Source organism: Hemicordylus capensis, chromosome 1 (assembly GCF_027244095.1).
Source record: "Hemicordylus capensis ecotype Gifberg chromosome 1, rHemCap1.1.pri, whole genome shotgun sequence".
NCBI classification, from domain to species: domain Eukaryota; kingdom Metazoa; phylum Chordata; class Lepidosauria; order Squamata; family Cordylidae; genus Hemicordylus; species Hemicordylus capensis.
In genome coordinates this window covers 364,364,119-364,479,258 of record NC_069657.1, presented here as the reverse complement: position 1 = coordinate 364,479,258, position 115,140 = coordinate 364,364,119, and the positions used below count along the sequence as shown (strand labels likewise).

The window sequence follows — 115,140 nt, the reverse complement described above, 5'->3', positions numbered from 1 at the left end:
TCTAACCACTACACCACACTGGATCATTGGTCAGTCTCTTCACTCTTTCAACTTGTTTATGTGGGGCTTCAGGGGCAAAACAGTGGGTTGGGTGGCAGTGCCCCAAGGGTGCTGCATTCAGATTACAAATAGGGCAAAGGGCTGATTTCTTAGGAATTTTTGAGGTTTGCGCATCTTTAAGATTTTCCCCCATAAGGAATAATGGAGGTTTCAGCAGCCCCATAACTCAATTTGGGGGGCACTGGGATGGCCCAAAGTGAGTGGTGGTGTAGTGCACAGAGGGTGCCAACCAACCCCCTGGATTGCTAACCCATTGGGGTACTGGGCTTTATTGTTTCTGAGGTGTTGAGTTTAGATTCTCTGGTAGCAAATGAGATTTTAATGAAAAATCATGAATACACTCTTATATGCTACCAGAGAATCTACTCTCAGAACACCTCTAGAACAAAAACCTGTACTTCATGGGTTGGCAACCCATGTGGGTGGTTGGCACTCTATGTGCACTACACCACCACTTGCTCTGGGCCACCCCAGTGCCCCTCAAGTGGAGTTATGGGACTGCAGAAACCTCCATTATACCCTACAAGGAAAACCTGAAAGACACGTAACTTCATTAATTCTTTAAAAACCAGCCCTTTGCCAAATTCCTCTGAAAAAATTGTGGTAGCTTCCTTGCACCAATTGGGCACTACCACCAACCACACTCCACTCTGGGCCACCCTTTCTCCCCGCCCCACATGAAGCTATACTTTTCCTGAAACCAACATCATACCCTATGGAGAAAATCTGAAAGACGCGCAAACTTCAAAAATTAACCAAAAATCAGCAGTTTGCCCAATTCCTTTGAAATTTTTGAGGTAGCTTCCACTTATTGGGCACTATAACCCCCACCCACTCTTTTGACCACATGACTCATTTTTTAATCTGAATTAATTTGGATTCAGATTCGGATTAATTCGGATACAAAACAAAACTGGGGTGATTCGGAAGGCTTAATTTCAGACAAAATACAAAATTGGGTTGATTCGGATTTGGTACAAATTGAAACAGAAAAAATACAAAATGCACAACCCGAGTTTGATCCTAGTCTTTGCAGTTGTGGCCTGTAGTGCAGTGGGGACAATGAAATTCGGATGTCATCAAATGTGGATCCATCACCATAGTAAACAACCCATACAGGCATAGACCATATAAAAATAGTTTACAGCACATCTACCTACTGAAATGTAGCATTGTGCTATTACCTTGGGAGGCGTGGTGCTTGAAATGTAGTAGCAAATTAATTCGAGAAAATAACAAATAAACAAAATGGTTGACATGCTAACACAGTGTGTGTGAAGCAAAGGAAGTGTGAGTGCAGCTACATTCCAGACTCAAACAGTATAGGCACTCAAGTGTGTGTGTGGGGGGGAATTCCCGTCCCCTTGCCAATCTCCCTCTGAAGTGCTCTGTGCAAAATGAAAATATGTCCTGTGTCCTGTGGGCAGTACCTTCAGTCAGGAAAGTAGCAGCTGCAGGTGCACTTCTGTTGCTATTTATTTTTCAAATTTGTAAACTGCCCCAAACTTTCACCTCTGGGCAGTTTATTTATATATATATATATCTGAAAAAAGCTTGTGTGAAGAGGTGGGTTTTCAAATGCTTTTTAAAAATTGTCAGAGCTGGGGAAGATAGTATTTCATTAGGGAGCACATTCCACAGTCTCAGGGCAGCAACTGAGAAAGCCTGTCCCAGTGTGGCGATGGAGATGGACCTCTGGAGATGGACCTCTCCAGATGACCTCAGCGGGCAGTGGGGGTCATAATGGACGTTCTCTTAAATACCCAGGGCCCAAGCCTCTTAGGGCTTTATAGGTTAAAACCAGCACTTTATATTTTTCCTGGAAACCTATTGGCAGCCAGTGTAACTCTATCAGAGTAATGTGGTCTCTCCAAGATTACCCAGAGACCAACCTGGCTGCTGCATTCTGAACCAACTGGAGTTTCTGAACTATGTGCAAAGGCAGTCCCACATAGAGCACATTTCAGAAGTGAAATCTGGAGGTTACCAACATATGTACCACGGTTTTGCAGTTGTTCATCTCAAGAAACTGACAAAGCTGGCATATTGATGTGCTGCATTAGGGTGTTGGCCAGTATTTTTGGTTGATACAAACACAAGTTTTTTTTCATCTATCCATTTTCTTGCTCAGCAATGTAAAGCTTGTGTATTGTGTTTAATTGTATTCTATCTCCATTATACCCAGTAAGTTCTTTGGAAACAGAATAGGTCTTAATGCTATTCAGTGTCCCAGAGCAGTTTACATTGATTAGACCCTGTGACTGATTCAAATAGGGATGTGCGAAACGTTTCGGGTACAGAACGATCTGTACCCGAAACAGCGAATTTCAGGTGATTCAGATCCGAACCGAATCACCCCCGAAGAGCCCCGAATAATTTCGGATCCGAAATGAATCACCCATTCCGGATCTGAAATTTTTGGATGTTTCAGACCTCCATTTTGTGGCCTTCTTTCCACCCTCCATTTTGAGCAATGACGTCTATTTGAATTTCCCGCCTTTTTGCCTCCAATTGACTTCAATGCAAAAAGGTCTGATGTGGCGTCTGCTCGAATTTCGGATCCCAGGGGCAAAATAGTGGGGTGGGGTGGTAGTGCCTAATGGGTGGAGGCTACCACCCCAATTGCAGAGTGATTGGGCAGAGGGCTGATTTTTGGTGAATTTCTGAAGTTTACGTGTCTTTAAGGTTTCCCCCCATTAGGTATAATGAAGGGTGTATCGCTTCACGTCAGGGGGAAAGGGGTGGCCTAGAGCGGTGTGGGGTAGGTGGTAGTGCCAGGTAGGGGCAAGGAAGCTACCTGCATTTTTTCAAAGGATTTGGGCAGAGGGCTGATTTTTGGTGAATTGTTGAAGTTTATGCATCTTTAAGGTTTTTCCTCATAAGGTATTATTGAGCTTTCAGCAGCCCCATAAGTGCACTTGGGGGGTGCTGGGGTGGCCCAGAGCGAGTGGTGGTGTAGTGCACATAGGGTGCCAACCACCCCCATGGGTTGCTAACCCATGGCGTACAGGGTTCTGTTGTTTCTGAGGTATTCTGAGTGTAGATTCTATGATAGCAAATGAGATTTTCAATGAGACACCATGAATCCACTCTAATTTGCTATGATTCGGATGGGCCATATTCGGATACAAAACAGAACAGGGGTGTTTCGGTTCGCATCCGAATCGAAACACCGAAAATCCGAATTGCACACCCCTAGATTCAAATGCATAATCCTTCCTTCTCCAATTAAACAGCCAAGCACAACTGATCAAATGTGAACTGAACAATGCTTTTGAAAACATCTGGCAATTTCTCAACAAAGAATCATACAAAGAATTATTTGTTAATGGAAAGCTTTACAGATGCAGTCACAGGTAGGCAATGTCATAAAGAAGAGAAATTGAGTTTTCATTTGGAATTGCTTGAAGGAAGTTTTAAAGTGCCTTACAGTTTAGCACAAAAACAAAGAAAAGGTTTTGATCATTAGCATGACTTAGTGTTTATGGCTTCCTTCATAAAAACAATGCAATCTTATGTTTAACTGAGCTTTATTCAGAAACAACTACACTTTCTCATTTTCCTCCCTTTCTTTTCTGACTCCACCTCCCACACTCTCTCAGAGGTGCACTTAAGTGATTTTTGAGCCTGGACCAAAAGGTCTTTGGAGGTCCCACCCCACCCTGCTGCCGCTGGAGGTCCCCCTCTCACTGCAAGTCAAGCATCACCCCCCTACACACACACACACACACACACAGAGAGAGAGAGAGAGAGAGACAAACACAGTATTTAACATGTGGGGTATATTTATGTAAATATGCAGTAGCAGAAACATTTCAACACACAACTTAACATATTCTCATTTCACATATTTCTTTCCCCACTCCCCCCTCTGCCTCTAAAGTACCTGGCACAGGTCACAATCATACTTGGCTGTCCAGCACAGCATGACAGCATGGCGACCATACCACCCAGGCCAGTCTAAAGAGGATTGGGGGCAGGGGTGTATCTAGGGTTGGGCAGGCAGGGCACATGCCCCAGGCGCCATGTTCAAATGGTCCCTGCAAGGCCCTAGAGGCCAGTGGGGAGAGGGGGAGCCTTTGCAGACCCCCCATGGCCTTTAGGAAGCCCCCCCAAAGGGGCTACAGGTATTTTTTTTAAAAAAATTAATATAATATAAGTCACTGTACACATATTCAGTTTGGCACTATGTGCAGAGAATCAGGGCTTGTGAATACTGAGCTGAAGCTTATGAGCTAGGATTGTATTCATTTGCTCTTACTTTGCTTCTTGTGATAAGTGAGTTAAATGTGATGTCTTAATAATATGGCTATTAATGGTGAGTTTGTCTTTGAATCCGTGTGAAATCCTGAGTATGAAGGCCCACTGGGAGTTTCTTGCTCTCTTTCTCTCATTTTAACTGTCTTTCTGAAATACTAGAATATATTCCAGCAGTGACACAGTTTACTCTGCATATCCTTTATGTCGTGAACTGATAGCTCGGCTATCCCTACAGGATTTACAACCCCCCAGAGAGAGAGTAAACAGAAAGCAGCAATGAAACTAGATGAAGGAAAATAAAAGGCTTGCAAAGAAAACAGTAAATGCATTAAGTCCCCTGAACTGAAACTAGGTACCCCGCTCTAACAATAACTGAGTAATAAGTGGAAGAAAAGACAAAACAAGGAATGAAACAAGCGAAGGACACAGAACAAGGAATTAAGGGAACAATACAGGGAAGTATAGACAAGACGAACTGGAACACGGAAAAGATATAATTCCAAGAGCACAGTATCTGCTGCCAGCGAAGCAAACAGCAACTCAGCCATGAGACTGTTGAATATATATGGCTCAACAGAACCAGGAACCAATCAGGCTTCCCTGAGTCAGCAGTTTGGCTTTCTTCCCTGTTATCTCCTGCACCTGCGTGAGTCCCTCTGAGCCTGCCACTTGATATTTCGTCTCACTATAGGTGGAATCCCAGGCTCTTCCACATCAGAATTCAAGTCTGGCAGCTGTTGAGAATCCTCAGGTCCTGAATCTGGTTTCTCTGCCAAATCTTGCTGCTGTGGCTCACTAGCAGGAGAGTCTTCCTGCTCTGAGTCTTCTGATTCCGAAGTCTCAGCCATGACATTTAATTATTTTCAGAGTATCTGGGAAAAGCCAAATTCTCCATTTATTTTTAAAACTTATGCAATAGTGATGCTACAATGCATAGTAGAGAATTAGACAGGCACTTCTGTTTAGTTTTCCAAGTACACCTCCACATCGTATTTGGGTATTTCATGAGCCCCAGCATGCTGAAATTTGTAGTTTTCCAGCATTTTTTGGTCTGGCTATGTCCACTGCTAAATAGTTTTTGAAATATTAATAGATTAACGAGCTTGACTTGTATTTTTCAGCTATTATGCTAAAGTTATCTGAAAGATGGGTGTCAGATATTTGGATGGGGGTGCAATTTCAGTGCTTGCCCTAGGCACTATTTTCCCTAGATACGCCTCTGATTGGGGGGCCTCCAGGGAATGTGGAGGCCTTGAACTTTGGCCCCGAAGTCCAGGGGTAAGAGCACCACTGCACTCTCTACCGGATCTCAACTGGGACAAACTTCTAATTATCGAAACATAAAAGATGGCTAGACAGGATACAACACTTAGCTTCACTGCAACTTGGAAGTAAGAATCAGGATTTGGAGTGGGCTTTAGCCATTAAAACCTTGAACTGGCTGCAAAACAAATGAACATACACCATGAAAGGATGGGAAATGCAGAAGCATAATTGGCTGATGACAACCAGTGTGGGAAGCTCCCCAAATATTACACAAGTTTGGTTCAGCTCAGATAAACTTGTAAAAATTGATATTTACCCTGTCCCTTGGGTGGCTTTTCCAGAAGCACTCGGACTTTCAAAATCTGCTTTCACTCAACTTGATGGCAAATTTCTTACTGAAGTGAGGAAACAGATTTCCGACCTCTCATACTTAAATTGGCTCTTTTCTTTTCCTTCTGGTTGCGTGTGGCATATTGCTGAAGGGAAATAGTGCTCACTTAGACGGAACAATGGCCTAATAACTGGGCACAGCAATGATTATGCGTTTGTAGAGCTGCCCATTGCACACTGCAGAGTGTCCAACAGTATTCAAGATTGTATTATCATACTGCTTACATACAATACATCTCCTGTTCACACACTCATGATAAAAAGGTGCAGGAGAGCTCTTTAGAAAATACACATGCAGCTGGCAGGCTCAGTAACTTAATGCACTGGGAAGACACCAGAGGGCCCAGTTCCGGTACATCATGGACTTACAGCCAACTCCAGGACCTTGTAGAGCAATAAGCCCATGTCCATGCCAGCACACTAATAATCTATCTTGATCAGCAAGACATTTGAATCCTATTCAGACTTACACTGTACATGTGCACAGTTGTTTGTACACATGCACATTTTTTTGTGACTGACTGTACATGCATTCATTTTAAAAGTGAACCTGGGTACAAAGTGGAAGTATATCTCAAGGTGCTGGTCTTGACCTTTAAAACTCTACATGGCTTGGGGCTGGGGTACCTGTTGGACCCCATTCGCCCATATGAATCTGCCCGGGCCCTCCATTCATCATCTCAGGTCCTGCTCATGGCCCCGCCACTAACAGAGATCCGGTTTGCGGGGACTAGAGACAGGGCCTTTTCAGTGTGGCCCCTCAGCTTTGGAACACTCTCCCTGAAGAACTTTGCCATCCTCCCTCCCTCAGTGTTTTTTTTTAAAAAAAACAACTAAAGACATACCTTTTAAAGGAGGCTTTTTAATGCTCCATCTTTGGTTATATCTGGTAGGTTCTTTAGTTTTTTATAATTTTCAGTTTTTAGATTTTAAAAAAAGATTTAATTTGAACTTGATTCCGATTGTGGTTTTTAACCTGACTTTTAACTTGTTTACTCAATTTAGTTAATTTTATTACTTTTATTGTATTTTGTATCTATTTTATTGTTGTAAGCTGCTCCAAGCAGTAGTGTACTGGAGGGACGGGGTATAAATATTTCAAAATATAAATAACTAAATAATAACTAAATAACTAAATAAATATATTACTGCACATGCATTGGACATAATGTGTGACTAGGGCTTTGGAGACACACACACACATATATAAACACACCACATTTCAGGAGTTGTGTCATGTTCCTGATTTGAAGAAAAGGAGAAAATAATTAACTGAGAGACTGGAAGATGTTAGATGGTTAATAGACAAAAACTTCACCCAGAATCTTAACAGATATGGGAGTTCCCTTGATTTAGAATAGCAGCATGTGTGTATATATTTCTACACTATACTAGCATAACATGAAATATCATCAGAGGTGTATTTATTTAAAACCTATTTCAAAGGCACAAAACAATAGCATCCCTTTACACAAGTGCTGCTTTTTATTCAGTGGTTAAGTGATTTTCCTGGCTTCACAATCAAACAGCGGACAAGAAGACAAGCACAGGAGGAGCTTGCCTCTGAAAACAGTATAATTAAATGCCATCTGGTAGAATTGCCTCCAGTTAAACTGCTGGTGAGGCTCTTATTTGTTTAAGGCTTAAGCACAGTATCATGCCCATTAAACGCAGCTGGCAGGGAAACATGCATGCAAGTGGTTGCATATTAGGAGTTCTTGGCTGGCCTTGTACAATGATTTAATGCCATTGGCCACAGACTTTTTGGTTCTGATGAGGTCTCTGCACAGGCGCATAGTCCATTTGTGTAAAAGACAGAGACCACATCGAAGAATTCTAGGCACATGGTCATCATGACTGTATAAATTAGTCCATTGTAACTCTTAGGATACATACGCCCTACTAGCTGAGCTACTAGTGTGTACCTTTGTGCAAGGACAGTACATTTCTACCTCTTTGCTTCTTGTAGTTGTGAGTGGATATGTGTTATCCATTAAGAACCTGAACTCAAATAACACGTTTATCTATGTGCTTGTCAATGATCAGGTCCACATTTAGCCACATAACTTTTGACTGGATCCATCATACTACCAGCATTAGAGGAACTGAACAGTACTATGTTTCTTTATTTTTTATGTCAAGATTACAAAATGGCCAGTTATTTTGTAACCACTGAAAAGAAACCAACACCTAGTACCTAGTGCATGTGCCAGGAAAAAAAAAAGGAGCCATCTTAGAGCAGTTGGGTGGAGCCATCAGGAGCATGCCACAAGATGTGGAGCTCTGCCACAAGATGTGGTGATAGCCAACAACTTGGATGGCTTTAAGAGGGGTTTGGATAACTTCATGGAGGAGAGGTCTCTCAACGGCTACTAGTCTGAGGGCTATAGGCCACCTCCAGCCTCAAAGGCAGGATGCCTCTGAGTACCAGTTGCAGGGGAGTAACAGTGGGAGAGAGGACATGCCCTCAACTCCTGCCTGTGGCTTATGGTGGCATCTGGTGGGCCACTGTGTGAAACAGGATGCTGAACTAGATGGGCCTTGGGCTTGATCCAGCAGGGCTGCTACAGTATGTACTCATCCCATATTGGACTGGCTCTGGTCATGCAGAACCTGGTTAAAGCCTGAAATGAAATGTCCCTTAGCTTTGGAAGTGCCCATGCCCACCTCTCATGCCCATCAAGGGTATATTTCTGAGGCTAGTTTAAAATACACCAAAATAGACCATAATGTCTGAACTGACCAATATTGATATATTCTAAATGACTTGAAATAAGCTGTGATCTGCTACTTCATTCTTGGTTTCAGATCATGGTTTACTTCAAGTAAATAGGTTACAATAAACTGAGATTGGTTGGCTTGGATAGCCCTCTTCAGACATTATCAGCATGAGCAGCGCTCACACTTATCATGGGGAAAGAAGTCCTGCCCTGTTGCTGTCCATCACCCCATCCTGCCAAACAAACATCCCGCCCAACAACCAAGGGAAGAGAGCTGGTCTTGTGGTAGCAAGCATGACCTGTCCCCTTAGCTAAGCAGGGTCTGCTCTGGTTGCATATGAAAGGGAGGCTAGAAGTGTGAGCACTGTAAAACATTCCCCTTAGTGGATGGTCTTGTGGTAGCAAGCATGATTTGTCCCCATAGCTAAGCAGGGTCTGCCCTGGCTGCATCTGAATGGGAGACTTGATGTGCGAGCACTGCAAGATATTCCCCTCAGGGGATGAAGCTGCTCTGGGAAGAGCAGAAGTTTTCAAGTTCCTTCCCTGGCTTCTCCAAGATAGGGCTGAGAGAGATTCCTGCCCGCAACCTTGGAGAAGCCGCTGCCAGTCTGTGAAGACAATACTGAGCTAGATAGACCAATGGTCTGACTCAGTATATGGCAGTTTCCTATGTTCCTATGATGGAGCCGCTCTGGAAAGAGCATCTAGGTTCCAAGATCCTTCCTTGGCATCTCCATAATAGGGCTGAGAGAGATTCCTGCTGGCAACCTTAGAGAAGCTGCTGCCAGTCTGTGTAGACAATACTGAGCTTGATGGACCTATGGTCGGACTCAGTATATGGCAGCTTCCTAGGATGCTTACTATGCTTACAGCACCATTTGAAGGGGAACGTGCCATAATCTTGTTCACTGGCGATTCTGTAAGCTGAATCCTCCATTGCTTGAGATGGCAGCTCACAGAATCGCCAGTGAACATAATTATTGTCGCATCCTCCATCAGACAAATGGCACCATAAGTGTGTTTGTTGGGTGAGAGTGGGTGAGTTGACAGTGGGGTATGGGACTTCCTCCCCGCTTTCCCTACTATATGTGTGAGTGTTGCTCACACTGATAACATCTGAAGACGGCTCTTGTGACAACTGATTCTAGATTATTATAACCTAAATCATAAGAACTTAAGAACAGCAGCGCTGCTGGATCAGGCCCCAGGAGTGTGTGGCACTCTAAAACACCTGAAAGGGCTACACAGAAGCTTATAACAATTATATAAACACCTATTGTCATTAAAAACACACAACTGCTGTGGCAAACCCCATGGAAACACTTCTTTTAAAAGGTAAAAATACAATGGTATCAAATATAACGGTAAGAGGCACTTTTTAATGTGGTGATTCTTTTTTATTTAGCAGGGTGAGAGTAACTGGCTCTCTCCACCCCCAGCACAGTACCTTCAGTGACTGTTGCTGGTGTCTATCTTATGTGTGTGTGTTTTTAAAAAAAGATTGTGAGCCCTTTGGGGACAGGGAGCCATCTTATTTTTAATGTATTATTTATCTGTGTAAATCGCCCTCAGCCATTTTTGGAAGGGCGGAATAGAAATCAAATAAACAATAAAATGGTATCCTATTACCATCAACTGATGGTGTTTTATAGGTAGGATAGATAAGAGAATAGTACATTTTATACACAGTCCAGTAAAGACTTGTTTGGATACAGAAAGATCTAATGTAACCCAGCAGCTGGGAGTTGGGCTATCTCTTTGGTTACTATGATTTTAGGCATGACAGATGCAATACAGAGGGCCTGATGCATCTTCAAAGTCATGGGGGTAACATAATCCACACATGAAAGTTAACGAGAAAATAATTTTTAAAACTTGGTAATATTTAACAGGCAAGCTTGGTGAGAATTCAAAGCATCATTGGACAACTGTGATCAAGCAATGTTTGTTATAGACATGGAAATATTTGACAGTGGCATGCTGGACCTTCTCATGCCCCATGAAGCAAGTAATTTATCTAATATTTTTCCCCAAACAATAATAGTCATAATAATGATAGTATTTTTCACCAAGTCTGTCACAACAGGAAAAAATATCCATACTGAGCTCAGTTAACCCAGAATTTTCTGAAAAGATTTTATAAAAGGATTTTCCAGTCCAATGGCCTTGAAAGGAAGTGGCATTTGTGAAGTCTTTGGGACACATTTTTCTACTTCAGGGTTTTTCTCTTCTTAGAAATCAAACACAGCATTAACAACAGGGTCTCGATATTTCCCTCCTTTTGAGAAACTAAAAACATTTAGCTCTATAGCAGTCATGAAAGATCTGATTATTCCTTTGGTTCACAAGATATTTCTGTTGAAGTACAAACACATGCTAACACTGAAGACTAGAATCAAATGGATCAGAATGATGACCTGATCTAAAGTTAAAGTGACTTTCTTTTGGTTTTAGGGCCAATGCACACAAATATTTATGTAGGCAGGTGCAATTCTCCTCTGCCAGTATGTTCACTGGGGTGTCTGAAAGGGGCAGATCTGTAAACTGAAGCCTAGCTTTCCTGTTATATACAGAGTGGCTGTTGCCACCTTTTTTCTTACAGGGCTCCTGTAGCTTTGACACATGACATTAACAATGAAGCTTTTCATTTCATTGTATAGGAACAACTTCCACCTGTTGATTTGCTCTGTCTTTCAACTGTTGAAGGCATAGAAGCAAAGCGAGAGAAACTGAGTCAACCTTAGTTGAGAATTGGGCTACAACAATACTACATCTTGTAGCACACCTCTGAGTCCCTCTGGCTGTTCAAGCTAGTAAGAAGTCAGGGTTGAGTAAGTAAAATGCACATAATGCTTTCTGACTAGCTACTTTTAAAGTTCTATATTTGGTGAGATCTACAACTTCAATTAAAAATAATAATTATTATTATTATTGCTGAACCTTACGCTATTTTCTCTCACTCCAAATTTGGAAGGGATACATTGAGCCAAAATGGAGGCCTTGAGGAATCCCTGTGGAATTTCTGGAAGCATCATGCAAAGCTGGTCCAAGGTCCTCTGCATCTGACTCTAGTGTTGGGGCTTCTTTCTGTGAAGAAACCAACGTCATAAGTCAAGAGTGCAAAATTCTGGGGCTCTGATGCACCTACAGAACTACTTGTGAGCAGTAGCTTATCTGTTACATTTTGTGCTAGGGAACACTCCTCTCCAAACATGCTTTCTCCTGGACTCAACTTTCATCTTTGCACTCTTGTTGTCCCTGCAGTTTTAACCCTCAAGGCATTCCAGCCTTGAAAGGAAGCACTAAATCGTAAAACAAGTGTGCCTGAAAGAGAGAATAGAAATGTATTGTCTGATCTGTGATATCATAATACCTGCTAGTGGCATATTAGATCACAAAAAGCCAAAGACTTCTGGCCTCCAGCGTAAACAAAATACATTCAATGCCGTTGCTCTAATTCCTGCTATTGGCTCTCTCATTATGAAGCCATATTTGTGTTTCTAGTACACAGTTTGGTCCTGTTAACAGAGGAAGAGGTCACCAAAGTGGTTTCTGCATGAAGGGACAGCAGTGCTCCTGGCACGCACTTGGTTCTTTCAGAAGTTTATAATTCTTGCCAAGTCTGGTGGACTACTTGATGGCTGCTAAACCCTTGTAATTATATTATCAAACCTGAGACACTTCCGCTAAACTGAAAAGGAAATATAATCATCTGCTTGTTGAAGACATCAGGGAATTGCAAGTTTGCATATATACAGTTTCTGGTCGGGGGAGGGGGAGGCAGTTGCCAGACTTCTGCTAAGAAAATTACTGTACTACAGGGAATCTGTAAATCTATTTTTGGAAGATCAGGCAGATTTTGAAAAGGATTACATCAGATAATTACTTTACCCTTTTTATATGCTTTACAAACTCTCATTAAAAATATACTTTTGTGGCTTTAGTTGACCTGAGAGCACTGGTTGAATTCACTGATGTCCTCCTTTGAAAAAATCCAGACAGCTGTGTAAAAGTGCCAGTTCATGATCCAGGAAAAATGGTCATACAATCGTTTTGTGAATTCCCTCTTCCAGAATATCAGTCTGCATCAGATTCCCAACAGAAAGAGTAGATTTTTACTCAAAATCCAGATATTATTAAATATTATATTAAATAGACATTAAAGAAGACAGAACAACAGAGTGACCAACAGATAATGGAAGATTTTAGACTTGCAATAAATGTCACAAAAGCAACAACAAATAAATATAAGAACATAAAAATACGATACAAAGAAAACTAGGAGTCTATTGTAAAACCTCATGTTACTACTATTTGGGCATCCTGATTTCCTTAGGTGTTTGTCTGTTTCAGGTTGATTAACAACGTTGTGTTCCTTGAAAGTACACAATAGTGCAGACGTGGTGTTTTCTGCAATGCCTGTTAGTTTTACATATATGCAAGTCAAGCAAAGGGGAGAAAGTAAACCTATATACTTACAGACAACACTAGTCTAAAGTAGTTTCTCTCAAGATAACAGCAGCACACTTGTAGTCGCTAAAACAGCTTCTTCCCAAAACCTGAGAACTTTCTCTAACCTAGAGAAATGTAACTGCTCCCCCACCTCTCCTTGGTTCAAAGGCCAAACCTGTTTTCAGCTCCCAACTTGGCAGGCTGGTGTAACATCTCTGCGGCTAACTGGGCAAAGAAGCGCCTTTGAAAGAGGCAGATTTCATCTGTAGCAGGAAGAAGAGAGCAACTGTCCCTATTCAGTTCAGCACAATGTCCCTCTAAATGGCTTTGAGGATGTCTCCCTTGTGTTTCTTTTTAGACAGAAAGCTCCTTCGGGACAGGGAATTATATTTTCATTTCTTTTGCTATGTAAGCCACATTAAAAAAAAAAAAAAAGAGGTATGTACACATTTATATTATTATTTCTTCATCACCATCGCCTTGATGACCCATTAATAGGCACACTTTGTTAGTGGCCAGGCCAATGCTTAAACAACACTTTGATTAACAGGACTCCATGCCAAAATATTGCAGGTGTCTCTATTTAATCCACCATAGCATCTCTCCAGTGGCGATTGCTGGTATCTTCTCTCTCTCTCTCTCTCTGTTTACTGAGTGTGTGCTCACTGTTTTTGTTTTCATAAAGCAGTCATGTGTTTTGTTTTGTTTTGAAAAATCTAGCTCATAAAAGAACATGTTTTGAGTGTGATTTGAGAAATTAGGTACTTGCAACACAACTCTGTGCAAGCTTATCCAGAACTTTGTTCCACTACGTACAATGGAACTTACTCTCAAGTATGCACAGGACTGGAGTCTTAGACACCGACATAATTTAATGGCAACTAATACATACTTACCAAATAGGTCTGGCCTGTGACTTATTAAAGGCTCCACTGTTGGAATAAACTGTCACTGGAGTTGTGACACATTACAGTTTTGATTGCACATAGCCAGGCTCATTAATTCTGATTGATTTCATTACATGGTCAATTGCAGCTGGATTGCAGCCATGACCTATTTTGTTTGGGGTGCTGACTGGGGAGGAGCTTGTTTTATGGCAGGAGTTTGGAACTGAAGGTTCCTCAAATGACTACAATTATTACGGATTCCACTGTTCACCCATGTCAATTGATCTCATGTCATACTAACACATCTATAGCAAGAGGAAGTGCCAAAGGTAGCTTGCAGGAAGATCGGTTTTCTTGTGAAAACTGCTTACAGTAAGGGAGCAGCGTTCCCTCTAACAGGGAATCCCAGATGTTGTTGACTACAACAATCCCCAAGCAAAGGCTATTGCAGCTGGGGATGCTGGGAATTGTAGTTGTAAACCGGCCAGAGATGTAAGTTTGGGGTGGTACAAAATGTTAAACACACACACACACACACACACACACACACACACACACACACCTGGGAATCCCTGTTAAAGGGAACACTGTAAGGGAGTAGTGCTTACTTTGTTGTACTTGCTTATTTAAAAATAGGCAAGTTGGGCATAGGAGAGCAGTCAAGCACCTGGACAGAGAGTGCTAGTCTTTTCAACCAGCATCAGTTCCCCACAAATCAAACAATGTGGTTGGACTCTACCTATGCCAGTCAGCTGCAAAAATGAAGACTTTAGTATTATTTTGGAGCTATGTTCCAATTCTCCAGTTATTTTCCTCCATATTCCCAACAGGGGAGTATGTTGTAGTTCAGACCTGCTCAACTTAGGCCCCCCAGCTGTTTTTGGACTACAACTCCCATAATTTCCAGCCACAGTGGCCAACAGACAGGAATTATGGGAGTTGTAGGCCAACATCTGCAGGAGGGCCGAAGTTGAGCAGCCCTGTATGTAGTTAGTAGACAGCAGCTATCAAAAGCCACTGAGCAAGCATCTTGTATCCATTAACAACTAGGAAAGAAACAATTAAATATAGAGAAAACTAGAGAAAATAACATCTCCATAGCAAAAAATTATTGTAAACGAAAAGGTCTAGATCTGTAATATATCTTTGTATCCTGTTTGGGCAGAAAATACTTCCCCAAGCAGCCCACAGCAATTTACCAGTTGTGATTGATTCAACAACTCTGCCCGTTCCTTGAGGAGTTTGACCTGAAAACAGTGGTATACCAGCTGTTAACTTCCAGGTTGGACTACTGCAATGCACTCTATGTAGGGCTGCCTCTGTATGTAGTTCAGAAACTTCAGTTAGTCCAAAATGCAGCAGCCAGACTGGCCTCAGGGTATCCCAGAGAGAACACATTATGTCTGCTTTTAAACAGTTGCACTGGTTGCTGATATATTTCTGGGGAAAGTACAAAATGCTGCTTATTACCTTGAAAGCGCTGAATGGCTTCAGTCCGGGTTACCTGAGAGAGTGCCTTTCTCTACAAGATCCCCACCAGAAGGAGTCCAGCTTCGGGTGCCACCGGTTCATCTGGTGGCGACCTGGGATGGGGTCTTCACAGCTGTTGCCCCTAGGTTGTGGAATGCATTTCCCATGGATTATTTGTGGAAGAGAATTATCTTCCATGGAGGCCTTTAGGAGAGCCTTAAAAACCCAAGTTTTTAGCCTGGCTTTTAATGGTATCTAGTTTTAAATTTTAATCTGGCTTAAATGTTGTTTAAATTTTTTAAATTGTTTTATTATGTGTTTTTGATTTTAACGTAAACAGTCCTGAGTCACATTTGGAAGGGCGGTATATAAATCGAATGAATGAATGAATGAATGAAATTCAATATAGAAATGTGTTAAATAAATAAATAAAAAATAAATAAATACATGGTGCTGCTGGCAAGTGCTGTACATATATTAAAACAAGATACTGGCCCTATCCTTGGGTTTCTAATCTATAAGACAAGAAACACAAAGGAAGGGGAGTGAAAGGAGATCAATTTGGTGGTGTAAGAACAAAGAGCAGAGCTGACAACAACAGGAGCCGACATCCAGTTGGGGCCAGGCTGATTTTCTCTTGCTCGTGTTCCTGCTCGGATGAAAGTAGTGCAACTATCCCTTTCATATTTCAGGCCATACTGTGGTCCAGATGCTAATCCAATTATTGAATTCAATTTCCCTTTTTCAATGTATCTGACACTTGCTGGTTTATTCTGACACCCTGATGTGATCCTGTTTACTACCTATGACACATTGCCTCTATCCCCCTCTAGTTTAACTGACTTAGATGAATCTGAGTCATTGTATCATTGGATGGTGTAATCTGAGTACAGACGCAGAAACCAGGACCACCTAAGGTATAAATCGAGTTTTGCCTCTGACTCATTGTGAGTCACTTCATCTCTCTGCAGCAAACTCCTCAGGATAAGGCTTTTAGCATTTACCTTGTCTCACCAAGTAGTTGTGAACAACTAGCTAATTAGGGTTCAAGGGTGTTTGTATTTAATGTGTTTCTGAGCTGGCTGACTTCACATGGAAGAAGCTAAGCTGGAAAGAAAAGGGGGAGCTGGTTTCATCATGAGTATGGTAGAACTCCAAAAAGAGCAGAGAAAATTCTCTTTTGCAAGATTCATCTGCTGCTCAGAATGAGGCATTGAGAAGACTAGATCTTCTAATGAGCCACAATGGTCTTCAGAACCCTAGCACTCGCACAGAAAGTCAGCTGACTCCATTCCATAGATGCTGGTTGTTATTCTTATAGAAGAATAATGCTTATGTAAGAATGTTACGTGAGTCATCTGCCAGCATTTTGTGGGCTACTGTGCATGCCTTGTTAAATATGTAAGCCATTAAAAGAGGTCAAAAATAAACAAGACCCAGTGAAACAGTGGTTTGTGCCTGAAATAAGGGGGAAAGAGCAGTTATGGACTTTGAACTCTCCTTAAGTTGGAGGGGGGAAATGCAGCTGCCTCAGGAGAAATTACCACATACATTTGTATCCCCTGCTTACAAGGTGAACCAATACATGGTTTACCCCCTGTAGGGCCAGGCAGTTGCCATGGTTAATTAATCAAGCTGATTCATTAGTCATGGTAACAGTGATAAACTAAAAATGGGGGGGGGGGGTGCTGGGCCCATGGTGCCATCTGTCCTAGGGCTGTCCCTGCCCTCAGCCATCCCTGGGTCATTATTTCATCCTCACAATAACTTTATGAAGAGAGAGAGACTTAGAGAGAGTGAGACTTAGTGAGCTTCTGGCTGATTGGGGATTTGAACCTTTGAAACTCACTATGGGTATCACATGCGCAGCCTAACCCAGGCTAGGGCAGACTCAGAACTGGGCAGACTCAGAATTTTATTTATTTATTTATTCATTCATTCATTCAATTTATATACCATCCTTCCTAATATGGCTCAGGGCGGTTTACATTAAAAATAAAAAACACATAATAAAACAATTAAATTTTGTTGAAAAAATCATTTAAACCAGATTAAAATTAAAACTAGATACCATTAAAATCCAGGCTAAAAAGTTGGGTTTTTAAGGCTCTCCCAAAGGCCTCCATGGAAGATAATCCTCTTCCATGGATAACTAATTATTATTATTTATTCGATTTCTATACTGCCCTTCCAAAAATGGCTCAGGGCGCGCTAAGTGCATGACACAACCTAGAGCAGGCCTGCTCAACTTAGGGCCCCCAGCTGTTTTTGGACTACAACCCCCATACCCCCTGCGCCCCTGGTGGCGCAGTGGTAAAACTGCCGCCCTGTAACCAGAAGGTTACAAGTTCGATCCTGACCAGGGGCTCAAGGCTGACTCAGCCTTCCATCCTTCCGAGGGCGGTAAAATGAGTACCCAGAATGTTGGGGGCAATATGCTAAATCATTGTAAACTGCTTAGAGAGCTTCCAGCTATAGAGCGGTATATAAATGTAAGTGCTATTGCTATTGCTATAAGCCCCAGCCACAGGGGCCAATAGCCAGGGATTATGGGAGTTGTAGGCCAACATCTGCAAGAGGGCCGAAGCTGAGCAGGCCTGACCTAGAGGCAACAGCTGAGAAGGCCCCATCCCTGGATTAGGCTGCATGTGTGAAGTCCCTGGAGCAAGGTCACTCCCGGAGCTGTCCTTGTACCAAGCCCCACTTTAAAACTCAGCGTTTAGCTGAGGTTAAGGGAATCTGTGATTCGCTTAACCTTGGCTGGCGATTGTCTGAGCGATCGCCACTGGGTTAAATGGCTTCCCCCCAGCCCACTGCCATTTCTAGCAGCGAGTGGGGCAGCGGGGTGGGGGAGTGGCTTCACCCAGTGTGGCAGCTGTTCTCACAAGAGCAGCCACCATGCTCATGCCCTGGGGTGCGCGAAGGGGAAGTTCTCCCTCTCCCAGCATTTCCCACTCGTCTGGGTGCACAGCAGAGGGGAGGACAGTGGCCACCCACCCACTGGGGAAGGCAGGCAAAGTTCTTGCCTTCCCGCAGCCCACCTGCCCTCCCCATTGAAAGAGTGTGAAAAATCTCACTGAGTCTTTCCTAGTTCTAGTCCAACTCGCTAACCACAATACCACATTGAGTCTCCTTCAAGAAAGATATGAAGTCACTTCTACTGAATGGAGCTTTACAGTGATTTTATATTAATTACATAATTACCTCGGTATTTCTGAAATGGTAGCAGAAGCATGACTCACTTACACCTGAAAAGGTTGGCTTTTACAGTGTATAAGAGTAAGAATTATCTGTCCCACAGCCCTGAAGAGCACCCCGTCCGAACCTGCATGAGCCCCTGGCTTCTGATTGGAAGAAGGCCAGACCAAAGCAATAACATAATGAGGCTATTCACACGATGGGGCGAAATCGGGCTAGCGGAGGCTAGCCTGATTTCGCCCCATTGTGTGAACCGCCGGGCTCAGCTGCGAGCCTGGTAGCTCCTAGGCGGGTAACCTACCCGCCTAAATACCCCTGCCCTAAAACCAGGTTTGTGGAGTGAGCGCTCTGCAAACCTGGTTTTGAAGATCGTAAGTAGCTGTGGTGCAGCTCCGCACCTACACATGAGGAGACCCCCGGAGGGGATGCAAAAAGCCGCCTCCCAGTTCCTGGGGTCTCACCAGCATGCCCTGCACGCTCACGCAGGGCATGCCGGAGCTTCCGGGGGCCAATCGGCCCCCGCTCCCCCCAGCTCCGTTACGGAGCCGGCAATTGTGTGGGCGGCCGCCCTGGCCTCCCTCCGTGATCATCTGCGGGGAGAGCGGGCTTAGCCTACTCTCTCTGCTTAGGTGCAAAAACCGGGTCTCACTGATCATGAGACCCGGCTCAATGAGTCTTATAGAGATGCAGGGGGCAGTCTCCTTCAACTATTCTGTCCTCTCTCTGTATGATCTACCCTAGTGACTGAATGATCTAATCACACCTAGTGCAAACTCACAGCAGAATAATCCACCCAGAGGAGGCTGATTGAAATGAGTCAAGGCTTGAATAGTGAATTCATAGATATGCGGCAGGCAAATATTCATTGGAAAGAGCAGAACAGAGTCTCCTTCAAATTACTAAGCTATTTATTGCTTACCTTACTGGAAAGACCCAGAGCAGTCTTTCCAACTATTTAGATTGATAAAACAATTACAGCTTACCTGTCAACTGTCTCAGGTTACTGATCCATATCCAAGTTCCTGAGATCAACCGCTCATGGCTTCTTCTGTAAAGCCACACTCTTTCCTCTTGGTCTCTCATGGGCTGTCTCATCCTGAGGCCTTCTCTTAAAGAAGCAGTATGCAACAGCAGCCTCTTCTGTGGATAGGTCCTTGGAGTTCCCAGGACTCTTTATTTATTACAATAATTTTTTTTTTGCTCCACTCTACCATGTTTCTTAAGACCCAAATGTGCTTTGGTGCACAGCTTGGGAATTACTGATATAGATATTTTTCAAGAGGCATCTAGATTTATTAGTGTAACTATTTGCATTAAAGTTGCCAGCATCTCTCTCTTTTTCTTTTACAAACAAAAATAATTCCAAACTGAAAAAATGGTTAAGAGCTTGCAGTAGCATCATTTGCATTCACAAACATTTACTTTTCTTGCATATGAATATTTTTCCATGTTTAGTTACTGTAGGGCCCACTTTGTAAAATATGCCATAGGAATACAGGCCTTCTTTCGAAGAAATGCTTTGTGAATGAGAACAGGAAGGGTATAGTAAACAACTCAAAGAATGCAGTGGATAGAAAATACGGGTGGGTGAAGGGAATATTTTGCCATGTCTGCCAACAACAGCACGGTCACGTTAGTCTACATGTTGGCAGTAAAATACGTCAACAAGAAATGAGGCCCGAGGTATTTGAAGGTTATGCCAGGTTTTGGCTTTAGATTTGGAGTGAGCATTGATTGACATACTTAAACTTTCGTTGATTAAAAGGAGGCTGCGGCAGATTTTCCACTCTTAAAAATAATTCTTGATAGCAAGACATAAAAGAAACATGTCTAAACAAAGATGTGTGATATGATTACCTGAACAGGGGGCCTTGAACAGTCTCTGAATCTCATTTCAGAGGAGAGACGGCAGTGGTGTAACTCAGAAGAAGCTTCTCAGTTTAAAACCTGACTAAGTACCTCAGACATAGGTCTCTCCCATTCCCTCCAGTGCTGGAGCCTCCTTGCAGACTATATTCTGCAAAGTTATGGCCAAATCATACCAGGCTTTTTCAGATTTTTTCTGTCGACATCCCAGATGCCACCACTACTGAGAAGCCTTTGCCTGCAAATAATAATGCCACAGCCTATGAATCTCCCGGTTTTGCATACCTCAGCAAATATTTTAAAAAGAAATGCTGCACCAACTTTAACAGTCATTCTAAGATTAGGGCGGTGAGGAATGAAACTCTAAGGGGAACTCCCTGGTTCATGGTGGTTGTATGCATTTTTGTCAAAACTGGATTGATAGTGTTCAGACAGTGTAAGGCCTTCACGCTGTCTCTTCTCTGACAATTTTTTAAAAAATTTCTAAAGACTTTTTTTTCACCCAAGCTTTTTTACTTGACTGTGGTTTTAAATTGTTTTAAGGTTTTCATCTTTAATCTCTTTTATGTTTTTGTAAACTGCCAGAGACAGAAATTTTTTTTGGGGGGGGGGGGTCCTACAAATTTGAAAAATAAAATGAAATAGTGAATGGGGTTTTGTTTGTTTGTTTAGAAGTCAGACAGGTTTTTACATGTTTTGTTTTAGTTTTAAAGTGAAAACTGCCTTTCTTGAAAAAAAGAAAAAGAATTGGCTCATGACAAGTAAAAACAATACTGTTTAAAACCACGAACTGGAGCCACATTTCAATGTGAATCACTAAAACCTTGTTGGAATAAAAGTTTCTGGAAGGCCTGCAGTATCAAGATGTTCACAAGCTTTCCAGAGGAAGGAATTTTGCATAACAGAGATTATGTCAGAATTCTAGTAGGCAGAGAGATTTGTAGAAGTACTTGCTAAAATCTATAGGGTGTTGGTCGCTGTCCCCTAGCACCATTTCAGATAACAATCCTCCGGCTATGCCAGTCTGTGTAGCAGAGTTGCCAACACTCCAGGATTGTCTGTGGAGGAATTAACACCAATCTCCAGAGCCTGATTCAGACATTATCCCAAAGCCCAGCTGTAGCCATGTACAGCGGGGCAAAGGGGAAGGAAGTCCCACCCACCGTTCCCTCTAACAGGAATTCCCAGACGTTATTGACTACAACTCCCAGAATCCCCAGCCAAAGGCCATTGCATCTGGGGATGCTGAGAGGTGTAGTGAACAACATCTGGGAATCCCAGTTAGCGGGAACACTGGTCCCGCCCTGTCTCATCAATCACCCGCGTGCCCCGCCTCTCACTGTTTTGTTAGGGCTTGTATGAAGAGGGAAAAGCCTTCCTCTGGTTGGCAAGCAAACAGGCTCTTCATGAGAGGGTGGACTGATCCACCATGAAATCAATTCACCACCAATCCATGTGAGGTTTGATTGATCCACCCTAGGGTTGCCATATTCTGGCTTTTCAAATCTGGGTGCTTAATTTGCATATCATGTAAATTGGCTTGGAAATAATTTTGCATATGCAAATTAGCAGCTGCACTTTCCAGTTGATTTGTATTTGCTCTGGATATCTACCAACAATAGTTGGGTAACATATCTTTGCCTGATAGTGACTGCACGTTATGCTCCATAACTCTGCTTCTACAAGGGGATTTCATTTTTTAAAAATGAAAGTAGAAATCTGGGCAAATCTGGGTGGGCTAAGCAATCCCGGTGAGATGCTTGAAATCTAGGTGAAACCCGGGATTCCGGGGGGCATGGCAACTCTAATCCACACTTGCAATCACAGATATGAGATGGGGAAGGCTCTTCCCTCTTCAGACAAGCCTTGTCCTAAGCTTGAGCAGTGGGGCATACGGGTGAGTAATGTGGCGGGGGCAAGACTTCCTCTGCCTTCGCCCTGCTGTACATAGCTTCAGCAGGGCTTAATTTATTAATTATTATTATTATTTCGATTTCTATACCGCCCTTCCAAAAATGGCTCAGGGAGGTTTACACAGAGAAATAACAAATAAATAAGATGGCTCCCTGCCCCAAAGGGCTCACATTCTAAAAAAAAACCCCACAAGATAAGACACCAGCAACAGTCACTGGAGGTACTGTGCTGGGGGTGGATAGAGCCAGTTACTCTCCCCCTGCTAAATAAAAGAGAATCACCACGTTAAAAGGTGCCTCTTTGCCCTAATAATGTCCAAAGGAGGCTCAGGTCTCCATCAAATGCAATTCTAGAGATTTCATGGCTTGTTATGGATTTTTTTTTGGGGGGGGGGAGAATCCAGGAATAGTTTCAGGCATAGCTGGCAACCCTACTGAGCAGCACAGGATTGGTGGAAGCTTCTTTCACCAGGGAATTTTCAGATTGGCCTCCGCCATGCCCATGATGCTGATGTAACTGTGTGGCTTTGCTGACTGACTCCTACTCAGGTGTAGTTATATTACATCTCTCTGTACTCTGGTGCAGCTGTACTACAGTGCTGACAGCTTATGTCAGGCGGAAATTAGCACCTGGAGTTGGGTATGGTGCAGTTGCTTCAAAAATAGGTCTTATATGTTTGCATAGCCAGTGTGGTGTAGTGGTTAGAGTGTTGGACTAGGACTGGGGAGACCTGAGTTTACATCCCCATTCAGCCATGAAACTCACTGGGTGCCTCTGGGTCAGTCACAGGCTAACCTACCTCACAGGATTGTTGTGAGGATAAACATAACCACGGACACTGCTCTGGGCTCCTCAGAGGAAGAGTGGAATATGTAAAAATAAATAAAGATATAGCCCTCTCCTGGCAAGAGTTGTGCTGCTGCATTCTTTTCAAAATCCCCTTGCAATAGCTTCTGTTGCAGAAAATCTTTCTTCTTTGTGGAAGGCAAAGTGATATTGCCAACTACTTCCATTCAGATTCCTATATTAGCACTACAAAGCTTTGACTGTACACAGTGAACATTTGGCACTGAGATATTGGTTGCTGGTTTCTTATTCAGTTCAGGTCGCCTCCCCCCCACCCCTGTGGCCTTTCCAAATTAGGAGAAGCCTCCTTCACTGACTGGAATCATATCATTTGTTTCTGGGAGACACTTGTCCTTCAGATTTGCCCTTCTTAAATGAAGTGTTTCAAACATATTCCTTTGTGGTCATCACAGGCAATAGACACAGGATGTCTAGAAGAAGCAGAGGATAGAACTCCTTTTACAGTTATGTAGCTACAGAAGAGGGGATTTATGGGATGCGAGTGGAGAAATGCTGGCAAAAGTCTACTCACCATTTGTAAACCTTAACTGAAACATCCATTGACGCACAAATGGGTGTTGACAGCAGTTTTATAAAAATCAGCATTTCAAACTAGCAAATAGATCAAAGCAGTTAAGGAAAGCAGACGTCATGACTTATAAATAGATAATAATATACAAACCAGGGAGGGGAGGGGAAAAAAAAAAGCCCAAGCAAACAAATCAGCACCTGTCTGAGTTTGAGAGGGACAAAGAAATTTGGCACAATGAGGCATCTTACCTGGCCTCTTGATTACATCAGAATTGTCTGCATGTGAACAAAAAGTAATGACCAGAAATGATTAAACTGGGTGAGGCTGGACCGTTCGTAGTGTCCCTGGCATTTGCTACCCTGAGTATAAATTATGAGAGATTCCACTGCCAAGATAGAAGGAAAAAAGCAATGAAAACTATGAAAATAATATACACAACACAATCCTTTTTGTATTCAAGCATTCAGCCAAACCCATCAGTTGATATAAATATTGCAACAAAGACGATAGTCTAAGGATAAGCAATCCTCTTCAGTGTGATACTACTCCTTAATAGGAGACGGGAGTGGGAAAATGAAGCAAAAGAAGCCAACAGTATATGTGGAATCACCAACATAGAATACTGGTGATTAGCCAAAGAACATAGATAGCAAGTGTCAGGCAGGCCTGGGTCCAGTTAATAACTGGACAGGAGACCATCTGAGGATACTGAGATACTCAGATATGGAAAGCCAGCATGGTGTAGTGGTTAGTGTGTTAGACTAGGACCAGGGAGACCCAGGTTCAATCCCCGTTCAGCCAGTAAACTCACTGGGTGACTACAAAAGGAAGCGAGCATCAGCACCACGGTGTTTAATATTTCCAACCTAGGAATAAGCCTCACAGAACTCATGAAAGGCTGCTCTGGAACATACTCCCAATTCTGGAAGCGAGGAGCTCAGCGCAATAATATAACATGGCTGGGTACCCAACCAGAAAATAGGAATTTTTCATTTCAAGAATCCCACAGAGCAGTGCTTTAGAAAAGTAAACCTTTTTTCTATCTGTACTAGAGTGATGTGCCAGGTTCCTAGGCCATGCTTCTAGCGACTGCTTTAGCCTCCCCACATGCTACTTATTGTCAGACTAGTGGTGGTTCCACACTTGTGTGGAGTTTTAGAACTTTCAGAAATCCTAAACCTTGTTTATAGACCTAGAAAAACAAGGCACACAAAACTGCCTCCATTCCCATCCTTCCCTCATTTAAAACAAAGACAGAAGGGGTGGGTGGCCGGGAATGCCAGAAAGCATTTCTCTTTCTACAGGCATTTGCCAGTTCTAATTATGGTCTGATCTGATCATGGCCATTATCTGCGTGTTTCTCTGTTCCTGTGGACCCACCTTTTCATAAAACGTTTATCACTTCTCCCCTGAGCACCCCTACCCGCGTTTCAAGAATTCCCACAACTGCTAAATGAGAAGGGGAAAGCCAGAGGAGCCCCTACGCGGATCTCTTGGGACACACACAGACAGAGCTACCCGTGTTTTCGTTTTCCATCGTGGTTGTTTGTTCTCCACCATCACCACCAAATCAAGCCCCCAGAGTCTGAAAGGAGCCTCGAGCCTGCGTGGGCGACGGCAGGCGGCTGTTCTGGGTTGGGCTCTTTGCCTTTCAGGAGTTTCGCTCCAGCCCCCACGCTGCGCTCGCTCGGGCTGGAAGGAACGGAGAGAATGAACGACGGAGTTTCGTCCCGAGCAGCAGTCCTCTCTCTCTCCTGCAGGGGGCACAGCGGCTGCAAAACCCCACGGCGCAACGGGAAGACGGGAGGCAGGCTTGCAAGGAGAAGCCCGAGCGCCGCCTGGGCAGATTTCCCAGCAGGAGCTCCAAGCACGTGGAGGAGGAGCCGCCGCGAGAGGCTGCTCCAGGCCGAAGAGGCGGAGCGGGGTTGCCTGGGAGGGCGGGAGCCTCAGTGGCTGCCTGCTCCGATGGGAGCCTGAGGTCGGGGGGAGTTTGCGCTCAGGGGCAGAGAAGGAAGGGCAGGCGGGAGCGGTGCGGTTTCCCCATCTGGATTTGGGATCTCCGGTGCGGGTGGGGAGAGGCAGGATTCTTCTTCCAGGGGACCAAAGCCGGGGACTGAGGCGGAGTATGGAGCCTGTTACCAAGTGGAGCCCTAAGCAAGTAGTGGAGTGGACGAAGGGTAAGAACTGGAACTCGGGCTGCTCCTCTTTGCTCTTCGAGCCTGGCTCTGGCAGGAACTCCGACTCTTTCCCCCGTGCAGCGTCTTGCGGAGGACGCCTGCCTTCTCTCCGCTCCACTCCAGCCTCGCGCTTCTTCACCTTCTCCCAAACTTTCCCGTCTCTCTCGCTCCTTCCCTCCCTCCTCCCGCCTTCTGCTCCTGCTCTCGTCGTCCGCTCCTGTCCCCTGTGTCTACGAAGGGCATATGCTGCTGCTGCTGCTGCTGCTGCAGGAGGGATCATCATACCTGCAATTAGCGATAGCTCTTAATCCGAAGAGGGCTTTGCAAGATCTCGTTCCCTGGCTATTAGCAACACTCACGTCTTTAACTAGAAAATCCAGCCACTCGTGTGTAAACAAACAAATAGTCCAGCAGCGGCCCTGGGCATGTTCTTGCAGCTTGGTGTGAAACCCACGTTAGCGCTCCCTCTTAGGCAGCGTGTGGTTGCGTCCACATAAACAAAGGCAAACTTCACCAAGAAGTCCTGACAGCAGGCGCTATTTGGGAGTCACTCTCTCTCTTTTGACACTTTCAGAAGCACCTGGGTGGCCAAAGAGGAGCAGGAATACATGCTGCTCTTTAAAAGGGAAGAAACCCTTCACCCTCTTTATGAATTCCTGAATCCAGTTTTACCTCTCCATTGTGAACTGAAGCAGTTAAAGCGAACCAAGCTTTTCTGTTCACAATACGGTGTTGGTGTAAATGTAGCCTTCGCAGTGGTTGAGACTCCACAGATTTCTTTCTGAACAGTCTTTCAGTTTGTGGCTAACTTTGTGTGTGTGTGTGTGTGTGTGTGTGTGTGTGTGTTAGTTAGAGCTGTAGTACAAAGCATCATAAGTTGTCATCATGTAATACTGTGGCTCTTAGGTTCTGTGCACACTTCCTTGGGAGTAGATCTGTTTGACCTCAGTGGGAAATTCTTCTGAGCAAACACGAATAGGGTTGTTCTGTAGCATTTCACTGGTCACTTGTTTTCTCATGAGAGACCAGGACTGGAGTACATCCTAAGAGTGCATTATATAGTTGGCAGCATCTCCATGCCCAAGCATTCCTAACAGATTATCCTTTTGAATTGTGTGCAGTCTGTGATCATCTGTTTAGATTATAGCATATGAGAAGCTGAAGACAGGAGGAACCGGACATACCATGCCAGAAGTGTTTCTGAGGACTCTCCTGCATTCGTGACAGAGTGCATGTTTGACTTCTGGTGTCAGACTTCTGACTTCTTTCAGGGTGCCCAGTTTCTTCCTATATACTTGCTAGTGTGATGGTGTGGAACTGGCATACAGAATAAGGATCTTAAACTGGTCTGTAGAAGTTCCATTACATTGCCCACCAACTTCCCTTTTAGACTTTCTTCACTATTCTTTAGTCTAAGTTAGGCACTCCAGTACCTTGGAATGCTTTTGTGACCGTGAGTGGCACACAGTGGTGGATTTTTCAATATTTCTGTTTTGTGTAATGACTGCAAGTATGGACCCCCCAAGTTTCCCCTAGTGGATTAATATGGAGTAAAATAATACAACCTTGTAGTTAAGAGGCAGGTTTTTTTTTTGGTATTTTGTTTGGGTGTTATCCCGCCCACCTACTGATTTCTCATGGTTTTATAATCCTGTCTTGGCTCAAATGTTTGGAAATCAGTGCAGCCAAACTCTATCTTTTGTATTTGAAGGTTGTATTTGACCTGGATAGCTTTTTATTTGATGTGTATTGAATTGGACTTTATCCCCTGTTCTGCCCCTTTTGCCCATAGACCTGTTTCCTGCTTATATGTATTCTAATAAAGAAGGGGAACATGTGAGCGCCCAAATAATCTGTTTTAGTTTAAGCTGCCTTTCAAATAATAGATAGGAAATTAACTTGGCCCAGTTGTTCTCCTACAAATGGATGCTGCTGCAGTTTAAAAAAAAAAAAAAAGGAACGGAATCTGCTTTGGTAAGCAAATCTTTGGAGCCCTTTTTCTAGATGAGGATGGGAGGCTTATGTGGTCATTGGTTATAATTCACTGATTGCAATCTGGCAGCACATAGGCAAAATGACAACTTAAAACATCCTAGCTCATTTTGAAGCTTTATCAGTTGATGTGGAAGGGCTCTTTAGAGCTGACTTACCCGGCATGAGTCTGGAAAACATCTTCAAAGCAAAACAAATGGGAGGCTCTTATTTCTGGAGGGTTTGAGAAGTAGGGGAAAGGACAGCATCCTTAATCCTCCCCCCTCCCCCCAGATAATCTGACTTTTCTTGTTAAAATAAAAGTTCAACATTTCACACATTGTTCCCAGCCCTGCTTTGCCGACTTCAGCTGCCTATACTACGGATGTGCACAGAACCGGCGACGGCTGGTCCAACGGTGGGGTGTGTGTGTACCTTTAAGGAGCATGGAGAGTGCTCCTCCCGCCTCACCACATTTCCCCCTCTGGCGCTGTGATTACAAATGGTCCAGCGGGGCGGCAGCATACCTCCTTGCCTCCCCAGTGCACATTGGACCGGAAGTGACGGTGTGTGTGCATGCGGCATGCATGCGGGCACCGGGCACTTCTGGTCCGACGTGCACAGGGGTGACAAGGAAGTATGCTGCCGCCCCACGGGACCATTTTTAATCACAGTGCCAGCGGGGGAAATGTGGTGGGTGTGGGGGAGGTAAGAGCACCCTTCCTGCTCCTTAAAGGTAATCCCCTGCAGTCAAATTAGCCTGTACTGGCACTAAAGCCCAGCATGATGCTGGGATATTGCATGGCCTGGTGGTTGTGCACTGACTTCCAGTGTTGCTGCAACCGCTTTGTCCTTGGTGCTTCTGGTTCTTGGCTAGTTGCACACTTGTGGTCTTTGGAGTACCAGGACTGTGGTTAGGCCCGGGGTTACAGGGCCTGCAATGGTATGTGATATGTGCCCTGGGTTGACCACTTCTGTCCATTGCAGCAAGCTAAGCTATTATGGCAGGTTAGAAATGGGTTAAAACTTAAAAACCTTTAAAGATGAGTGTATCTTTTCTAGTGATTAAATTTCATTTGTGCGAACCCACCAAACAAATGCTATTAAGATAAATACGACACTTTATTTTTCTAGCATCAAATTGGCTTATAGTCATTGATTACCATATTTACCTGAATCTAAGGCTAGTTTTCCCCCAAGTTCTTAGATGTTAGAAATTGGGGGGTCATCTTAAATTCAGCATCCTGTTCCTTTCGGATAAAGACTGATTCAACCTCTCTTTTTAATAGAGTCATTTTAAATTGAGTCCTCTTCTATTTGGGTAAATTTCTTTCATGTTTCTCACTGACTAGAAGAATTATTTGCTTGCATTTCTAGTAAGCGGATACTAATTGAAGTGTGTGCCTGTAGCCCATGCTTAACTATTTAAAGCAGCAGTATTCCTGTTCATTTTATGGTTCAGTCTAGAATGACATTCAAGCTAGAATTGGCCACAGGGCTCATAAAGAGTGTGGCTCCTTTAAAGGCTGAGATGTAGTTGTAAATGTTGCTGTTTTGCTAAAGAATGATCTGGATAATTCCTGTGTGCTGAAATGTATTATAGTTTATTTTGTGTTAATCTTCTAACACAGATTGTTTAAAAAGGTTGCAGATTAAATGTCTGTGTTGTGCAAATGTGTGATGCCTCTCCTCTGATTCTAACTATCAGGATCCAGAGTTCTGCAACTCAAATATGCAAACTGAAATATTACATTGTGCAAATGTAACTGTTCCTTTCAGTTTTTGGTCTATGAAATAAGAGCTGCATTCAATGACCACTGATGCTGTGACTTATTTTGACAGTGCTAAAATCTATGGCTACAAAATAGTTCAGTAATAGAAAGGATTTTTGGAATATTGTCTGAGAGCTACTCTACTATAAGGCTAAGAATGTGGAGGTCCCCAATTCAAATCTCTCTACAGCCACAAACTTATTGCATGGCTTAAGGCAACCTACCATTCTCTCGGTCTCCGTGTCAGACCCCTACTCTGCTATGGGAAGAGTAACATCCTGCCTTCTGTGAGTAATCCTTACAACAGCCTGCTTGTGAAGTGCTCTGAACACTAAAAAGTATGCTTTAGAAAATGGCAAATAGATAGCTGCGGGGAGTTGGGACAAGGCTTTTAATTAAAACTAATTTTAAACTGTTTAATTGTTTTGTTCTGTGAAACTGTTTCAGTTGTTTCTATTCGTTCTTTATATTGTATTGGATCATGTACACTGCCTAGGGGTACATATATCAGATGGTTCTATAAATTGGATAAATAAATAAATAAATAAATAAAGCTTTTTGGAGTAGGATCGAGAACTATACAACTGACCAATTGCATGACACACAACTGAGCTTTGTATTTGAAACCCTCCCAGAAGCTGTGAGCTGCTTCAGTTTCCAGGTTGTTAAGATTTGCATCTCCCATCTGCTCCTCTGCATCAGGAGTAGGCAGACTTCTATTATTTATTTATTTAAAATATTTGTGCCCCGCCCCACCAGTACACTGCTGCTTGGGGTGGCTCACAACAATAAAATAGATATACAATAAAAGTAATAAAACTAACCAAATTGTGTAAACAAGTTAAAAGTCAGGTTAAAAACCACAATCAGTATTAAGTTCAAATTAAAAGTTAATTTAAAAGCTAAAAACTGATAACTATAAAAACTGAAAACTAAAGAACCTACCAGATATAACCAAAGATGGAGCATTAAAAAGCCTCCTTAAAAAGGTATGTGTTTTTTTTTAAACAACTAAACAACTTTAAGAACTTTAGGTTTGTGGAATCTTCTTTGTTTTTTACTAGAACCCCAAGTCCACTAACTGGTAAAGTGTGCCATTAAGTTGATTCCAATTCCTGGTGCCCACAGAGCCCTGTGGTTTTCTTTTGGAAGAATACAGGAGGGGTTTACCATTGCCTCCTCCTGCACAGTATGAGATGATGCCTTTCAGCATTTCCCTATATCGCTGCTGCCCGATATAGTACCAGCAGGGATTCCAAGTTGCAACCTTCTGCTTGTTAGTCAAGCATTTCCCCACTGCACCATTAGGTGGCTTCCACTAACTGGAGCCGGGTGCAAATAATGGCAAGTGGAGTTGGATGCAAAATGGTGGCTCAGGGAACAACTTGCATATACAAGTATAAATCTAAATTTGGGTTGCTGGTTACAGATTAACTTGCTGCAAATCATCCAGCCATCTCCCAGTAGTTCTCAATCGACCTTCTGCCCATCCCTACTCCACATGCCTCTTAAAGATACTGGCAGAATTTAGAGGGCCATGCATAATGTTCTATATATGGAGGCTTTTCAGACCTCATCTGTTCCCACCACAGCCCCCCACATCAGTTTGCTCCTGAAGACCAGGAGATCTTCTGGAGCTGCATTTGATGTAGTGCAAATGAGTAGAATTGGAAGGGGGAAAGAGCAACCTGTGCACATCTGGAAGAGCTCTAGGCAAGCCTTCCCTGCTTAATCAAGGCTTAACTTAACCACAGCCTGCAGTTTTAACTTTTGTTTTTTGTTTTTTTGGTGCTTGTGCTTTGAACAGGAGAGATTCACATCTTCGAGAATAAAAAAAAAATCATGCTCACAGTGTGAATTTGACCTCTTGGTTGAACATCAGAAGTTTTACTAATGCTACATCATGTCTGATGAGTTTGTAATAGAGCAGTGGGCTGGAAAAAAGTGAGTCTTTATGGGCACATGCTAATCTCTTCCAGTGCTTTCGGACATCAGAGATGTCATTTAAAAGCATGTAAGTAGCTGGGTAATTGCATTGGTGTAAAGTTTCATTTTTAATCCTCAGCCAAGAAAAAAATGCCTTTTTTGGCAGTGCTTTCTGAGGCTATTGTGCCCAACCAAATCTTTACATTTTAATAATGTTACTTTAGCCCTTGGTGGGGGCAGAAAGATAGTATATTAATTTAAATAATAGCTTTATAAAGACAAGTGTTCTAGGTGATATTGCTCCTAAAGTACCAGGTTATCCCTGCTAACTAAGCAAAGGTAAAAGTAAAGTGTGCTGTCGAGTCGGTGTCGACTCCTGGCGACCACAGAGCCCTGTGGGGTTTTTTTTGGTAAAATACAGGAGGGGTTTACCATTGCCATCTCCTGCGCAGTATGAGATGATGCCTTTCAGCATCTTCCTATGTTGCTGCTGCCCAATATAGGTGTTGCCCATCATCTGGGAAACGTACCAGTGGAGATTTGAATCGGCAACTTCATGCTTGCTAGGCAAGTCATTTCCCCACTGCGCAAGAGGCACCTTTTACAGTGTTAGCTCTTTTATACTTAGCAGGGGGAGAGCAAGTATCCCTGTTCATCCCAGCATAATAGCCTTTTCAGTGCTGTTGTTGGTGTCTCCTTTGTTTCTTTTTAGATTGCAAGTCCTTTTGCAATAGGGAACCATTTCCTCATACCTTTTGGTATGTAAACTGCTTTGAGAACTTTTGTGGAAAAGGCTATAATCCGCTACAGATATATAAATATTTGTAACAATAATAAAGTCCATATTTATTTGATTAGCAATAACTTGAAATAGCACTTCAGAGTTGAAAAGAAACCACTTTGGTTTGGGGAGGGGGCAAGGTTTGTAGGAAACTGGTATTTTTGGCTACTGGAAAAGGTGTTCTCAAATGTCATTGTGACAACCCTTCTTGAGTCAAAAAGATTGGTTTTCACGATCCTTAGAGTCATGACAAGCAAATGAGAGGCAGATGTTCAATTTGTGGCCTTCAATGTTCAAATGGTGACTTTCTTCCAGGGCCAGGTGAAAGCAGATCAGTAAGAGGGAGGCCTTTCAGATGCACAGCTGTACCCAGAAATCCCAAATGTCTATGGGACAATGAAAGAGTTCTGCATTGTCCCTCAGAACCATTGATAATGAAGGACACACTTGTATTGCCCTGAGTCAGGGGAAGTGAAGGTAGATCATTGTTATCCCCAGGTTATGTGCAGTGTCTGTCTGTCTTGTCTGTCTGTCTGTCTCTCTCTCTCTCTCTCTCAAGAATGGGAGAACATCTTATTGCATGCATGTTCTCAGAGGCTCATTTCACACTTTGGAGATTCACTAGGAAATTCTGGTATGCAGATGCCATTACATTAACGTCACATGAAGATCAAAACGCTTTATAAGTGCAGGGACTGGAGGAAATGGCTGGGAGTGATTGTATCCATTTTCATACTGTTCACTGGAAAAATGAAGATATATCCTGTGAAAGTTCATCTGCTTCTAACTTCTTTTTTCAAGAAGAGCCAAAATATGCTGCCCTTTGAAACCTGTTCTTTTCAAAAGTATTCGGGCGGGCATAGCCTCTAGTCAGATTACTAATTTTAAAAAGACACTATTGTTTACTCTCTGTGCAAACATACCTCTGTTGGAAAACTTTTGCATACGTTTATATTGGCTTGTTTTACTGAGACTTTGTTCCAGAAAAATACTTGATGGATCATATTAAATTAAGCTTTTAATACTTGTAGACTGCAAGCTGTATTTTTGGCATATTTGATACCTACTCTCAAGGTGCATACTGAGGATCACAACTGAGTTTAATTACTCTGGAATAACTGCCATCTTCTGGTTCTGCATTCATAGTTGCTAATCTGGAGCATGTGTTGCTTGAGTGTCCACATTTTTAAAAATGCTTGCCAAGCATTTCTGTAAACCGAGCCACCTGATCTGCACCAGATGGGCCCTGCTTCGTTGTGGGATTAAGAGATTCATTTTTAAAAATAATTGGTTGTTTGTCTTAAGAATTAATGAGACCTACTTGCTGATGAAAGAAAGTTTTGCACACAAACTAAATGGAAACTTAAGACTCCTTAGTGTTAGAGCATCTGCTTAGCATGCAGAAGCTCCCAGTTTCAATCCCTGGCATCTCCAGGTAGGATTGGGAGACACTTCAGGACTGCCTAAATGTTTGTAGAAGCACTTCTAGGGATGTGCATGAACCCTATTTGGAGGCCCTTTTCGGGGCCTCCAAACAGGTTCGAATGACTGGCAGTTTGTTTGGCTGGCGGGTCAGCCGGTTCGAAGGCAGGGGGGCATACCTTTAAGGGTGGAGGAGGGTGCTCTTACCCCCTCCTGCCACGTTTCCCCTGCCAGCGCTGCACTTTAAAGGATCACTCTTGCTTGTGTGCATGTTGGGCACAGGTGCGACGTGTGTGCTTGTGCCAATGTATGCACGCGCACGGGGTAATTCCTGTCACTTCTGGTTCGAAGAGGGAACGTGCCGGCAGGGAGGTATGCTGCTGCCCCCAGACCCTTTTAAAGTGCAGCACCGGCAGGGGAAACGTGGGAGGGGTAAGAGCACCCTCCCTCACCTTTAAAGGTGTTCCTCCCACCACCAGCTTCAAACCGACCCCTGCCGGTTCCATGCACATCCAGAGCCACTTCCAGTCAGTGTAGATAATCCTGAGCTAAATGAGGCGCAGCGGGGAAATGCTTGACTAACAAGCAGAAGGTTGCCGGTTTGAATCCCTGCTGATACTATATTGGGCAGCAGCGATATAGGGAGATGTTGAAAGCCATCATCTCATACTGCGTGGGAGGAGACAATGGTAAACCCCTCCTGTATTCTTCCAAAAGAAAACCACAGGGCTCTGTGGGCTCCTGCAGTCAAAATCGACTTGACTTGACTGAGAAGTCTTCTGCGCGAGCGTGCTTCATGTCGACGTGAAGCACACGCGCACAGAAGACTTCTGGGTCCTGGGAGCCTAAGGCAGTCTGAGCTTTTAGAAGTGGAACGGGGGAAGGGGCGGCAGGGAGGTATCCTGCTGCCCCAGTTACTGCTGCCGCAATACCTCCGTAGGCATTATGCTGCAACCCCCCCCCCTTAGGGGATAGCTTTAAAGACGTGAAGCGCGCACGCAGAAGACTTCTCTTGGTCCTCCTGGGAGCCTTGAGCAGTGGAACGGGGGAAGGGGTGGCAGGGAAGGTATCCTGCCGCCCCAATTCTAAAGGAACTATGGGCGCCGGAGGGGGAAAGCGGCGGGAGGGGTAAGTAAACCCTCCCCCTGCTCTTAAAGCAACCCCCCACCCGAATCACCCTAACCCCAAACCGCCCAGGTCCGGACCGGTCTGGAGGCCTTTAGAATGGCCTCCGAACCGGTCCGGGCACATCACTAGTCAGAAACAATCCCCTGCTCCTCTTCCTAGCTCTGCATTTGGAGCTGGAGAGGGTATGGAGATTATCTGGATGCCCCATAAAAGACCAGCGACCTCTGCTCCTCTCTCCAGCTGCAACTGTGGAGCTGGGGAAGGGATTGTTTTGGTGCTGTGCTGCCAAGGTGCTTTAAGCATCCAAACTTCTTGGATGCTTCAGACATTTCTGCATGCAGCATAACTCTGGGGACAGACTTCTCCCTTGCTTCAGTCTGGAGATGTGCAGATTTTGACATGCTCTCCGCTGGCAGAAATACTCATCGTGGTGAGGGTGGTGAGCAGAACTGTGGACTGCTGCTGTTTACCATTGTTCAACTGAACTTGCTGTTTAGATGGTTAAAGGGTTACTTCTGACCGCGTGTTAAATGACAGCAGAAGCAGCCATTCCTGCCTGCGTTATTCAGCATAGGAGCCCAAGTCCAAGCTGGAACAGATGCTTCCCCTTGCTTAGCAGAAGAAGAAACAGCCTTTCTGTTCCCTTGAGCGCAGGGAGTGGGGATTCGGGATTGGTCTGGGTGCAGAACCTTTCTCAGTGGACTATTTAAATATCCATGGGCTTTAGGCCCCTGCCCAGCCCTGCTGGCTGTTGTCATAAGAGCAAGGACTTGTGAGATTGCACAGTGTTTTTCATTGACTGGATCTCCTATGCCAGTGGTCTTCACTGTTTTTCAAGTGGTGGCCACTTGACAAAATCTTTCAACATGAGAGCGATTTCCCACTGCACTGACCTCCGCACAGTTCTGCGCTTTCCCAGTGCTGGGGTGGGGGATGGCTTTAAGTGAACTGGTGCCCTATCAAGCTTCAGGGCCATCTGGGAAGTGTACTCCCTAATACTCTCTGAGGAAAGTGCTGGAAAGGTCTACACTTCCCCGAACTCCATGCTTGTCTTCTAAGATGGCGCTGGTGCTGCTTTACAGAGTTCCGTTCCCCTTACAGGAGCCTCACGGGCGCCATTCGAAGTGCAGCACTGTGTGGTGGGCGTGGTCACCTCCCTGTGGTGCCAGGTAGGCTGTGTGGAATGTTCGGCTTCAGCTGAAGCTTTGCACAGGCCTAAAATAAACGGTCAGGGAGCTGCATTTAGGGTTGGAGAGTGCCACCACTGGCTCCTGGGCCTTGCAGTGAAGAATCCTGCTCTGTGTTATAGAACTATAGGTGCACTTCTTTTCTTTTTTGTGTGTGAGCACAGTTGAATTTAAAATTTGACAGGGCCATCAGAGGCCAGATACAATTGCCATGGAGACGAATTCTACCCTTTGGGCTGGCAGCTGACTGTTCATATCCTATCTATATTATTAATCCCCGTAGACGTGCCTCTGTGGGGATGCGTCTCGGCAACCCAGCGGATTGGCTGGGAAGCCGAGGTGCCGGATTGGCTGGGCGGTGGAGCTCATGTGCGGCAGGATTCATGAGACTGTTGAGCTGCTGCCCAGGGAAATGGCGGACGGGTGGGCGGGCGGCAGCGGGACCAGCCGTGGCGGGCACTGCGCGCCGCCAGTGTGAGGAAGCGGCAGCAGGAGCAAATGGGCCAGCAAGCCGGTCAGAAACCACAAGCGGGGAGAGGGGGGGAGAGAAGCGAGAGGGTGGGCGGTGGTTAGAGACACCTGGGGGAAGAGTTAGGGAGAAGGGGCTGAAGGGGGGGTAGCCAGGGAGAACTAGGGGCGCAGATGCTATGCACCCGGTCAACTAGTAGCTTTGTATTTCTGTACCTCACAGCCAGAAAGCTCAGACAGACATGTGGCATTGCTGGCGCTATATAGATAGGCACTATTCTAGCACTAGCCCGTGAGCAATGGCCTCTTGTTATGAGTACAACACGGGATGAAAGAGAGAGCGAAAGACCTGGCTGAACTAGGAAAGAAGTGAACAGTTGCTCTGTTAAGTTAATTATTTATTAATCTCTTAGGTTTATACTGTCCCCTTCAAAGACCTTGGAGAAACAAAGCTGAAGTTCCCAGTAGCTTTCCATCCAGTGTGTACTGGCTCATTCTGGAGCAGCTTCCAGGATGGAAGATCACCTCAGTGGGCCTCATCATGCATCGCCTTGGCAGTATAGCTGCTCTAGTGTGGCTCCTTCCTGCATCTACAAATACGACGAATATTTCTCATATAGAAGGCCTGGGCCACGACGTAGGAGTTGCCCATGCAGCCCTTTCCTGTTCTTGCATTGCTCCAGTTTCTGGAAGATGTGATGTTGACATGGGGAGGAACCACAGAATACTTGTGTGACTGGGGGCATCTGACATTGTTGTCACAATAGGCATAGAAAGAGCACTGCGGCAGCTCCCATAACTCAAAGGTGACATGATGAGACCCACGGCATATGCCAGACCATTCTCAAGTATTGGAACTTTTGAAAACGAGGCCTGAAGTTTAGTTTGACATATGTGATTGCGTACAAGGTAGATCTTTTTTGCTTCCTATGAGAAAATGAGGCAGATTTTGCCTTTATTTTTGACTTGAAAACATCTGCAGCTATGATGCGAGAACACTAGTGGAAGGTCATAAGTAATAATTCTGAATTACTGAATCGTCTTGGTTTCATTGAAATATATTTTATTCTGTCGGTGATGTCAGTGAGGGCATATGTTGAATGGAAGGTGTTCTATTATTTTCTTCCGCCTCTGTGCTTAAAGTTAAGGAGCCTTAGTTTTAAAAACTTATTTCCCAAATACTGTAAAGGCCCTTGTTTTTGCGGGTTTTTTTTTTGGTTTTTTTATTGACTACTGACAGCAGAAACTGAACCGCCTTTCAGGTTGTTCATATGGCCTGCAAGTGTTAATTCCCTTACCCATGAAACCATTGCATCAGAGTTGTTTACTTTCACAAGTTTTAAAACCTAGAGGGGGCACAGAAATAGCAAGGAGTGCCACATGGGTTTTTTTGTTTTGTGTTAAGCCTGTGGCCTTCTTCGTATTCACTTGAGAGCACCTAACTAGTGTTGCTAGGTATGAAGTAACGCAAGTCTAATTGTATGGGTGTCTTTACATTCTGGCTTGCAAGTGCTTTGTTTCCCTCTTCTTAATACTTAAACTGAGGTCCGTTAATTCTGCTGTAGAAGAATTTCCTTTTGTTTCCTAGAGGTTAAAAATATATTGAAAGAAGTTTTGCGTAATAGGCCAGGAAAATGCCTTTGAATGGATATTTTGTCAAACTATCTGTTGCAGTTCTCAGTAAGGTCAGCCAATGAATACTCTGTTGTCAGACTGTGTTTTTGTTTAAAGAGAAAGAAAGAAAGAAAGAGAGAAAGAAAGAAAGAAAAGGTAATTAACCAAAGTTGGTTTACCAATTTATTCACTTTATACAGACATGATCACTTCTTGAAATGAAGTAGTTCCAACTGGAAAGGGGAATGGCTGCTTGCATTTTCAGTTTGAGATGATGCTTTCCTTGCACCAAAGGGTCATAGTTGCACAAGCATTGCTTTTGCCCCCTTAATGTGAAAGTGTACATCAGGATGCACAAATTCAGTCCCCCAGCTGTGTTGGACTACAGCTCCCATCATCCTCTGCCACAGTGCCCAGTAGTCAACAATGATGGGAGACCTAAGTTGTGCAGCCCTGGTGTACATAATCTGCTCTGTTGCTTTGACCTTCCAGTTTTAAAGGACTATGATGACGAAGAATATTTATATGCCGCTCTTCAACCAAGTTCTCAAAGTGGTTTACATAGAAATATAAATAATACATAAATAAGATGGTTTCCTGTCCCCAAAGGGCTCACAATCTAAAAAGAAACATAAAGTAGACACCAGCAACAGTCACTGGAGGGATGCTGTGCTGGGGTTGGATAGGGCCAGTTGGTCTCCCCCCTGCTAAATATAAGAGAATCACCACTTTAAAAGATGTCTCTTTGCTCTGTTAGCAGGGAACTAGAACTCTATCCCATAGTTCTAATCCAAAATCGTGCATTCATTCTCATTTATTTTTTAATTTCTGCAAGTTAAAGTGGTTGCCTTAACTTTTGCACCACACAAGTATTTTGTATAGTCACGAAAATTATGCTGGCTCCACGCACCTGCACTTTGCCTTGATCTTCCAGCTTGTCATTGGACTGGGGAGGGAGGTGTCCAGAGAGAAATTCAGCAAGTGCAGCTTCCTCAGATTGTGTTAGCTCTCTGGTGTGTTTTATATTTTTCAAGTATTTGGATTCTTTGCTGTATAATAACTTCTCCTCAATGAATCCCTATGAGGATTCATTACATACCTTCATTTCTTCTATTCATTTTGACTGTCTTTGGACAGTGCCTACTGTCAACTGCCATGTGCCAACTACACCCCCTCACCTGCAAGGCAGTGGGGTACTTAGTTTATTTTAAAGGAATTTTTTGAAGTGTTTAGATTCTTTGGGGTCTTCATTACACATCTTCATTTCTTCTGTTCATTTTGACCCCACTGCTTTGCAGGTGGGGGTGGAGAATTAATGGAATCCCATGTGCCAACTACCCCCCAGCCTTCAAGCCACTGGATACTCGGTTTATTTTCTAGGAATTTTTGAGGTGGTTAGACTCTGGTGTCTAAAGTTTAGGAAAGGTTATTAGACACCAAAGAGTCTAAACATTTGAACAGAAAGAGGGCTGCCTGGGACAAATAAATATTTTATTAAATAACTCTCCCTGGAAGTTTCTCACACCACTTTTTTTTGTTAGCATTTCCTCCGGAATCGAGGTGTGCTTTCACATATCGGCCAAATTAACCCTGAAGTCCCTGTGAGCTATCGGGGAGCACTTAACACACACTTTGGGTTTTTCATTGCAAGTTTGAGTGTAGCCCTATATTATTATTATTATTATTATTATTATTATTATTATTATTATTATTTCTTGTTTACACAGACAGGTGTTATTGACTGGTTTGTTGTTGTTGTTGTTGTTATTACATTTATATCCCGCTCTTCCTCCAAGGAGCCCAGAGCAGTGTACTACATACTTGAGTTTCTCTTTCACAACAACCCTGTGGAGTAGGTTAGGCTGAGAGAAAAGTGACTGGCCCAGAGTCACCCAGCTAGTTTCATGGCTGAATGGGGATTTGAACTCGAGTATATCCGGGGTCAAAAAAATCGACTTTTGGGGGGCAACATTGAACTCGCAGCAAAGCTTTGCAGAAAACCCATGGTAAAGCCTGCTGTCTGGGAAAGCTCTCTCTGAATATCCTCGTCTTGGTGCCACAGTTAAATTTCTAGGCACCATGGCTCCCTAGCACCTGGGATTTGTCTCAATATGTGCCACTTTGTGTTGTCTAGTGTCCAGTACTAATATGATCATGGGGTCCTAGTGTTGACATACATAATTTAAAACTGTGGAGTGGAACTCATCTGCCCGTGCTAACCAAGCTTTTATTTCTGTTCACATTGAGTTTCTGTTGCAGGTTTCTATACTGATAAAGTGAAATGCAGGAACAGGGAGCCCAATTTCTAGTTATCAGACCTCCAGTGATTCCTGCAAATTGATGGTGGGCAGCTGTTGTTGCATTGTGCTACTCTCTGGGTGGCACCACTGCGTGGTGGGTGTTTCCTGTGAAATTTTGGGCACCTGATCCCAGATGGCAGCACAGTGGAACAATTACAGGCAACTTCTGCTGGTGCAGGTACACATCTGTGTTGGGGGCAGCCTGCCAAATATTGTCAGATTCTGTTGCTAGCGGTGGTTAGATGGGCTTTACACTTAATTGGAATCTTTCTATCCCAGCCCTAACTGCCCAAGGGAGACTTCTAATTAACCATGGAAATATTCGACCCTCGCTGACTGTGCATTGATCATGGGCAGAGAGAGAAATTTTTTAGCCAGTGAAGTCAACCTTGAAATGTTCATACTCAGTGTGAATAAGTATGTGGACTCTAAAGCAATAATTGTACCATAACTGGAAATAGGGATGAGCTTCTTGTTTTGTCTGTGTAAAACGCTTCCCATAGGAAAAACTTCTGAGCTTTTTTTCGGTTGAAAAATGGTTTGTGGGGGTTCCATTCTCACCTATAGGCACAAATACGGAAACCGTGTAAATGGGCTTCTCTTTACCCCCTGTACAAATAATGTGCTTAGAACAGAAACCGGGTTGCCAGGGCCAAAGATTTTTTTATTAAGTAATTCTACCCCGGAGTATCCTTGTCTAGGCACCATGGCTCTCTGGCACTTGGGATTTGTCAAGCCCTGATGTAACTGAAAAAGTAACTGTCTTCCCTAACAATACTTAAGCGTGTGTATGTTTAAGTGGGGGTGTTGGCATCCTTACCAACCAAGCAGTGCTCAAAAGATGTTGCTGTCTCCCCATTTAGACAGAACGGGGAGTGTGCACATTCTTTCAAAGACTTCTCTGCAACAGTGCTAGAAGCTTGCTAAACAGTAAAAGAAATGTGAGAGGCTGCTAATAACTACAAGCTGTGCAGTTTGGCAATACTTGTCTGAAGCCATGAAGTTCTGCACGTGGATGTCTACTGCTGCTATGGAGCATTAACTGAGTGCCAGCGGTGTGTGTTTCTGGTATTGTACAGAACACAGCAATTATGAAGCTAGCTTAGCCGTCTGCATTAGATGGACAAGATGAGAACAAATGAGTGGGCTTGTTGGATGTTGGAGGTCAGGTAAGGCAGAGCTAGGATTGTTCATCAAAGGCTTTGCCAGGTGGGGGTAGGGTTTGAGGTGACTCTTAGGAACATTGGAAGCTGCCATATACTGAGTCAGACCACTGGTCTGTCTAGCTCAGTATTGTCTTCACAGACTGGCTGTGGTTTCTCCAAGGTTGCAGGCAGGAATCTCTCTCAGTCCTATCTTGGAGAAGCTAGGGAGGGAACTTGAAACCTTCTGCTCTTCCCAGAGCGGCTTCATCCCCTGAGGGGAATATCTTGCAGTGCTCACACACATCGTCTCCCATTCATAGGCAACCAGGTTGGATCCTGCTTAGCTAAGGGGACAAGTCATGCTTGCTACCACAAGAACAGCTCTCCTCAGGAAGAGGAGATAGTCTTGAAGGAGTGGATAAAGTAGCTTGACAAATCCAGAAGGGGAGGCCTGCCTTTCATATTTTTTCCTGTAAATAATATTTGAGGCATTTTTAGTACAATAAGCTATATGTAGTCATATCCCTCCTTCTGGACTTGCAGCCCTTGGATTTCTGCTATACTGTACCGAAAGACGAAAGGAGAAAGTGGGAGTGGGGGGTGGTGGACAGTGGTTTGGGATTAGGATAATAATCTTTCCCTGTGGGGGGCAAAGGGCATGGGGTGTCTCTGGACTCAAAGCAGCCCAAATCCAGGATTAATTTAAGCACTATTGCGTCATTGTGTACAGACATGTATCTATATGTTTGTATGTGTGTTTGTCTGAGTGTGCATGCATTTATTTTTAAACAGAACCTGAGTACAGCCCTCGTCAAATACAGATAGGAAGTGGACCTGCAATGAATGCAATGTCTGAAGAACTGTATGTGCCTACAGTCTGTACTTGTGTGTACATTGTACATAAATTGCATATGTGTTAAACATAATGTGTGAATAGGACTGTAGGCACAAATTTATCTAGGGCTTCCCTTCTTTTTTATGCCAGTCATTCTCTCTGAATGCCAAATGCGAAGTCTTGCTAACCAAAGACCCTTTTTCTGGAGTATGTGACAGTTTCCAGACTTTGCTGTCCCAGCTTTGCTCTTTGGAAACCTGTTTTGGATTGTTGTAGCTCTTGGTGATTGTTAGTAAGTGAAGAGAGCGTGACAAACTTTGAAAGATGTGGATGAGGTTTCTTATGGGACATATGCTGATTGGCCTCTCTGGCAGACTCTGGACTCCAGAGCTATTCTCATGATCCTTATCTGGGTAGGAAGAGGAGTGGCAAGGCATGAGCCACTACTCCACTGCCGATTGGCGATTGTGAGAATTCTACAATCAAGGCAGGAACGGGGGGAATGATCGTCTGCGAGGTGGGTACCGAGGCAGGAAGCACAGGGCGTGCTTTCCTTCTGCCCTCACCCTGGAGCTGGGTACAAGTTCTGGGTTCACTGCTGCCACCCGCCGAGGAGGGGATTAAGCTTTTTGTCACCTGTAGGCAGCCGTGTGCCACCCTGGCTTGAGGGGCAAGGATTCCCCTTTACAAGTAAAGGACTGTGGGGTGGAGTGGGGTGGGGAGTTAAATCTTTTCCCCATGTGCAGAGTGCCCCCCAAATGGCCCAGCCTTCATCTGGAGGAGCTCTCGCTGCCACCCCCACTGTGCCGCCACCATCCTTCCACCATCCCAATGCACAGTGGCGGTTTTTAAAAGGTAGAGAAGGAAGATTTAATTTCCCCCCGCCCTTTACTTGCACACCGCTCTCAAAATTTTCCACCCCTTAAAATTTGCTGCCGTAGGGAAGAGCCTATATTGCCTATGTGTTAAGCTGCCCCTGCACCCGCCTCCATACCCAGCCCACAGATGATCATTTCCCCCTCTTCTTGTCTCGATTGAATTCTCACAATCGCCAGTCAAGAGTGCACAGGGCTCCCGCACCCAGCCTTGCTGCTACTCCTACCCAGATAAGGATTGTGAGAACTGACCTCCTCTGTCTTTTATTTTGAGACGAAACAGGGGAGTCTCCATAACCGAATTTTCAGTAGCTTAGGTTTTTTATTTTAAAAACCATCTTTAGGGTAGAAAGTTTTAAGTGAAAGTCTAAGCACAGCTAATGACTTCAATAAAAGGAATTGCCATTGCTCAGCTGATGTGATAAGAATTCCGGAAGACAGCAGCTGGAAGTGTTCAAGATGACGTATAGCACAGAAATGTTGTGGGAAGACTGCCCTGCTTCAATTCTTGACCATACTGGATTACTTTTACTTTCTGAATGTTTGTTTGGTAAATTCCGCCCAGCCCAGCCCAGGCCCACAAAAAGTGACCACAGTGCATGATGGATGTTTGGCCTTCCTTCTGTTTGTGGAAGTTGCTTGCAGTGCTAGTCTACTACTATTTTTTTTAAATTCAGTTGTTTCCAAAGTGATGCAAATCTTGTATTGCTAAGCTGCTTATCAACTTGGTATCTAAGCAGCCACAGTGGGAGCATTGTAGTGTGTGAGCGTTGTTTTCTCTGAAGGTTTTAGCTGGGTCGGAATTGTACTTACACAAATCCCAAGTATAATTGGAGAAGAATTTTAACTCCCCGTAGACAGGTCACATGCCTGACATGCCAGGGCCTTTTATTCAACATTCGTTCACAGAAGTATTCACTTCCCAGGTCCTGAACTTTCCTACGAACTTAATGATTTATACTTGCCTTAATGGAGGCTGCCCTACTGCAAGAGAGCTGCAGTGACAAATTACCAGGCTGTGTTCTCAAACACAAGCTGTAACGCAACCAATTGGCTGGCTTTTTGCAGGTGATAAAGTGTGTTTAAAATGGCTAAAACTGTGAATGATCTAACTTATTTATGTGTAAATTGCTGTGTAAATTGAATTGTATTTGGCATCTGTCTAGCTACCTGTCTGTGTCTACTCAAGTAATGTCTAGACTGTTGGGTTGTTCCTTGCATTTCAGCAGTGGTTCCTGACTTAGGTTGAACTTTCTTCTTCCAGGCAGTGATTGGGCTCCAACATTATTTCCCTTACCAAGCATGACGTGGTTCATTGTTGAGCTGCTGTTGTGCCTTTGGTGGGAGGAGTCATGGCTGTCTACCATTTTGGACTTGCCAATGCAACCTTTTCAGTTGTGTGCGAGTTTCTTCTTTGTAAGTTGAGTTTTTTTCTGAGATAATATATACATTTATGCTCACTCTCTTCTTTCTGGAAACTCTGGCTTCTGATAGGAGCAAGGCATGGGCAAGCACCTGGTGCCAGGAGGGGTGTGTGTGTGTGTGTGTCTGTCTGTCTATCTATAAATAATTTCCTGCTTTTGTTCTGAGGAGCCCAGAACAGTGTACATATGTATGTTTATCCTTGCAACAACCCTGTGAGGTAGGTTAGACTGAGAGAGAAGTGACTGGCCCAGAATCACCCAGTGAGTTTCATGACTGAATGGGGACTTGAACTCGGGTCTTCTTGGTCCTAGTCCAACACTTTAACCACTGCACCACACTGGCCAAAATTGGCCGTTTGGATTAAACAGCTATGCCATGCATATCTTGAACTGTTGTAAGAGCTACCTAGGAAAAAATGAGGCACCCACAGTGAATCCTGTGCATTCTTAATGAAGCCAGAGTTCCTGACACAGTCTTAAAAGACCAAGACTACCCCTGAGAAGCAGGGAGAGCCCTAACCAACCCCAGCACAACATCCCTTCAGTGACTGTTGTTGGTATCTGCCTTGTGTTTCTTTTTAGATTGTGAACCCTTTGGGGACAGGGGGCCATCTTATTTATGTATTCCGCCCCCCTATGTAAACTGCTTTGAGAACTATGGTTGACGAGTGGTATCTAAATATTCATAATAGTAGTAGTAGAGCCCACGCTAGAATACAATCAAGAGCAAGTCCCAAATTGTAGATCTGGCACAATAAAAAGCCTCTGCTTTCGACATCAGTCTCTGTCATGGGAGCTTGGGGCACACACTGTCTTGTGCTGCCTAGAGGTCTGCCCGGCTGAACACTCACCTGTGTGCTCGACCCCTCCCCCCTGAGCTGAATTGCTGAACTGCTAAGCTGGAACACTGGATGCTTGGGCTCCAGACTTGCAAGTTGGAATCATGATCCTTGAGCATTCCTTGCATGGACCTGTTGTGAGGAGATCTGCGGAGGACTGCCCTGGACACTTCTGGAACCAAGAGTCTTTGGGTCACTCTCTGCATTGGTCTGCTATTGGCTGATCCTCATACTTGACAGCCTGAGAACCTCTGGATTTTGGAGCAAAATCCTTAAGCCACTGAGGTGGGCTATTTCCTATGTGGGCTGGTTGTGGACTAACCCCTGGGTCTGACTGTCTGAGAAACCCAGTCCTCCCCATTGTTAGCTGTGGGCAACGTGGAGTGCCATCGACCTGGCATTTAGTTCCAAGCCAGCACCTTGCTTGCTGCTTTGGCAAAAGGTTTGCAGCCCAGGTTCCCTAAAATCTCCCCCCTTGGGCATCATGCACAAAACAGGAGGCTGAGGACAAGTACCAGAAATGCTCTGAATTCTCTCTTTTTCTCTGTCCTCCTCCTTTCTGCCCACATTCCAACACCCACCAACCATCTGTCTACTGGAGCCCTCAGTCGCTGTGCAACTGTGATTGTGCCAAGGTTGCCAGTGACCATATTTTACATTGTCTCTGCTTTATAAAATAAACATTATCTCTTGTTTTCAAAAGCCTTGTCTCCGAGTCTGTTGCTGCCCTGTGGTACCCTGATGTTGTCTTGCCCCTGCCTAGACTGCGATGTGGTCCATTTGTGATTCACGCTTGCAAATCCAGTTTTGAGCAAATTCCCCCAAGTTGGTCCAAACGATAGGTACTATACAAGGATTGCAAATCCTAGGATTTCCTCTTACAGCCTTTGCTAAGACATATAGGTACCGGGCGATCCAAGAAGGATTATCATCATTGTCCAGAAAACTTGGTCCCAGCTTTGAACCATGACTGACTGGAAGGCAGTAATAACTGGCTTGTCGCACAGGTGCAAGTACTGTGTCTGTTCATTGTTCTGGGAGATGATCAAGAATATATCTATTTTCTTCTTTGTGTGCAAGACCAAAACAAAAAAAACACCAACCTGTGCCCCATGTATTGTAAATTTGGTAGTTGTTGGAGGTGAATAGCATTAGGTTTGATGGGCTGCTAATCTGACGTGGTATAAGGTGACTTGATATAAGGTGTGTGTGTATGTGTGTATCTTGTAAAATTACCCATTTGTGCCTTTTTAGTGTGTGATGCTTTGTGTGTGTCTGCTTGATTAGGAATGTACCTGAAAAGTGCTTAAAGAAAAGTCTCCCATCAAGTCGATGTCAGCTACTGGCGACCACAGAGCCCTGTTGTTGTCTTTGGTAGAATACAGGAGGGGTTTACCATTGCCATCTCCCATGCAGTATGAGACGATGCCTTTCAGCATCTTCCTACATCGCTGCTGCCCGATATAGGTGTTTCCCATTGTCTGGGAAACATACCAGCGGGAATTTGAACCGGCAACCTCTGGCTTGCTAGTCAAGTCATTCCCTGCTGTGCCTACATGGACTTTATTTAGTTGAAATTCTCTCACCATAAAGCCAGACTCTATGTGTAAGGGCTTGTGATAGCGTCTTCTCCAGGCAGGATGTTTCCAGACTAGTTGCTGACAGCTAGATTGCAGATCAAGCAATGAATGTTTCATGGCATGTTGTAGTTAGCTACCTCTAAGTTTGGGCTACTTGCCAGCAGTGGTCCCTCTAATTTTTTTCATCTGTGTGCGGAATGAGTTTTGTTTTGGGCGGCAGTATCAAGGCAGTTTGTGCCCACATGCATTCTGAGAGGGCCCTTCCTAATTCAACCTGAGCAGGATCAAAAATTAACTGAGCAGACATCAGAAATCTTTGAGTGTGCGCGCATGTGCACACCTTAAGGGAACAGTGCTTGCCAGCAGCATGCAAATGTGGTGTTGCTACACATGACTAGTTTATGGGTGTAGCAACAGTCATTGTGGATCCTTTCATATGTGTGCACCATTAATCTGGGAACAAATATAACTGAAGGTGACAATGATGTGAGCAATAATCTTTGTTGTAATCCTCGAAAACAATGCCACATGGCAATAGGAGGTATTCCAGCCCAACCCAGGTGTTGCCCCATGTTTTCCTTGGATCCAAAAGCCAACATTGCAACATGGCTTCCTGTTTTCACTGTGGGAAAACAAAGTACTATTAGAGTTCAACGAGAGGAACCCCAGTGACTCACAAACAAGTCCTGTATCTGCAAAAATCCACAAGGGTTTTGGCAATGCCCACTCCCAGTTGTAGGCTGCACACAAAGATCTTGGAATCTGGGTGTGAGTGTACCAGGTTCAGCAGAGCAAGTAAGCATGCCTGCATGCAGGAGTAATCCAAACAGGACTGTCAGGGTATATTGCGGTCTCTTAAAAGTAAAATAAACTTGGGCTTGACCAGCTTTGAATGTGGGGCATTTGTTGACCTTCAATAATATTTGCACTTGTTCAAATGTATAAATATGACTCCTCCTAGAAAGATGTAATCTGGTTTTCTTGAGTGGTACAAGTGAAATTATTCATGGACAGCCAAGAAAATAAATCCTACAGACACATGTTTAAAAGGAGATGTTACCATTTTAGTTTGTGTGTGTGTATATAATACACATGCTGCCTTATTGTAACCATGTTCTGAAAGAGTTTTTAAATTGCACGCATATTCTTGAATGAAGTTCTTTCCAAGGTGTTTTATTCCAGACAAAGGAGATCCTGATTTTTCTGGAATTTGCATACATTTTCATATTTATGTGTGCTGTATTGGGCCTTAAACAGGATGGGGTATTGCAAATAGGGATATATAAATATGGTGCATGCAATAGGAGACATGGGAACAAACCCATTTCTCTATTTATGCATATTGAATTTTCAGACTGTGAACCAACCCTCTGTGTGTGTGTGTGTGTGTATGTGTGTATCTGGGGGTACAAAAAGCTGATAACAGGGCAAATATAAATTAGGATATGATGGAATACAGACACATAGAAGAGAAAGAACCTTAGTGGAAGAAACATAAAAGAGCAAACAGATTATGAGATTAACTTTAAAAGCAGGTAATACGCAAAAGAGAGGAGAGGCTTAAAATAAACATTAACTTTATCATTTTTTTCTTAGTAATAGCTCAAATTACAACATAAACATTTGTAAACAAAAATGGACATACTCAAGCAAACTATCTCAAACACATATTAATTTTTCTTTGAACACCTGCTAGTATGAAAATGTTGGATTCCACTAATTTGCATTTGCCACACTTATGTTTCATATCTTCTTCTACGTATCGCTCCTGTGCCCATTATAAGTTCAAGAACGAAAGCCCACCCAAACAAATATTACATAGTTGCATAGTCTGGACAATAAAAGACAGTGGTGGTAGACAGACATATTTGTAACAATCGTCCATTGGGGCAAACCACATGGCTGGGAAAATAAGAGTTATGTTGGCCATCTGACTGATGTGCGATTCCCAGCACTGAAAATAGATGAGGATGAACAGAAGAAGGTGACAGATGCTAAGCCAGCATTGGTTATTTGCATTAGCGTAGGGAGGTGGGCGGTGGCCCATGGCCCTGCCTCCTGTGTCTGATGTCAGACACAGGGGCCCGGTAGCCACGCCCCCGTGTCTGACATCAGATGCAGGGGCGTGAGCTCCCTCCCAAATGGGGCTGTGTGGCCCCATTGGGAAGGGAGATCAGCCCGCACTGCATTGGGCAGCGCGGGCTGGAGCGATTCTCCCTGCCTTAAAGGCAGGGATAGCCATTAAAGGCAGGGATAGCCATTGAGGCCGTACTGCCAATGCAGAGCGGGCTGATCTTTCACCTAAACGGGGCAGCGTGGCCTCGTTTGGGAGGGAGATGGCTTGGCCCCGCTGCATTGGCAGCAAGACCAGGAGCGGCTCTCCTTGCCTTTAAGGCAGGGAGAGTCACTCCGGCTATGCTGCCAACACAGTGCAGGCCGACTTCGGTTTGAAATGAGGCTGTGCAGCTCCATTTGGGACCAAAATAATACCCCCCATGTCTGATGTCAGATGTGGGGTGTGTGTCTGGGGTCGTGCTTGCAGCCCCTGATTGGTGGTGGCCTAGGTTCTTTGAACCCGTTCACTCAATGGTGGCTCCCCCCCGGACATTTGAGTGCTTTCAGAACAGCCCCACATGCTTACGGGAGAGGAAATCTACCTGCTGTGACTATAAGTTAGAGACATTAAGCCTGTCATTAAAAATGGGTTTAACCCAGAAGTTGACTTCGAATTCTCTCTCCCTTGCTGTTCAATATTTATATGAGGCCTTTAGTAAAGCTGGTGAGGAGTTTTGGGCTAGGGTGCCATCAATATGCGGATGACACCCAACTTTTTCTGCTGATGGATGGCAGGGCCAAGGACACCATAGCTCAGCTGACCAGGTGCTTGGAGGCGGTTGTAGATTGGCTGAAGCAAAGTCGTCTACGGCTTAGTCCAGATAAGACTGAAGTTCTGTGGCTGGGCCTGAAGAGGTCAGGGGGGAGTTTCCAATTACTGACCCTTGATGGTGCTTGTTTGATACCTCAGCCTACAGTAAAGAGTCTGGGTGTGATTCTTGATGCCTCTTTGAATATGGAGGCTCAGATCATGTAGGTCGCTCAAAAGGCCTTTTTTCAGTTACGCCAAATACGGCAGCTAGCCCCTTATCTGTTCCCTCCGGATTTGGCCACTGTGATCCATGTGATGGTCACTTCTAGGTTAGATTATTGCAACTCACTTTATGTGGGGTTGCTATTGCGCCTAACTCAGAGATTGCAACTGGTGCAGAATGCAGCGGCCAAGGTCCTTAATAAGGCGCTTTGGCAAGCACATGTGACACCTTTGCTCGTTCAACTGCACTGGTTGCCGGTTGAGTCCCGGGTTAGGTTTAAGATGTTAACTTTTAACATTTAAAGCCCTACACGATATGGGCCCTCCATATCTCCAGGACCTCCTTGTTCGATATGTCCCTCACTAGGTCCTGAGATCGGCCACAAGTAATACCTTGGTGATCCCGGGCCCTAGGGATGTTAAACTGCAATCAACGAGAGCCAGGGCCTTCTCAGTGGTGGCTCCGGCACTATGGAACGGTCTCCTGGATAATATCAGAGCTCTCGATTATTTGTTGGCTTTCCGTAAGGCATGCAAGACGGAAATGTTCCGTCGGGTGTTAGGTCGCTGAGATAGCTGGTCATAGAGTGATCTGGTAATCCATGGTTATTATGTCTTGTAATGAGTACTCTATGGGGTTGTGGTTATGATGTTATGTATTAGGCGCCTTAATATGATGTTATGTATTAGGCGTCTTAGGCGCCTTAGTAAGGACCTTGGCCGCTGCATTCTGCACCAGTTGCAATCTCTGAGTTAGGCGCAATAGCAACCCCACATAAAGTGAGTTGCAATAATCTAACCTAGAGGTGACCATCACATGGATCACAGTGGCCAAATCTGGAGGGAACAGATAAGGGGCTAGCTGCTGTATTTGGCGTAACTGAAAAAAGGCCTTTTGAGCGACCTCCATGATCTGAGCCTCCATATTCAAAGAGGCATCAAGAATCTAACTAACTAAAATAAATAAATAAAAGTTCTTTAAATCATTTAAAATTAGCTGTAGGTGTCCTGATCCATGTTATTTTGTTAGGCAGTGTGCGGGGACAGTTCAACCCTTGTGCAGTTTTTGTGCTGTAAGTTCTCCAAGTGGAAGTTTTGCCCCAAAGAGGCAATTTGTTGCAAATCTACACTTTGGCGGCAGTTCACTGCTTCAGGGACAATTTTTGGCACAAAAACAGTGCAGATAAAAATGGCCTGGATCAGGACCCCGAGCTAATTTTTAAAGTTAAACTAGCTGATCTGGCACAGAGCATCTGCACCCGTAGTTCTTCACCGCCTCCCCCCCCGCCCGACTGTCGCTTTTTTGCCTGCCTGCCCCGCCTGTCTTCTCCCCCCCTCCTCCCACCTTCTTTTTCTTCTTGTTCCCCACCTGCCCCCATCTCCTTTTGAAACACCCGCCCCTATTTTCTGGCTGCCCACCTGCTGGTCGTGGCTGCCTGGCCATTCGCCCGCCCATCGGTCATGGCCTAACCGGCTTGGCTGCCTGCCACTGTTTTCTTTGGTCGGCCAGCCACTACTGCTGCCGCCATATTCATTCTCTGGACCGTCCCGTGGCTATCTGGCAGCTCTCCAAACTCTCGCGAGAGCTGCCACTCATGGGATGAGCCACGGGTGTGTCTTAGAGAATTATATATAAAGAAGATTTCTGCTTTGCTTCTGAATGAAACCGATTTCTGTGTGTGTATGTATATTTGCATTCTCTCTCTAACTTTGTGTGCATGGAAGTCTCCACCAGCTCTCTTCATGCTGGGGCAGATGGAGGCAAGGGAGATGCTTAATGGAGAGGGACTGGCAGCTCTCCAAGAGCAAACACTTTTACACACACTCCCTACTCTGAAAAGACTTTTCAGAGTAGTATGAAATTCCAGGGCAGCAGCATTCTAATTCTGGCTTCCTTTGCTGGAGAGAATTGGAGGCTTATGAGGTCTCTGTTATGTTTGTTTCTCCGCCCCCCCCCCATACATTGAGCATCAGGTGGAAGAAAACAACATATTCACCCCTAAATGTACACCACCTAGAGATGTACGTATCAGGCAGTATAAAAATATGATTGCTAAATAGGCTGATACGCCAGCTGCGTCCATTTCCTGATATGAATGACCTCAAGATGGTGGTACATATGCTGGTAACCTCTAGGCTGGATTAGTGCAATGCACTTTATGTGGGGCTGCCTTTGTACGTAGTCCGGAAACGTACGTAGTCCGGAAGTTGATCCAGAATGTGGTGGCCAGGTTGGTCTCTGGGTCATCTAGGAGAGACCATATTACTCCTTTGTTGAAAGAACTGCTCTGGCTGAGATACGTTTCCGGGCAAAATACAAGGTGCTGGCTATTACCTATAAAGCCCTAAACAGCTCAGGCCCTGGGTATTTAAGAGAATGTTGTCTTCACCATGAGCCCCACTGCCTGTTAAGATCATCTGGAGAGGTTCGTCTGCAGTTGCCGCCAACTCGATTAGCGGCCACTTGGGGATTGGCCTTCTTTGTTGCTGCCCCTGGACTTTGGAATGTGCTCCCTGTTGAATGAATGAATGAATGAATGAATAAAAGTCAGCAATAGATCACTTTATCTATCAACTAACTAACTTCTATACTGCCCAAAACTTATGTCTCTGGGTAGTTTACAATGAAACAATATAAATTAAAATGTTAAAACATTAAAATAATTTAAAATTTAACACAATGTAAAAAAACTGTTTAAAAAAACACACCAGTTTTGAGGTCACCCTAGAGTGGCCCTGTACCCCAAAGGTGCTTTCCATTTGCTTTCTACTACTCCGTCTTTCTCTGTCTCTGTTGTGGTCTTTGTGTGCCTTTCACATGCTTTGCAGACTGCCTGTTTGGGTCCCAGGAACCACATGGCATTCAACAGGACTGTTCCATTTAAAACATGGTATTGCTGAGGGACAGTATCCGTCAAGATATGTTTTGGTGGCACTGGAGCTGTCTGGGCTTGCCCCATGAGCAGGTGTTTCTTCAGTTCAAGTGATACAGCAGCCAGTCATTGAAATAAGCCAGCCTTTGTAACTGGTTTTGTTGAAACTTGAAATGCCAGGTGTCTGCAGCAAATCTGTGAAAACACTTTGATTTCAGTTTACGTCTGGATAATGGAATTGACTCATGTGTAGAAAGATTACATTTCAGCCAAGTGGTGGAATGCTTCTAAACCTAGATTGCATGTTAAACTTCTAAAGCCCATCATGTGAAGTGAAATGAAATGTGGAGGTATTTCCAGCTGAAGTGCTGGGGATCTGTTCTCTTGGTTTCCCACCCCCTCTGACCTTGATCCCATTTTGCAGGTGGTTGGATAGAATGAGAAGCCACTACAAAGTATGAGATGGGGCCGGAGATATCTTATCCTTTCGGTGTGCTAAGTGCTTTTCAAGTTTTTAATGTATTCTTCCTCATCTCACCACTCCAGAGTCACTGACTGGTACAAGTGGGGAGCTAAGGTTGAAACTGGCTTCTCCAAGGCCAGCCAGTGAGTCTGAGGCCAGCTGGCAGACTTGGAATGCGAACACAGATCTGCATCTATGCTCATTGCTTTGTGCCGGGACTGTTAATGACAACCAAGCTGATTCGGGATCGAAACTTGGTGACTTTTCATCCCAGCACAAGCGGAGTAGTGTACAATGTCTCATAGAGTGTTTGACGACTAATTTGCGGAATCTGTTGATATGTCTGCATAATATGTCCTAGAGTATGGTCTTTAGGCACGTGATACAGCCATCTTGCTGAAGTTAAGCAGGTCTTGGTGTGGCCAGTGGCTGGATGGGAAACACATCTATGCTACCTTTAGGGATGTGGCTGTAGCTCAGTGGCGTGCAGAAGCTCCCAGGTAGGACTGAAAGAGACACCTGCCTGAACCCTTGTAGAAGCAGCTGCTGTCAGTCAGTATAGACAAGGTGGGCCACTGTCTGAAACAGGATGCTGGACTAGGGGTGTGCACGGAACTGCACAGCTGCAGTCCGGCACTGTGGAGGGGGTTCCTTTAAGGGCGGGGAGGGTTTACTTACCCCTCCCGCCACTTGTCCCCCTCCAGCGCTCGTATTTACTGTAGAAATGCTCCTTGAAATGAAGTGTAGAAATACTGTAGAAATGCTCCTTACTGCGCCTCAATGCAAAAGGCTCCGACAAGCCTTCTGCGCACGCGGCGCGCGAGCTTCACGTCTCCCCGACGCCGGAGGCCCAGTCTACCCAGCCTCGGCCCCTGCCGGCGGGTAGACTGGCCCTGTCTACCCACCGGGAGGAGGCCAGGTAGACCGGGCCTCCGGCGTCGGGGAGACGTGAAGCTTGCGCGCCGCATGCGCAGAAGGCTTGTCGGAGCCTTTTGCATTGAGGCGCAGTAAGGAGCATTTCTACACTTCATTTCAAGGAGCATTTCTACAGTAAATACGAGCGCTAGAGGGGGCAAAGCGGCGGGAGGGGTAAATAAACCCTCCCCTCCCTTAAAGGAACCCCCTCCACCCAGACCGGACCGGCCAGGTCCGGACGGTCCAGAGGCCTTTACAATGGCCTCCGGACCGGTCTGGACCCATCCCTATGCTGGACTAGATTAGCCTTGGGCCTGAGCCAGAAGGGCTGTTCTTATGACTAAGCTAGATGGACCGGTGGTCTGATTTGGTATAAGGCAGCTTCCTACGTAGTAGTTTCTGTGTTCTCATGAAATCTTGTACACCTCCTAGAGATATGTCTGCCTGTCTGTCTCAGGCGGTATAAAAATATGATAGATAGATAAATAAATAAATCTGCCATTTGATATTTGTGGGAGGATGAAGTGCAATCTGCCCAGTGTTGATTGTTGCCAGCCCCAATGGATCACCAGATGTTGCTGTAATAGCGTACTTTCTGTGCACAAAGGGAGGACTCTCTAGACTGTGATCCATGTGTGTTGAAAATTGGATTTACCTGATCTGCACTGACTGGATGCCATTGAATTCAGTGGATAATCTTGGTGGAAATATATTTTAAATTGCAGTCTTGGGGCACAATCCAGCACATGGTTCAGCATTCTGAAGCTCCACTGAAATAGTAGGGCTTAAGAATGGTTTGAATTGTGTTCTTTGTTTCTGCTTGTGTGTGTTTGCTTTTGCAGATATGTTTTTCCAACCTCTGCCCTTGTTTATAAAGGCGTTATCTGTCAGTTTGACAGTGAAAATGAATTTTGTGATAATGAGGAGGAAAGAGGTATTGTGTAGATTTTCCTCCTCATGCATTGATTCACCATTAATTGGCTCACTTCTTGCCCTCCCTGTGCCATATAATAATAACAACAACAACAATAATTACTGTGTTCAAAGCATAGCACAGATATTACCTTGTTGAAATCCTTATAACAACCCTGTCATAATAAGTGAGTATTATTATCCCCATATTGCAGCTGGACAACTGAGGCTTAGGGACAGGGGTTTGCCTTAAAGCCACTCAGTGAGGTTGTGGCAGAGGCAGGATTCAGACTAGGAAAATCCTGACTCACAGATCATTTTCGTAGCCACTACACTACACCAACTCTTATAAACTATTTTCCAGTTACCTTGTATTAAAAATGGTAGGAAAGGAGGCTACTTCATATGACAACATGAAGATTTCTGCATTATTAAAGTAGTATTTTTTGAGACTCGTGTTACTAAACAACCTTGAGATAACTCTAGAGCACGTAAAAAACAGAATCTTGGGTTCTCAGAGTTCAGGGGCAAGTCCCAGTGAGGAACAGGGCAGTAAGTTGGCATTGATTGTGTGGTCCAAACCAGCCATTGTCAGCTTATCCTCCCTGCTTGCCACAAGAAGTTGGACTTGGTGCCAAACCCTGGGGATTGGAGATTTGGCTTTTTACGTGTCATCTGAAATGGCCCCATATTTTTGTTTGTTTGTTTGTTTGTTTGTTTATATTTAGCACATTTGTATACCTCCCAAAACTCAGTCTCTGGACCATTTACAATATGTATTAGGCTGAACCTTGCATATACAATTGTGTCCCTTAAAATGCTGAAAATCTGCATTACACCAAAATGCGATTCGGCGTCCGCATCACAGCACAATCCCTTTAAAACCAGAGGCTTCCACAGCCCTTTTAACATGGATGAGAGCAGGTTCATACCTGCTCCTCTTCCACTGGCCGCCACTTTTGTTATAGCAGTGCTCCCTCCACCTGTGGTTGCACGCTGGTGGGGCATCTCTCAGCTGCCCCTGCATGTGTGTGATGCTGGCACGCACATGGCTTCCATGCATGCCAGGTGGGCAGTATGGACCTGCTCTCCTCTGTTAAAGGGCCTGTGGAAGCCCTTGGTTTTAAAGGGATTGTGCTGTGATTTAGATACTGATTTGCATTTCAAGCACATCCCTACTCTGGACTACATTTAGGATGATGTAATCATATTGCTGGTGCTCAGCATTCAGGACTGGTTCTCATCCTACATAATTACAATTACCATTACATAATCACCCTATATGTCATCTGGGAAATGGCCACCAAGTGAACAATTGTACAACTTGCTCTGTGTGGCAAGAGTTATTTGGATATGTATATTTCTAGAATAGCAGTGCTTCCTCCTGCTCCCCACTGAAACTCTGAAACTTGGGGGTGTTTCCAGAACAAGTTGTTATAGTGTATAGAAGGTTCAAGGGTGGTAAATTCTGTTTTGTTTTATACCGGGATCAGAAGTAAAAACCTTCTTCCACTTGGGCACATCACCCAAGGCTCGGTGATGTTGTGCAGAACCAGGGTTAAGCCATGGTTATACATAACATGGGCCACTCTGTGTTGGCTTGGGCATGATTAATTGAACATCTTGTTTTCTAATTTATGATGTCTCCTTGTGGTATTTTTCAAATCCCCTGACCTAGAGCCACTTCCATGCGATCAAAAAGCTGATGCTCAAATGACACAAGGGGGCTATTCTCACGACCAGGAGAAATCGGGTTCAGGGAGCCTAGCCTGATTCCTCCTGGTCATCTGCTGCCACAGGAGCCACGTGGCTCCCGACAGCAAACTGCACAAACTGCCCCTCCCCTTATGTGAGGTTGGCGGAGCGAGTGCTCCACTCACCCTGTTTAGTTGATCGTGTGCCACCAACACACGAGGAAGACTCCCGCTGGGAGGCTACAACAAACCCCCCGATCCCCGCAGGCCCCACCAGCTCCATGACAGAGCCGGTAGTTGTGTGGCTGGCCAATCCGGCTGCCCAGGGCTTGGAGGCTACTCGCTCTCCCCACACAAACCCTCCTGGCGCTTCACACGGGTCATGTGAAGCGCTTCAAGTTCTTTCTAGCTGCCAGGAAGCCTTTCCTATAATGTGAGAACAAGCTTCTCTTGGATTGCTTTTGGATTGCGACCCAAGCCCTGCAAAACGACATTCCTCTAAATCTCCTTTACCATTTAAGTTGATGTCTTTGACTTCTGAAGCAAACTGAAAAATAAAGGCCCAACACCTACCGAGCTGGTTTGGTTTCATTCTGTCTTTTGGATATGATGCTTTTTTCCTCACTCTCCTGCTGCTTTCTTCCCACCTGCCACAGCTGCTCTATAGTGCTTTTGAATACGATGCCCTTTTTCTGCAACTGGTTTGGAACCATCCTAAACTCTGTTTTCTATTTCAGCTCCTCTTCTTTTATTATTTTAGTCTTTTCCCTCCAGTTCCATGTTCAGAAATGGTTGCTGAAGAACTGAGCCCTTAAATAGATATGGGTACATCATGCCTATATTTTCAAACTCTGTAGCAAGTGCAGAATTGGGTCTCTTTAGCATGTATGTTTAAACTTGGTGTTTGATCCAGTGGTGATCAGTTTGTGGACTCCTGCTGTTTTTTCTATCAGTATCTCTGCATGATCATTCCACATTTTCTTCAAGAAGCTCAGTGCTCCTTTACATCTAGTATCCTTGATTTGCATTTTCCACAAACTTTATGGGGCTTGTTTTAGTTGGCACCAGGCAGTCAGACAGAACCAGTCTATCCTTGGTGCATGCCCAGGCATCAGGATGCCCTCTGGCAACTGTGCAAGAACTTGGAGGTGTGCTGCAACCTGTGTGCATTATGCACACACAATTTGATGTAAATGAAACTACGAATGTAAGCAAGAGTAGTTAAACACTCCTTAAGGATTTGGACTACAGATTGCTTAATAGGGAGAGTTGTGGATCATGTGGATTTCTTGTGTAGTAGTCCCAGTTCATTGAAATGGAAGGCTCCATTGAGACATGGAAAGAAACATGTGCATGGATCAGTTTCCTCTGTGGAAATGAATATGGACATGGTTTGAAGCAAGAGAACTCTGCATGCACCTGGTGTGCCTGCTCCTCAGAACACATCACACTGGATTTGGACATAGTTGAGTTGACCTGAAACTTAAACTGATTGCATATGTGCAGCAGTAATTATGAGTAGCTATTTTTTTTTTAAGCATTCTCTCCAAGCATGATCCCTTGCCCTTCATGGCTAATAAAAGCTGCCAGAGAGGGTACAGGCAGATTGTTGGAGGCTATAATCAATGCTTCATTAAGGGTGGGGAAGATACCACCATGCCTCAAGGAGGTGATGGTAAGACCATTATTTAAAAAGTCCTCCCTTGATCCCTCCAACCTGGACAACTATAGACCTGCTTCTAACCTTCTCTTTTTGGGCAAGATTATAGAGCGTGTGATGGTGTCGAAGCTGCAGAGGGTCTTGGATGATATGGATTATCTAGACCCCTTTCAATCTGGCTTCCATCCTGGATATGGGACTGAAACCGCCTTGGTCACTCTAGTGGATTACCTACAGGAGAAGTGTGTCCCTGTTGGTTCTGCTGGATTTCTAGGTGGCATTTGATACCATCAGCCTCTGGTCTCCTTCTGGACTGCCTCTCCAGTTTAGGGATTGGAGGTGCTGCTTTGGAGTGGCTTCAGTCCTTTTTTGTGGGGAAGGTTCAGAGGGTGGTGCTGAGGGACTACTGCTCAGCTTCTTGGCCATTGGCCTGTGGGGTCCCACAAGGGTTCAGTTTTGTCCCCCATGCTGCTTAACATCTACATCAAATTGCTGGTTGAGGTCATCCGGGGACTTGGACTGAGTTGTCAGCAATATGCAGGTGACACTCAGCTCTCTCTCCTTATCACCTGATCCTAGGGAGGCAGTCGATGTCCTGAGTTGGGGGCTGGAGGCAGTGATTGGTTGGATGTGGACCAATAAACTGAGTTTGAATCCAAGCAAGACAGAGGTACTTTTGTTGAGTAGGAGAGCCAGGCAGGATGAGGAGATTTGACCAGTTCTGGATGGGGTTGCACTCACCTTGAAAGAGCAGGCGTGCAGCTTCGGGGTATTGCTGGACCCGACTCTGCTTTTGGAAACTCTGGTGCAGGCAGTGGCCAGGGGTGTCTTTTCACAGCTTCAGCCAGTGTGCCAGCTGTGGCCCTTTCTTGAGAAGGCAGATCTGGCCACAGTTGCCCACTCCTTAGTCATGTCACGGCTAGATTACTGTAATATGTTCTATGTGGGGCTGCCCTTAAATAATATTTGGAAACTGCAGCTAGTGCAAAATGTGGTAGCTAGGATTTTATCTGGAACTGCCTGCAGGAATCATATTACACCGATTTTGAAAGAGCTACATTGGTTGCCAATTTCTTTCCAGGTCCAGTCCAAGGTGCTGGTTTTAACCTTTAAAACCCTTAATGGTTTGGGCCCTGGATATCTGAGGAATGCCAGCTCTCAAGTGTTTCTGCCTGCTTGATGAGGTCATTGGGGGTCAGGGTGGGGCTGCTCTGCATGCCAACAATGAGGGAGGCTCGGCTGTCATGCATGCGGAACAGGGCCTTCTCAGTTATTGCCCCCAGACTTTGGAATGCTTTCCCAGTGGGCATCTGCTCCTCAGACTCCATCACAGTTTTTAGAAAGCAAGTGAAATATTGGCTTTTTACAAGGGCTTTTATATGAGTGTTGTTTTTGTTACTGATGCTCTGTATTTTATGGTCTCGTGTACGTTTTAAAATTTTTTTTGATTAGATTTGTATTTTTATATTCCAATTTGATATTTATATTGTGTAGCTGCTGTATAGTTATAATTATTTTGTAAAAAAAAAATCTTTGTTTAAAAAAAAGTAAAACAAATCACCTTGAATTTTTTTTAAGGAAAGGTGTTTTAAAAATCTAACAAAATAAAATATATGTTTAGCCACCTTTTATTTAGGTGGTTCTAATCAGTTTAGAGTTTACTTAGACTTTAGTAAATATACACCTGGTGATTCTGGTGCCCTGGTTTAATTAATCTACAATGCAAGGTTATTATCTTGTGAATGGAAAGCCTACTTTTTGGGGAGGAAGGGATGTCATGTTCCTCAAAAGCTGCAAAGAAATAGTTAGGTTGCTTATTCATCAGGAATGATCACATTCTACTGTATCTTTGCCACAGTACTGAGGCAGAATAAGAATGCAGTACTCACTGATATAAAAACTGTATTTTTGCACTGCTGCAGCGTTTTCATTGTAGTGCCAGGATGTGGCCTGAGAGATGGTATCTTTCCCTCCTCTCCTAAGTGTTCGTTCATTTCATGACGTTGTAGAAGAGTAGATGCACCTTGACACTGCAGCACTCCATTCTCTTTGGATATTATTAATGCCTTCAACATGTTGCACAACTTGCCTAAGAATTGAGATTGGATATTTGTTTCTGTGAAACCAATCCATTATTCCTCCCCACTTCCTCCGGCTTTGTTTTGTGTTTCAGTTTGACTATCTGACTATCTCCAGAGGAATTTACCCAAACAAAGAAGCTTTTGCATGTTGAACTGATGGATTAATATAATAACACTTGCATTGTTTTATTTAGCATTCCAGTGTTTCAACATATTCTCCATTCTGTGATATATTCTACTTCTACATGATATTACTGCTTTAAAAAAAAGTTGTAGCTTGGACCCAAGTTTATATTTCCTTAGGATTCAGGGGCTGTGAAGAATGCTAATTGCCCATAGGCTATAAACGTATGGGTCTGTGAAAGAATAGATAGACCTCATAAGATATTCTGTTGTGAAAAAAATAAATGATAGGATTGTTTGAAGACTATGTACTTGCCTATTTTCCTACCCCTCCTGTTTTAAATGTGAAAGTGTTCATATTGATGGATGAGATGTATATGATGTTTAGGGATAATTTTATGTAAGCAATACTTGAAATGGGAAAGTAGATGTGCTAGGTGGCTAAAAACAAAAGGAAGAAATAAAATTATAATGCTTTTCTTTGTTTTTTAGGGTTGGATGATTGCCTGCAACAGTATGTCCAGAAATTTGAACGAGAGAAGATAAATGGTGCTCAGCTATTGCAGATTTCTCACCAGGATCTTGAAGAGCTGGGTATCACTCGTATTGGACATCAAGAGCTCGTTTTAGAAGCTGTGGATCTCCTCTGTGCATTGGTCAGTATTCAAAATGAATGCAGAATTGTGATGTTGAAATCCCCCCCTTTTTGCACTGGGTTGAGGAGATCAGTTGTCACAAAAGAGATATAATCTACTCCCTGGGCTTTTTATCAGATTATATCAAGAGTAAAGTAGATAAAAGTTGAGTTATATAGTAGACCAGTATCCAGGTTGCATGTCTCTTAACAGGAAGAAAGTTGATACAGATAGAGTTTGCGGTTGTGCAAGAAGCCATTGTTCATGTGGTAACACTGAGCTGAAGTCATGCTGCCCTTGTTGCTGAGAACATTTTAGACAGGTGGGGTTGGTGAGTTTGCACTTGATTTCTTTGCATGAAGGTGGGTATGGGCTGGATGAGAGCTGAAACTTAATCCAGACAAGACAGAAGTCATTATGACGTGGGTTCCTAACATGAGCTCCCTAGATGTTGTTGGGCTACAACTCTCATCTGGCCACAAAGACCAACAGCATTGAGGGACCCGAGGTTGGATTTTGGTGAGCTAACCCCAAACTCGTGGGACTGTAGTCTTGCCTGTGGCCTGTTACAGATGGGCTCAGACATCTCCTTGAGCACAAGGTTCCTAGGCTCAGTGTGTCCCTGGATTTTGTGCTGCTGCTGGATTCTCAGGTGGTAGCAATAGCTGGGAGCACTGGGTATCAGCTTCGTTAGCTGACTGCAGCCTATCCTGTTAGATAAGATTTATATTCAGTCATTCATACTTTGGCAATCTCCTGTTTAGTCTGCTGTAAATTACTCTTGTGTAGGCTGCTTATGAAGACAGATGGAAGCTGCAGAAAGTGCAGAGTATTGTGACTCATCTCTGTACAGGGCGAATTGTGGAGAGCAGGTTATCCTGTTCTTAGCTTGCTTGCATCATCGGTCTGTCTGTTTCTGAACCTAATTAAAACAGCTGGTTTGACCTTTGACAATGCACTAAACTGTATGGTGCACACACTTTGGGAATGCTTCCTACCTTCCTATTGGATGTATGGGAGAGGTCATGTGCTGTGCCACAATGTCTTTAAGAGATGAAGGACGTGAGGGCACAGTCTGAGCTCTGTGATACCATGAGTCCCCTTTGCTGGTAACTTTTTTTTGTCACTGGGGAAAATCCTGGCCCTTTTGTCTATTCCAACAACCTGATTTGTGGAATGGTTACACTGGGATTTTATCTTATGGTTGAATTGATGTTCTGTCACAGATCTGCCATGTTCATATTGTGATGTATGCAGTATCAGTATTGTATTATATTTTTGTATCCGTATTGTATTATATTATGTATGTTATGTTATATAACATACCAACATGGTGTAGTGGTTAGAGTGCTGGACTAGGACTGGGGAGACCCGAGTTCAAATCCCCATTCAGCCATGATACTAGCCAGGTGACTCTGGGCCAGTCACGTATCTCTCAGCCTAGCCTACTTCACAGGGTTGTTGTGAAAGAGAAACTTAAGTATGTAGCACACCACTCTGGGCTCCTTGGAGGAAGACTGGGATATACATGTAATATAAATATTATTATTATGTTCTTTAACTTCTTTCGTAAGCACCTTCAGGTACTTTGTGGATACATAATAGCATGCACAACAGAGATATTGAAATACATAAATGCTATAATAATGACAAAGATCTGCAGGAATGTTTGTCTTTGACATGTGACCAAAACAAAAAACATTGACACATGAGCTGAGAGAGTCACATTATGTTCTGCAAGAACAGCCTTATGAGCAAAGATGTGTGTACTCTGCCTTTAAAACAGAAAAATAAATTCTGCACCATGGAAAAGTGTGCTAAGAGAAGCTGAATTTTATGACCCCCATCTAAGCTATGGAGACTAAACAGTGTTGCTTGTTTTATGTAATTCTGTTTCCGTTAGTCATGAGAAGAATCAAATACCATGACAGGGGGCTTAAGTTGTATCCCCTAAACACTAGAAAACCTCTTGTCTCTTCCTCTTTCAGGTAGCCATTTGGGTAGACACAGGTCACTTAATTACTCCTCTGTATTAAATTATTTTTAATTGATTAATTAAACATATTTATATACTGCCCCGAACACACATCTCTGGGTGGTTTACAGTAAATTAAAATAAAATTAAAACATTAAAACAATTTAAAAATTTAAAAACAATGTTAAAATATATGGGTCTAATTAAGAGTCTGGGTGAACAAATGTGTCTTGACTGCCTTTAAAAATGTTATCCGAGATGGGGAGGCTCTTATTTCAATAGGGAGCGCATTCCAAAACCTCGGGGCAGCAACGGAGAAGGCCCGTCCCCAAGTAGCCACCAGAAGAGCTGTTGGCAATTGCAGACTATCTCAGTAGGCAACAGGGCTCATAACAAAGAAGACATTCTCTTAAATACCTTGGACCTAAGCTGTTATAGGGCTTTATAGGTTATAACCAGCACTTTGTATTTTGCCTGGAGACATATCAGTAGATCTCTCTGCTTTAAAAGATGGCTGAAGCTGCAGGTGACCAGACTGTGGCATGGGTGACACAAGGGGTATAGCGAGGTGGAGCTGGTGGCATACCTGGAGAGCAGCAAAAGGGTCCATGGGTCTGCTGTATCTTTTTCCCTGCATCTTCAATGCTGTACTGTTACCTGGTTTAGGAGACTAGGAGTATCTCAGATTGGCTGGATATCTGTAGGATAGTGGCACTTCCCAATACTCGGATTGCAAGTTGATCTTAAAATTGAGCCAGTACGTATTTTGAGACAGGTCCCTTTCTGTGAGGGGGTTATTTGGTGGAGAATTTGAACTGAGTATTTCGGAAAGCAAGGTTCTCTTAATCCTATATCTACAGGTGAAACTCGGAAAATTAGAATATCGTGCAAAAGTCCATTAATTTCAGTAATGCAAATTAAAAGGTGAAACTGATATATGAGACAGACGCATTACATGCAAAGCGAGATAAGTCAAGCCTTAATTTGTTATAATTGTGATGATCATGGCGTACAGCTCATGAAAACCCCAAATCCACAATCCCAGAAAATTAGAATATTACATGGAACCAAGAAGACAAGGATTGTAGAATAGAACAATATCGGACCTCTGAAAAGTATAAGCATGCATATGTATTCAGTACTTGGTTTGGGTCCCTTTTGCAGCAATTACTGCCTCAATGCGGCGTGGCATGGATGCTATCAGTCTGTGGCACTGATGAGGTGTTATGGAAGACCAGGATGCTTCATTAGCGGCCTTCAGCTCTTCTGCATTGTTTGGTCTCATGTCTCTCATCCTTCTCTTGGCAGTGCCCCATAGATTCTCTATGGGGTCAGGTCAGGCGGGTTTGCTGGCCAATCAAGCACAGTACACTGTATACTTTTTGGAGGTCCGATATTGTTCTATTCTACAATCCTTGTCTTCTTGGTTCCATGTAATATTCTAATTTTCTGGGGTTGTGGATTTGGGGTTTTCATTAGCTGTACGCCATGATCATCACAATTATAACAAATTAAGGCTTGACTTATCTCGCTTTGCATGTAATGCGTCTATCTCATATATCAGTTTCACCTTTTAATTTGCATTACTGAAATTAATGGAATTTTGCACGATATTCTAATTTTCCGAGTTTCACCTGTAGGTTTGGGGCATTTGTAGCTCTTGTGATCTTGATAATATAGCAACATAATTGAGAAGTTGATGTCTGCTGGCTCAGGTGATTATCTCTCTTTCCTGTATGTTAAATAGGAACATAGGAAGCTGCCTTATACCAAGTCAGACCATTGATCCATCTAGCTCAGTATTTTCTACACAGACTGGCAGCAGTTTCTCCAAGGTTACTGCAAGATTACCAAATACTGCCCAGCTCCTGTCGTCACCATATCTAGAAAAGGACATTGTAGAACTGGAAAAGATGCAGAAGAGGGCAACCAAGATGATCAGGGGCCTAGAGCACCTTTCTTATAAGGCAAGGCTACAACACCTGGGGCTATTTAGTTTAGAAAAAAGACAACTGTGGGGAGACATGATAGAGGTCTATAAAATCATGCATGGTGTGGAGAAAGTGAATAGAGAGAACTTCTTCTCCCTATCACATAACACTAGAACCAGGGGTCATCCCATGAAATAGATTGCTGGGAAATCTAGGACCAACAAATGGAAGTACTTTTTCACATAACGCATAATCAGCTTGTGGAATTCTCTGCCATGAGATGTGGTGACGGCCACCAATCTGGATGGCTTTAAGAGGGGTTTGGATAACTTCATGGAGGAGAGGTCTATCAACGGCTACTAGTCGGAGGGCTGTAGGCCACCTCCAGCCTCAAAGGCAGGATGCCTCTGAGTACCAGTTGCAGGGGAGTGACAGCGGGAGGGAGGGCATGCCCTCGGCTCCTGCCTGTGGGCTTCCAGTGGCATCTGGTGGGCCACTCTGTGAAACAGGATGCTGGACTAGGTGGGTCTTGGGCCTGATCCAGCAGGGCTGTTATGTTCTTAAGGCTGCAGTCTCTCTCAGCCCTATCTTGGAGACTCCAGGGAGGGAACTTGGAATGTTCTGCATGCAAGCTTGTGGATGCTCTTCGCAGAGTGGCCCCATCCCCTGAGGGGAATATCTTATAGTGCTCACACATGTGTCCTGCTAAAATGCAAACCAGAGCAGACCCTGCTTAGCAAAGCGGCCAACTCATGCTTGCTACCACAAGACCAGCTCTCCTCTGTTCTACTTGTTTTGTAAATCTAGGATTAAAAAAAAACATGTTCTTGTTGCATTAATGGTATTGTGGATACAGTTTGCTTTATGATCAGGACACACTTCAGCTATGCACTTTTTCTAATTCTATGAACCACTGCCAAAGGTATATTGAGTTTCAACAGTGAGAATGGTGGGAAAGAATGCTCTGTCACTCTTGCCCTTACTGGGCTACATTCCATTCATTATGTAACACTTCTTGTATTTGAGTGTATTCTTCTTTAAATGGGCAGCGTCTTTGACTCCTGGTATAAAATGTGCTCTTGTTTCAGAAAGGGAGAACAGAAATTATTTGTGTTGATAAACTAGGAGAAAAAATAGAGATGACCTGCAATAAATCGGATGCATCCCCTTTGAAACAAACTTTTTAAAAAAGGAGTGCCAGGAAAGCATATTTGAATGAAGAAACTTGAAATTTATTTGTCCATGCTGAGGTTAGAGTGATAAGTGTAATGCAAAGCAGAAGGTATCTGGCAAAATGGTGAGATTCCTGTGTACTCTGCTGCCTGGAATAATGGATATGACAGCCACCTTGAAAACATTCTTTTGGTCTGCTCTTTTTTGTTTGTTTTTTAATTGGATAAAGTAGACAGAGCTGGATATCTGCCAGAACCCAAAGCTGTGTTTTATCTTCTACAATTTCCTCCTCATTTCCTTCACAAATCGAGTTTTGTCCGTAGATCCAGATCTTATTTTTGTGTGGTGCATGCAACATGAAGCAGAAGGTTCCTATACTTTAACTGAAATGTTATCCTTCCTTTCTTTGGGAATAGGTTGCAGGAGAAACTATGAATGTCTTATCTGGTGTCTTTTGTCAACTTCTTAATTCTGCTTTCCTCAGCACTGGGAAGTGATGCAGGATATTGCAGAGATGGACCTGTATAAAAACCAGTCTTCATCTCAAACTTCTGATAATTTCTCCTGGAAGTTTAGTCAGCTTGTCTTAGCTTTATTTGAATTGCCTGGCATCAAGAGTTAAATGTAGGCCACCTTGGTGGATGGAAGCCAGGAATGTAACCCTCAACCTTAGACTTCATTTTCAAAGTGTCCTCAACAAAATTTAGTTTGGTAAAAGGGGACTATAAGGATTGGAGTTGAACCTGGTTGATCCCTGCTTACACATGAACTACCTGGATTGTCCTAAGACAAGTTAGTCCTTGTTCCAGCAACTAATAACAATATGAGTGATTGAGAGACTGTTATAAAGATGTATGAGATTAAAATGGTTAAATGGTATAGATGACAAATATTAATAATTGTACTGATGGTGTGTAGCTTTAATCTTTTGTGTTTGTCTACTGCTCAGTACTGGGGATGTGTAGCTATAGTGCTGAGCATTCTATTTGTGTAAGCTGTAGCAAGCTTTTAGGAAACCTTGTTGAAGCCAACTTGATCTACAGTTACTCAGATTAATGATTAACAAGGCAGGAATGTCTGACCTTCGTGTGTTCTGAATGGGGTGTGTGTGTGTGTTTCTATGTATGCGATGCAAGTCAGCCGTGTGTGGTGCTGAAAAGGAGTTTCTGAGATGCTCTTAGATCTGATAATTCAGTTGACAGTGCTGATTTAAAAACATATTTTTGAACTAATACAGTACTTCAAAATAAGAGAATACTGTAACTATGTATTTGTTTTAGATTTAAACTATTCATCCTAGTTCCAAAGATAGCTTTCAATTTCCCTGTATCTTGTAGCTGGCGAATGGCTGAGAAAGTTCTGGGGACTTCATAGTCCTAACACCCACACAGGTGATCTGAGAGGCTGTAGGGACTCGCTTATTCTGTTTAGCTTCCTGTTTTCCTCAATCTCTGGTTTTCTTGTTTGTGAACTAGGGATAGTAGTTTTCCTTCGACGTGGTCTCTGTCTTTTACACCAATGGGCTCTGTGCCTGCACAGAGACCTCGTCGGAACCCACCAAGCTCTATTCTACTGCTTTGGGTGGGAACCCCACCCTCAGCCACTGTATACGGCTGCACCACTCCTCATCCCCTCAGTCTTTCGTCGTCCGCGCTTCAGTTAACATCGAGGAATCTGCAGCTCGGCAACGAGTAGGATTATTATCGATCCCCTTTTTGTTTTCTTCCTGCTTTTTTCCTTATTTCTTCCTTTATTTCTTATTTCTCACGTAGTCGCGTTTTTATTCTTGGCATTTTGGTTTTTACGGGTTTTCCCCTCTTTAGAGCTCGGATCCCAGCTGGGATGGAGTTTAGTGGCTGGCTGGCCTATGGCATTTATGCCGGGCACAACAAAGTTCAAGAAATGAGTTGGTTGCGGATCTAAGATCCCTTCCCCCAATATTCATACAGAGTGTCTTCTGTGCCTGGGGGAATCCCACATTGTCAAGACCTGTCTTCATTGCCAGAGGTTTACGAAGCAGGCTTGAAAGAATAGGGCTTCTCGCCTGCTCAGAGCCCTGTGGGACTTGGCTCTCCATTCTTTGGAAACCTTATAGTTGAAGCTGTCCATTAAGATGGCTTCTTCAGTAAAGTCGGAGCGTTTGGAATCCGCTCCCGTAGAAGTCGAAAACCTGATCTTGATACCAGTTTTAGTGTCTCCCATTGTCGATCCCTCGATGATTTTGAGCACTTTGGTGCATTCTGAGGACTTGTCTCAGCCTCCTCTGCCCACGGTGCTGGGTCCTTCTCCGACTCCTTCAATGTCTAAGCTGAAGAAAAAAGAAGAAGAACCCGAAGGTTCCTCATGATTTGCTGGCAGGTCAGCACCTCCCTCCTATTCTGAAGAAAAGGAAGACTGCATCAGTTCCTGCATCAGAGGCCCTGTTGGCCAAGAAGCCAAAGTTGGACTCAGAAAGGGTTTCGGCCCCACTGGTACTGAAATCATCGGTGTCAGTTCAGCTTAGCTCGCCGCAGGCCGAAGACTCCTTCACCTTGGTGTCTGATCGTTCCTGCACGAACAGAGAACCATTGGTGGCGACTGACGAACCTGGACATGCCTCATCCGAGGAGGAGGAGTATTCCCCGGACAAGCCTGCTGAAGACGCGTCGTGGCTGCCTCAATGTCATTCGTCTCTTCAACGTCATTCGTCTCCTCCCCTCCTGTTGGGACCCAGAAGATCGCTCTTCTGGACAGAATTGGGACTGGGACCGTGACCGTCGTGAGCAAATGTATACAGATCAATATCGTATGCCAGAGCGACATTCACCCTTGGAAGAGGTTGGGCCATCCTCTTATGGTGCTTGGCTCCGGGACTCAGGTACATATGGACATTACCAAGGGAACTATCGTTCAGACTACTCAGACTATGATAAGCCTCGTTACGGTTCTCGGTACCTAGAGGGTGCTGCATATGGGAGATCTGGAATTGTTCAGGATTGCTGTGAGACCCCCTTACACTCAAAAGGGAGGCCTCGCTCTCGATACCCATAACGCTCCCCTCAAGATCGGCTGGAGTGACGCAATTCTCACACTGCAGCTCCAGTTCCGCAACAGCTATCGCTGCCTGTTCAGGTGCTGTCAGCAGAACCTCCAGTCTCAGTACTAGATGTTATGGGAAACAAGCCAGAGTCCCCTACTATTTTGGCGGTCTTGCCCAGGATTCTTTGGCACCTCCCGAATCAGACTGTGACAGCGATCCTAGCTCTCTGGGATCCGAGGCTATCTCTCCAGGGTTGTCCGCTTTGGACATACAATTGGATTCGAAGCCTGTTTCTCCGTTGGAAGACTATAAACAGTACTCTGCGTATGTAGCCCATATGGCTTCTGCCCTGGGAGTTAGCCTCCGTATGCAACAGAAGGGGGAATTGGATCCCTTGTTCAGCCTCATTGATGCGGAGGCCAAGGTACTGGCCACTTTACCCCTTAACTTGGCTTTGCTGGGGGTCATGCGGGTTCCTTGGAAAAAGCCTGTGACTCTTTCACAACCCAATAGGCGCTTGGAAAACTTCAGTAGGGTGCAACTACAGGATGATACAGCTTCCTTAAAGAACAATCCCACCCCTAATTCTATTGTCATTGAGGCACGACAGCAAAAGCCTACGTCAATTGACAAGGCGGCATGTCTTCAAGGAGCCTCCTGTTCTTGTTGCTAGACCTATGGCATTGGTGTGTGGCACATGTAGTGTTACCTCATCCAGTTTATATTCAGGTTTCCCTGAATGTCCAGGCGGACTTGTTGAGCCGGATGATGATGGTCTCCTACGAATGGACCTTGGACTGCAATATTCTCAGGGACATATTTTCAAAGTGGGGTGTCCAGGCTCTGGATCTGTTTGCTTTCTGGGACAATGCTCAATGGTGCTCTCTATTGCTCCAGGGGAGGGGAAGGCGAGGGCTCTCTGGGTGATGCCTTCACTCTATCTTGGATGGGCCCTCTATCTCTTTCCTCAATTCCCCCTCATTCCGAAGGTGCTGAGCAAACTGAGATTGGATCATGCCAGGGCCATCCTGATAGCCTCTTGGTGGCCCAGGAGGCCTTGTTTTCCAGCCCTGCGGTGGCTGACGGTAACTTAGAGCGGGGAGGCACATCCATCGAACCTGTTGTCATGGGATGGGGTTCGGGTGCTCAACCTAGATGTTCGGCCCCTTCATCTGACGGCCTGGAAGGTCCTGCCGACTTCCCACTAAGACTCAAGGACATTTTGCTTGCAGCCAGAAAGCAGTCCACATGAAAGTCCTATGACCATAAGTGGACTAGCTTCTGTTCCTTTGCTTCCCTGTGGGGGTTTGATGCGTTGAACCCTTCTGTGCAGGATGTATGTACATATCTGCTTTCCCTTAAAGAGCCTGGTCTGAAGCTCACATCCCTTAGGGTACATTTGGCTGCCATTGTTGCACATATCCCAACAACCCAGGCTTTGGGGTTTAAGGACTCAGTAGTGAAGAGTTTCCTGAAGGGTTTATCCCATGTTCTTCCGGATGATCCGGTTATGTCACCAGCCTGGGATCTGTCTGTGGTTTTGGCCAGATTGCTACGGGTGCCCATTGAGCCTTTGGCCTCAATCAAACCCCGTCTCCTGACCTGGAAGGTTGCCTTTCTGGTGGCCGTCACCTCCGCTAGGAGAGTGAGTGAGTTGCGGGCCCTGAGGGTTGATCCATCATACCTTCAATTTCACAAGGACAAGGTTGTGTTCAAGCCGGATGTCCAATTCCTCCTAAGATGGTCTCTATGTTTTATGGTTCTTTGACACTCACTCTGCCTGTGTTTTTCCAGGACCCTTCCTTTGATGCAGAGCATAGGTTACATCATTTGGACGTTAGGAGAGCATTATCCTTTTATGTCCAGAGGTCTGCTGGGTGGAGAAAAACTCCTTTTCTCTTTGTTCTGTATGATGGGCCACATAAAGGTCTCTAAGTTTCTGCTCAATCCGTGTCCAGGTGGATAGTTTCGACAATTGAGCTTTGTTATAAATTGGCTCATAAGCAGTTGCCTGCTACAGTTAAGGCACACTCGGTCAGGTCTGTGGCGGCTTCTGTTGCCTTTGATTGTGCAGTCCCCTTGGATGCTATATGTCAGGCAGCTACTTGGGCTTCACCCCACTCATTTATCTGCCACTGTGCTATTGATGCCAGGGCATGAAATGATGCTGTATTTGGCAGGAGTGTCCTGCAGTCCATTTTCAGTTGATGTACTTGTTTCTGAAATAAATAATTCTGGCAGATTACATATTGCTTCTGTTTTCCCTCTTTTCTTTGGGTGCTAGCTTGTTATATACCCATCGGTGTAAAAGACAGAGACCATGTCGAAGAACTACAGGTTGCTTACCTGTAACTTTGGTTCTTATAGTGGTCATCTGTCCTTTTACACATCCTCCCCGCGAGGTCTACTGAAGGTGGACTCCGTGACTGAGGGGATGAGGAGTGGCACAGCCACATATAGTGGCTGGGGACGGGGTTCCTTCCCAAAGCAGGAGCTTGTTAGATTCCAGCGAGGTCTCTGTGTAGGCGCATAGCCCATTGGTGTAAAAGGAAAGATGACCACTAGAAGAACCAGAGTTACAGGTATAACTGTAGTTATGCCAAAGAGGTAGATCTGTGAATAAGAATACACTAGCAGACCCGGCACATAGCATCTGCGCCGCTAGTCTCTTCACGCTGCTTCCCCCCTTCCTTCCACCCCAGTCCATTTCCCGCTGCTTCCCCTGCCTTCTGCCCCAGTCTGTTCCCCACTCCGTTCCCCTCCGCTTCCCCCCTCCCTTCCAGCCCAGTCTGTTCCCTGTCCTTCCCTGGTCCATTTCCCATCCTTCCCCGGTCCGTTTCCTGCAGCTTTCCCTCCCTGCCCCCCAGCAGTGCTTTCTCTCCCCACCAGGCTCCCTCCCTCCCCCCTGCCATTTTTGCCCACCCGCTGGGCTGCCCGCCCACCGCCTCTTCTGCCAGGGCCCACCGCTGCTGCCTCCTCCTCACCCTGCTGTCTGCCTCCTCTGCCCCTCTCCCAGTCTCCATGCTGCCACAACAGCCCCAGTTCATTCTCCATCCTTGGAGGCTCGCACAGTCAATTCATTTGCTGCGTCAGCCTCCGCCTGGCTGCAGGCCCGGCCAATCCACTTGCTTTAGAGCTTCTCCTTGCCTTGCATTGGAACACGCCATGCATGGACCGTCTACTGGAATTATATATATAGATGTAGATTCTTGGCAGGTGACTTAGGGTATGTTGCATTACAAAAATAAATGATAGAAATCGATTTCTGAGATTGAATGGTACTCTCCAAACCCTTACATGAATGCCAGAGTGCCATCTAGAATTAATTCCCAGCTTTGCTAATATAAAGACTACCACATTTCTCTTTCCTTTCCTTCTCTACCTTACAAGGAGCTCTGTGCTCAGATTAGTGTTGGAGACAGAACTGAATAACTTCTAGATCTTAGATTTTCTAAAAAGCAGGGGAATAGCCAATATTGTGTTGTTGTAGCTCTGTGTACATCCTGAAATTGACACTTAGAACCTAATAAGGTCAACCGGCTTTTATCATTATCATTATTATTATTTATTCAATTTCTATCCTGCTCTTCCAAAAATGGCTCAGGGCGGTTTACACAGAGAAATAACAAATAAATAAGATGGATCCCTGTCCCCAAAGGGCTCACAATCTAAATAGGATCACAAGATAGACACCAGTAACAGTCACTGGAGGTACTGTGCTGGAGGTGGATAGGGCCAGTTACTCTCCCCCTGCTAAATAAAGAGAATCACCATGTTAAAAGGTGACTCTTTGCCAAGTTAGCAGGGGTCATGCTAATATGCATAGGTCCACCTTAATACTATTATGAACTGCAAACCTTTGGGCTCTGCCAACATGCCCAGTTTGCCTGTCACCTCACTTCATTTTTAGCTGATGCAGAGCTCTGGAGAAGTCTTGCTACTCACACCTTTGTGTCATTTTGGCATGTCCTATTAAAGGTATTGCCAGACTGTGGCTTTTGTGTATTTCTAATGGACCAACACAGCTACCTATGAATCATAGAATGTTAGAGTTGGAAGTGACCATGAAGGCCTTCCAGTCCCTGTTTTGCAATAGAAGCACTGACTGGCCTAGTCTTGTGTCAATCAAAAAGCCACTCCCCCTTCTCAGAGCAGGGATATGCACGACACTGATTGGCCAGCTCTTGTGTTGATTGTGAACCCTTCTTCTGCCTTTCATGCAGCAGATATTTTAAAGTGTAATACCATATAAATAAAAAAGAAAGAAAAACCTGCAAACAATATTTTATCCAATAACCATGTAGGTGTTCAGAAAAGCAAAGCAGACAGCCTGCCTGAAGCATGATTGAAGGGGCAACAGTTCATTTCAGAGCCAGGTCTGCATGCCCTTTGAGGAGTGAAACTGGAAGGAAGAAATACTCACCTTGCAATAACAAAAGGTTGCATGAATTCCTGTCAACATTGGTCCCCACTTTCCTCCCCTTGGTGCTGAGCAGTGATGTCAACATTGTTGGGACTCATCCGGACGGCCCATGGCTTTTTAATTCCCCCACAATGCCTGGCCTAATCTCTCCATGAGCTTTCCCAGACAGCAGGCTTTACCGTGAGTTTACTGAGAGATTTTACTGTGAGTTCGAAGTTGCCCTGAAAAGCCGAAGCAAAAAGTGGATTTTTTAACCCCGGGTAAATCGGGCTGCACTCTTAATGTGCAATGAAAAACCCAAATTGTGTGTGAAGTGCTCCCTGATAGCTAGCAAGGACTTCGGGATAAATTTGGCTGACATGTGAACGCATCCCTCCATTCTGGAGGAGATGCAAACTAAAAGCCGGGTGTGAAAAACTTCAGTGTGGTGTTGCTCTGCTGCATTGAGGCCCTGGGCCAGGTTTTGTGGGGGAATTAGAATGGTCTGCATTCTCCAACTGAGTCCTAGTGCTTTTACCACCATGCAGCACTGGGGGTGGGGTGGATTTAGAAGGGGTACAAAAGAGGGAACTAGGCATTAGCAGTGGGCTTCTGGCAGTTGCCCATTTGTGCTGATGCTGGGCCTTTGTTCTATGTCACATAGTTGTTGTAACTTGTATGAAGCAGCAGCTTACAACTTTGAATATTTTTCCATTGTTGGCAGGCATGTTGTGAGTATTCCAGTCTATTAACAGCAGAATTAAGTGAGGTGGGGTGTGTGTGTGTACACACGCATACACACACACACACACACACACTGCAACATGATTGCTTGTATATGGAGGGTGTGAGAATTGAAACAGCATAGAAAAAACCAATCTCTTGGTGCCCCATAAAAGGAAATGGAAATCTCTGATGCAAGATCTTCATTTGAATGATTTTTCATGGTTGTTTATAAAAATTTTGAAAGGTGGTTAGTTTATGTTACTGCTGCATTTAAATGCTTACTGTGTTTATTATGTCTTAAGAGAGCTGCGCTATGTGAAAGGAACTTATCCTCATTGGCTAAAATGTGGGTTTCTTGGGCTGTGTGCAGGCAAAGGAGTTTCAAGCCCTTGGAGGCAGAATTATAAGGTGGTGGTTGCCTTTGATACACAGCATTCATTTTTGTATATGTGTCGGGCTGTGAGCTACGTTTGCTTTCAATCATAGCTCTTAAGCTGTACCCTGGAAAAGCCAAAACTATGGGAGGAGAGCTGGTCTTGTGGTAGCAAGCATGACTTGTCCCCTTAGCTAAGCAGGGTCTGCCCTGGTTGCATGTGAAAGGGAGACTAGAAGTGTGAGCACTATAAGATATTCCCCTCAAGGGATGGAGCCGCTCTGGGAAGAGCAGAAGGTTTCAAGTTCCCTCCCTGGCATCTCCAAGATAGGGTTGAGAGAGATTCCTGCCTGCACCCTTGGAGAAGCCGCTGCCAGTCTGTGTAGACAATACTGAGCTAGATAGACCAATGGTCTGACTCAGTATATGGCAGCTTCCTATATTCCTATGATTATGTGGCGGGGGGCCACTGGCATGCACCCCTGCTGGCATGTGCCCCCCTGCCCCTTCTGCCATTTGCCTGTGCTTGGCCCAGTGGTGAGGCGGGGGGAGGGCCATGTGCTGAAGTTGCTACCAGGCACCTTCAGTGGGTAACTGATGGCTCCAAATTCTGATTCAAGGAAGGGGGGCACATACTAGCCCCTTCACAACCCTGAACAACAGCAGATGCAATATGGGCAGAAAAGAACCACTTCTTTGCTGCACGTATTGCCTGAGCATAGATCTTTAAATGTGCTCCATGTCGTAAGCTGTCAGATTCGAGTTGAGTCTTTCCCCACGTGCTCCGATCACCTACCTTGCTGCTTCTGCCCCCATAGATCTTCCGTATACCAAGGGGCCAATTTCGAAGCAGGTCGGAGGGGATGCTTAGGAGCAATCGTGTCTGCTGCGCTGGTGAGCATGTTATTCCAGTTTTGCACCAGGACATCAACAGTATCACTGGCAGAGCCAACAGTAAATCCCTCCAAGGCTTTTTGGAATCCTACTGGATACAATAACCTATTCAGGCAGACCATTCTAATAGGCCCCTCACCCCTGCAGAAGTGAGAAGTGGTTGTAAGCCTAACCTTAACCAGATGGTGGTCCATCCATGACAATGGGGAAATCACACAAGTCCCCACCCACAACACCAGCCTGATCAGAGTAAAAGACCAAATCAAGCTTGTGACCTGCAACGTGCATCAGTCCAGAGACCACTTGAGTTAGGCCCATAGTGGTCGTGGCTGCTATGAACTCCTGAGCTGTCCTGGACAAGTTGGTTCTGAAGTGAACATTGACTTCCCCCAGCATCAAAAGTCTGGGAGTCTCCAATGTGAGTTCCATGACCAAGTCTGTGAGCTCAGTAAGAGATTCTGTTGGGCAGCGGGGTGATTGGTATACCAGCAGAAGTCCCAGTCTATCCTTGGCCCTCAAACTTAAGTACACACGTTCAGTATGGTCAGATACTCCAACAGGGACCCTGGTAAGGGAGATGTTATCCTTATAGACCACAGCCACTCCACCTACCTGCCCATGTTCCCTCACCTGCTTTTCTACAGAATACCCTGGAGGTGGAAGGTGGGACCAGACTGGGCCACTAGCCTCCCCCAACTAAGTCCCCATGATGCACACCAGGTCGGCCCCTTCATCCACAATCAAATCATGGATGGGTTCAGATTTATTCTGGACTAACCTGTCATTATAAAGGAGCAAGGCGAGGCTATGTGGGTTGTTGGTAGTGCTCCCCGAGGTCACAGAGCTGGCAGGACAGCCAGAGGGAAAGACAGCTATTAAATTTCTGACTTCCCTTCCCCTGGAATGGCCTGTTTACCTGCCAGTGTTACTTCTTCTATTCCCCACCACCACCACTGGAATAGCCCGCCGGAATTCCGCATCACCACCAGAATATGTAACTTTTAAAATGAAATGAATTGAAGTCTAATTTTCTACTTTGAAAACAAAACAAAAAACAAACCCCAAGGATAACAATAAATTATTGCACAAGCATTATAAATATGAAACAGTGGTCACATATTCATTTTTGTTGCAAATTCTGAATATTTGACTATCAAGTAGTGTGGACATTATTTTCCAGTTCATGAAGAAATATTGTTTTGCCTGGTTATTACTTGTACTTGTTTATGGAAAATTCTGGGCACTTGGCCCATAATTTAGCATATCTAATTTTGTATTGGATTGTGCTTGTCTTTAAGTAAATAATCTTGCTTAGTCTTTTTACTGTGTTGTATTAATGCTTTTAAAGTTGTATGCTGATTTGAGTACTTTTATTGTGGGAAGTGCTCAAAATTCAGACACAGAAAATCCATTCATTTCACGGTTGCCTGTCTAACCTCTAAGTAGATATAAATGTGTAGTGCAAAAGCCATGTGGGGTAATATAAGGATTTTGTTTAGTTGCAAACCAATACATTTTAATTACTTGTAGCAACCAATTAGTATGCTATAGTAGTATAACTCTTTTATTTAGGAAATGGGATTTACTGTAAATTGGTTATTTGGTCTCCCTTTTCTCCCCTCATCCCCTTGACTGATTTAAGCCGAGAGAGACTCAGCTTAATTTATACTGCTTTATCCATCCGCTTTGAATATAAATGAAACTGAATAACAGTTTGGGCACTTTACTTTAAAAGACCAAGGGTTTTAAGTTCCCCATACCTTAACTGGAGCTTAGTTTGTCACCCTCTGGAACTTAGTCATCCAGTAGGCAGCAGAATCAGTTTTACTTTATGCTGCATAAATATATTCATCGAATATGCATGTTTGGGGGCAGGATGATGGAATCTGGGGACCCATGGTGTGTGGATGAATGGTTTGAGATGAGGGATGGCTTACCTCTGTTCTTTTTCCCAGCAAAAAAGTGCTGCTGCATCTTTGCATTCTGTTGCCAGAGAGGCTGTCATTTCCCCCTCCCTCCTTGGAATGATGTTCATAGCATTGTTTCCCAGTCCATTCCAGGGGTGAAAAAAGCTTGAGCGGCTGCTGCTGCCACTGCTCACAAAGGCATAGCGTTGTTTGCTTGGAAAAAAGAGGTAAGCTGCCTTCCACACTCCAAAATTTTGTTGAAGGTTCATGTCCTCCAAACCTATTGACCCTCTCTTTTTCACCACCTGCAAAAGTGTCTGCTTTTGGGGTCAGCACTGCATCTCGATGTTCATTGAAGACAACTTGGCGAATTTGTGTTGTTGTGTGATAGTTTTAGATAAGGAACACTCCTAACTTGTTCATGAGTCTCCCAAAGCTAACTCCTTTTGAGCCTTCCCCAGTGCAACCAAGTCCAAACTAAATACCTAGGTTTGGTGGTGTAACTTGCTTTGAAAAGGTGGGTGATGGATGGAGAAGAAGGAGATCAGAGCCATCATTTAAGCTCCTTAAAGAAGCGAAAATGTTACAATAAGCTGGAACTTTCCCCTTGAGTTTCAAGCATAGTCTGTCAATGTATCAACTGATTGGGTGTACAGTAAGTTGACCCAGTGAATACAATGGAACTTGAACTGTGTCATGGAGGAAACTGTGTGTCCCATAACAATAACCAGCTGCCCCATATGGTGGCCGGCCTGCCTCTGGCTGTGAGAACTGCTTTGAGAAGGTGTGATGCTTATTTTTTAAAATATCTATTCTATAGAATTACGGCCTTGAAACGGACAACATGAAGAACTTGGTTCTTAAGTTACGTGCCTCTTCCAACAATTTGCAGAACTACATCAGCAGCCGGAGGAAAAGTTCACATTATGATGGAAATACCTCACGCAAACCCCCTAATGAATTCCTTACCTCAGTGGTAGAACTTATTGGTGCTGCTAAGGCTTTGTTGACATGGCTGGACAGGTATGCTATACTGTATTTGTATAGTTCTTAACCAGGAAGCTTTTCATGATTAAAAAAACAAGTTTTTAAAAAACCTTTTAAAAATGTAAATTGGATATTTTATTTTTCTCTGTTAGAATGCTTTCTGCCAAAAGAAATTGGACTTATGTAGATAGTGTTAATTGAAGTTCAAAGATATAATAAAGAATAGGGATTATACCTTCTAATTATATACATGAACACACTTGTTAACAGTAGCATATGGAGATGAGAGGTAATGAACTGATTTGAGTTTTTTTTCTCTCTGCCTGCATATTTATGTATTGGGGGCGGTGAGAGGGAGAGAGAATCCTTCTCCCCTCGTTAGAAAGAGAGTAAACGCTTTCTTAAAAAAATTCAAGAACAAAGAAAGAACTGCTTCAGACATAACTCAGAACCACAGTTAAGCCTGATTCCATGTGACATCCCCAAACCTTAGGAGTGCACTCCTCCATGCCCATGTGAGCATCTACTGATTTAATTTACAATAAAACAAGGTCTTTCATAACATTTGAACATACCAATCTCAGTGTACTCTAACCAGCTTACTTGAAATAAATAAATGCAAACAGACTTCAGTTTATTTTAAGTAATTTGGTTAAAATAAACCAATAAGATTAAAAATATCAAATCTTATCATATCAAATCAGATGTAGATGTTTGCATGGGCTGGGGAACATATTCTCCCAAGCTTGGGGAAGTAACATGGAATTGGGCTTAACTGTGGTTCCACTTTATGTCTGACTCAGCCCAAAGAGGTGAAGTAGATTTGGTTGAGTAGGAGGAGTCTGGAGATAAATGCAAGGGCTTACGCAAGCAAGGTGCAGTGTCCTGCTAATTGTTCCTAGGTAAATTGCATCCTCACTGCTGACACTTGGAGAGGCTCCGTCATTACTAATGATTGAGACATCACTGTAGCAATGAGCCTCACACTGGGAATAATGGGAGGCTTGTTGCTACAGTGATGATACATTCATTAATAGTGACAGAGCCTCTCTGAGCTTATTAGCAGCAAAGATACGGTTTGCAGAGGCACAGAACAAGCACCCGTGCTCCACTCTTGGATTGGTGGAGTATTGTGCTGTATGTAAGCCAAGGAGAAAAAGACAATGAAAATTGAAACAAAAGCAAAACTGTTTGAGCAGAATATTCTAGAAGTCTCGAGGGATATGTTTCTGATTCTGAATGTCAATACAGTTCAGAAGCCGGTTCGGTGACAGTGGTTGCTCTTATACAGTGTGACCCAAAAAACCAGCAACCCAAATATCCTTGATTAACCAGCTGAATTGGAGATGGCTGACCTCGTAATGACTTCACAAGTATCTGCTTGAATCAGCTTTGATACTGAAAAGCTTGATAAATTTATCATACTGTTTGTTGAGGTAGCGGAAAAATTAATCTGAAAAAAATTCAAAATACGCCATTGCTTTACTATATGTAGTAGCTGACATCTAGACTAACGAAGTGCACGTGCAGGATGGTGCTTTCCAAACTTAGAACAGGTGTTTGTGCGGGGGAGGGGATTTTTGCTTATCTCCCCTTCCCTCTGAAGCAGCCCTCAGAACATATTTTTGGGTGGGACAGAGCTCTTCAGAGGGATGGGGAGAGTCACAAATCTCTCCCCGCCCCGCCCCACCCCCCCATCCCACACAGAAGTACCCACACTGCTTTAGTCTGGAATGCAGCATGTTGCACAAGTGCTTCTTTTGTTGCATACACACTTTGTTACTCTGGATGTCAGTCAGTGCATTACTGTACTTCTGCACATGAAACCTACATCTACCTCGGAGTAGTGATGAATAAGAATGCACTTTTAGTAGAAAACAGGGCTTGAATTGAGTCTTTGTGACAAGTGATTTAAAATAAGATTTAGTTCATGATTTTGATTTAAATCAAATCCACGCTGAAGATAATCCATGTTTTAGGATCTGTCTGATTTCTGCCTCCTCACCCTTTCTCAGTGGGGAAGCTTTTTGCAGGCTTTAGAGGGAAGCCAGTGCATACATCTCTCCTTGCTTGTTTCCTTCGGATATTGCTTTTAACCACTAACATATATGACAGAGCCTATGGATGGGGCAGTCTAGAAATTATAAATAAATAAAAATAAAATAAAATAAAATAAAATAAAATCTCGTGCTTTAAAGTGTGTTGCCATATGCTACCATAAGAATCCACTGCATAGAAAAATGTCAGGTCAGCAGCCATTCTTGATCATAATGTTTTCTGCTGTGAAGACCGAATTCATTCTCTATTTCCCTATTTTCTCTGCTTGTTTCTAGACATCTTTGCCATTCGTTGTAATCAGAGTCTCTCTCCAGTCTAGCAGCTCCTTGCATACATGGGCCTTTCAATGAACACACAGTGCTGCTCCTGCATAAATTAGGGCATGTACATTTCCTTGGATGTACACAACTACCTTTCAGGAAAATTAATATATTCAGGAGATCTGTGTGCATATCAGAGCATGACACAGCTCCAATTCAGGTGTTAAGTGGAAGTAAATCCCACTGATCAGTGTAAGTTATTTTTCAGTGAGTTAAAACTGCTAAATGATGACTTTAAACATTTTAAAAGACCGCTAATTCCCCATAAAACAAAAATAATATTAACTCGATTCTCTCTAAACACCTTGAGATATTTTATGAAAGGTGGTGTATAAATGCAACAATCAATCACTCAATCAGTGTAAATAAATAATTACTTAAACAGCAAAAATGTGATCAAATGGGAATTAAGGGAGAGGCTCGAGAGACAAGAAATATGCCTTCATTTTCTGGCCAAAGTTGTTGCTCCTCTCTGACCATATCTGCAGTGGAAGCTGGCAGGTATCTGAGCAGATATTAAGGTCATTCACATGACCAAAATCCCTGAGGCTAGGAAGGGCTGGGGGAAAGTAGGATTATACCTATCTACCTACCTACCTTTTGTGGTAGCAAGCATGACTTGTCCCCTTAGTTAAGTAGGATCCACCCTGGTTGAATATGAATGGGAGACTTGGTGTGTGAGCATTGTAAAATCTTCCACTCGGGATGGAGCCATTCTAGGGAGAGTATCTAGGTTCCAAGTTCGCTTCCTGGCATCTCCAAGATAGGGCTGAGAGAGATTCCTGCCTGCAACCTTGGAGAAGCCACTGCCAGTCTGTGTAGAAAATACTGAGCGAGATGGACCAATGGTCTGCCTCAGTATATGGCAGCTTCCAATGTCCTTCTCTGTTTTGCTACATGGATTGCCGACACAATCGCTGCTGCAACAAGCGGCGCAGCGATCCAAAGCCAGTAAAAGTGGGGCCTGGCCTCCAGAATCCTACAATGCACTGCTCGCCTGGTGTATTGGTGGAGTGCTAGCTGCTGGACACTCCTTCGTCTATGGCCAAGCTAGTTGCCAACAACTGCCGGCAACCCACTCACTCACACAATCAGGTGATAGGGTTGGTGGGTGCTCTCCAACCTCACTTTCAGCCCAGGTAGAAAACCCAGGCTACGCAACCAAAGAGCTCTCATGACCTGACCTGCCTGGGCAGGACAGTTCTAGCCCAGGTAGGACTTGTCATGAGAACAGCCTCTGAGATGTTCTTTCAGATTAGGAAATAAAGATAAATTTCTCACATCCTGCCAACCATCTGAAGAATTCTGCTTGTAAGATAGGAGGTGCATAAGAGAAATTGCAGGATGAAGATACTTCCCCTAAACAGGCTCATTTTTAGCCAGAAATTGGATCTGGATTTGGCAGTCACTTGTTCCATCACAGACATTATTTTTGGTTTTAGTAAAAGTTAGATGGTTAGAAATCAATTGGATCAGTTACTTATTTTCAAGGCTAGTGTATGTTGTGGCCCATCTTGGTTTGCTTCCCCCCTATTTGACCCTCCCAAACTGCTATGTGGGTGCATTCTCACCAGCTCGCCAAAGCTGTTGCCTTTAAGGAAGGCCATAATTATCCATTTAAGTATTGAGGTAAGCTTGCATTCTTTGCAAACTGTGTTAAAAAGCTTAGCTGTTAATTACTGGGTTTCCCTGTGTTTGACAAAAGTAAACCATTATAGAGCACTTAGCTTTATTCGGGGATTTAATGTGGGACTAAAGCAACAGTCTTAAATATTTTTGTTTCTGGGAGATAAGGTTGGCCAACCTAATTTGACTGCAGAATACTTTAGGTAGGAAATCTGAAGGGTTTTTATGCTGTACTAAAATCTTACTAAGATAGTTGCCTACTTATCAATATGTGAATGTAGTGTCTTGCCAATTTGTGACCCTTTGTAAATGTCCATTACAGGTGACAGTCAGGCAAAAACTGTGGATAGGAACATAGGAAACTGCCATATACTGAGTCAGACCATTGGTCTGTCTAGCTCAGTATTGTCTTCACAGACTGGCAGCGGCTTCTCCAAGGTTGCAGGCAGGAATCTCTCTCAGAAACGTACTGTATGCTTTGGTAGTTCGTTGGTTCAATAAAAAAATCTTGTCCTATATAAAATATATATATATATCTTGTCCTATCTTGGAGGAGCCAGGGAGGGAACTTGAAACCTTCTGCTCTTCCCAGAGCGGCTTCATCCCCTGAGGGGAATATCTTGCAGTGCTCACACATCAAGTCTCCCGTTCAGATGCAACCAGGGCAGACCCTGCTTAGCTATGGGGCCAAGTCATGCTTGCTACCACAAGACCAGCTCTCCTCTCCTGATGTTTTGTATGTGTTATGTTTCATCCCTTGATTTTTTTGTCCAGAGGGAAGTGATGGTTTTTATCTCTAGACCAGTGTTGGCTTTAGTTTTTTTCATCTGTGTGCAGAATGAATTTTGTTCTGGGTGGCAGTATCAAGGCAGTGTGCACGCACATGCATTCAGAGTGGGGTCTTCCTGATTCAACCTGAGCGGGAACTAAAATTAACTGATCAAAGACCATGTGAGTGCGTCCACATGCACATGCGTTAGAGGGAACACTGCTCTAGACTAGCAAAACACTCCTTAGTGTTTACTTTCTCCCATGTCAGTGAAGGCTATTGGTGGTCTTTATGAGACAGGAAATGGGGCTTGGGTTAGCAATATCCTGGAGATGGGACAAAATGCACTCCCTTACCCCTGATACTGGGGTCAGCAGTGTCTGAATCAGACCAGATTTAGATGCTATTGCTCTTTTCTCCTGAAGAAATGAATGGCTTTCAGGCTCACCAATGCTACTTGTAGGTGAGTGTGGGCGAGAACACCATCCGGCTCTGCGGGTGAGAGGAGTTACCTCACATCCCCTGCAGGATACCTATCATACTAGGCTTGCAGTATGTTCAGGCAGAGAAGACATTGCACCTTAAATATGGTATGACCACAAGCCTTCTAAGCTAGCCTTTACATTCTTCAAGCAAGATGTCCACCAGATGGCCATAAAGATGGGCTATTGCTGAATAGATTGGAAACTGCCAGGCTCTCTTTCCATTCTCTTGCGGCGGCTGCCTTTTGCCAATTCTTTTTCTTTCCCTAAAACTCTGTTTCCACCCTCCTTGTTCCTTGCTCGTTTCCTTCAGTCTCCTGCTTTTTCCAAGACCCCTGCTGCTTTCACCTGTTCCTTTCAGTGTTATTCAGTTGTGCTGTTCCGGGGATGGTGAGCCAGTCTTGCAGTAGTGAGCATGACTTGTCCCCTTTGCTAAGCAGGGTTCATCTTGATTTTCATTTGGATAGGTAATACATGCGAGTGCTCTCTGCTGTAAGATCTTCTCCTTAGGGCAGGCATAGGCAACGTGCGGCTCTCCAGATATTGTTGAACTACAACTCCCGTCACCCTCAGCCACAATTTATTATTGCTGGGGATGATGGGAGTTATAGTTCAGCAACATTTGGAATGGACATGGATCGCTCAAAGATCATCTGGAGAGCCACACATTACCTACCCCTGCCTGAGGGGAAGGGGCCATAGCTCAGAGGTAGAGCATCTGTTTGCACGTAGAAGGTCCCAGGTTGAATCCCTGGGAAAAACTCCTGCCTGAAACCTTGGAGAAGCCGCTGCCAGTCAGTGTTGACAATAGTGAGCTAAATGGACCACTGGTCCGATTCAGTATAAGGCAACGTCCTCTGTTCCTTTGGTTGTTGCTCCCCTCTGAATGCCTGTATTCTTGCCCATTTATTATACATGGCAGTCCGTGCCCCTTTCAGTAAGGTGTGTTGATTGATAAGCAACCTTTTGACTTCACAATATAGAGCATGCTGCAGCTGCATGCAGATAGACCTGAGATGAAGATAGATATAATAACTGCCGATGTCACACGTGTGGCAGGTACCTACTTTGGGTGCCTTGCATTGGTTGTCCCCCTGTGCCAGAAGTTCTCAGACTTGGATTCCCAGATGCTGTTGCACTATAGCTCCCCTTGTTGTTGTTGTTGTTATTATTATTAATTCGATTTCTATACTGCCCTTCCAAAAATGGCTCAGGGCAGTTTACACAGAGAAATAATAAATAAATAAGATGGATCCCTGTCCCCAAAGGGCTCACAATCTAAAAAGAAACATCAGATAGACACCAGCAACAGTCACTGGAAGTACTGTGCTGGGGGTGGACAGGGCCAGTTACTCTCCCCCTGCTAAATAAAGAGAATCACCACAGTAAAAGGTGCCTCTTTGCCCAGTTAGCAGGGGATTTTAGAAGGGCGGTATAAAAATCAATTAACCAATCAATCAATCAATCAATCAATCAATCAATCAAACAAACAAACAAACAAATAAATAAATAGTGGGATCCCTCCAGAATAGTGGCTTAATTTTGCAAGGCACATTTCAGGCACACTCTTTTGGCACACTAATGCACCCTAGCTGGGGAATCATTGGTTTAAAGACACAGCCACACAGTATAACTGAGAGAGAAGTTCAGTTCGGTTATTCTTGCAGTACGAAACAAAAGAGTCATGTTATAGGAATGCCTCTTAACACTGGCATACAAGAGAAAAAGGGATGTCGTTTAACTTCTTCAGTGCTATGATCTCCCAAAATTTTGCAAGACATTCCAATATTCTGGTTCAATGTTTAGGTCAAATTTGTGCCACACCTGACATTCATTACTTTTGGTCAGAAGGGATCTTTAAATAGCCTAGCCCCTAGCAGAATCACCAGTGGATCTAGTACCAAACTATCATATACATAGTGCCGTGTGCATGCTGCAATTTTGCAGGAGCACAGAAAAGCTGCAGAATGTAGTACCATATGTAGAATTCTACTTCAGTGGCTCTCGGCTTTTGAGTCAAAATGCAAATTATGCTCAAAAAGGCAGGAATTTCAAAATTCTTCCAGTAATTAAGCAATTGGAGCCCCATGGAAATGCATTGAACTTGCAGATGGCTGTCATGGCCCAGCAACATCTCAGGACCCAAATTGGAGAACCCCTGCCCTGTCGGGTGGGGGTGGCATTTTCAGGGTTTACCCCTAGGTGAAAGAAACATTGCATTTTCTTTAAGCAGCCTATTACAGGCAGCCAATTATATCTAGTGCTAATTCTTCTGAGTAGTAGTTATTGCCTCCTTCCACAAGCAGTAATAAGAGCTCTGGAGGAGAAGTGTTAAAACGATCTTAAAAACAACACTGGTGTTAATATTGATTACTTAAGGTTACACGCAGCTAAGCATAGTGTATAGAAGCTTACCAAGGGTGCTGTCACATTTGTATTTTCGTATCTAGCTGCCCTGCAGCTGCTCGGACCAGAGCTCCACAAATCAAGTCAGCAGTAGTGACTATTCCTCTCCCAAGCTTCTTTGTGAATTACCCAGAGCTTGGGGAGGGGCCGGTCTGTTCCTTAGAAGTAGCGTGAGAGGCTTGTGCTGATTCTGTCTTCTGCTAAATTGCTGTGTGACATGGAACTAGACCAGGGGTGCACGACTTCAGCCCTCCTCCTGTGGTTCAGCTATAGCTCCCATAATCCCCATAAGCCGCAGTGGCCAGTAGTCAGGGATTTTGGTAGTCATAGTGCAACATCTACAGGTGGGTGAAAGTTGTGCAGCCCTAAACTAGACTAAGCCCTGGGGAGGAGGTATGATTGGGCTAGCACTGCTCTTTCCCTTTTCTAAAGGCCAGCATGCTTTGAGAGAAATGGCTCTTCTGCCGCAGAGATGTAGTTGCCAATTCAGAAGTGCAGGCACTCTCCATGACAGCCCCCAAGGCCATGCCCACCCCAGCAGCCAGAGAAGCTGAGCACTCCATCCCTGCTCGTCATCCCTCTGCTACACCCCTTTTCTGCAGAAGGCAGAAGATGGTGCCTTTTGGCCAAGCGCAGCATGGAGTGAGATAGACCCTGCCATTCATTTGAGTCCTCTGCCATGCACAGAAGCAGGCTGAGACCAGAGAAGGAAAGAGTGCAGTAGCAACCATAAATATTGGCTGGCTAGTAAGGCAAGCTAATCTATGGCCCCCTGGTTCGGAAGTCAGCACGGTCCTTGTAATCAGCCATGAATTGAGTTCAGTCCCAGCTTTAAAAGTTCAATAATGATCTTATTTTTAAATCTTAATGTGTTTTTTTCTATCATGATGTTTATCTTTTTATCAATTTTAAATGTTTATATTTTGTATTATGTTTTTCAGTTTTGTAAACCGCCGTGAGATTTTATATTAGGCGGTATATAAATTCAATAAATAAATAAGCCATGGGACTATATAGCAGGCCTGTGATGGTGGTAAATATGACCATGGTAATGACTACTGTTGTGTAGCCTCTTTGCTTAAACGTGTTCTTGTCCGACCACAGGACTCCGTTTACTGGAATCGCGGACTTTTCCACAACAAAGAACAAAATCATTCAGCTCTGCTTGGACCTCACCACCACTGTTCAGAAGGTCAGTTGATGGTTTCTGCCCACCCTGGGTTGCCCCTGCCCTTGTGCTCTCCATGTTTTATTTATTTCAAAGATGGGTCTTTAAGGCTCTTCTGAAGTCCTCCAAGGAAGATATTTCTCTTATATCCATGGGGAGCACGTTCTACAACCATATTGCAAAAGAGGAAGGAAAAACAGTTGGTGTGGGGAAGTTATTGTATACTAATTTTGTGTAGCTTGGTAACAGAAACAAACTGGAGTCTTGGGGATTTTTTAATAAATTAGAGCAAGCAGTCACACATAAGCTGTTGCCAGGTTTCACTGCTCTGCTTTCCCATAGTGGATACCATTTTTGTTTTGTAACTGTTAAATGGTCATGATTGCTGGGTGGATGGGAGGAAAGCATACTTGGTCATTCTATTAGACTTCTCTGAATTGAGAAACCTCACATCTGTCAGTCATCCTGTTTCATTTATATACTTACATAGGACAGTTATTGTCTAATCTATGAAGATTTTGGCTATGTACAAAGATTGGTAATCCTCCCTAGCAATTAATTCACACTGCCTTTAGCTGATCCCATCCACCCCGCCTCTTCATATACCAGTATGGTGTGAAAGCTGCTTTGAGACAAAGCAGAATGTTGTATCATGGCTAACTGCACATAGTCATGAATTTGTTGGTATTTTCAGCTGAAGCCATTCTTCTGGCATGGTAGTGTTTGTGGGGCTGTTTTGAGAACTGAATCACATGTTCATGCTTTTTCCCCATCTTGTTTGAGATAAATATTTAAAGTCTTGTGGACATTTAAGCAAGATTGTCAGTTTTGAAACTTGGGCCTAGGCACTTCTTCAAAAGATGAGAAAACAGTGCAATCTTCTAAATGAGCTTGTTTTAGTTCAGTCTTTTATGCCATGGCTGGGTGAATAATACTTTCTTTGCTTCTATGCTTTGCCAGCTTGAATTTTTTCAGTAGCATATTTGGAGAACTTTGGTGGTTTCTTTTAATGTGTGAATACATTGTAAATCAAATTTCAATGGCTAGAATTGGCAGTCTTGTGCAGAATAATATAATAGGATTAATACTGGGCAAGATCCAGAGAACTGCAAGCGCAATGGGGCTTTCTGGCTTTCTTCTGCAACACCCGAAAAGCTGCTTCCAAGGGTCTGGAAACCTCCAGAACAGCATGGGGGTGTAGTGCAGCATTTGGCAGAGATGGGAGGGGCGCTGTTAGAGGTGGGGATTGGCAGAAATGGGAAACACACGCCCTCTTGTGGGACTGGAAGGGGATTCTTTGGATCCAAGCCATTGCTTTTTGGATCAAGCATTGAAGAAGAATGTCTTGTTTCATTTAGGTGTAATTTATATTGCACACATCTTTTATTGTCCAAGTCAACACTATCAAAGTATCCATATGCTGCTACTCATAGATCTTCCAGTAATAGAATACCTGCTTCCTGTTTTTTGGGCTTTGTTTTTTAGGACTGTTCTGTAGCTGAAATGGAAGATAAAGTTCTCAATGTAGTAAGTATCGAAATTTGCTGCAAACTCATTTTTTCCATTTATTTCTGTTCAGAACTTCTGACATGCTCAAAACAGGTCTTGAATAGGAGCAGCTTTGCATATTACAGCATTCAGAGGAGCAGGAGCCTCCAGTGTTTCTTGCTGCCTGTTTCTGTGCCTCCCTGTTATCCAAAATGGAACTTCATCACTTCTGCTAGTGGTGGGAACGACAAGCTCCCTACTGGATGGTCAGGAGAAGTGTAGAAAGCAGGGCATCTGAAGTCACTTGTAGTGTAGAGCAAATGGAATGTAGTTCAAATCTGCTTCTATAAAATGTAACCAAAACATTAACAGTTAAATAATCTTCTCTTGAAAAAAGAAGAAAGTTGTACATTGATTTTATTTTGCTTGCCTAATTCCTCAAATGTTGCTATTAATTCTCAAATATTATTGTATAGAGATATCTTTGAATTCTGCTTCTAAACTGAGAACAAAAATTCTGGACTCACAAAATATCAAAGCAAATGTTGCTCCCACAGCATGAACAAGAATGCTTTTTAAAGTAAAGCAACTGTGCCTTGTCCTTATAAAGGATCTGCACTGTTTATAATGATATCAAAATTCTGTTTCTAATTACACTTGGCTTGAAAGGGGAGTTTTCCAAATATTTTTGCAGCAGTCCTGTGACTGGAAGAGAGATGTAGTGGCATGCTTTTTATATTTTGTAATGGTTAATCATCGCTTCCTGCTTTTGACATGAATCAGGCTGTGTTCTTTGATAAGGCCTTCCGCCTGCTGATAGATGCTTAGGAATTCACATTAGCTAAAAATACACTCCCCAAAATTGAACATAGAACAATTAAGAGAATTCATTTTTTCCCCATCCACCCTTCTGTGTGTCCATTGTGGTGGTTAGCTGGTTTGTATCTTTGCTGCAGCATTGTTTTGAGTTTTTTAAAATTGGATTTCTTTTTATAGGGTCAATAGAGGGAGTGTTGGGTGGGGGGAGGTAACGTACATTTATATTATTGGCAATATTGGGCATACTGACTGCTGCAGGAATGGCTCTGTGTACAATATCTGCATGTACAGATCTGTACAAATGGACATTAGTACACTTTGAATCTGTACTCTGTATTTGAGGTGGCCTGTATCCAGCTTCACTTTTAAAGTGAATGCATGTTCAGAAATTCACACTAAATTATGGACATGTGTACAGACACCTGTATGCATGTTCAACATAATGTCTGAATATGGCTCAAGTTTCTCGGGAATATCAATTCTATAGCTGAGGAGCAGCCACCAAGAACATCTTCCGTGCCCCAGATTTTTTGATTTGGTTTACAGATGATAAACACAAAGATGCTTTTGTTCAGTCGGGGTTGTAGAGGAGGAGAGAGTTTTATCAGAATCTCAGCTGCTTAGGGCTTTAAAGATCATAACTGAATGGGATATAGAACAAGGATTCCCAGTTCATATGGTATAATATGCTTTGGTGATCTTGTCTTATTAGGAAGCAAGCCATTGCATTTTTCACTATTGAAACTATAAAGGAGGGTACCTCTATGCAGAGCTCATTAGTGGTCTCAGTTGAAGTTACAAAGAACTGAATTACTGTTGTACCATTTGCCTGTGACACAAAGGGCCCCAGTTCTTTGACCAGATGGAGTTGGTGAAAGGTACCCCTGACAGCTGCTGCAAACCTATAAATCTGAGTGCAGTAACAAATCAAGACCAGCTATTAAACAGTTTTCCTTTGTTGGGAAACAATGTTGGGGCTGCGTAAGACATAATTATTACAAAAGTAACCAATGCCCTTGTTTTGTTTTAGTCCAAGGTTTTAAATGGAATTTGTGATAAGACAATCAGGTCCACAACTGACCCACTGATGAGCCAGGGAGCATGTCTTGAGGAAGTTCATTTAACTAACATCAAACCTGGGGAAGGCCTGGTAAGACTACTTCTGTTTTTTGCTCTTTTGAAATGCTGTCTGTCTAACTACCCTTTTCATGCTCATTTCAGCTAGTTTAGTTCTAGTGTGGCTAATAGTGCTAAGTGAGTGTGAGCGCCAGCACTATGTTCAGCAACTTGCTTCTGTAGCCTGGAGTCTTAGCTTCATGTGTGAGGGAGCTTCCATTCTGTTACAAAGAGCCATTCTCTTTCACAGACTGAGAGCCAAGGCTGTGGTCTGAAGGCACGGGATGCAGTCACCTTGCTGATGCTAAGCAGGTCTGGCTCTGGTCAGTGCATGGATGGGAGACCACTTGGGGACTCTGTGAACTTCACCTTGAGTTTCATCATGGGAGAGGGTGGGATATAAAGGTATTCACTCTTAAAAAGAAATTATTTCCCATGGAGTATCCCTATGTTCAAGAACATGAACACTGTGATGGTTGTTGACAAGGTGGCCTACGGTAGTTTAATTAAGTTATGGAGAACTAGACAGTAGCAGTTGCAATATGTTAAACAATTCTGCAAACCTCAGGCTGTTTGAGTGTTCTGCATCAAGGACAGTTGAATTCTGCAACTTGTAACTATGGACTCTAGTCACACCACAAGTGTTGCAGGTTTCTGTAGTGCTTCACACAGTTTGTGGGGAGAAACCACACTTGCCTCCCAACTGTGTGGGCAGCAGCAGACATCAATATTTTGGTGTTACTCAGGCATCTGTTAGATAGTGTGCATTCATGCTTTAGATGGTGTTTTGTTTAAGTGCCGAAAAGGATGGTTTCTTTATCCCTATCTTGAAACATAGGCTTTTAAAGGACACCAACCCTGAAAAACGCAAAAGCTGCCTCTTCTCAGTCCTGCTATTTACGCCCCCCCCCCCTTTCCAAATTTTCTCAGGAGAGAAATTGACTAGGCTAGAACCAACATCTGGCCGTCTTCTACTACTGCTACTACTACTACTGCTGCTACTACTATTATTATATACCGCTTTTCAACAAAAGTACTCAAAGCAGTTCACTTTTAATTATAGAAAAATAAAGATGATGGTTTCCTGTCCCAAAAGTGCTCACAGTTTAAAAGGAAATTTAAGGCAGACCCAGCAACAACCACTGTGAGGGAATCAGTGTTGAGTTGGGTAGGGACAGTTGCTGTACCCTCCTGCTAAATGTAAGAGAATGTTGATATCACCACTTCTAAAAGTGCCTCTTTGCTCAGTTAGCAGGATCTAGTCAATGCTATCACTCGGTTGAATTGTGCAGGATTCAAGGAAGCAGTTCTAGTTCAGGAACAGGAGAGGAATTAATTGGCTCTTCCTTCTACAAATTTACTGGTCAATGACCGAAATAAACTCTTTCTATCTATCTATCTATCTATCTATCTATCTATCTATCTATCTATCTATCCTTCCACAAATAGGCTCCTCTATTTATACAGGGCTGGGACCGGTGCAGCATTACTGGGCAAGCTTCTTCTCAGGAGTTATCATGTATGTGTAGTCTTGACATGGTTATGAATGAAGTTTAATTACTGTTGTACTTATGTTTTCTTTTCAACCATCCAACTTAGGGAATGTACATAAAATCTACTTATGATGGATTGCATGTGGTTACTGGAACAACAGAAAATGTAAGTTTTTTGGTTTTTTTTAATAAAAATTGACACAAGCTGTGTTAGATAAGATGGAACCAAGACACCAATTTAATGAAGAGCAGATTTTGAAGTTGTCATAGTTTTATCTGTTTGGGTTTCACAATGTTATCATTAGTTTATCCTTGACTGCAGTAATTAAGCATGCACTTGTCTGTGTTGTCCTGTCTAATCTCAGCTGATTAGTCCATTTTGCAGCATACAGATAAAAAATACAGTTTCAAAACACAACTTGGTTAGGAATAACTTGAATTACCAGAACTATTGTTGAGCAAAGAGCTTATAGTGGCTGGTAAATGCTAGCTGAACAAATATGTGCTTCCATAATGTGCTCTGTCCATATAAAAGTAGCAGCAGGATGTTTAGACTGGTAATAGTGTGGAAGATTCCGTATACTTCCTACAACAAAGGAAGTTTTCAAGATAATAGAAAAAAATCTTCTAATTGCAAAGCCTCTCAGGGGTTGAAAAGGAAAGGCCGTGGGATACATTGATTTGGGGAACTGAAAAATAATAATCATAGCAATTGTTGTTTCAGTGAAGATGACATCTTTCCTGAATTGAGACGGGAGCAACATCCAGACAGTGGGCAGAATCCAGTCATGACTAAGCACCATTGAAATCAGGGAGATGTTAGTCATGGCTAACTTAAGTCTCATTAATTTCAATGGAACTTAGTCTGGATGTTGCCCAGTGACCATTTAAAAAGAGTTGATGTGAAAGTATGAATTTGCTGCTGATCATGAAAATTAAAATCCTTTGCATGTGCAAATGTTTAAACTTCTTTGGTTTAATATCTGATGATAGCAGCTTTGAGTACATTTAAACGAAGGTTTTTTAAATTGCTTTTCTGGTTTTTTGATTGCTTTTCTCTCTCTCTCCTTGCTGGTTCTCATTTTCTATCTGTAAATGAAAGTCCGAGATGCAGTTATCAGATCTCTAGTGATCCAAGAGAAGTGACACAGGTCTGATTCCAGTCAGGTGACAGGATTTCCAAGTTGTTTTTAACTACTTGTGACTTCCTGTGTCTTGTGGGAATGCGCTGGCTCAGACAGAATTTTCCAGTCTTCCTCCCAATGCTTCTGATGCTGTGTGCTGCTTTGTGGACTGCATGCTGCCTTTAAAAAAGAAAAGTTTTTTACATATAGATAAAAACACCCTCACAGTGTTTTTTTTTTTTTTAAATTAAAACACATATTTTTAGAGGCTTTTAAATGTTTTCTCTGCTGTTTATATCTGGTAGGTTCTTTAGTTTGTATAGTTCCTAGTTTTTTTGCTTTTTATTAACTTTTAATTTGAAACTTTTTTAGAAATTGTAATTTTAAGTGTGGTCTTTAGCTTGGTCTTTTAAACTGGTTTAACTTTATTAATCTTTTATTTTACATTTTATCTACTTTATTAATGTTGTGAGCCGCCCCAAGCAGTAGTGTACTGGAGGAGTGGGGTATAAATATTTTAAATACATAGACAGATTTGCAATGAAACTGGAAGATATTACTTGGTATGTTCACAATACATTTAGGGATTGCACATCTATAATTGTGAACTCAGAAGCATCATCACCTGGATTCTTTGGCAAATGGGCATTTCCATACTAAGAATACTGAGCTGTTTTCTGGGGCTGGAGATTCCCTGCTCCCCCCAGGCATCCCTCCTCACACTCCCCATAGCCTCCTTCTATGACAGTGTTTCCTGTCTCTGTATGATAGGAATGTGTTAGATCAGTCAGGTGATGATGAGTAAGGGAATATTTCCTAACCAGACTGCCAGTTCTCAGGTAGCTCAATGGGATTATTCTGCCCTCCCTTGCACTGGATAAGGAAACAGGGGAAATGAGACTTTTGTTTCAGTTGTATGAGTCACATGTGCTAGCTTAGCATCTTTTCCTCTTTCTCTGACGTACATTGTCAGGGTATTGTTGGACTTGATGTGCTGTTGCTGCAGCAGATTCCCACCTACCGCCATAAAACATTGTCTGCAGTAGTGTCTTGTGCTGGGTGGAACAGAGTAAATATTTAGGTGTCTTTAACTGCTACTTGCTGATAGATACTATAGATAAACATGCCATCCATCTTGTTTAGGCAGTCTGTGTTGTGAAGTTAACTCCTATCTTACAGTGAAAAGGTAGTGTGTTAACTGGCTTCAAAGCACACACACACACACACACACACACACACACACACACACACCCACACACACCCCTATTGTTGATCATTTTAACACATTATTCTTCCTGCTAAAATTCCTAGCTGGCTAAGTTTGTACAAGGTTTTTGTTTTGTAAGGTCATACGAGACATGATAGCAGTAGACCTGTGTGTCACGATACCTTATAAAGTACAGGGGGTGGGACGGGGTGAGGGAAATCTAAAATGCAGCATAGATGGGCAGGAGGGCAGCGCTGAAGTGATGAACCTTCTGCCCACCTGCCGTCGATATGTCTCCCTCCGAAAGTGCTTCTCCCAGCCATTTCCCCCCCCTTGTGGCTCTAAGACAGCAGTCTATTTCTGTGACAGCCGTCAGAAATGTTTAGACTGGGGAGAACCAGTTTCAGAGAGAAACACATAGGCAGGTGTTGAATCCGTTGGAGCTGTTTCATCAGTATATGTCGTAACTTGATGTTGCTCATCAACTGATGATCTATGGACATATGATTCACTATAGAATTTCCTTGGAGACACACATACAACTCTTCTTGTTCTTTTTATTGTAATGGTTTGAGGCATATAAATGGTGTTAGGCATTTCCATAGGATGCTATTCAGACCGATTAGGGATGTGCATGGAACCGGCGGGCGGTGGCTCGAAGGGGGGGGGCATACCTTTAAGGGCGGGGATGGTGCCCTTACCCCTCCCACCACGTTTCCCCCACCAGCGCTCCATATTAAGTGTCTGTCGGGGCAGCAGCATATCTCCTTGCTGCCCCGTGCCCTCTTCAGCTGGAAGTAATAGGAAGCACTCGGGGCGCACGCACACACCCGGTGTACGTATGCGCGCCAGGTACCCTGTTACTTCTGGCCGAAGAGGACATGAGGTGGCAGGGAGGTATGCTGCTGCCCCGACGGACACTTTTAAAATGGAGCACCAGCGGGGAAAATGTGGCAGGAGGGGTAAGGGCACCCTCCCCTGACCTTAAGGGTATGCCCCCGCCTTTGAACCAACCGAACAGCTGGTTGTTCGAACTAGTTTGTGCACATCCCTAATCTGAATGTCTGAAGTGGGCAATTTTTGTATATGTGCATGTGAAAGAAAAACAGCTTTTCTGCATCATGTATATCTTGCTTGGGAGGGCTCTCTTCTGGAAGCTGGCAGCCTTCAGTCCACACAGTGGACTCTTCTCTGTTTTGCGTGGGTTTCTTCCCAGCTTCTGACAAGCTAAATAAATGTTCCAGCTCCCAATGTGAAGAGGCTTCTGTGCCTTAACCATCCTATGTTAAGGAGCAGTTTGGTAAATGTTGCTCTGCTCCTCCTTGTAGTGCTATAAAAAGTTGGCCTGCTGAAGTTCTGGTTGATCTCACATTCATCCAGGCTGGCAAACAGTGTCTGTGGTAGCAGATGATGATAGTGTGTGAGCATATCAGAGCAAAAAAAAAAAAAAGCCCCTTGCCAAATTATTGAGGACAGGATAAAGCAAACTCACTGCCACTTTTATTTTGTTCGTAAATAGTATGCCAGTTCTTAACTTTCCATTCACTATGGCAGTGACCAGTTACATAGCTTTTCTGTCAAGATTACCATTATATTTGCAGGGTGGGGTGGGAACTGCATGGGTCTTATAAAAAAAAAAATTGCTGGTTGGTTGGTAGTTTCATTTTTTGTTTTGATGAAAAAGCAATGAAAATTCTTTATGTGTGTTCTTTGTAGTCTCCTGCTGATAGATCTCAGAAAATTCATGCTGGTGATGAAGTTATTCAGGTGAATCGCCAGACTGTGGTAAGTAAAGGCCAGCTCTTGTCGCCTGCCCCACCCCTCACATCCTTGGTTTTTGCTTTTGCAAACATATAGACTGGTCCCCTAAGTGAAATTCTTCATTTTTTTTATATTGGAGCATTGCTCACCTTCTTGTTCTTTGTCACAAAATGAGAAAAAAGCATGTTTTAAAGACAGCTAGAAAATTCATCAAAGTTTAAGGCATGTCATGCAACATTTTGGTCAAGGAAAAGACAGGATTGAATAGTTTGGTCTAATCAAAACCTTAAGCCCCTATTTTTAAACACACGGGAGACCTGCTGTTCAGTCCAGCAGTGTTGAAAACAAAGTATTGGAGGATGATGAGATGTCAAGACTTTATATTTTACTAAGAAAAGTGTACGTGTGTAGAACATATTGCAGATTTCCACAAGTGGCAACAAACCTATGGTGGGTGGAGGTGGCTTCTGGCAGAATGAACTCCTTTGTCTTCTCTTTGCTGTCCAGCCACCAGGTGCCTCTCTCCACTATTTCCATGGAGCGGGGTGCAGCAGGTGGTGTTGCCACTACCAGCCTGATGGACCAGGGGGAATGTTCTGGGCTAAGCTCTCAAGAACAAGCAGCAGCAGCAGCATTCAAGTGCTGCTTGTTTGTCCAGCTGGGAGTACTGTTGACAGCTGTTCTCTGCGTGTATACTTTGTAGCACAGAGACACAGTGGGGCCTTTACTGGGTGGGAAAGTGATTGGCCATACATTCCCCCACTAGCGAAAAATTTCAGTTGCTCAGCGAGCACTGTGGATAATTGGGAATTGTGGACAATGCACCTCCAAATCAATGCAATAATTTTGCTTGGGATGGGGAAAAGCAGGCTCCAAGCTGCATGTTCCATTCTTCCTGACCTGAACTACCCAATTCTCAAGGTTTATCCCACCTTTTTGCTGCATTCCTAAGGCAGCTTGCAGCATATACAAAAAACATGCATACCACCAGCAATCAAAATGATAGCAGAATTCTATTGATCAGTTGAACTGTTTATTGCTTCTGGAGTCCAGCTGGCTCAAGAGTAACAGGTAGCCACTAGATATGAGAGGGGTTCAGTGGGGGGTCAGTTGGTCTTCCAGGTATTTTCAGCAAGACCCTAGTGTCTCTACTGTTAGAGATTCTAGGTAACTCTCTCCAAACAATATACCTAGATCTGTATGGTTCTCAACATGCAAGGTGTTGTACAGAAATGGTTATACTTTATTTTACCATTACTTAACTACATGAAGCTACAAAGCCATTTGTTACAGGAACCCATTCAGAATCACTCATAGGGGCTGCCCATTTACCTAGCATGATGTCATATTTATATATTATTTTCTGTTGTGTGCATTTTTTGGTAATATGCTTTGAAGTTGTCAAAAGAGGTGGAAAAGTGGTTTATGAAAATAAATTACTAAATACATAAATATAGCAACCCCTTTCTTAAAGGCTATGAACAGAAAACAGCATCCATTAAAACTCTGTGCTTGTACCATTTTATCTTCAATCACTAAACACCTACCAAAACGAAGAAGTTCCATATACAATTTCTGGAGGATGTTCATACAGTTATCCCTCACCCAACTGCAAGGGTTCCGTTCTGGCAAAACCCCATGGATGGCAAATTCGTAGTTGGCGAGGCATTAAAATCTGTAGGAAATAGGGGGTTAGGGGAACTGCAACTGCAAAAACATTGAAAAATAAAGGGGGGAAATGCTTTTTTAAAAAAATCACCAAAAGTCCCTTAATATTGCTGAGAGTCACCGAGAGGAATGAGCAGATTGAACCTCCTGGAGATTTTTTGGAAACCCCACAAAACACTCAAATGCATTTTAAATTGGCAAGTGTCAGCATGGGTCACCAAGAGGAATGAGCAGATGCCCTCAGCTGGTAACTGGATTATGCCCCCAGTTAGTAAATATATATATTTTACTGGATATTGGCATAATCCAGTAAGTAATTGGATTATGCCCTCAGTTAGTAAATACATTTTCTGGGGTCAATACAGATGTAATCAAAAAATGAGTAGTGTTTATGGTAACCGCTGCCAGGTTAGCTATAGCCAAGCACTGGGAAGATCAAAACATGTTGATGGATATCTGGTACAAGAACTTATGGCATATCACAATTTCAGAAAAGTTAACCCATATTATTCGGTCCTGTGCAAATCAGACCACAAATAACTCTTTTTATGTAATCTGGTCAGATTTCATTCTTTACACCAATTGGGAGAATTATAGTTGTTTTCTTACCCCAGGCATTATTAGAGTGTGGATGGATTGATGAATCGGGGTTTGTTGTATGATGTTCTGCTGTTTAGGTTTGGATCAATTTTGTTCTAATAAAGTTTTTATTAAAAAGTGGGGGGAAGAGATTGAACCTCTGGATCCCCCCCCCAATCACTTTAAAGAACCCCAAAACATTAAAATACCTCACTAGCTGTGATACTCAGGTCACGGTTGGCGAGACCGGTCACAATATTTCAATCACATATACTTGAAACCCCGTTTGGGAGGGATGACTGTACAGATGTGGCTCTGGTGCATCTGTAGTGGAAGGTTAACTCAACAGCGGAGTGCTGTGGGAGATTACCTGACAAATCTGTCTGACATTGTTTAGACCCCCTTTTTTTTCTCTTGAAGGTGGGATGGCAACTGAAGAACCTTGTGAGGAAACTGCGTGAGAATCCTTCTGGAGTTACTCTACTAATGAAAAAACGTCATACAGGCTCTTTTAATTTTACTCCTGCTCCTCTTAAAAACCTACGGTGGAAGCCACCAGTTGTGCAGGTAGCAAATAGCTATACAGGACTGTATTGCCTTTACACAAATCTTTTTTTTTTTTTATGAGTACCCTTTCCTGTCTCTAAGATTATGTTAAAAACATTATCTCTGTATTTTGAAACCACTCATAAAATGTCAGAAGCATTTAAACACCATCATATATTAACCTCTTCCTGACCACAACAAGGCACTCAAAATGTGTGAGTTGAACAAGCATGCAAAACCACCACATTATTGTCTGTCTTAAAGGTTCCCTGCACATAGAAAGCTAGCATGTTAGGAAGAAGCTTTTAATCTGTCTTTCTCCTGATGTGCTGCTTTTCTATATGCAGTAATATTTGACCAAGTGATTCCCTCAGTTACAATCCAAATTGGTTTAGTCTAGGAAGGGCTAGAATGCAACATGCCTTTTTTGCATGTTTGCATCAGTTTTTGTGCTGCTGCTTGAAGATGTTCAGACTTAAACATTGCTGAGACTCTGGGGAAAGGAGATCCACAGCTAAGGAGCTGCCACAGAAAGTCACTACATGTTTCTTACACTCCTCTAATTTGGCACACAGGTGATAAACTTAAAGTGTTGTCCAAAATTTAGGGATGTTGAATGGTGGCCTCTTAAGTACTTTGGGACCACCCTGTTTAGGCTTTATCAGGCAATAACTAGTACCTTTTTAAAATGAGCCTGTAAGATCATGGTGTGCCAATTATTGTGTGGAGCTCTGGCATAATGCTCATATATAAATTGCTCTTGTCAAAGCATTGAAGCTCAGATTTCAAAAGTAATCTCCATAATTGTGTGTCATCAACAAATGTAAAAATTGTTTACAGCAATGTCTGTGCAGCCAGGGATGCCGTTATGCATGGACCAGAGGGTCTAGGTCCATGTGCCCACTCTCCTAGCAGGTACCTTGATGGGAAATGAGGGTACCTTTCAGATTTCCAGAATGGCTTGGCCTAGAGTACTGAAAATGGGCAAGGTGTAGGACAGCTTAGCAGGACACTGTGTATTGATCTTGAAGCATATTGGTCAATCTCTTTATCTTTAATTATTTTTTGATATAGGACGTTTTTGAAGTTTTTTTAATATGTATATAAGTGGCTTGTTTCATGGCAGAAAATTACAAAAACTTCTGGAACTGAAGTCCCCCCCCCCCCCCGCACCATCATTCCACCCCCATGTGAAGGATTCTGCCCTTTGCCTTCATTTTAAAAAAATAAAAGAGAGAGAAAAAGAGAGAACATGACCCCCTTTTTTGCCCAACCCTTTACTTTTTCATAACGACTGGGCTTAGATTGTTGAAATTGGGCACACTTGTAGCCCAGGATGGCAGGACTCTGTGTATTTTTATTTCAAGGAAATTGAAATAAAATTATTTCAGTTTATTTCAATCCTGTGATTTTTAATGAATTTTTCCCCTACTGCAGTAAAGCTGCCAGAAAGTGTTATCTCTATCCATAGATAATTCACACCTAATAAAAGTCACACAGTTGCATCTGAATAAACAAACTTTTTTTTTTAATTTTACAAATTCATTATGTAGTTTGTGATCCAAAAGGTCTGCATGAGAACTGTGAAGCAAGGGGCATGTGCTGTGGTTTTAATTTGTTTTCCTTATGAATGCACTATGTGTCCAAGTTGGTTTTTGTGTTTAAACTGTGGAGCAAGGAACATGTGTTGTACCCCAGTTAGTTTGTGAATAGACGAGAAGCCACCACCTCTGCTGTCATCTGCAGAGATTTTAGAAGGTAAAATGCACCACCTCTGCTGCAATCCCGCTGCCTCCGCCGCCATCCTCATCAAATTTTAAGTGTAAAATGCTGCCTCCTTTCCCCTTGCCCCCCTCCAACCCAAGCCCTTTATTTGTAAAGGGGAATCCTTGCCAAATTCCCCTTTACAAGTATGGTTGTGGCCAACCCATGGATACACGAGCCCCCCCACTAGCTAGCAGCAACTCTGTGCAGCATACCAAAGACAAATGTTTAGAAATAATGTGTGAAATCTGTTCTATGAAAAAATAAAGCTCTCTTTTAATATACCAAAATAATGGGGTGGGTAGGATGATGTTTTTTCTTTAATCCCTGAAATACACTGTTGATTGGGACAGAGTGAGGCCATTTGGGACTGAATTGCTGATAATCTTCTGGACTGATGAATTCTGGAAGTGAACAGTAAATATTCCCTGGGTTGGAAGACCAATGATGAGAGATTATATTTGCTAAGTAGAGCAGCCTTATCCAGGGTGTTCTTTCTAGCCTAGCTGAATTTTGACTTTTGTTTTATTTTGTGGTGGCATCTTTGCGTTTGCCAACTGCCAACATAAGCAGAGTTCAGAGATGCAAAATCCACAGGAGACTTAGACAGCGTAGAAGAAAAATGAGAATTCATAGCTTTAAGATAATTATTTTGAGGCAGAGCAAGTAATGGCAAGAGAGAGAACAGTAGTATCTTCAGGGGATTAACTAATTAATTAGCTGCTTGTAAGTGTAGGTATAGTGAAGCCCAGATTCAAAGATGGGGGCAGGAGCAGGGACTGGTTGTACAAAGTTCTCCTTAAGCAGTTGTCTTATTTTCTCCACTTGCAGACCGTCCCACCACCGAGAACAACCCAGTCACCTGAAAGCACCATGGACACCTCCTTGAAGAAAGAGAAGCCAGCCATTCTAGACCTTTACATACCTCCACCGCCAGCTATTCCATATGCTCCACGGTACGTCAGTCACCGTATGCTACTTAAGAGAAAGCTCCGTTTTTATTTCCGACTTTTGGGCTGGCTTGTTTGCAACCTCTGTGCAAATTAACAAGAAGAAATTGCAGACTGCATAGATTTCGTTTCAGCTTAGTAAGTGTGTCACTTTTTGGTTGGTGGGTACAGTTATGTACAAAGGTAGAATCTGCTGTGTGCTGCCACCACCAGAATTTCCCCAGAAATTTTCAACAGAGGCTGACAGCCAGATCCAAATTACTCATGAGTGTTCTCACTAAAATTAATGGGACAAATTAGTCATAGCTAACTCACCCCTTTGATTTCAATAGGACTACTCATGAGCAATTTAGTCTGGCTGTAAGCTGGAGGAATTTTATATCTCTTGAATATGAAGGTTGTGGCGAAAAGAGCAGTGATTAAATTCTCTTTGTTATATATGTGTCCCCTCCCTTTCTGATCTTCCTGGAAATTTGCTGTGTGATAGAAAAACGGAGCTCCACATTTACATGGGTTGATAATAGAAAATGATTATCCTCTCACATCAGCGTAGTAAGATCAAGTCTCATCAGAACATCAGCTTTTTTTTTTTTTGTCTTCAGTCCAAAAAAAAAAAAAAAGGCTACAAACTGCCAATGTTTTGTTTGTCAGAAAAAAGTGACTCGGTTCAACTATGATGTATAGTATTCAGCACTTACAGCCACTAGGGTCAGTGTTTGATCCTAAGGGTGTGCTAAACCTGTCTTGCGTTTAAAAGTCACTTTCTATCTATCCTTGCTTCATTTACCCCGGGGGAAAGAATACTGGCAGACATCCAGACTAACTCTCCACCTACGCATCAGGATTTTCCAACCTGCGATTTCCAGTCATCTTCCCTTCCCTCTGCAGTTGCCTGTGCAGCCGCCTGAAACTCTATCTCTGAGACTTGGGGGACCTTCAGAGGAATAGTTTTATTTATAGTTTTAATAGTTTTTTAGGTTGGGCTTTAGAAAATTTTAATGTGTTAATCATTTTTAATTTGTTTAATTTGTATTGTTTTTGTTGTACACCGCCCAGAGATGCAGGTTTGCGGTGGTGTATAAATAGGTTAAAATAAGTAAATAGTTTTGGGAGTGGCTGCAGAGGAGGGAGATTGTTAAAAACTGCCTCACACCCCCCCTTGCGCAACAGAAAAACCTGGTGTGTTGGATGGTTAGTCTGGACATTGGCCACTGCATCCTTTAATACTGGTATTCGCACCTATGCATTCACTAGTCCAGTGGTTCCCAACCAGGATTCCTCCAGATGTTGCTGAACTATAACTCCCATCCTTCCCAGCTACAATGTATTGAGGCTGAGGGTGGGGACTGTAGTTCAGCAACATCTGGAGGCACCCTGGTTGGGAACCACTGGACTAGTCTATAGGAGATAATAGTCAGAGATCTGTCAGGATTGCAACAAAGCTTTATCCACTGATCTTCAGCTGATTGAAGCAATTCCCCATCCCTCCCACCCCTTTATTGTGTTGTTGCCATCCTAATCATGCCATTAGGCCTAAGAATAGTTCAGTATGAACAAGAGTATGGGTTAAAGCTCTGGGTTTTGGGAGGGTTTTTTACACTTCTATTTTTTAATAATGTTGTTTTTATAACTTTACCAATTATAACAAAATATACAAAAGCAGTGCATGATATAAGATAAAAATCTCAAATACTGTCCCCTGTAGGACACCTATGCCCAGTTATATCAGTGTGCCTATAGTAATTGCTTTAGCAAACATAGACTTAGCAAGAAGGTCCCTCTTTGTCCGGGGTATATATAGAACTTTCCATATCCCCTGCTACCTGAGCAAAGAGGCACCTTTTTAAAGTGGTGATTTTCTTTGTTTAGGAGAGCAACTGACTCTATCCATTATCCAGCACAAGCATCCCTTCAGTGGCTGTTGCTGCTGTCTGTCTGGTGTTTCTTTCTTTCTTTTTTATTATTGTGAGACCACTCTTTCTCTCTGTCTATCTATCTATCTATCTATCTATCTATCTATCTATCTATCTATGTAAACTACTTCCGGAACTTGTGTTGAAAAGTGGTGTATAAATATTTGTATATCTAAAAAAGATAAATGGAACTGTTTTACCAAGTGTGTAACCAGGTTTTACCACTTGGTAACCAGGTTTAAGTCATGGAGATGACTAGAAGAATTTGAAGTGATCTTATTGTTCTCCAGGTAAACCCAGAAAGACATTTCAGAATAAAAATTCTTATTTTTATTCATTGTTCTTTTTTATATTATGATTTTTGATGGATTTAGAAAATAGGGGTATACAGAACCAGTTCAAATCGAACCAGACTGTGCCCCCCCCAGAAGGGGTTTGAGTTTGAAACAGGCCTGGTTTGGATCGAACCAGTTCAGCCTGGTTCGCATGCTCTGCTCATAAAGGGGAATCTGGTAAGGCCTACAGTGCTTGCAGTGTGGAGCTCCAGCAGGGCCGAAGGGGCCTGCTGGCATGGGGGAGCTGCTGCCACTGGGGAAGCACTGCCACAAAGGGTAAGGTGCCCTCTCACCTACCCCCAAACCCCTTTTAAAATACTTGGATAGTGAAACCCACCCACCCCTTACCAGAATCCCTTCTACAAGCAGAGTACTTGAACTGGGCCAAATCAGTTCGACCCGGTTCAACAGGACAAACTGAACCATTGCCGGTTCATGGACCAGGCCATTCGGTTCAAATTCGAACCAAACTGCCTCCGCCAGGTCTGTGTATACCCTTGTTAGAAAAAGATCCCACCACATAATCTCCCATATGAACAACTTAGATTGTCACATGTGGCTGGGTTCCATGACTTTGGAGAGTAAGCTGCCAGAGACAGGGCCCACCACTAGGAAGCACCCTTCCCAGACACACTTGCTTGGTGCTGATGCTATTATTCTTTGAACACTATCTGAAAAATGTTATCTCAAGCCTTTGGTAGCAAATATGGACTTATTATTTATAATTGCTATTTATTGCTGCTGTTTTATCTGTTAATGGTTATAGGCTGTTTTGTCTTAATCTTTTCTGAAATGTTGTCTTTGCATTGTTCTAAAAATCAAGTGTAGGCTGCTTTTAAGGCCTAGCAATGGAATGGTGGAGTAGATTTTTAAAAAAATCTTCATGGTTTAAAACAACAACATCATCCTTACAATGATCAGGCAGGCCAGACTATGTTCTGTTAACTGTAAGCCGGTGCCCCTCTTCTTCCAACTCTCAGCCAACTTTATACTAACTGTTGACCAAACCCTTGCCTTAACTTAACGTTTCTTTACAATAGTTGTCAGCAGTTAGCTGATGACAGACGAAAGTATGAGGACAAAAGAACTGTCACTTGCTTTGTGCGCATGCATGAACATGTGTATTTAATGATGGCTGTGTGTTTCTAAAAAAAATAGTAATCAAAATTCTGTGCCATGCTAACCCATACTTGGTGCCAAGAAACAGCTGAATTCTGTGCAGGTTATAAATTATGCAAACTAAATAAAAGTGTAGGACACTTCATTGTGCATTATTTATTTGGAAATGTCGACTGCTTTGCCTGACTTAATGCGCTGCTGCTAATTATGGGGAAGAGTGAGATGCATTGTAGGTCTGAGAAGCTGAACTCCTGAGAGCAGAAATCTGATTCAGCCACCTCTCTAGCATCTCTGAGATTGCCCCAAACCTTGCCCATATCTCTTCACTATTCCTTGCAGCTGTCAGGGCAAAAATCAGCACTGAAGTTGTCCGAAAGCGAAATTCTGTGGCCAGTATAACACATGTTGTATTTTTTCTCCATTGGTACAGAATTATAGCATATACATGGCCTTGATGTTAGCCTTCCACTTTCACATTTTCTGCAGCTAAAAAGTGCCATTGCTTCTCTAATAGAGATTCTGTTCATGAGAATAGCATTACAGTATTTCAGATTTACATTGCTAATCAAATGTTCTTTCAGGGATGAGAAGGGGAGCTTTGTTTATGGAGGAGGCAATAAGCCTAAGCAGCCCCTACCTGGTTCCAAAGGTGCAGAATCTCCCAATTCTTTTCTGGATCAGGAATGCAGAAGGCGACGGTTTACTCTTACTGATTCTGATCCATTGCCCGGCTATTCCATGGAAGCGAACATTCTACCAGCAAAGATGAGACAAAAAACACCATCTTATGGTGAGTAAATCCCCCGAATCTATCTTTGTCATTGATCTTCAAAGGTTTAAATTATTCCTTTAAAAGAAAAGAAAATTGCATTTGGCAGACTGAAACCCATAGCCTTCAATGACATTTTAAGTCTGAAACACATATTAGCTTTTGCAAGACTGAAAGCCCACTGAGTCATCACTTCTTAATGATTTACATTAAAAAATCTCTGTTGACTAATATTAGATGTCAAAGTCTGGATGTGACAAAACCTATAATGAGAAACACTATAAATAAAAGATTTCCGAAAATTAGGCTGGTGTGCCTGCAGTGTAACATTCGGTAGAGTTTAAGCGAGGATTAGTTTAGGTATCTGTCCCATAAACTGGAACCTGGAGTCACCCAAAGATGCTTATTGGCAGTAGGTTTGGAACTGATAAGAAGCACTTCTTCCCACAGCATGTAGCTAATGTATGGAATTCATAACCACAAGGTATGGAATTGACTGCTAGCTTAACTGGCTTTTAATAAGGATCACCAGTTCATGGATGTAGGCATATCGTTGCCTTTTAGCTATGATAGGTAAATGGGGCCTCAAGTATAGAGGCAGTATATCTCTACAAGCTGCTGAGGACAAACAGGGGAAGGCTCGGCTTGTGAACACCCAAAGATATCTGGCTGGCTGCTACTGGAAAAAGAATGCTGGACAGAATGGACTCTTGGCCTGATCCAGCAAGGCAGTTCTTACTGAACCTCCTAGTCTTTGTTTAGTGTTACAAATAATTCATCTTGAAATTGTTGTCCCCTTTCTATTTTAAAAGAAATAAAACAGAAACATCAAGGTTACCTGCCCTTGAGGTCACCTGGAGAGGTCTCTGTCTCCAGTTTCCACCGGTACGTCTGGTGGCGACTCGGAACTGGGCCTTCTCTGTAGCTGCTCCTGGCCTATGGAATGCACTCCCGGCAGATATCCACACTTTAGGCTAGCTGTTGGCCTTTAAGAGAGCCCTAAAGACTTATTTGCATGACCTGACCTTCCAAGGTTTTTAAATTGTTTTTAAGTATTTTAATTGATTTTAAATTGTTTTAAATTTGTGTTTTATATTGTTTTAAGCAGTGAGTTTTTTAAATGGTGTTTGTATATTTTTTAAATTTGTTGTGCAACACTCAGAGCCTTTGGATGGTCTAGAAATGTAATATAAACAAACAAACAAACAAACAAACAAATACATAAATAAATAGCTCTTCTCGCAATATTACCATTGTGAAGATCATTTAATTAATGGTAACTCTGTATTAACCCTCCTTAGTCAATCTGTATTCCTGGAACTGTTTCTGTTGTCTTCAGGAAAGCCTCGCCCGCTGTCTATGCCTGCAGATGGAAACTGGCTGGGAGCTGCAGAATCTTTTTCTAGGCCTCGAGCAATGGGGAGGAAAGGTAAGGAAACTATAACTGATGAGCAGCTTCTCAGTGTGGATTCCTGCTCATAGTGAGTGGGACACCTAACAGAGTTTCTGCCTGTGCAGTTAGTCTTGTTGGTTGCTGAACTTCCCTTGGTGTGTGTGCCATGTATGGTGATCCATGAAATAGAGTTAAGATCTTTTATGTCAACAAGCACAACTTTGACCCTTATTTATGTAAATAAACATAGGAACATAGGAAGCTGCCATATACAGAGTCAGACCATTGTTCCTTTTAGCTCAGTATTACCTACACAGACTAGCAGCGGCTTCTCCAAGGTTGCAGGCAAGAGTCTCTCTCTCAGCCCTATCTTGGAGATGTCAGGGAGGGAACTTGGAACTTTCTTCTGTTCCCAAAGCGGCTCCATCTCCTAAGGGGAATATCTTGAGTGCTCACACTTTTATTCTCCCATTCATATGCAACCAGGGTGGACCCTGCTTAGCCAAGGATCCATTCATGCTTGCTACCACAAGACCAGCTCTCCTCTTGAGAGCCCTGGAGTCAGTTGGATAGTCTGACATTTTGGCAAGAGTCAACTTGTGCTAGGATGGCCCATTAAAAATATTCTGACTGGTTGTGGGAGGGTGTTGTGTCCTTGGCATTAGTGGCTAGTTGGGCTCTGAAGTGGATGGAGAGCTTGGAAAGCAAATTGATCTGGACTGTATTATGGGTAACTCGTCTAAAAACCTTTTATTGGGACTGGCAAACTGTTCTGGACTCATTACCTGAACCTAAAGAATTGCACCAAAATTTTATTTTGATTCACTCTGTTGTGGTTTTTTTAATTATTATTTTTTTTAAACAATGGGCTGGCCTTCTTTTAAAGACATGAGAACTATTGGGACCTAATTTGCTTTATGTATGCACTGAATGGAAAAACCCAGGTGCTTGAAGCATAATTTTGTGGGTGGTGCAGTTTTGGCCCAGAAAGCACTACGTAGTAAAAATCCAAATGATACTTGCCTGCACTTAATCACGTAGGATAGCATCTGACTCTGCAAAGATGCATACATACATTATACAAAGGAATGCTGTGTGCAGCCTGTGATTGGCTTCCAGAAAGTTGCAAATCATAGCTGTGTTTATTAGCCACTCATACGTATAACTCAGTGCAGATCTTTGCAGACAAGTAAGTGACTTCAATAGTCGGCAAAGGTTTTTTGCACTGTAATTTAATGCAACCCTGAGATGTGGGTTGATTTTATAGTTAACTAGTTGGTGAGGTGCATTGTTGACTGGGCAAAGTCATTTTGTGTAGATTACACTGATAGAGAAATTAAATTTATGTAATAGAGTTCTTTATTAATATGCTTGCGAAAGGGAAGTAAAAGAACTCTTTGACGTTTGTAGGATTTCAACTTCAGACATTATTCATTTAATTGAATAATTGCTATCATGGTAAATTTGAATAGTAGTAAATTTGTGTCTGAGAAATATCTTTTTCTCTTGGGCGTATGTTGTTTTTGAATTATTGCTCTGATTATTGTTAAAAAATTCTGTTGAGAACAATAACCATTAAAATTTGCTGATTATATTCAGAATTTCTTCTAAGAAATAGAAAATAAATATATTTAAATTTTTCATTGAGCATAGTCTGGTGTAAAAAGTAGCGCATTCAGCTAATTTTAGTGTCAGGATTGTATATGCAAAATTTGGTATCTGTAGGTCATCGGGAAGTATTTTGCATGAACAGATTCTTCAAAATATATAATAAATATGGAACACCATACAGCCCAGTGCTGTGCTGCACAGAGATTCTTATTCTTTCGCACAATTCTAAAAGCCAGTTCTGCTCCCTATTTTGGCACAGGAGTCCTCCATCATCTGTGGTGCACTTGTGTGTTTTGGAGGAGGGTGGCTGCATGAAACAAGAGCACACATAAGGGGGCTTGATAGGCGGAGAGGAAAATGCCGAGTTATGGCTCATGGCCCCTAGTGCCATGCACTAAGAGCTAGGGATGTACACGAACCTCTTCAGAGGCCCCTTTACAATCCTCCGAACAGGTTTGAACACTGGGAGGTTCGATGTTCAAAGACGGGGAGGGTGAACTTACCCTTCCCTCTGCTTCCCCCCCGCCAGCACTCGGTATTTGCAAAGTCTTACAGGGCGGCAGCGTACCTCTTTGTTGCCCTGTCTGCTCCCTGGCTGGACGTAGCTGGTGCGTGTGCACACACCATGCTTGTGTGCGAGCCCGCCTGACGTGCGCATGTGTGCCAGCTACTTCCAGCCACTTTTGGCCAGGGAGCGGACAGGGCAGCAGGGAGGTACACTGCCACTCTGTAGGACTTTGCTAATTCTGAGCACCAGTGGGGGAAATGCAGAGGGAGGGGTAAGTGCGCGCGCGCGCACACACACACACACACACACACACCCTGCCTTCGAACCACCCCTGCCTGGTTCTGTGCACATCACTACTAAGAGCCTGGCACCAGTGTAAATTTACACACCAAATAACTGTAGCCAGGATTCTGCAGTCTTAAGGCAAGTGAGGAACAGTCTACATCATGTGCACTCAAATGCATCTGTTAAAACCCCAGTGGCTGCTACTTCTAGGTAAAGGGAGCTTTGGGAAGGGGTGGTTTCAGGGGCGGAGCCACCATTGGGCCAATGGGTTCAAAGAACCCGGTCCGGGCCCAATCGGGCTGCGCCTCGCAACCCCAATACGCCCCCTGCATCTGACATCAGACGCAGGGGTGCTGGTTTAGCTCCCGAGTGGGGGCTGCGCGGCCCCCATTCGAGAGTTAAATGGCCGCTGCATTTGTGGCACGGCCAGGAGTGGCTCTTCCCTGACTTTAAGGCAGGGAGGAGCTGCTCCTGGCTGCGCTGCAAAGGCAGCGCGAGCCTAAGTAGCTTTTGAAGGGGCTGTGCGGCCCCTTCAGGAGCTAAATGGCCAGCGCTGTGAACGCCGTGCCAGCCTAGGTAGCTCCTGCAGGGGCTGCACAGCCCCTCCAGGAACTAAACAAAGGCTGGCTCTGCATTCGCAGCACCAGCCAGGAGCGGCTCTTCCCAGGGCAGCGCCAGCCTTCACTTAGCTCTCCAAGGGGCCATGAGGCCCCTTCAGGAGCTAGACTCTTATCTGCTGCCGAATGGAGCCTTGCGGCTTGGTTTGGGAGCCAGCCCACGCCCCCCGCGTCTGACGTCACACGGGCCACCAGCGGTCACGCTCTGCCACTGGGTGATTTTGAATGAAGAAGGGAGGCGTTGGGGCAAGGGGCATGTTTGAGCGTTGCCAGCTGCTTCGTTCTGCAGTGCACGTTCTTACTCACTCTGTCACTCTCTGCTTTCCTCTCATAGGGCTTCAGATGTTTGCAAGGTTAAACATGTATCTGTAAATACACACACATCTAAAAATATGTGTATGTATGTATGTAGGCAGGCCGGGAGAGTTTCAGAGGAGACGCAGTGAGTGAAGAGTTGAGCATCTAATTCAGCCTTGTCACTTCTCACTGAAAATCGCCTTTCCTCAAAGTGGTAGCAGCCACTGGGCTTTTAACACACACTCCTTTGGCCGGATTCCTGTAGTGCCAAATGCCATCTGGATTTTAATACATGCATTTGCGTCTAATGTATAACTTGGCCCTGAGGCATAGCACAAATCATCAATTTGTCCAGCAGCAGGTAAAGTGGAAAGTGAGAGCAGGGCGTAAGTTTAGTTGCCTCAGACCAAGATAGTGATAGAGGAAATCTTTTAGAGCCAGTATTGTTCGCATACACGCACCCCGGCGTAGACCATAGGAAAGCACTTGTGCTGAGACTCCACAAGGGGAGTGTAATGTTTATAACCTTTACCATATGTCTAACCTCAGCATATGCAAGACAACAAATTATATCATTTTTATAAAGACCATTTCTTGTTCCAGGTGAGAATGTCCTCTGCCGGTACTTCAGCAACGAGAGGATCCCACCCATTATTGAAGAAAGTTTGCCTGCACAGCAGCAGTTTTCCAGGCCTGTGGCAGAAAGGCAGCTAGTGAGGGGCGCAGACTACATCAGGGGAAGCAAGTGCTTTGTTAATGTGGATCTTCACAACAGTGCGACAATCCCTTTCCAGGAGGAGGGGGCCAAAAAGCCACCTGTAACCTCATCCACAAAATCCTCGTCCACAGAACCCTCCCTGTTGGTCAGCTGGATCACGAGGCTGAAGCTGTTGACTCACTGAGTTACTGGAGGCTTTGAGTGTTTAGGATATTCTACGAAGTGCCTTTTCCTCCTTCTCAGTCAAATGGCTCTGTATTTCCTACAGAGAGCATTAGTGGTTATACATCTATTTTATTATTTTTCTTTCTTGCAAAGAAGCCTGCTCTTTCCCCCCCACCCCTTGATCTTGAGTTTACTGGATTTGGAGAATGGGCTTTGACAGTGGGAGAGAGATCACGAAATGTAGCTCCTTCTGCCTACCCAAGGGTGGAGGAGGATTCGGCCTTTTGGAGAAACCGGATTTCAGAGGTCACTGCTGACCTGAAATCTGAATGACCCATGCAGAGGAAATCTCTGCATTGTAATGAGGGTTGGTGGCACTTCATTTGCTACAATGCTCTGATGCCGTGCAGCGTACTGGATGTGCAGACTAGGTTGCACTCAGCAAAAAATAAATCTCCTGACCAAGAGAAGGGAGACGTACTCTTTTTTCCCTTTTCTTTTCTTTTCTTTTTGCCTTTTGGACATGGTGGTATTCCAAGTGACTACAGACGATTGTAAGGAATAAAAGGCAATTTCTTCCTTGGTTCTCATTAGTGACATATGCGAGCCTTTCCTGGTTGGTGTCCCAGCAGGTATTAAAAGCTTTGTACAGGTCAGCTACTCTTCCCTGAATTGCTGCAGTGCTCATCCAATTAAGACATGGATTGCTACAACATGCCAAGGAAATGCATCTCGAGCAATGATGGTAAAAAAGAATATATTTTACTGCTTCAAAAAAAGGAAAGAAAAAAAGATTAGACTGAATAGCTGTTTACCAAAGTATTCTTCTGAAAGCAAAACCCTTTAGGTTTCTGGAGTATCTACAGTGGTTCAAAGTTGAACTGGTTTGATGTTACTTATGCTTTAAGGGCTGACTAGTGATGAATTACACTTTTGTAAGATGGTTTTGCTGTTCTAAAGCATTTCTGAAAATTTGTTTGCCCTCATTAATTTAGTAGCTCTGGGGGTGAGAGTTGGGCTGGTTCATGGAGGGGACAACTTGCAAAAGTGTTAGGATGCTAAGGAATTGTTTTTTAAAACAGATGTACAAAAGAATGTTTTTGTTGGACATCCACAAAGCCACATTCTCTTTGAAATAATTTTAAAGTGTTAAATAGCACTGTATTGTTTTTTTGGGAACTGTCTGGAGTTCTTACATTCCTCTCTACAGAACTGTGCACTAATCAGCCGATGCAAAAATCTTACTGTTTCCCCCCACCCCATTAAATTAACAGCCAAATATGCCATTTGAATGGTCTCAAAATAGTTGATGGGCTTTCATGCATCAGCTACACTGAAGAAAGGAATTCAGCAGACGTTGCTGTTCAACGTTATCAGTTTGACCTCAGCAAGCCGTACTAAGCAGTTTATAACAGGCTTGGTATATACCTCTGGAAATGTCTAGTTCTGTATAGGATTATCCTTTGTGTTTTGTTTTTCATTCAGAAAGACATGTTAACTTAACTATGTAGGAAGTATGTAGGATGTTAACTATGTAGGAACTTCCTTAAACTCAGTGAATTTGCACTAATTTTTACCACTAAAAGATGCCTATGGTTATAACCCAATTTGATCCAATCTTCACAGACAAGAGCAATCAAAGACATAACTCAAGCTATATTTCTTTCAGAGTCAACCAGCTATTGGTACTAGCCCAGTAAATGTCACTGATGCTAGTGTGGCCAAGCTGAACTTTGATTATATTTTCTCATCGTATCTAAACTGTTTGGTTTCAATTAAAAAGAAGGAAAAATATTAAAAGCAGTACAATGTAATTGATATGTCAATTCTATTCTCTTTAAGGATCTTCCCAAGTAGAGTGGAGAATGTAAAGTGTATGATGCAAAGTTCTAATACAGGCTAAATGTCTCCCTCTCTCATATAATGGCAGAGAATAATCTGATTGTAACTAAGAACGCCCCCCCAGCCCCGCCGCCCATCTTAAACAAATTGGACAACAGAGGGCATAAACATTGCTTTGAAGTACCCAGTTAAGCTAACAATTCCTCTGCAAGTTCAGGCAATAGACTCTCTTCTCAAGAAAGCAAGAGCCTTCTTACCTTGCCTTTTCATTCCTGTTTTCTAAGCTGAAAAATTCCACGAGATGTGTCTTGAATATATTTTTTCATGAGAGGGGGTGACTATGAGATTGAGCAATGAACCAAGCACTCCCTAGTTCAAATCCTGCTTCAGCCATGAACTAACCAGGTGGCCCTAAGTAAGCTCACCTCATTCCACCTTGGCCATGTCCCGCTTTGCAATATAGGGATAATATGGTAGCTGTATTTTTACTAAATATGTTCTACTATTTACCGTGCAACCTGCAATTAAGGCAAAGAGTACTGTGAGAGGCTTTGATCCTGGTATTGCATCACTTTTAGATGAAGGTTCTCAAAAGGCAAGTCTCCTAGGAAAGGTTGCCAAGGACAATGCAAAGAACACACACACACCCCGCCAGTCTATATGCCTTGCTGGGCACAAGAGCTTGCACATACACACTTGCACACCCCAAATCAGAAGCCTGCACTGACTGATGCGCAAAACACAGAAAAATCAATGCATCACACATCTGATTGATTTATTTAAATTTCTGCAATCCTTTGGATTCTCTAGGATCCGTTTCTAAGTACCTTTAAAGAGACCTTGAAAAACAAACTACTACAGCTAGGAAAGGCAGCCAGTATGTAAATTATTCCCCAGCCAGCACTGCCCTGACTAAAAACAGTGCTGTGGAGCTCCTTGGAGACCTGAAGTTGAAAAGAGTACACTTACATGTGTTCTCTGACAAATTTTCAGTGCTGGTTTCAAAAGCACAGACTGAAGAAAAGCAAATCTAGTTACCCAGAGGCAAATGCGGTTACTAGGTCCAGATGGTGAAAAAAGTCGATGTC

At 43.6% G+C, this 115,140-nt stretch overlaps 1 protein-coding gene and 1 long non-coding RNA gene across 11 annotated transcripts; one reads left to right on the top strand and one right to left on the bottom strand.

Annotated features, from left to right (window-relative positions):
* Positions 1-3,516: 3,516 nt before the first annotated feature.
* Positions 3,517-17,473, bottom strand: LOC128343991 (uncharacterized). Of its 2 annotated transcripts, XR_008315651.1 has the most exons (4): positions 11,878-17,473; positions 11,642-11,783; positions 5,903-6,062; positions 3,517-5,192 (listed from the first exon to the last, which is right to left on the bottom strand). It is a non-coding gene; the product is annotated as an uncharacterized LOC128343991 (long non-coding RNA). The 2 variants fall into 2 exon arrangements; XR_008315650.1 differs by having other exon boundaries at positions 11,642-17,473.
* Positions 17,474-25,531: 8,058 nt separating this feature from the next.
* On the top strand, positions 25,532-114,024 carry CNKSR3 (CNKSR family member 3). Of its 9 annotated transcripts, none has more exons than XM_053293352.1 (14): positions 31,715-31,795; positions 32,731-32,965; positions 61,607-61,770; positions 78,970-79,172; positions 87,902-87,989; positions 89,451-89,492; positions 91,303-91,422; positions 92,988-93,047; positions 96,929-96,997; positions 99,641-99,787; positions 102,362-102,486; positions 106,429-106,637; positions 107,956-108,045; positions 111,931-114,024. In XM_053293352.1, the coding sequence occupies exons 4-14, from the start codon at positions 78,994-78,996 to the stop codon at positions 112,227-112,229; spliced, it is 1,428 nt and encodes a 475-aa protein (XP_053149327.1). In that variant the 5' UTR covers positions 31,715-31,795; positions 32,731-32,965; positions 61,607-61,770; positions 78,970-78,993; the 3' UTR covers positions 112,230-114,024. The 9 variants fall into 9 exon arrangements, with proteins under 9 accessions (XP_053149313.1, XP_053149327.1, XP_053149371.1 ...); XM_053293359.1 differs by lacking the exons at positions 31,715-31,795; positions 32,731-32,965 and adding exons at positions 36,249-36,355; positions 37,107-37,602; XM_053293374.1 differs by lacking the exons at positions 31,715-31,795; positions 32,731-32,965 and adding exons at positions 36,698-36,739; positions 38,368-38,463.
* Positions 114,025-115,140: the final 1,116 nt, after the last annotated feature.

Coding starts and splice junctions, on each gene's coding strand:
- CNKSR3 (XM_053293338.1), top strand. CDS start 25,987: ATGGAGCCTGTTACCAAGTGGAGCCCTAAGCAAGTAGTGGAGTGGACG. Junction 91,423..92,987: donor TCAAACCTGGGGAAGGCCTG/GTAAGACTACTT, acceptor CATCCAACTTAG/GGAATGTACATAAAATCTAC. Junction 108,046..111,930: donor TCGAGCAATGGGGAGGAAAG/GTAAGGAAACTA, acceptor TTCTTGTTCCAG/GTGAGAATGTCCTCTGCCGG.